Source organism: Vicia villosa, unplaced genomic scaffold (genome assembly GCF_029867415.1).
Source record: "Vicia villosa cultivar HV-30 ecotype Madison, WI unplaced genomic scaffold, Vvil1.0 ctg.001702F_1_1, whole genome shotgun sequence".
Classification (NCBI taxonomy): Eukaryota; Viridiplantae; Streptophyta; class Magnoliopsida; order Fabales; family Fabaceae; genus Vicia; species Vicia villosa.
Genome location: NW_026705703.1, coordinates 304,502 through 448,680, shown reverse-complemented (window position 1 = coordinate 448,680; position 144,179 = coordinate 304,502). Strand labels below are relative to the sequence as shown.

The following is a 144,179-nucleotide window of genomic DNA, read 5'->3' as shown; positions in this document are numbered from 1 at the left end:
GCGCATAGGATTATAGAGTGCATAGCATGCACCCACAAGCTAGCCACACTGAATCAAAATCTCTTACTTTCTTATTTTATTTTAATTATTTAGATATAATTACATAATTAATTTCCTTATTTTAATTTTATTTATAATCTGATTTTTTAAATTAAATTAAAATATGATAAACATTAAAATTTAATTTATTATTCGTTTCGATTAAATTTATTGATCGCGATGGGTAATAATCGATTATCTAATTATTTAATTAATTAAATTCAAATAGGGATTATTTTGCTAAAAGGTTTTAACCATTCTATTGGTTACGATGATTAGCATTTCTTTTCTATCAATTCGTTACTATTTTTAATCAAATCTATTGATTTTGAGGAGTAACCATAAATTAATAATTTAATTTTAAAATACATTCAATTTGTTAATAGTGATAATCGAATCTATCGATTAAAATAATTAGCAATTCTTATTAATCTGTTAATTATGGTGATTAAATCTATTAATCATCGCGATTAATGGGACAAATTAAAATCAGGGTTGTATGCCATTTTAAACCACTCTTTCATCTTCAAACTACGGATCTTCAAAACTTCGATAAGGAAATTCAAAGTGCCTTCATACATTCATATTAATTCTAAGGCATACAACCCTCCCCCGAACTACGTAGACTCTGATTCTCCTTAAGGAGGTACGTAGGCACTTGGATAACCAAGGCGAGTCCCCTTCCCCAAAATCTCACTTTTCACCCTATTCATTTCCTTAGCTATAAACCCTAAACCTTAACATCTTTGGCCACAAATCTTTGCCTTAAACTTAAAACCTTAGGAAAGGGTTAAGGGTGCCTAACACCTTCCCTTGACCCGAATATAATAACTTACCCGGAATTCTCTAAAACTGCGTAGGGTTTCCTATTCACCCTGGTAGAATCGGTGGCGACTCTAAAATCTAAATTTTTAGGGTAGGTTGCTACAACTGGCGACTCTGCTGGGGACAACTTATATTGGTAATTATTATGCTCCTAGGTTTTGGCAGGGTTTAGGTTTTGGTTGACTATTTCGGTTTGTGGTTAACTATTAGGTTTGGCTAATTTGCCAGGATTAGGGTTTATGGTTTTTTTTCAATAAATATTTAATTTATTATTTAATTTATTCATATATTTTATTTAATCATTTGCTTAAATGTTTATTTTTTTATTGATAATTCCACTAAGAGTGGGTTGAATATTCGGAAATGTCCAAAACGAGGCTTGACTTTGTTGAAGGCACGACTGGGTATTTGGGTGATCTCTCTGAGAACCTACCCCTAAAACTCGAACCTCATGGGAAAATGAGTTGTTCTAAAATCCAAAGAGACAAAAAGTCTCAGAGGCTACGAACGGCCCCATAAGACCCTTTTTAGAACATACCTATGGGAAGGGTAGACTCCCTAAGTCGTTACGTCGAACTTATGAACTTAGAGCTTATGTGCTTATATGTTTAATTGTATGTTTTTATTATTTTTTTATATCATATAATTGTTGTATTCATCATGCATCATGTGCATTCTTGCATCATGTCTTATCCACAAAAAATAAGAAAAATAATATAAAAAAGGGAGGATTTATTATGTTCAATCAATAAATGTGGATAAGACATAAACATGAATAAAGCACATCATTCATGGCATGCATACCATTTTCATTGTATTGAAAGAAGATTTCTCTTTTACCTCCAGATCAAGAAACCATTGGGAAGGATAACCTAACATCCCGACCGACTTATCAAACCAGATTTCAACAAAAGAAATCGATGGAACAGCTAGAACAGAATCAAGCCGTCCTTCGTGAGGAGGTGAATCAACTAAAGTGTAGTGTGGAGGAGGTTAAAGGAAGTATGGCTCAGATGCTAGGATTCATGAAGGACCTCCTGAATAAGCAAGAAAAAGAAAAAGAGGTTCAGTCTAGGGAGACCCTTGTTCAGGATGAAATTCCCAACAACGAAAACCCGCTGCTAGGATTTATGCCAGGCTTCGGCCCTGCTAAGGACAGACTTCAGGTTCGATCTGTTAGGAGATCTATCCAATTCCGAGAGGAAGGAGAGACCACTTAAGAAGGATTCACCCCCCTCCACAGACGGAAGGGACATCCCGCACAGTTCGCATTCCTGCTAACAATATCTCTGAGCATGACGATTACCTGGATCTACAATACGAAGTACAAGAGGTGGACAATACAGACCAAGTACCTCAAACGAAGCAGTCTCTTCCCAACTCTAGGGAAGATTCCTAGGACAATGAACAGATCAAGGCGCTAGAGGAGAGACTAAAGGTGGTAGAAGGATACGATGTTTTCGATATGGATGCCTTCGAAATGAGCTTAGTCTCAGACTTGACTATCCCGCACAAATTCAAGGTTCCCAACTTTGAGAAATACAAAGGACTCACATATCCAAGGAACCACTTGCGCATGTATGTGCGAAAAATGGCTGCCTATGCCCATGATCAAAAGCTGATGATACACTTCTTCCAAGATAGCTTAAGCGGAGTGTCTGTTGATTGGTACATGCAGTTGGAGAAATCCTATATCCGAAGTTGGAATGACCTTGCTAACACGTTCTTAAAGTAATATAAGTACAACTTGGATAGGGCTCTCAACCGGCTGCAACTGCAAAATCTATCAGAAATGAAGGACGAAGCATTCAAGGAATATGCACAAAGATGGCGAGAAATGGCTTCTCGAGTCCAACCTCCCTTGCTGGAAGAAGAACTGGTAGACATGTTTATGGGCACTTTGCAAGGACCATACTACGATAATATGGTCGGAAGCGTATCTTCAGGATTCTCGGATTTGGTGGTCATTGGTGAAAGGATTGAAAATGGGATTAAAAACGGGAAGATACATGGGGCACCCTCAGGTTCCTATCACACAAAGAAGTCGTACGATGGAAAAAAGGAACCCAACACTGTTGGGGAAATCCTGGTTAATCAAGCCCCGACACTACAACAGAAGGATCAACGTACTTGGAAGTCCAAGCCTAAACTGTCATTTACCCCATTGCACATGTCATTGTCTAAAGCTTTGCAACATCTTCTTAGTCAGAGCTTGATAACTCTGCTTCCTCCATACTCAGCTCCAGCTAATCCCGCTCCCGGGTACAAGCATCATGCTAGGTGCGCTTATCATTCTGATATTCTTGGTCACGATACAGAGGATTGTGTGCCGTTGAGGCATAAGATCTAAGATTTAATTGAAGAAGGGATCATTGAGTTCGTCCATCCTGAAGAGCCTCACAATTCTAATGTTATAGATGGCTAGAAGGAGGATTTCTTAGTTCATTAGTTTCGTTTTCATTCGCAATTTCTTTTCTGTTTACTTAAACATTGGTCTTACGACATACACTCTATACTTTACAATAGAAGCCGAAATGGAAGAAAATATGGCTATTGAAGCCATGATTGTAAAAAGTGAAAACAATCCAGAAGTCGATCACCAAATCGAAAGACTTAATGGGATATACGATGACGAACCCTTGGGTTTCGAGATGGATCCTTTGGGATCAGTAAAAAGAATGCAAGCTCAAGATCCTCTTGAAGAGATTGACTTGGGTGACGGAATTACTAAAAGACCTACGTATGTTAGTACGAAACTTACAAGTGATTTAAAAATCAAGTTAATTCGACTTTTGAAAGAATATAAAGATTGTTTTGCTTGGGATTACAATGAAATGCCTGGTTTAAGTCGAAGTGTGGTAGAACATTGACTACCTTTGAACCCAGGAAAGAAACCTATCAAGCAGCTTCCTAGAAGATTTGCACCAGAGGTGATGGAAAAAATCAAGGTGGAAATTGAAAGGTTGCTGAAAAGCAAGTTTATTCGAACTGCGAGGTACGTCGAATGGTTAGCTAATATAGTGCCAGTAATAAAGAAAAATGGTAGCCTTCGTATATGCATATGTCATACCCCAAAATTTGCCCTCCTGATTTTACTTCTACTGACTGAAACTTTGCATTCATGCGCATCTTTCCATTAAGATATTAACATATCTTTGCATTCATTCAAAAAGTATATGTGTTCATCATGCGCATTTTTATTCAGTTAATAATAACTTATACGTATTTTACTAATCTTTTTAAAATTTAAAATTTTATTCAATTTGAATTGAATTTTAAAAAGATAGTATTACTAATTCATATTATCTAGTTTTGTTATATTTGTTTTTTTAGGTGAGGTGCAAATGCCAAAAGAATTCTCAAGGTCCATTATCCATTTTTATAAAGCCCAAATAGGACATCAGAAAAACCTAGAGTTTTTGTTATAAATAGGCTAACAATAAACCCTTAGAGGAGAGAATTTTTGGAATCCCTGATCCGAACCCTTATTTATTTTTCCTCTAACCTTTGAACCCATCCTCTGTTTCACGTGTACAATAGGAGTCCGTTTTCTTCAAGACGTTTACAGCAGCTTCACATGGACTTGCTGCCATGACGATGTTTATTCATGCATTATTTGTATTCAATGACTTTACTTATTTTGCAGGAAAATAATAACTGGAAGCATGACAACAAAATCGCAGAACCATCCGTTCATCACCAATATCCTCAAATCAATTACCTGCAAAACACTAACTCCTTCACAAATTCATTGAACCAACATTCATCTTCTTTGAGTAAACACCATTAGTATTCAAAGCAACCTTACTTGTTTTTTTGTTGTTGTTTTTGTCTTGCAGCACTATATCATAAAGAACAAGAACAAGTGCAAAAAAAATGGAAATCGCACAAGATCACAACCAACACTCAGCTTCAACAAAACAACTCAGAGGCGTACACCGACCACTTCCGATTTGAATCCAACGCCTCATGGATCTCCGACGTTACAACATCATCATCATCACCGTCTCCTATCTTCCGCTGCCGGCATAGAGCACTTAAACAACAACTCGGAGCCGCCTATAAGTCTGACGGCGCATTCACCCCTCCGATCGTAGCCCCACCGTGAGTCCGCCGCTTCGCTGCGCGCAACCACCGTGTCGAACGTCAAAAACATCAACGACGGCATCACGGCACCATATCGCCCCAGATCTACATCAACCTCACGCACGTAACTCGGTTAGTTCCCGTTCGTTGTTCCCGATCTTGCTTAGTTTCGTTGCTGTTTGATGAATATTCCTTGCATATTGGTTTGTGAATTTCTTTGGAAGTATTACTGTAGGTATAGGGAAGAAGAAAGAAGAGGAAATTACCTCTTCCTCTCATTACGTGTGTGTAGTGTTATTTAGTTTTTTTTTTAATTTATTTTAAACATGCCACATGTCATGCTGTGATTGGGTGATCTATATTGTTTTGAAAAGTCAAAATAATTGATGGCAGGAAGACATCGTCCATGTGCTATGTTCTTTTAATTGTATTTTTCTTTAATGTTATTTTGTTTTATTAGTTAAATTTTTAATTAAGTTAGTTTATTAGACTTAAATAAGTTAGATCTTTTAACAAATAAAATACATGTTAGTAATTAGATTTTTTTATATCAATATACTAAAAACATTTTAATTGATTATTTTCTTTGAAAGTTAGTATGTTTATTTTTATATTTTTTCTTTGTTAATTGTAACTAATAAGTGTTAGTATTTTGTGTTATTGTATATATTTGTACTTCCCATTTTCGTGTTTTTGCGAGGTAATACCATCGTGAGCATTGTATTCGACCATACATGATTCTAGCATTCAGGTCACAACAAGTTTTCTTAATAAATAAACCTTAGGGGTTTATTGTTAGGGTCTGCATTTCCAGTTCTCTCCTTTGTGTCAAATTTTCAGAGTTGCTTCAAATACACTCCGACTGCACGCCACGTCAAATTAAAAGCTAAGTCCTATTTCATATTTATTTTAAATATTCATTCTATTTTATTTTTGTTTCTTCCCTCCAAATTAGAGTTAGTCTTAATTGTCGTTGAATTAGCCATACACTCACCGTATTTTATTCTTCTGTCAATTCTCAGATGGTCAGAGTCAATGCTTCAGGCTACCTCCGACTATCAACCTTCGTCAATCAAAGCTAAGTTTCTTTTACCCTTTTTCTTTTATTGTTATTTTATTGATTAGAGTTAACTATGATTGTTTCTGAACTAATAATGCACTCACTGTACTTTGCCTTCTTGTTCTTCCTCCTTTTCAGGTTTATCAATTGCCAAAGCTACGTCATTGGTAACCCTAAACCTCATTTTATTTTATGCCTTTTATTATTATTACTTGTGTCAAACCCGGATCCGCTGGTTTCATTGTCCCCTTCCCCTTTATTGCTTTATTATATACTGCGTGGTTAGTAATGTTAGGGAGTGCAAGCCTTAAACTAAATTAGAATAACTAATTAAAAGATAAATATCTGAATATAATCACGTGATTGTTGCACACACGCACCCTTTGGGTAACCTCTCTGTTGCCTTGTTGCCTTGTTGCCTGTTGCCTTTGTGTTTTTGCAGAATAAGCCACGTCCCTCGAATTCGAAGATACCTCGGCCATGCTGCCTCGAATACTAAAGGTCATACGACCCTAAATGATGCTGCCTTCGATACGTAACATGACCTCGACCCTCGGAAGTTGCCTACGAAAAAGGCTGAGGTATCTTCTGGCTGCCTACGAGAAAGGCTATTCTGATCCTTGCCTTAGACTACCTGCCCTTCTATGGCATGGGACAGTCTTATGGCAAAGGATGCTTCGACGACCCTTCAACCTCCAAACGAAAGGCTTCCCGCCCTCTTATGGCAAGGGTAGACCCTTTCATTCTGAAAGGCTAAAAAGAGACCTACCATCTAAGTTTAAGGTAATTGCCCCTAATTGCCTTGCAATGCTCATATTTAATATTCTTTCTCACAATTCTTCGAAAATTGGCTACGCTCATTTACGAGCTAAAGTCCACTTTTTCTTTCATCTACCTTTTTCTAAAAACAAACGAGCAAGCAAAGCAATTAAGAGCCCATGGAAAACCATGGATGCAAAGGGTGCCTTACACCTTCCCTTTGCATAAATTACCCCCCGAACTTAGATTTCTTAAAAAGGTTTTTTTCTGTTTCTTTTTGCCTTTCCGAATTTGTTTGGATAAAATAAAAGTCGGTGGCGACTCTAGCTTTACCGCACATTTCGATTATAAAAAGTCAGTTCACCGTATTACAGCATAGATTTCAGAGATTTAAATAGTGAAACTCCTAAGGATGAATATCCTATGCCTGTGGCTGAGATGTTGGTCGATTCTGCAGCAGGTTTTGAATACCTTAGCTTATTAGATGGATATTCAGGCTATAACCAAATTTTTATAGCTGATGAAGATGTGCCTAAGACGGCATTTCGATGCCCAGGTGCTCTAGGTACTTATGAATGGGTAGTGATGCCTTTTGGTTTAATAAATGCTGGAGCTACGTACCAACGAGCTATGAATTCCATGTTTCATGATTTTATTGACAAATTTATGCAGGTTTATATCGATGATATTGTAATAAAATCTAATTCTGAGAATGGTCATTTAGACCATCTTCGACAGTCCTTTGAAAGGATGAGGAAATATGGATTAAAAATGAATCCTTTAAAATGTGCTTTTGGTGTACATGCAGGGGATTTCCTGGGTTTCGTAGTTCACAAGAAAGGTATTGAAATAAACCAGAACAAGACGAAAGCAATCTTGGAGCTGAAGGCGCCAGAAACAAAGAAACAACTCTAGTCATTGTTGGGGAAGATTAATTTCTTGAGATGATTTATCTCAAATCTAAGTGGTAAAACGAAGATATTTTCACCACTTGTCAAGCTCAAGAATCAAGATCAGTTCAGATTGGAGCAAGAACATCAACAGGCGTTCGACCAAATAAAAGCATATTTAACTAAGCCTCCTATTTTGTTACCCCCCAATAGGACAAAGAGTATGAAGTTGTATATAGCTGCATCTGGTTCGACAATTGGGAGTATGTTAGCCCAAGAGGATGATAATGGCGTCGAAAGAGCTATATATTATCTAAGTCGAACCTTAGTAGATGTTGAAACTAGGTACAATGATATTGAAAAATTATGTTTATGTTTGTACTTCTCATGTAATAAACTTAAGCATTATATAAAGCCTGTTGATGTGTATGTGTCATCTCATTATGATGTTATTAAACATATGTTATCTAAACCAATTTTGCATAGTCGAATTGGTAAATGGGCCTTAGCGCTAACTGAATTTTCCTTAACATATGTTCCTTTAAAAGCTATTAAAGGACAAATCGTGGCCGATTTTATAGTCGAACAAGGACTAGTTGAATTATCAGAAAATCTGGTCGATCAACTTAATTGGAAATTGTTTTTTGATGGTTCCAGCCATAAAAATGGATCAGGAATTGGAGTCTTGATTATTTCTCCTCAAGGACTTCCAACTAAGTTCCACTATAGAATGAATGGTGTATGTTCCAATAACCAAGTCGAATACGAAGCTTTGATAACTAGTTTAAAAGCTCTAATAGACTTGGGGGCAACGCGAGTTGAAATCCGAGGTGATTCTGAGCTTGTGATTCGACAAATTAAGAAAGAATATAAATGCATCAAAGAAAATTTGATAGTTTATTATGCAATAGTGGTACGCTTGTTGGAGAAATTTGACTATGTTGAGATCTTGCATGTACCAAGATCTGATAACTATGTTGTCAATGAATTGGCACAAATTGCTTCAGGATATAGAGTTTCCAAACGGAAGTTAGAAGACATGGTCGAAGTCAAAGAGAAGGAAACTAATGAAGTGTTGGATAAGATAGGACAATTGTCGACACCAAAACTTGGGGGGGTAGAAGACAAAATTAAAAGTGAAAGTGAAAGTGAAAATTTTGCTGCCTTGGAAATTTTTGCTATCGATAATATGGCAGTTTCTGATTGGAGAAACCTATTAGTCCAGTACTTAAATAATCCAGTTGGAGGAACTGATTGAAAGATTAAATACAGAGCTTTAAACTATGTGATATTGGGAAATGAATTGTACAAGAAAACGACTGAAGGTGTATTGTTGAAATGCTTAAGTGAAGCCGAAGCATATTTGGCTGTATCAGAGGTCCATAGTGGTGCCTATGGGGCTCATCAGTCAGGCTATAAAATGAAGTGGTTATTGTTTAGACAGGGTTTATATTGGCCGACAATGTTAAAAGATTGTATTGAATACGCAAGAGGGTGCCACGAATGCCAGAAGTTTTCAGGTATTCAACATGTTCCAGCTAGTGAGTTGCATGCTATTGTCAAACCCTGGCCTTTTAGAGGATGGGCTCTAGATTTAATAGGAGAAATTAAACCTGCATCTTCTAAACAACAGAAATTCATTTTAGTAAGAATAGATTATTTTACTAAATGGATAGAAGCAATTCCACTGATTAATGCTGGCCAAGAAGCAGTGATTAGTTTCGTACAAAAACATATTATTTACAGATATGGGATTCCAGAAACTATTACCACTGATCAGGGATCAGTGTTTATTGGTCAAAAGATGCAAGCTTTTGCAGCAGAGACAGGATTTAAGCTGTTAACATCAACTCCTTATTATGCTCAAGCTAATGGTCAAGTCGAAACAGCTAATAAAGTTATTATAAACTTGATAAAAAAGCATGTAGGAAAAAAGCCAAGAAACTGGCATCAAACGCTCGACCAAATCCTTTGGGCCTGTCGAACATCACCAAAGGAAGCAATAACTACTACCCCATTTCGTTTGACTTTTGGGCATGATGCTGTGTTGCCTGCAGAAATTCATCTACAGTCGGCTAGAATTCAACGACAAAGCGATCTTTCGACAGATGAATACTGGAGTATGATGTTAGATGAATTAGTAGAGTTAGACGAAGAACGATTAGTCGCGTTAGATAGATTGATTAGACAGAAGCAAAAGGTGGCGAAAGCTTATAACAAAAAAGTAAAAGAGAAAACATTCATGGTGAATGATTACGTGTGGAAGGTTATTTTACCCATGGATCAAAGGAATAAATTATTAGGTAAATGGTCCCCAAGTTGGGAAGGACCGTTTAAAATTTTGCAAGTGTTTTCAAACAACGCATATGAAATTGAAGAATTGAATTCAGATGGTCGAATCTTGAGGATAAATGGTAAATATTTGAAAAAATATAAACCTATACTTCAAGAAATTCGTATAACAAAATAAAACCAAAATATTGTATTAAAATGGCTAAAAATTTGGCCAGTCATTACAAAATGTTCATTACAAAGTACATGGACAGTCAGACGGAAACAAAATTACAGAGAGGGAAAGTTATTTCTAAAGTAGGCTAACTTGGCCGACTCAAAGTCATTCTTAGAGTCAAGTCGAGACAAGCCTTGTCTAAGCCGTCGAATGCTATCTTCCAATTTAAGAGCGTTTTCACCATGACCAAGACCCTTCAAAATCTCTTGATTGACAGTTTCAGGCGAAGGAATCTTCTCAGTTTGAGCCAAAGTGATTTTCTCTTGTTCAAGATTTTAAATTTTCTTGTTGAGAGCATCAATCTGGGCCTTATAATCAGCAATTTTATTGTTGATTTGCCCTTCCTTGTCAGAAAATTTTAAAGCTTTTTCCTGAAACTCTTCAACCTTTTTAGTCGAGGCTGCACTGAAATCCCACTCCCTTTCCATCTTGAGCTCTTTGTTCTTTGCTTGACGATCAATGTTTTTCTTGGTGATGAGGTCCCTCCAGAGTTGGTCGAAATATGCTTCAAAATCAAAAAATAATTGAGCAACAACTGCTGGGAGAGGAGCTTTAATGAGTAAATCCAGTAACTTGCGAATCTCTCCACCAAGATGTTCAGAGCTCTCAAGAACAGTAAGAAATTCAGGTTCATTCAGGTGAGCTCGAAGTTGGCAAATAGCATCGACAAGGGAGGCGTCGATCTCATCATCAGGATTAGTTGACTGAACAGGAATATTAAGAGAACTTTGCCTCAGTTTTTGAAGTCGAAGGAGAGCCTCTAGAGGATTTGTTTTCTTCAAGTTCAGAATTTCCTCCTGACTAAGAGAACTATTGGAGTTAGTGTCATTAGCAGTAAAATGTTGTTTGGACTGAGAAATGGCATTGTACTCTGGATGAGAAGCGTGGTTAGCAGTTTCGACATTGCCAATTGCAGGTTGAGCTTGGTCGACGATAGGTTTGTCTTGTGGGTCAGTTCGGCTTCAACCTGGAGTATTAGCTGAATCAGTGGTGCTTCCAAAAGCGTCAGTCCTTTGAGGGCTAAAAAGGTTGGAGTCAGGAGCAGCTTCAGTAATCTTTTCAGCAACCTCGACGATCTTCTCTTGAGTATGGTCGACAGTTGATGCATTCTGTTCAGAAGAAAAGTGTTAGAAAATAATCTGTTAAGAGAAATACACTAGAAGATTATGCTAAGTTATACCTCAAGAGGAGTTCGAGACGAAGAAGGGATTGTGGTTGGAATTGTTTGTGGTTGGACATCAACTTTAGGAATGTTTTTAACACCCTTTCGTTTCTTTGCTGGAGTTGGAAGAGAGGTCGTGAGAAAACTTCACTTTCCTGATTTGGTGGAGATGTGATTTCGTCTGAATCCTCAGGAACTACCAACTAAAGAGAGAGTAAAAAATTAATGATTGAGTATTGATAAGAGATGAAGGTTAAAAGTAGTACCTTTCTTACAGCTTTGTTTCTCCTAGTTGTAGTAGTGTTCGACGTACTGGGACGTTTTCGACTTGGTTTAGGAGCAGGGACTTCGACTTGGTTGGTAGGATCAGGCCCTGAAAGGTCTAAAATTGAAATTAGAACACTACAGATTGTAATAAGTAAATAAAGTTGGATATGAAAATGCTTACTTATAGTGATTTGATCCTCCAGCACGTCGAATGCAGTGTTCAATTTTTTGACAAAAGAATCTCCATCATACAGTTGGTAATACTCAGACCACCACTCATTGAATTCTTTAGTGGTGAAGTAGGAGTTCTGGAAAGTAAAGGTGGGATGTTCCAAAGATTGTTTATTGTGGAATTTTAAACAGTCGAGATGATTGCGAGCTGTGAACGGTCGACCAGAGTAGCAGATGTCAGCATCGTGGGTGTACAAGCTTTTGGGTTGATAACCCACAAACCCATAACACTTACCAGTCGACTCAATGCGATGAGAAAGGAGTGTTGGAGTCAGAAAAGCAGCCCAAATGGCATTCAATTGAGCTCGAAGGGTTGGAGTGTTTCTAGGGAAAATGGCTTTAAACCAAATTGGCCCAAAACACCGATTTGAGAAAGGAGCCATGGAAGCTATGAATGTTTTACATTCAGAAAACACTTTCACATATTTGAGGAGGTTGGGCCTGTTTGACTCGTCTTGAGGAGTTTGAAAGGCAAGTTTGATGCCTTCGACCCTCCGGTCATACATGACCTCTATAATGGACCTAGAGACAGTATAACCAATATGTGACTCGAAAGTGGCATTCAACCAATGTTGTAAGAGCCAGTAAGGTCTTGACAGAGAAAGCTGCTTTGGGGTTTCATGAAGGCGTTTGATTCTTAGAGACGCTATACCCAAACTATGGTAAAGATAAGCAAGTAAAAGTTTACCTAAAGAAACCTTTCGACCTTCATGGATCTGGATAGCCAGGGGTATATAAGCTTTAGCTATCTGATCCGACCCTGGACAAAATAAGTAATACGAAAGCCAGTAAGTGAGGAAAGCAACATGTTCTTCGTCAGAAACTTCGCCCATGGACTTGTCATAGTGATCCTGCATATATTTGGTGATAGTAGCATTGGTGAAGTTGAAGTTCATCTCCGTTGGGAGAGTTGGGTCAAAGATTTCACCCAAGGGCGAAAGCCCTGTGATGGCAGCCACGTCGAAAAGAGTGGGCGTCATCATTCCACAAGGGAGATGAAAGGTGTTAGTAGAACCTTCCCAGAAGAACAACGAAGCAAGCAGCATAGGGGGACAAACCCTATGACCGTTTCTGGACAATTGGATAGCGTCGAAGATGCCCAATTCCTCCCATCTTTGTTGTTTTTCGCCTGAACTTTGTTAGGCCAAGCTAGATACTCTTTGTTGCCAGGAGCTGGAGTCGAACGAAACACTCTCACTAAAGGATCCATGAACTTCAGGTCGAGAGGGCGTTGCTTATCAAATGTTACAGGCATTGTGGTTTGAAATGAGGGGAAGAAACCCGTAATTTGTTCTGGGTGAGAACGATGATCTGGAAGAGGCCCTGAGAAGGCCATTAACTTATCAGTGACCTGGAAAGGAATCAACATCTAATTCTGCCAGATAATGGCTTTAGCTTCTGTAAGTTTTAGTTGAGGAACGAAATCCAACCCTTTTTCTTCTTCTTCACGAGAGATAATGGCTCCTAAAGGGTTAGAGCCTGTAGCATAAACAATAGCATTCATGTTGGTTGTGGTGTTTGCAGCCATTGTTGAGGTATTGAAGAAACGAAGAAAGCAAATGTTTAAGGGTTTAAAGAAGAAGAAGTTCTGAAAATGTTTGTGAAGAACAGAAAATGAAGAAAGGAAAAAGGAAGAGAAGCTCATATATATATATATAGGGGTTGTAATGACGTCAGTAAAATCGTGAGGAAAAGGAAGTTGTTGAATAAAAAGTCACGTCAAAACGCTTTGGAAACTGGCACAAGAAAGTGGGGAGCAGTTATAGCCCACTACCTATGACTTAGGTAATAATTAGTGTTTGGGGATGCGTAAATTAATCATGGCGTTAAAGAGATAACAAAAGTCGAAACCTAAGAAGAAAACGAAACGCCATCTTTCTCTTTTTGTAAAATCAGTCGAAAGAAGTCGCTTGGGGGGTAATTTGTTACCCTAGGATTTCGACTTGCTAATAATGGTAAGTAGTCTAAGATACATGAGATTATTAAATATTCTAAGTCAAAGCAGTTTGACTAAAGAGGCTTTTTTAGTCAAGACTACTGTTCGACTAAAAAAAGGCCATCATTGCCATGGATAGTTCGACTAAAATTGGCAAATTGCCATGTATGGTCGACTAAAGTATGCAGGAAAACTTAGGCGTTTGTCAAGCATAGTTTTGAAGTCGGAAGATATCAGAGGTTAAAGGCAACAGTTTCAGACGGTTTTCAGCAGTTTCTAAAAGACGCGTGGAAGTCTCACAGACGGAGATGCTGCATGTCGAAGACACGTGTTGGCTAGTAATTAGTCGACCGTTAGTAGTAGTTATTTTATATTTACTATTTAAGCAAGTTTCAGATGAATAGTTTAAGGTCCGCATTTTCTACAAAACACAAGTAAAACTCAAATCTCTGTGCAAAATGAGTAATGAGTGCTGCTTTGAAATGTACGTATGCGCACCAATTTAATCTACGCAATCATTTACGTTACATTTTACTTTCAGTGCACATTTACTGCATTTTTATCGTTTTCAATTTACTTTAAAGCCTTTAATTTCAGTGCTCTTTACTGTAAAATTATTGCTACATTTAAATACGAATTAGATACACGTAACACAACAAAGAAAGCAATTAGTCCTGGAATATTCTAGTTGATTCCGCAAAAGTAACCTTTAAAAAGGAAACTAGCGTTTGTTTACCATATTTCTGGGTAAACACCTATAGACCAAAGATGAATGGCGTTGTGGAGGCCGCCAATAAGAATATAAAGAAGATCATACACAACTCTTTGATTGATGTTTAAAGGTGATTTTTTGTTTGAGGTGTTTTGGAGGGTGGTGGAAGTGATGAGCAGCTCACAAATGATGTGTGGAAGCAATTGGAATGCTTAGTTTGCACTCAGAACTTCCACAACTCAAAATGATTAGTGAAATGCAAATGACACAAATTTGGAATTTCAAGTGAGAGGGTGAGATTGAGGATTGTTGTGTGTTTGATTTCTGAAGCAAGACCCTCTATTTATAGGCAAAATAGGGTTTGTGGGTGAAGGAATCAGATCCTTTGGAGATCACATGTGATATTTGTACTACTTTGCTTGTTTGTGAAGGAATGGGAAATCCATGGTTCCAAGGAAAGGTACAAGCATGCTTGGAGTGGTTAGACACTTTAAACATGTTGTGACTGAGCTTTTAGGGTTGCTTGTGTTCAGATGGAAACAAGTTGGGAGCTCAATGCATTGACAAAGCAAAAAGCAATGCTTTTCCAAAATGGAAGTATGAACCACCAATATTGATTCCTCCGGTTGAAGGAAGACCATTAATCATGTACCTTACCGTGTTGGAAGAATCCATGGGTTGTATGCTTGGACAACAAGATGAAACCGGTAAGAAGGAGCATGCCATCTATTACCTGAGTAAGAAATTCACAGATTCTGAGTCTCGTTACTCCATGCTCGAAAAAACATGTTGTGCTTTGGCTTGGGCTTCAAAACGTCTCCGCCAATACATGATCAACAATACTACTTGGTTAATCTCCAAAATGGATCCGATCAAGTATGTCTTTGAAAAGCCTGCATTAACAGGAAGGATTGCCCGATGGCAAATGCTGTTATCTGAGTATGACATTGAGTACCATGCTCAAAAAAGCAGTCAAAGGAAGCATTCTCGCCGATCATTTGGCGCATCAGCCAATTGATGAATATCAATCTCTCAAGTTTGACTTTCCTGACGAAGATGTCATGTACTTGAAGATGAAAGATTGTGACGAACCATTACCTGAAGAAGGTCCTGATCCTGGATCAAGATGGGGCCTAATTTTTGATGGAGCAGTAAACGCTTCTGGCAATGGAATTGGGGCAATCATCATCACTCCCAAGGGTACTCATATCCCATTCTCCGCCAGACTGCTATTTGATTGCACCAACAACGTCGCAGAATATGAAGCTTGTATCATGGGTCTCGAAGAAGCCATTGACTTAAGGATCAAGATCCTAGACATATATGGAGATTCAGCCCTTGTGATCAACCAAATCAAAGACAAGTGGGAAACTTACCACCCTGGCTTGATTCCTTACAGAGATTATGCAAGACGTCTGTTGACTTTCTTCAACAAGGTTGAATTGCATCATATACCTCGAGATCAGAATAACAATGTTAATAATCAATCATAATAACATATTCAAAATCACAACTAAGTAATCCACAACTACAACATTTCCTTCAAAATTACAACGAGGATCAACGTAACTATCATCAATAAAACATAGCAATGAATTCACAACCACGTATCCAACTTAAACAACAACATAATCAACTTAATCCAACTTAAACAACAACATAATCAACTTAATCCAACTTAGACATCAACATAATCAACTTAACATAACAATCATTCATCAACACAACAAGTCGATATGCGACTCATTATGCAACTCAAACTATGCAAATGCATGTGGTACCATTCGAAGTAAACTCTCAACTTAAAAATGGAGCAGAACTCCCAAGTTAGATCATTGCCAGTAATTCTGAGGCATAAGGCAAAGCCTTCAACTTAGAACATGCCAATCCATGCCAAATTTAATGAGCATTAGCTCCAACTTAGAACATTGGAAATCCAGGCAAACTTTAATGTTATGCTATGCTATGCGACAACATACAACGACCACAACTCGACAACGAAATAACAACATAACAATAACACAACAACAGTCACATATCAACAATCACACCGTTCAACTTTAGCCAAAGGCTCACAACACAAATTAACAACAAGATTATCAACTTCAACAACAAATTCACAATAGCGCAACGACAACAACAACACACAACAAACAACAACTTATAATGTGCATCAATGGCATCAACTTAAATCAACACTGGTCATTCGACCTACAACTCAAACATGTCCATATATTGGGACGATTCAACTTATTAACATTGGCCTAGGCCTACAACTTCATCAACGCATCAACAACAGGTTATAATAACAACAGCTCAACATTAACAACATATTCTACTTCACAATACATCATCATCATATAAGTATCATCATATAATCATCATCGTCATAACAACAACTATTCGTCATAAAGAGCATACATCATGTTATTTCAAACATAATCATTTCCAAATATACAACCATATTCACTTCATGCTTATCCACACAATATAACCTATCAACTTTGACGATAGGGTCTACAGCAACAACACAAAATTCAACATACTAACAACAAATATAATTACATGTTATCGACATTTCATTCAAAACATGATTAGAGTCAATTTCATGAGAATACAACATAAACCCTAACATTTTCAATTCCATAACTAAACCCATTATTTAACTCTAAATGGTTTACCCACAACAAGCACAAGAATCTAATGCACATAGATTATCAATTGCACACAACTTATCACATTTATATAATCACATTCCAAACAAACCATCAAATACCCAAAATTGCTCATAGAAGAACATGGATAGCAAGTTTAAAATCTACCCACCATAACATACTATCATACAACCCTTTGTCATGAAAGAACCCCACCCTTACCTTGGTAAATTTGGACTCTTTCACCATAGCTCTAAGATTTTCTCCTAAAGAAATCTTTCCTAACATCACTTAGAGACATACCTAAAAACCATTTCAGAAATTGGCTTATGAGACGAACTTAAACTCTTAAAATGAAAATCTCTCCGGTCAGAACTTACCTTTACGAGTCAGGAACTCCGTGTCCAAGTACTGGAACGATCAACCGGTTGGATTGAGAGATACGTCCGATTTTCCAAGGTGGTTTTCTGTTGAAACTTGCTGCGAAAATTGAGGCTTCCTCTATAATTTTTCTTCTTCCCTCAAGTTCTATTCCCTTTGAGTTTTTCTCTCTTCTATTTCTTCTTTCTCTCCCAAAATGAGTTATGATTCTCCGACCCTAATCTCTACTCTTACTATCTCTTATCTTAATGGACTTAACCCATAATCCATCTATTATGTTATATTCTACCACTTAGGCCCAAATCATTTAAACCACTCTAATTACTTAATTAAGCCAAATAACACAAACACACACATAATTAAATACTTATATAATTATTATATCACATAATAACTAAATAAATAAATAATTATTAACAACGAAAAATAATATAATTACTAAAACAATAGCAAATAAAAAAGAGTTGTTACAACTCTCCCCCACTTAGAATATTTTCATCCTCGAAAATACAATCGACACAACCATCTCAACGCCAAAACCACACTACTCTCTCTAGATTCGTATCCACACAAAGGCGTCCCACACCTTCGGCCATACAAAGCTTCCAAAGGAGAAATACAAATACGAGAATGAAAACTATTATTATATGCGAACTCAATCAATGGTAAATAACTGTCCCAAGCACCTCCTTGCTTCAAAATACAAGCTCTCAAAAGATCCTCAAGTGACTGAATCCTCCTCTCCGTTTGACCATCAATTTGCATATGATAAGCAGAACTCAAACACAACTTGATAATCAAATAACTTTGTAAACCTTTCCAAAATCTCGACATAAACCTCATATCTCTATCAGAAACAATACTCGACAGAATACCATGCAAACAAACAATCTTCTCAATATACAACTTTGCAAGTCTCTCCATCGGGTAATCCATTGTTATCGAAATAAAGTGAGTAGATTTTGTCAATATATCCACAATGACCCAAATTGCCTCACAATTACTCGATGTCCTCGGAAAACCCGAAACAAAATCCATAGAAATGCTATTCCACTTCCACTCAGGAATGGATAACGGTTGCATCAAACCAGAAGGCTTCTGATGTTCGATATTTGACTTCTGACAAGTCAAACACGAATAAACAATTCCTCCATATATATCCTTTTTCATACCTTGCCACCAAAATAACCTTCTCAAATCTTGATACATCTTAGTAGCACCAGGATGAATACTCAAACCACTACGATGCCCTTCATCCAAAATCCTCTTTTCAAATCCGAACCTTAGGAATACAAACTTGATCACGACATCTCATGACACCGTTCTCATTAATCCGAAAATCAATATCTTTTTCTTTGATTAATCAATGTCATCTTTTCAACCAATTTCAAATCCGATTTCTGACCTTCTCTAATCTCATCAAGAATACCAAAAGTAAACTTCCACATACCAAGCTTAACACATGAAAAAGTTGCTTTACAAACCAAACTCAAATCTCGAAATTGTTCCAACGATTCCAATTCTCGAATCATCAACATAGACATATGCAATAATTTCCTACTCAATGCATCGGCTACGATATTTGCTTTTCCCGGATGGTAATTCCAACTAAAATCATAATCTTTCAAGAATTCCAACTATCTTCTTTGCCTCATATTCAACTCTTTATGATCAAACGAATAGTTCAAACTCTTGTAGTCATTATACACATCCAATCTCCATCCAAACAAGTAGTGCCTTCAAAGTTTCAAAACAAAAACAACAGCGGCCAACTCTAAATCTTGCATCAAATAATTCCTCCCATGAATCTTAAGTTGCCTTGAAGCATAAGCTACCACTTGCCCTTTTTTGCATCAACACAAAGGCCTCACAGAACCTTCCTTTTTCTTTAACCAATAGAACAGGTGCACCCCACGGCGACACACTCGGACGAATGAACCTCTTCTCAAGCAAATCCTCAAGTTGACTCTTCAACTCTTTCAACTCTAAAGCTGACATCCGATATGGAGCCATCGACATAGGACTAGTTCCAGGAACTAAATCAATCAAAAAATGAACTTCTCTTTCCGGCGGTAAATCACTTACATCTTCGGGAAACACTTATGCAAATGCGCAAACTATCGGTAATTCCTCAATCTTTCTTTTCTCATGAACATCCAAAGTTCCCCACAGCATAAACAACATCACACCATCTTCCACAGACTCATTCACTTCCAATATTGTCAAGTTGGCAAGATAAGTCTATCATATCCAATACGATACCGTCTACTATCAACAAGAGATTAAGGGTGATCAGTTCCTCAATTTGTCATTAGATAGCCAACAATCATAATGGAGTATACACCATCATTACCAAAACATAATAGCGTTCCTTTATGTTACCAAAAGTACCATACTTCAATAGCTCCCAAAATCATCCGAACGTGCTGACACACACCTTGTGATAACATTGTAACAGAATCCTTTACACTATTATCAACGCTTTTTATTCTTGGAATCATACTCGTCTCTTCACATTTCTAACTCCGACTTGAACGTTCCAACAACTTCCACAACTTTTCCAATCTCTTGCCAAGGATCCCTTGACAAGGTCTACCGCAATTCGTCGCTTAATCGTTGTTCTTACGTCAACATCCTACACAACGGTTACTCAAACTAATAACTTCACATTCCACCAATAACGCTGAACGTAGTAACTTTCTAAATTCCATCTTATAACAATTATCCTTTTTCCAAGACGCTCCGACTTGTTAAACAACCAAAACCTCAAATCCATGATACCTTCGGGTTCGGGAACCAACAACCTTCTACATTACTTGCAATGTCTCCTTAAGCAGTATGTTGCACCAACAACTTGCAACTGAAACATATCCGAGAAACACAACTTCTCCCCCACTTCGCTCAAACTAAACCCTACAACAAAACAAACAAGTACCGACAGTGTTCACACATATGTCGCGTACTAAGGAATAAAATACTGACAGCAATCAACTGTCGTAAAAACTCAACAGACGTAACAACTTGGTTGGACGGACCGACCTGCTCTGATACCACTAATGTAACACCCCAAATTCTACCCGAAATTATAATGCAGAAATCAGAGTATTTTAAAAACTATCAACAAGTATTTGGGATATCACATTTACTTCATATAAACAACACATAATCAGATACGCAGTACTTCAATCTCAAAGGATCACGAACGACTTATATCAGCTCTAAGAACAAACCAACTTTTATTTAATATGCGGCAGAATCATAACATTCAGCTTTATAAACAAATCACCTTTACTCAATCAGAAACAACTTTAAAACATCATAGTACTTCTCATTATTCAACTTAGAACTCAACAACTTATATATTAACTACATGAAACAATAAAATAAACATCCCCCGAGTGCTACGTATCAGAGCGACACAACAACTGGTATACTTGGGTACCAGCCATTTCCCATGGTAGGGGAAACATCAGCAGAAGGGGTGATATATCAAACAGTATAAAAGAATGTATGATAACACTTATAGCAAAGATAAGATCATACACTATTCACCACTTCTCATCTCAAAGCAACTTGCATCACAACAACAATGTTAATAATCAATCATAATAACGTATTCAAATTCACAACTAAGTCGTCCACAACTACAACATTTCCTTTATAATCACTGAAGGATAGAAAAACACTTAGAAAGGGGGGGGGGGGGGGTTGAATAAGTGTAGTCTTAAAAACTTGAACGATAAAAACAAATTGCACAGTTATTTTTATCCTGGTTCGTTGTTAACTAAACTACTCCGGTCCACCCCCACGGAGTGATTTACCTCACCTGAGGATTTAATCCACTAATCGCAACAGATTACAATGGTTTTCCACTTAGTCCGCGACTAAGTCTTCTAGAGTATCCTTATCACAACCTGATCACTCCAGGAACAAATGCTTAGACACAAGTTAAGACTTTCTTAGAGTATCCTGACCACCACGTGATTACTCTAATTACAACTGCTTAGACACAAGCTAAGACTTCCTAGAGTATCCTGATCAACACTTGATCACTCTAGTTACTTACAAATTAATGTAATCAAGTAAGAGTTTTACAATGCTTCTGAAAAGCTATAATCACAACAGTGATATTTCTCTTAAAGTTTAAGCTTAATCTCACTAATATATTACAACAGCAATGTAGTGAGCTTTGATGAAGATGAAGTTTCTGAGCTTTGAATTTGAACAGCGTTTCAGCAAGTTTATTGTTAGCAAATCGTCAACCTTGCTTCTCATCAGAACTTCATATTTATAGGCGTTTGAGAAGATGACCGTTGGGCGCATTTAATGCTTTGCGTATTCCGTACAGCATTGCATTTAATGTTTCACGCTTTTGTCAACTACCTCGAGCCTTGTTCACGCTGTGTCTAATGACGTTGCCTTTAATAGCTTTCAACGTTCCTTTTGTCAGTCAGTGTAGCCTGCCACCTGTACTTTCTTCTGATCTGATGTTTGTGAATAAAATATTTGAATATCATCAGAGTCAAACAGCTTGGTGCATAGCATCTTCTTGTCTTCTGACCTTGAAGTGCTTCTGAGCGTGATACCATGTGAACTTCAGTGCTTCTGCTTCTGGTCTCAAGTTCTTCTGATGCTTCCATAGACCCATGTTCTGATTCTGCCTTGACCATCTTCTGATGTCTTGCCAGACCATGTTCTAATGTTGCATGCTGAACCTTCTGAGACAAAGCTTCTGAGCACTGATTTGTGCATACTCTTTATATATTTCCTGAAAGGGAAATTGCAATGTATTAGAGTACCACATTATCTCACACAAAATTCATATCCTTGTTATCATCAAAACTAAGAATATTGATCAGAACAAATCTTGTTCTAACAATCTCCCCCTTTTTGATGATGACAAAAACATATATAAATGATATGAATTTGCGATCAGAAAGAGCAGACGGCTAAAGACAAATTACACAGCTATAGCATAAGCATGTGAATATGTCTCCCCCTGAGATTAACAATCTCCCCCTGAGATGAATAATCTCCCCCTGAAATTAATACTAGAAGAATTTTAATAATAAAAGACTTCCCTGATTATTTCGGTAGAGACGTTCACAGTGCTTGATCTTCAGAACATTCATTACTTCTGATTTCTGCTTCCATAGGACAACTTCAGAACATTGAATTTCTTTAGATCCTCAGAACATTCACAGCTTCTGACTTTTGCTTCCATCGGACAGCTTCAGAACTTGAATTTCTTTGATCTTCAGAACATTCACAGCTTCTGACTTTTGCTTCCATCGGATAGCTTCAGAACTTGAATTTCTTTGATCTTCAGAACATTCACAGCTTCTGATTCTTGCTTCCATCGGACAGCTTCAGAACTTGAATTTCTTTGATCTTCCGAACATTCACAGCTTCTGATTCTTGCTTCCATCGGGACAGCTTCAGAGCTTGAATTTCTTCTTACATCACTTCATGCTAGATTGTATCAGAACATTGTTGAATGTACCAGAGCTTCATTAGAGCATCTCTACATCCTGAAATGTTACAGAACAAAACTAAACGACAAAAGTCAGCATGAATGAATCAGAACATAAAATATGCTTCAGAACATATAATATGTATCAGAGCCATATAAGCCATATAGACTGTATCAGATCCATATGAAATGTATCAGAACAAATAAACATAATGTTTCAGATCATATTCTATCATCAGAATATCTGAACATTCTTCCTTCTTGCTTCTGATTCTGAAGCTTCATAGCACTCAGCTTGCTTCAAGAATCCAAGAACTTGATTCATCTTGTTGCTTCTAATGTTGATCTTGAATCTTCAATTCCTGCAACAACACAACTTAAAAACATAGAACTTTGCAAGTTCAGTTAGTAAAGCAACTGATTAAATCAAATCATTTATCACATATTTTCTCCCCCTTTTTGTCATAACATCAAAAAGAATATAAAAGATTCAAATGTAGAAAACGACAAAGGAAAGAAACAGAATAAAATTTTTCATTGATTTAAACAAGCAGGATTACAAAAGATGTATGCAGAAAACAGATGCAACAAGGAAAGAAAACTACAAAGACCACACGACTAAGACCCTAGCCTAGACAAAATTTGCGCCAGAATGTCATGAACCCCGTCAGTGCTTGCAGTTTGCCTTGCCATGAAGGAGCGAAACTCAGCATTGGCTGCTTCTTGCGCGTCCAAACGAGAAGCCAGCAAAGCTTGATTCTGATGCAGAGCTTCCAAGGTCTCCATCAGAGCTTAGGGTACACCAGAAGAAGAAGCACCATAGTTTCTGCCAACAGCAATCTCATCAGGACGATCTTCTGGGAGGTCTTCAGCTTCTGTACCTTCCATCTCAACATCTGAGTCTGACTCAAGACCAGCCTCAGCATATTCTGGTTCAGGCAACTCAGAAGCTCCAACTTCCATTACTGATGGAGGACTGAAGCAAGTTTTCAGTGGAGAAACCACTTGAGAGAAACTTGAAGACGGATTCATGGTGAATGCTAGGTTGAAGATGAATAAACTAAGGTATATGCAAAAAAATATTCAGAGAAAAGTGAGAGAAAGAAAGAGAGGGAGCGCAAAGATTGCTTGAAGAATGCAAAGAAATGGAGAAATAAATAGAGGGAATGTGGGGAAGGAAAACGTTTTAGGGAAGGAAAACGTTTAACGGATATAAAAACGTAAAGGACAATAAAAGAAATGATGAATGGCATTTAATGTTACATGACGTGAGGAGAGATAATAATGACAAAAGAAGTGATTTGCACAGTTACCTAAGTAGGCATCCCCTCAACTGCACGCACGTTTGTCCAGAGATAGTGAACACGTGTTTACCATCTGGATAGCCAGTTACAGCTGTTTTACTTTTAAAGAGATTCTGAATCAACTTAGACAATGAAACGTTAGTAATAACTGAATCACTACTTCTAATTGATCTCAATCAGAACTTCTTATAAAAGACTAATCCAATCTCATTTCAGAAGATACTCATACATAAGATCTTCTCATCTTCTCATTCTGGGCATAAATCCATACTGATATTCTTCAGAAAGAACTTAAACCTATCTTCAGCAAGGGGTTTTGTAAAGATATCAGCCCATTGATGGTCTGTATCCACAAAGTTTAAAGATATAACACCCTTCTGAACATAGTCCCTTATGAAATGATGTTTAATCTCAATATGTTTAGCTTTTGAATGTAAGATAGGATTCTTAGATAAACATATAGCAGAAGTATTATCACAGAAGATAGGAATGTTACTCTCATATATCTGATAATCTTCTAGCTGACTTCTCATCCAGAGCATTTGTGTGCTACAACCAGCAGCAGCAACATATTCTGCTTCTGGTGTTGAGAGGGCAATAGTAGCTTGCTTCTTGCTGTACCATGAGATCAGGTGACTTCCAAGAAATTGACAACTTCCAGAAGTACTCTTCCTTTCTATTCTATCTCCAGCATAGTCAGCATCACAGAATCCTACTAAGTTGTAATCTTTGGATCTTCTGTAAACTAAACCAACATTAGTAGTACCTTTCAGATACCTCAGAATTCTCTTAACCGCAGTTAAATGAGATTCTCTCGGATCTGATTGGAATCTAGCACACAAGCAAACACTAAGGAGAATGTCAGGTCTAGAAGCAGTTAGGTATAGAAGAGATCCAATTATACCTCTGTACAACTTCTGATCTACCTTCTTACTTACCTCATCCTTACCTAGAACACATGTTGGATGCATAGGAGTTTTGGCTTCTTTGCTTTCAGAAAGATTAAACTTCTTCAGAAGTTCTTTCACATACTTCGTTTGATGAACATAAGTTCCATCAGAAGTTTGGTTGATTTGAATCCCAAGGAAATACTTGAGTTCTCCCATCATGCTCGTTTCAAATTCAGCCTGCATAGACTCAGCAAACTCCTTTCCAAGTGTAGCATTAGATGTTCCAAAGATAATATCATCAACATATATTTGACAAATTAAAAGATCCTTTTTAAATGTTTTACAAAAGAGAGTAGTTTCCACTTTTCCTCTAGTGAAACCATTTTCCAGAAGGAAAGAACTCAAACGTTCATACCAAGCTCTAGGAGCTTGTTTCAATCCGTATAATGATTTCTTTAATTTAAAAACATGATTTGGAGACATGGAGTCTTCAAAACCAGGAGGTTGATGGACATAAACTTTTTCATCTATGTAACCATTTAAGAAGGCACTCTTAACATCCATCTGATAAAGAGTGATGTTGTGTTGAGTGGCAAAAGAAATTAATAGACGAATAGATTCTAACCTGGCCACTGGTGCAAAGGTTTCTGTATAATCAATCCCTTCTTGCTGACTATAACCCTGAGCCACCAGTCTGGCTTTGTTTCTTACCACTTCACCTTTCACACTCAGCTTGTTTCTGAATACCCACTTAGTGCCAATGATGTTAAATCCTTCTGGTCTAGGAACCAAGTCCCATACATCATTCCTTGTAAACTGATTTAGTTCTTCTTGCATGGCAATTATCCAGTCTGGATCTTCTAGAGCTTGATCAACAGAAGTTGGCTCGATCAAAGAAACAAGACCTAATTGACATTCTGCATTGTTCTTAAGGAATGCCCTTGTTCTGATGGGATCATCTTTCTTCCCTAGGATCACATCTTCTGAGTGAGCTGATGCAAGTCTAGGTGATCTTCTGACTGTTGGTTCTTCAGAAATCCTAAGATTCTCTAAAGATGCAGCAACTTGATCTTCTGATTCATTGCTTCTGAGACTGCCAACTTCTGCAGCTTTGCTTCTTGGTTCTACTGCTTCTGATATATCAATATCAAAATCTGCAAAATTCTCAAACTGCTTTGGTTTTTCAAGACCAAGCTTATCATCAAACCTGATATTGATTGATTCTTCTACAATCAATGTTTCAGTATTGTATACTCTGTAGCCTTTAGAGCGTTCAGAATATCCAAGAAGGAAACACTTTTGTGCTTTAGAATCAAACTTACCAAGATAATCTTTAGTATTCAGAATAAAACATACACATCCAAAAGGATGGAAATATGAAATGTTGGGCTTTCTGTTTTTCCACAATTCATAAGGAGTCTTATTTAGAATAGGTCTTATAGAGATTCTATTCTGAATATAACATGCAGTGTTTATTGCTTCTGCCCAGAAATGCTTAGCCATATTGGTTTCATTGATCATGGTTCTGGCCATTTCTTGTAGAGTCCTATTCTTTCGCTCTACAACTCCATTTTGTTGTGGAGTTCTAGGACAAGAGAAATCATGGGCAATACCATTTTCTTTGAAGAACTCCTCAAAGAATTTGTTCTCAAATTCACCACCATGATCACTTCTGACCTTTATGATCTTGCACTCCTTCTCAGATTGGATCTGAGTGCAGAATTCAAAGAACACTGAATGAGACTCATCCTTGTGCTTCAAGAACTTTACCCATGTCCAGCGGCTATAATCATCAACGATGACTAATCCATATTTATTCCCTCTGACAGATGCTGTTTTGACTGGGCCAAACAGATCAATGTGCAAGAGTTCTAACGGCCTTGAGGTAGAAACAACATTCTTAGACTTGAATGCAGGTCTGGAGAACTTGCCCTTCTGACATGCTTCACAAAGAGCATCTGATTTGTATTTCAGATTTGGGAGTCCTCTGACCAGATTTAGTTTGTTAATCTGAGAAATCTTTCTCAAACTAGCATGTCCTAATCTTCTGTGCCAGACTCATTGCTCTTCAGAAACAGACATAAGGCAGGTCACCTTCTGCTTCTCAAGATCTGAAAGATCAATCTTATAAATGTTGTTCTTTCTCTTTCCTGTAAATAGGATTGAGCCATCCTTCTGACTTACAGCCTTGCAAGACTTTTGATTGAAGATTATATCATAACCATTGTCACTTAATTGACTTATGGACAATAAGTTATGCGTCAATCCTTCTACAAGAAGTACATTAGTTATGGAAGGAGAGTTACCAAGACTTAGGTACCCACAATTTCTTGGGTCCTTTCTTGTTAGTTCTCCTCAAGTTCTGATTGAACTTGGGTTTAGCAAAATATTTAACAGGAGGAATAGCATGATATTCTTTAGGTTTGTCAGCATGATATTTCTTAGGATGTGTCACAAGCTTCTTGGTGTGAACAGTGTTAAACTTCTGTGCATGTGAATTGAGCCTAATATCATGTGCGTGGCCATATTTGAACTGATCATACAATGGCTTGTATGTGATCTTCAGATCATCAATAGGTTCAAATTTATGTGAGGTATCACCCTCACAGCCAATACTTCTAGATAAGAACTTTCTGAAGCTCGAGTCATATTCTTTCAGAATATGATTTATGCTAGGAATGGATTTTTCTGTTTCAGAAGGAGATCCACTATCTTTGGATAGATTTAAAACTTTTTCCTTCAGTTCAGAATTTTCCAATTCCAGCTTCTTAGTTTCAAATTCAAACTGCTTTTTCAGCTTTTTGTATTTGATACTAAGATGAGCCTTGAGTTCCAGAAGTTCTGTTAAACTGGAAACTAACTCTTCTCTAGATAGTTCAGAAAATACCTCTTCAGAATCTGATTCTGATGTAGATTCTGATCCATCATCTTCTGTAGCCATCAGCGCGAAGTTGGCTTGCTCTCCTTCAGAGTCTGATTCTGATTCTGATTCAGAATCATCCCATGTTGCCATAAGACCTTTCTTCTTATGAAACTTCTTCTTGGGATTCTCCTTCTGAAGTTTTGGACACTCATTCTTGTAATGTCCAGGCTCATTGCACTCATAGCAGACAGCCTTCTTCTTGTCAGATCTTCTGTCACCAGAAGATTCTCCTCGTTCAAATCTCTTTGAACTTCTGAAGCCTCTGAACTTCCTTTGCTTGCTCTTCCAGAGTTGATTCACCCTTCTAGAGATCATGGACAGTTCATCTTCTTCTTCAGATTCTGATTCTTCAGGATCTTCTTCTCTAGCCTGAAAAGCGTTAGTGCATTTTTTAACATTAGATTTTAATGCAATAGACTTGCCTTTCTTCTGAGGCTCGTTTGCGTCCAGCTCTATTTCATGGCTTCTCAAGGCACTGATAAGCTCTTCCAAAGAAACTTCATTCAGATTCTTGGCAATCTTGAATGCAGTCACCATTGGACCCCATCTTCTGGGTAAGCTTCTGATAATCTTCTTTACATGATCAGCCTTGGTGTAGCCTTTATCCAGAACTCTCAATCCAGCAGTTAGAGTTTGAAATCTTGAGAACATCTTCTCAATATCTTCATCATCCTCCATCTTGAAGGCTTCATATTTCTGGATTAGAGCAAGAGATTTAGTCTCCTTGACTTGAGCATTTCCCTCATGGGTCATTTTCAATGACTCATATATATCATGGGCAGTTTCCCTGTTAGATATCTTCTCATACTCAGCATGAGAGATACCATTCAGCAAAACAGTCCTGCATTTGTGATGATTTTTGAATTCTTTCTTTTGATCATCAGTCATTTCACTTCTTGTGAGCCTTACACCAGTAGCTTTAACAGGATGTTTGTAACCATCCAACAGAAGATCCCATAGATCAGCATCCAGACCAAGAAAGTAACTTTCCAGTTTATCTTTCCAGTATTCAAAGTTTTCACCATCAAATACTGGTGGTCTAGTATAACCATTATTACCGTTGTATTGCTCAGCAGAGCCAGATGAGGATGCAGTTGGATTTGTATGAACTTCACCAGCCATCTTTTACTGAAGCGTTTTTCTCTTCCTGAATCTTTTCTAAACACGGTTAAGTGCTTGCACCTTAGAACTGGCGCTCTGATGCCAATTGAAGGATAGAAAAACACTTAGAAAGGGGGGGGGGGGGGGGGTTTGAATAAGTGTAGTCTTAAAAACATGAACGATAAAAACAAATTGCACAGTTATTTTTATCCTGGTTCGTTGTTAACTAAACTACTCCAGTCCACCCTGTCGCGGGCGAAAAATCGTTTTGTTCCTCTTTTTTTCAGGATGAGACACCTGATGCCTTCTTTGGGCTCGAGTGCTCATAAAAATGATTTTTCTTTTGTTTCGACCAAACTTTTTATTATTTCCAAAGGAGGAAAAGGAAAAAAGCTGCAATAACCTAAAAGTGGGGGAGAGATCTTGGGTAAGAGGGTTGGTTATACGAAGGGAAGGTATTAGCACCCAACGTATCTATAGTACTCTATAGGTTTCTTTGTTTTGTTTATTCCATTCTTGTTGTGGTGGAGGTTCTTGTGAGAAAGAGGTGGGACCTAAGGTGTTTGTTTGATTATGCTCGCAAAGATCATCGCGATCCTCTGCATACATATCCCTTAGAGGGAATCAGAGCATCTGTAGCTCGGGGTCTACGGGTGCTAAGGTTTGAATGGTTTTTTTTTGTTTTGTTTTGCTCGCCAAGGATCGACCTTGTGCCTACGTATTCTCAAAGGGATGTTGAGAAAGTCAGAGCAATCGTAGTTCCCACTTATGCTAGTGGAAGCAAAGGAAAATAGACAAATGTCGTCTAAATGCTAGATGTATCTAATCTATATCATCACATACATCTGTTTGATTTGTTTGAAAATCTTTTCATTATAAGCCCGGGGCCATGCCACTTAGGGTGCTTAGAATGATAAAGATGTTTTTGTTTAACCAGCCTTGTGGCAAAAGTTTCAATGAAGTCAGCCTTGTGACAAAAACTTTGATTAATCAGCCAGCCTTGTGGCAAAAGTTTCAATGAAGTCAGCCTTGTGACAAAAACTTTGATTAATCAGCCAGCCTTGTGGCAAAAGTTTCAATGAAGTCAGCCTTGTGACAAAAACTTTGATTAATCATCCAGTACGGTGGTAAAACAGTTTGATTGATTAGCCAGCCTTGTGGCAAAAAAGTTTGATTTTGATTGATTGATTGTTTGTGATGATATAGAAGAGATACTCCTAGCATAGAGATGAAAAATGTCTAATCTCCTAGGGTATTTGTTTTGGATATTGGGGATGCTTATAAGAAGCCCGTGGGTCCTTGTACGAAGCCCAAGAGGAGGCTATCCGAGGGTCCTTGCATTGTAAGCCCAAGAGGAGGCTATGGGAGGGACAATCCAGGGTCCTTGCATTGTAAGCCCAAGAGGAGGCTATGGGAGGGTCACTCGTTTGTACAAAGCCCAAGGGGAGGCATGGTATAGTTGGTTTGAGCTCTTAGAGCGATTTCACCGGGAAACCATACTCTATGTCCTAACCTAAACTAGGGAGATTCTTTGCACGAAGCCCAATAGGAGGCTATGGGGAACCTAGTGTTGTACTAAGTTGAACAAACACACATATCACACATATGAACAAACATGAACAAGTATGAACAAACATGAACAGGTATGAACAATTATATATATGACAAAGTGTGTGTATATAATGGAGTTTATGAAGGAAATATACCTGTAAGCATGATCCATTTGTATACACAGGGCTCGGGACTCATACTCGGGGAGAGGTCCACTTGAGTTTATTCAAAGCTATGTAAACAGGTATTTACAAAAAGGCTCGGGACTTATACCTACATGGAGGCCCATGGTATATTTTTGGGAAGATTTAAAGAAACCTTCATTTTTTGATTAGTTATTCAAGGTTAAAAACAAATTGATTGAGATATGTACAAAAGGCGTATAATGAAATACCTAATTTCATGTACTGGAATGGGTATGTACAAAAGGGGCTTGGGACTTATACCTACGTGGAGGCCCGTGGAGTTATTTACAAAACATGGTTGATCGTTTTATTTACAGTCGCGTCGTTTGAAAAACGGTTTGAAAGTTTGTTTTGAAAGAAAGTTTATTTATTTTGAATAAAAAGACTGTGTAAAAAGAAAAAGGAGTGGGTCTTATACTCTCTAATATTCGAGAGGCCCCTGTTTTATTTTTATAAAACAGGGTGGATGGTTTGAAAAAGATGTGTGATTTGTTGTTAAAAAACTGTTTTGAAGTTTTGGAAAAAGTTTTCTGTACAAAGAAAGACGAAAGGGACTTATACTCTCTAATATTCGAGAGGCCCCACTTCGTTTTGAAAATCAATTGATCAATTAAAAGATTTAATCAAAAGTTTCAAAGAGAAATGGTTCATTGTTTTTGAAAGAACCGCGATCGCTCGTTTTAAAACGATTTGAATTTTGAAAGAAGTCAATTTAATCAAAAGATCATCCTCAATTAACACTTAGATGATTAGGATTTGCTTCAAAAAATATTTACAAGTTACTAAGTTTGAAAATCAAATGAAAAATAGTATTTAAAAGTATTAAAATTACTTAAAAACAAGTCATTTTAAAACTATTTAAAATGTATCAAATAAAATATTTTTTGATGATTTTTTTTTGATATTCTTAAAATATATATATTAAATGAGAGGTGTGTAAAAAATGAATGAAAAATGAATTGATTTGGTTAGTTAAATAATTAATTGAAGTTTGTTAAAAAATGAAAGAAAAATAGTTGTAAAAAAATGGTTTTGGTCCCTAGAGGTGTTGAACCCACGCCCTTGTGTTTACCAGCCAAAACACTTGCCAACCCAGCTGCGCGCGCAGCTTGTTATTATAACAACTTCGTTTAATTATATTTGAAAACTGATATTTGAAAATTATAAACAGAAAATGGCGCCAAGAACACCATCCCCATTTGATTTTGAAAATTCTTGAAACTGAACCAAATTGATCAAGTGAAGGGTCTATCTTGCTCGGTTTTGGACGAGGAACATGATGATAGCATTTAATTTCATTTATTTTCATTCTAAGACTATCAATTTTCTGATGAACACGAAGAACCCTAGAACTGAAATTCAATGTGAAATCGTGTATGATCATGTTATGATGCAATTGATTGAGGGTTAATGATCCTCATAGGTGCAGAAACAAGATGGTATGCTCATATTTCATTTATGATGCGTGCAAGTATGAGTTTGAAGTTCAAGTGCACTTACCTCAAAAACGGCCAAACTGAGAATTGGATTTTGATCTGGAGATGTTACAGATGCTTTGTATCAATCTGAATAGCTTCAATGATGATTATGGAAGGTGTCTGGATGCTTGGAACCATATGAATTCATCTGTGCTAAGCTGTGGTACCCGAACTGCATAACCTTGGAGTGTGAATCGAATCTGAAGATTATGAGGTTACAGATCATATGTGAGTGTTTGGATAGTTCATATGTGATATATGTGAGGTGTTAGAAGTGTTATTTTGGACAGAAATGATCTTGAATGGATTTTGGCATGATAAGGCTTAGATTATGCATATTTGAGAAGTGAGGTAGTGATTTTGAGTTTGAGATGTTTTTAGAGTGTGTGAGTGGATCAAACACATCCCATATGATGTTTGTGGTTTGTGGGAAGCATCACTTTGGTCAGAAATTCAAAGGTTTAGAGGTTGAGCATTTTACCTCTTTGAAACTTAAGAAACTTGCATTCTAAGAAAGAAAGAGAAAGCCTATAATTTGTGTGACTTTGGTGTGATTTTGAATGGAGTTTGGACCTCTATTTATAGGCCAAAGAGTCTGCACTCAGAGCTTTGCAACTTGCTTCAAAGTTTGATGATTTGGCTTAAGGGATAGAAAGGAATCTTTCACATTTAATGCAATGGTTAAAAGTAACTAAACCATGGTTATTTTGGCCAAGCTTCTTATCTCTTTCCTATCTGATCTTAAACCAGAAAATATCATTCAATCATTGCTTTGGTGTGTCATTACTTGCATTATTTGGCAAATTGGTTCATAACTTTGCAAAAATGGCTTGAAATTTCAAGTGAAAATGGTCACTAATGTCAAAATTCAAAACCATAGCTACACTCCATATTTTTTCATGCTCTTGGACATTTTGGAAAGCTCATATTACATACTTCAAAATCCTAGTTGAAAGTTTCTTCAAGATCTTTAAGGAAGTGAGTGAAAAAGATCCATGAACTTTGAGAAAAATGAGGTTTTAAGTGAAATTTTCATAAGATGCCAACTTTGAAGCTCCATATCTCTTAAATGGTTGATCTTATGGAAAAAAATTATATGTGACAAAGTTGTTCATTGGATCAAAATCTACAACTTTCATGTTGGAAGTTTTTTTCAGTTTGTAGGTGAAATTTTGAGAAATTCCCTCCCAAAGTTTGGAAAAAACCATGAAAAACACTTAGAAAAATTTTCTAAGTATGAAAGTCAAACTTTTGACTTTTTGATTCTTGATTGATTTTCTTGATTTTTCTTGACCAAATGACTTCTCATATCATATATTGATGATTTAAAACTTCAAAAGTCATGGTTGACCAAAATTCCCCAAAAGTCAATGGTGATCTTGTTGAGTTGACTTTTTCAGACGAATCGCGTTTCTGGAGATTTCAAATGAAACAGGCTATCCTCACCATATGAGTGGTATGAATGGATCAGATTGAAGCATTAGAGGATATTGAGCCATGGTTTGAGTTGTGACACCATGTCCTGATTAAAAAGTCAGTGGTTCAGTGAATTAGGTCAAAAACCCTAATTGTCGACCTGATGAAATTGATGACTGTGGATCTTGAATTGAGATGTAATTTCCATTGGATGTTGTCATAGGGATTATTTGAAGATGATTGAAACCTTTGATTGACTTCCTGGGGATTTTTAGGGTTTCCCAAATGTGATCCCTGATTTCAGTCCCTGATAGTTCAAAACCCTGATCTGAGGATTTGTCTGATCAATCTTTGTGTAGGAGATGTTATGAGCCAATGGATTAGGTCAAAATGATGCACTTGAGGTCTTGATATCATGTCCCAAGCCATTAGGTCAAATTCTGAGCAAAAGTCAGGAGTGTGCTATCTTTAGTGAAAACCCTAATTCAGTCGACTCAAAGCTGTTGAGCTTGTTGAAATGAATCTCTGAGGACCAAATGTTGATTATTGATGAAGATGATTCATTTGAGATGAAGGGAGAACAAAACCCTAATTGAGTGTTATTTGCACTGATGAGTGATTTCCTGATTAAATCCTGCTGAGCACAAGTAGCAAACACAAACTATGCAATTTGTTAGAGATGCAAATGATGCATATGCAAATGATATGAGGTGGTATCTTAGGTCAAAAATTGGGGTATGACAGATGCCCCTATTTAAGTTTCTTCAACCTGAGACATGAAGATTGAAAATCTTCGTTTTGATAGGGTGGAAGAGACTTAAATATCAGAAGACGCAAATTTTGGACCTAAGATACCAAAATTGCGAATGATGCAAGGATATCTTTACCGAGGGGATATCAAGAACTGACTCCGCTGGGGAAAAGAGGTTGGAAAGGATACCTCAATCCGTTTTAGGAAGAGAATCCGTTTTCTTTCTTTTTGGGAAAGCAAGTGTATGCTTCACCGGGGAATGATAGCTTTGTAAGAAAAGCTTACCTATCGACATTATCGACTATCTGCATGGGGATAGACTTGTTTAATAATGCGAAGGTGAAGGTATGAAACAGCATTACCGACTATCAGCATGGTGACAGACTTGACAAGGTAAAAAGAGTTTCAAAGGTTCGGTTAATATTACCGACTATCAGCCTTGTGATAGACATGTTAAATAATATAACCAAAACAAAAGGTTACCGACTACCAGCCTCGTGATAGTGGTTTTGAAGACATGATCAATTATCAGCCAAGTGATAAAATGATTCTGGAGACTTTGCTAGGGAAATTACTGGTTATTCAGCCTTGTGAACAGTAATAAGGCCCTGATTTGTCAAATGGTCTTCATGATTGATTTCCTTGAGAGGAAAAGTCTTTTGGAAGAGACATAAGCTGCTCGGATGATGAGGCTATTGCTTATTGTCTGTTTTTTCTTGACTCTATTTGGAGAATCGGAATTTGAATTTTTGGTAAAGACAAGGTTCTAACCAAGAATGAATTGGAAAGAGACAGTCAAACAAGACTTTGTACCCAATGAGGAATGAACTCAAATGGGATTTTCTCCTTCGTTTTGAGAGGAGAAACTAAAGCAACCTTCTTCCACGAGGAATGATCTCAGTGGGGAACTGGAGAAAGAAGATGTTCTTTCTGCTTATGGGTGACAACCTACTTGGAGAGATGACACACCCATACCTTTTTTTTTCCTTTTTTCGCTTTTTCTTTTTTTCTTTTTTCTTTCTTTTTTCTTTTTTTTTTTCTTCTTTTTGAGGATAAATATATCCTAAACAAGTGATTATTGAAAAAAATGCAAGAATGCATAAATGATGCAAATATGTATGAATGATGAATGTCATGAATGTAGCATGCATACTGACAATACTGACAGACAGAGGAGTATATACTGGAGATGGACCAACGTCGCAATACAACCAGATACTTGGTAAATGTTTTTCAACACTGTGTAGATAACACAGGTGATGAATGGTGTTGCATGCTTTCAACTTCTCTGGGGAAGATGAGCATCTTTTCTTATTGAGATGGAAGAACTTCTTCACTGGAGATGGAAAATCTTCGTCACTGAGGATAGGAGAGCTCCTTCACTGGGGATACAAGAGCTTCTTCACTGGGGATAGAAGAGCTTCTTTACCTCGAGGGACAATTGCTTCAAGAATTCTTTTCTGGAACAAGAATACCGTTGTCTCAACAATTTTTCCGGGAGAATCCTTTTGTTCATCCTATGGAGACGACTGCTGATGTTCCTTCCGTTGTTCACAACTCAAAGGAAAATTTCGCTTTTATTTTGAAAAAGAAAAGTGAAGTAAATTCATTTAAAACTTATTTTTTTCTTTTTTTTTCTCAAAAGTGAATAACACAATTAAAGCGTCATTTCGTAAGCTGAAAGAAATTAAAGATTGCAAACAAATGGGCACAAGGCTCAAATTTATTTAATAGGATGGAAATCAGCTAAAGGCGTGATTCCATGGAGTATTTACAAAAGTTGGAAATGGTAATTATGCGGAAAAGGCTACATTGAAAGCAATAACCACTATTCCCCCCAACAACTTTGAGTTCCAACTGTGCTTGTTGCTTCAGATTGGCAATGATTTGTTTGAAGATCCTTTGATGAAGTACAGACTCCTCAGGTGACGAAGTGCAGACTGATGCAGTTACTTTGTCATAAATCCCTAATTTTTGCCTAGATTGCCCTTTCAGGTTTTCAATCTACCAGGATGATTTTTTTCTGTTTTTTTGTCTCTAATTTTTGCCTGGACCGCCCTTTCGGGTTTTCAGTCCACCGAGACGCTCATTTTTGCCTAAGTCGCCCTTTGCGGGTTTTCGACTTACCGAGCTGTTCTTTTGTATTTTTTAGACAAAGTATTTCTTGACTGCATCAGCATTCACAGGATGTGGGAGTTCATCACCATCCATGGTTACAAGAGTCATGGCGCCGCCAGAAAATGTTCTTTTGACAACATACGGGCCTTCATAATTAGGAGACCATTTGCCCCTAGAATCTGGTTGAAAAGACAAGATCTTTTTAAGCACGAGGTCGCCTTCTTGAAATTCACGAGGTCGAACCTTTTTGTTGAAGGCGTGTTTCATCCTTGCTTGGTACAACTGTCCATGGCATAGAGCAGTCATACGTTTTTCTTCGATTAAGTTCAACTGATCGTATCTGTTTTGACACCATTCAGCCTCTGATAACTTAGTTTCCATGAGGACTCTCATTGATGGTATTTCAACTTCTACGGGGAGCACAGCTTCCATGCCGTATACTAGATAAAAGGGAGTTGCCCCTGTTGAAGTACGCACTGAAGTACGGTACCCATGTAAAGCAAATGGCAGCATTTCATGCCAGTCTTTGTAAGTGACGACCATTTTCTGGACGATCTTCTTAATGTTCTTGTTGGCAGCTTCGACGGCGCCGTTCATTTTTGGTCTATAAGGAGAAGAGTTATGATGCTCAATCTTGAATTCCTCACACAATTCTTTCATCATTTTGTTATTTAAGTTTGAACCATTGTCAGTAATGATCTTGCTGGGAACACCATATCGGCAAATGATGTTATTCTTGATAAACCTCGCAACCACTTGTCTTGTAACATTGGCGTAAGATGCTGCTTCGACCCATTTGGTGAAGTAATCAATTGCTACCAAGATGAAACAATGACCGTTTGAAGCTTTCGGCTCGATCATTCCAATCATGTCAATACCCCACATGGAGAAAGGCCATGGAGATGAGAGAACGTTGAGTAGAGTCGGTGGCACATGGATCTTATCTGCATAGATCTGGCACTTGTGACATCTCTTCACGTGTTTGTAACAGTCTGATTCCATTGTCAACCAATAGTATCCTGCTCTTAAGATCTTTTTGGACATTGCATGCCCATTTGAATGAGTTCCAAAGGACCCTTCATGCACTTCATGCATTAACATGTCTGCTTCGTGTCTATCCACGCATCTGAGCAAAACCATGTCGAGGTTTCTTTTGTATAGCACATCTTCATTCAGGAAGAAACTGCCAGAAAGTCTCCTTAGAGTTTTCTTATCTTTGTTTGATGCCCCAAGCGGGTACTCTTGAGTTTGAAGGAAGCGTTTGATGTCGTGGAACCACGGTTTATCATCGATGACTGCTTCAGTTGCAAACACATAGGCAGGCCTTTCAAGGCGCGTAATTCTGACTTTAGGCACATCATTCCAGTGACTGACTTTGAACATGGAAGATAGAGTAGCCAAGGCGTCTGCCATTCGATTCTGATCTCGAGGTATATGATGCAATTCAACCTTGTTGAAGAAAGTCAAAAGACGTCTTGCATAATCTCTGTAAGGAATCAAACCAGGGTGATAAGTTTCCCATTTGTCTTTGATCTGGTTGATCACGAGGGCTGAATCTCCATATATGTCTAGGATCTTGATCCTTAAGTCAATGGCTTCTTCGAGACCCATGATACAAGCTTCATATTCTGCGATGTTGTTGGTGCAATCAAATAGCAATCTGGCGGAGAACGGGATATGAGTACCCTTGGGAGTGATGATGATTGCCCCAATTCTATTGCCAAAAGCGTTAACTGCTCCATCAAAAATTAGGCCCCATCTTGATCCAGGCTCAGGACCTTCTTCAGGTAATGGTTCGTCACAATCTTTCATCTTCAAGTACAAGACATCTTCATCAGGAAAGTCAAACTTGAGAGATTGATATTCATTAATTGGTTGATGTGCCAGGTGATCGGCGAGAATGCTTCCTTTGACCGCTTTTTGAGCACGGTATTCAATGTCATATTCGGATAACAGCATTTTCCATCGGGCAATCCTTCCTGTTAAGGCAGGCTTTTCAAAGACATACTTGATCGGATCCATTTTGGAGATTAACCAAGTAGTATTGTTGATCATGTATTGGCGGAGACGTTTTGAAGCCCAAGCCAAAGCACAACATGTTTTTTCGAGCATGGAGTAACGAGACTCACAGTCTGTGAATTTCTTACTTAAGTAATAGATGGCATGCTCCTTCTTACCGGTTTCATCTTGCTGTCCAAGCATACAACCCATGGATTCTTCTAACACGGTAAGATACATGATTAATGGTCTTCCTTCAACTTGAGGAATCAATATTGGTGGTTCTAACAGGTATTCTTTGATACTGTCAAACGCTTTCTGGCAATCTTCAGTCCATACAACCCCTTGATCTTTGCGGAGAAGCTTGAAAATTGGCCCACAAGTAGCAGTCATTTGAGAGATGAATCTGGAGATATAGTTCAATCGTCCGAGAAATCCTCTTACTTGCTTTTCAGTCTTTGGTGCAGGCATCTCTTGAATAGCTCTGACTTTGTCGGGATCTACTTCAATACCTCTTTGGCTGACAATGAAACCCAAGAGTTTTCCAGATCTAACCCCAAAAGTACATTTGTTAGGATTCAAGCGAAGCTGATATTTCCTTAGTCGTTGAAACAACTTCAAAAGGTATTCAATATGTTCTTCTTCTGTGCTGGACTTGGCTATCATGTCGTCCACATAAACTTCAATTTCTGTATGCATCATGTCATGAAAGAGAGTAGTCATTGCCCTTTGGTAAGTTGCGCCTGCATTCTTCAATCCAAACGGCATTACTTTGTAGCAAAAGGTACCCCATGGGGTGATGAAAGATGTCTTCTCCATATCTTCAGGAGCCATCTTGATCTGATTATAACCGGAGAACCCGTCCATGAAGGAAAAGACGTTGAACTTAGCGGTGTTATCAACCAGCATGTCAATATGTGGTAATGGAAAGTCATCTTTTGGACTGGCTTTGTTCAAGTCACGGTAGTCAACACACATTCTGACTTTACCATCTTTCTTCGGAACTGGCACTATGTTGGCCAACCATTGAGGATACTCGGAGGTGACAAGAAAACCTGCGTCGAGCTGCTTTTGAACTTCTGTTTTGATCTTGTTAGCCATATCAGGGTGAGTCCTTCGCAATTTCTGCTTAACTGGCGGACATTCTGGCTTCAATGGCAAGTAATGCTGAACAATATTGGTATCCAACCCAGGCATGTCTTGGTAGGACCAAGCAAACACGTCAACATATTCTTTGAGAAGGTCTGTCAACTTACTCTTGATATCAGCATCAAGCAGCGATCCAATGGTCACTTCTTTTTTGTCTTCTTCAGAACCCAAGTTGATCTTTTCTAAAGGCTCTTTGTGAGGCAGAATGGCTCTTTCCTCGTGCTTAAGTAATCGAGAGATCTCGTCTGGGATCTCCTCTTCTTCCTCTTCTTCGGCTTCGAACACAGGAAACTCAAAGTTGGGAGAGGGCATAGGGTTATTGCATTCAATGGGTTTATCAATAGTAAATCTGCACATATGATTTATATTTATTTCAGAAAATTTATGAATGCAGGAGTGTATGCAGATTTTTTTTTGAAAAAGTTTTTTTTTATTTTGGTTTTTTAGGATTACCATTTCCAGAAAAAGCAAAAATAAAACATATAATGTAGGGAATACAAAATGACACTTTATTTATGATTCATTTTTGAAACAAAGCCCTAAACACAAACTCATTTGTCTTGGGCAGGACAAAGAGGGAAACTTTTAAAACAAAGCCCTATACACAAAGTTATTTGGGCGGAACATTTAAAAGCAAAGCCCTATAAAACATCTCTCTGCTTTGGGCAGGGCAGGAGGTCAAAATAACAGCGAGGTGATTACTTTGAGCGGCGAACAACATTCGGAACGTCAACAGCCTTCCAGTAGCAACGAACTCCTCTGTGTATTATGTATTCAGGAAAATTCTCCCCAGAATTATCTTCAGCAATGACATTGACCGCTGGTCGAGCAGGATTTGAAGGTCCTGGTTTGTCACTCTTGTTCTTTGTAGAGTTGAAACGGTCTTCTTCTACTTCTTGAAGAGCATAAGACGAGTCACAATCTTCGGAATTTTCAGGATGTATTTCCCAGTCTTCAGGATGAAGAGACTCATTGTCAGCGACACTTTCTGAGTCAGTTGCGGGACCATCTTCCCCTTCATCTTCAAAAATGGCATTTATGTGATAGTAACCATCTTCAGGATTATGAACCTTGGCAGATGCATTGAAGCTGAAATCTTCAGTAATTTCAGGCTGCTGAGAAAATTGACAGGGCTGATAAGCCTCTTCTGGTTGACTGTTATATTCAAAGGAATCTCCCCATCCAGTTGGTTGGATATCCTCAATCGCAATCTTGTAACTTTCAGGTGCAGTGTATTTCACCATGTAATCAAATTTTCCACTTGGTTGTCCCAAAGTGTCCCATATTTCTGCAGGAGCAGGCTCAGTTTCATTGCCTTTGGATTTCTCTGACGGAGGATATGGTTCTTCCTGAGATATGTATCCCGAGTCATTGAGATAACATTTCCATTCTTCTTCAGGATCGGAGAGACCTTCTTCGATGCATTCTTCGATAAGGACATTAACCTCTTGAGGAATTGGGTTAAGGAACCCTCCACTATGGAACGTTTCTTTGATCGGACGAAGGGTTTCATCCTTCTTGGTGCAGTTTGAGAATGTTGGTGAACATCCGAGTCCTGCTCTAGTTTCATTCTTGGTCGGGATCACAACTTGCCCCCAGCCAGTGGTAGTTCCATCTTTCACTACTTTTACCGCCTCTTTGTAAGAAGAGATTGATGCTTTCTTTTTGGAAGATTCGTCTTCTAAAGAGAGACCTTGGAACGGAGTTCCTTCCACATCATCAGCACTGATGAAAGAGAAATTGGATAAATGGCTCACCATCAAGGCTTGTTCTCCACTTATTATTACCAATTTTCCATTTGTTACAAATTTTAACTTTTGATGGAGCGTAGAAGTTACTGCCCCTGCTTCATGGATCCATGGTCGTCCTAACAGACAGCTATAAGCAGCTTGAATGTCCATGACCTGGAAGGTGATTTGAAATGTATGTGGACCAATTGTCATGGGAAGATTGACTTCGCTGATAACAGATTTTCGCGATCCATCAAATGCTTTGACAACTACACCACTGAACTTCATAGGCATTCCTTGGTAAGACAAGCGAGCAAGAGTCGTCTTTGGCATCACATTCAAGGAAGATCCGGTGTCTACCAACACATTGGACAAAGAGTCTGACTGACAGTTCATAGAAATGTGCAAAGCAAGATTGTGATTTTTACCCTCCTCGGGGAGTTCTTCATCACAGAAGCTTAAATTGTTGCAAGCTGTTATGTTGGCTATTATCCCATCAAAGTGATCAACAGTCACATCATGATCTACAAAAGCTTGATCTAAGACTCTCATCAGGGCTTCCCTGTGGGCTTCTGAGTTTAAAAGCAATGAAAGTATCGAGATCTTTGAAGGAGTCTGCATAAGCTGATCCACAATTTTATATTCACTTCTTTTGATAAGCTTCAAAATTTCATCAAAATCAGGATTGACATTGGTTCCACTGGATTGACCAACATCAGTGTTTGTATTACTGACAGGAGTTTCCACAGGATTCCCCACTGGAACATTGATATGATTTTGTCCGGCTGCCGGAGCAACAGGCTGCTTTGGAGGTAGTGGAGTATACACACGTCCACTTCTTGTTACTCGACTCACATCAGCGATGTTCACGACAGATGAAAGAGTAGGTAAAGGAACTTCTCGCCCATCCTTTATCATTGTTGCATTGTAGTTGTATGGAACTGCCTTGTCAGAGTCATAAGGAACAGGTCCAGGTAGACAAATGATCAAAGGAGCAATAGGAACCTTTGGCTTGTTGTAAGTAACTTCTATGCGCTCAGGCATGTTGAAATGAGGAACGATGACGTTAACTTTAGGCATTTCCGAGTTGATATCTGAGACTAAAAGCTCATGCGGATAACATCCTATCATGTTAACTTCATTTTCATCCCTATTTCTGTAGATCTCAATAGTACCATTATCTAGCAGAACTTGGAGATCTCTTCTCACAATTGAACATCCGTGAGGATCTACACAACATATTCTGCAGGAACCGTATTGATGCTGGCGAAAATTCGGCCCCCGACAAAGAGTAGCGTGCATTTGTACCAAATCTGCTCTTGAGAAGTTGATATTATAGACTCGGTATTGGCCAGGACATCCGTACACCATGTTTACAACATGCCCTCCATGATTGGGCAGCGGATTTGCTTGCACATTTGGATTCAAATTTCTGAAAGAGAGAAGATTAGATCTAACCAACCTCTGAACTTCATATTTCAAAGCTATGCAATGCTCAAGATCATGGCCAGGGGCTCCTTGATGATAAGGGCATGAGACCTCAGCTTTGTACCACCATGGGAGTCTCTCAGGTACTGGTGGTGGTGCTTTAGTTTGAATAAGGCCTCTTTCAATCAAGGCAGGGTACAATTCTGTGTAAGTCATTGGAATCGGATCAAACTGTGGAGCTCTTTGTACACGATTCTGATTGTTGTTAAGTTGTTGAGCCTGTTGTCGAGGCTGTTGTTGCTGAAACTGAGGAGTAAACCCCGGATTCGGCGCTGTATTAACGACTGGCGCAATAGCAGCAATCTGTCGTTGACGATTGACGTTTCCTCTTGGCTTCCCTTGGGACACCATGTCAACACTTTGTTCTTTCTTCTTTGGGAAACCACTTCCGAACTTTTTGGTTCCACTTGAAGATCCACCTTCTTTAGTCAAACGTCCTGTTCGGACTCCTTCTTCTAAACGCATACCCATGTTTACCATTTCGGTGAAATCACTTGGAGCACTAGCAATCATGCGTTCATAATAAAACGGACTGAGAGTATTCAAGAAGATCTTTGTCATCTCTTTCTCTTTTAACGGTGGATTAATCTGAGCAGCAGTTTCTCTCCATCGTTGGGCATACTCTTTGAAAGCTTCATGGTCTTTCTGAGCCATGGACCGGAGCTGATCTCTGTCCGGAGCCATATCCGAGTTATACTTGTATTGTCGGACAAAGGCCTCACCTAGGTCATTGAAAGTCCGAATATTAGTGATATCCAAGCCTGTGTACCACTTCAGTGCGGCACCAGTCAAACTGTCTTGAAAGTAATGGATAAGCAACTGATGATTATCTGCATAAGTAGACATCTTTCTGGCATACATCACAAGATGGCTTTGCGGACAAGAACTACCTTTATACTTCTCAAAGTCTGGGACCTTGAATTTAGCTGGTATTTTTACACTGGGAACCAAACATAGCTCCTGGGCATTTTTGCCAAACAAATCTTTCCCACGGATAGCCTTAACTTCCAGTTGCATCTTGTTAAACTGCTCTTGGAGATCTCCCACAAGGTTACGCTGATTTGTGCTATCACCTTGATCATGATAAATCTCATTGTCTCCGTAAGGAACAGTGTGAACCATAGGAGTCGGAACCGTCATAGTGGGTTGAGAAAGTGCCATAGTGACTTGAGAAAAAGTTACCCCCTGATTTGGAGTAAACGCCGAACCTTGTGCAGCAGGCGCTTCAGTTGTAGCTGTTTGAACCCCAGAGAAATTATGGCGGAAACCTGTACCAAAACTGAAAGGCGGGCCCCAACCTTCTGGCATGGAGAAAGATGGAATGTTGAATGCAACTGTAGAAACTGGAGTAGTGACTTCAGATGTTACCGTTGTTTGGATGTTAGGTGGCGGCGGCTGATTCTGTGCGGCGATTAAAGAGTCAACCAGAGTAGTGAGACTTTCCAACTTTTCCTGAAGGGTGGTCACTGTACCACGAAGCTCGATATTCTCTTGTTCAGAGTGTTCCATTACTCTTCTTCTACTTGAACGAGTATTGTATCTGTGATCTGATTGCGAGCGCGGTCGAGAAACTTTGAGACGCGACAGCTTGACGATCTAATGGAGAAAGATCCAAAAGATGAGACTCTATACAACAGACTCGATATGCAGAATGATGTATGCAAAAAAGCCATTTATGATTTTTCCAATTATTTTAAAGATTATTTCCTTGCAAACATTTGAACACAAACAAATCTTTTATTCATTCATTTTTTTATTGCAATAATGGGAAATGTTACAACATTAGAGCGTAGCTCCTTACAAAAGCAAATGATAAATAAAAAAGCTAAACAAATCCTAAACATCTTCATCAGACGAAGAACCAAATGCGTTGTGCAGCTTGAGCTTCATGATTTCTTTCCCATAGTAAGCTTTCAATTTGGCCTTTTCAGCCCTCAGTTTGTCGACAACATTCTTCCAATCATCAGGAGTCGGAGCGTTGCTTGTCGAGGCTTCAAGATTCTTCTTGCTTTCTTTGATGTATCTTCTGATTGCGGCATCTTTCTGACGGATCTTCTCATCTTTGCTCATGAGCCATCCATCTTGATAATAGAGAGTTTCTTCGTGATCTTTCACTCTTTTCTTCAACTTTCTATTTTCCTCATCAGTTTTACGAAACTTTTCTTCCCAAGCGTCTTTTTCTAACCTCATCTTGGCTAAAATCTCTTGGTATTCTTCCACATTGTTAATGGGAACATTGGGTAGTTGAGACACCAAAGGGAACATGGGTTTTTCATAATCATAAGGCATTTGAAACTCCTTTGCTCTTTTCTTTACCCAGCAGGTATAGGCGTTTGTAGCAATGCAGTTTCTTTCCCCACCTTTTTCTTTTCTTCGGACGTCGTACCAAGCTCTTACCATTCTTGTCTTCAACCTTTGAGGATCTTCCCCTTCTCGGTAAAAGTAGCATTCCACTGCGAGACCAATTGGTTTAACTGAATTTGCATACCCGAGTTGTCGTCGGGCTAGGACCGGATTATAGTTAATTCCTCCTTGTGTGCCAATGAGAGGTACGTTGGCGAACTCTCCACAACTATCAATGGTTTCTGTACCACAGCGAGCCAAGGTATACCAATGAATATCATTATTAGTAAGAGACATGAGTCTTCGAGGCCAACGCAAGCCTTCTCGGTTTTCCGTGAAAATAGGAGACTTAGGTAAGTGTGAAACAATCCATTTGTACAAAAGAGGTGCACAACATACAATGATTCCACCACCTTGGCGATTCCTATGATGGATAGAGAAATACGTGTCACCAAGCAAAGTCGGAACGGGATTTCCAATCAGAAAGATCTTTATGGCGTTGATATCAACAAAGTCGTTGACGTTGGGAAACAGAACCAACCCATAGATGAGCAAGGCTAGTACAGCTTCAAAAGCTATCATGCTACCAGTGTCAATGAAATCAAAGGCTTTCTTTATTAGAAACTGCGAAGTTAAACCCGGAAAGTTTCCTTTAGTAGTCCAATTACTTTCTATTTCAGATTTCTTCAAGTGGATACTTGCTGCAATAACTGGTGACTTAGGAATGGCTTCCAAACCATTGAAAGGTATTTTGTCAGATACAGGAATACCCAAAAGATCGGCATATTCTTCCAAGGTTGGTACCAACTGATAGTCTGGAAAGGTAAAACACCGGTAGACGGGATCATAAAACTGAACCAGAGTTTTGAGAAGTCCTTCATCAACATGAGTGTTCAAGATAGGCAAAAGCTTTCCATGGTTTTTCCTAAAATCAGAAGGATTTTGTACAGAAGATGCTAACTCTTTCAGCCTTTCCACATTAGGCATTTTGAAATCATACTTTTTGGTATGCCTTTTTACCCACTCCATAACTTAATCCTATAATGTTTGCAAAGAAAATTCTCTAAATTTTTTTGGAAAAATCATGTTTTTATGGGAAAAGATGGGTTTTTAATGAATGTATGAATGCATGGATGCGTGGATGCCACATATTCAAACATGGTAAAGCAAACATGGTAGTTCAAACATGGTAACGCAAACATGGTACTACAAACATGGTAATTCAAACATAGTACACACAGGTTCAAAGGTCCAGCGTCACAAGCATGAGGTCAGAGAACCAAACATGGGATAGTACTAGGGTTTATCACCTGCAAAACATGTTCTACTGATACGTCAGAGTCCACATTTTTCTTTCGGATATTACCGGCTTGCACAACTGAACTTGTGAGCTAGAAATATTCTCAAGAAAAACTCGTCTGAGTGTGGTTCTCCGCATGACAACTATCCAAGTCTTCACCTGGATCGTTTCTGCACCACGTCCTAATAAGGCCAGGATGGGTTGGGGTTCTACAGCCAACTCAGCTTCTACAGTTCAATGAAAGCAATAATGTCTTCGCAACTGAACTTGCTAAACATATACTACAAACAAGGAACCTCCACTGAGCGGAAGGATTCTCATGCTGACTTTTTAAGGACTGAACTCCTTGTATGCCATACATGACTATACCCTCCACCTAATTCTTATGTGTACTTAATCCGGGTTAGGATTTGTCCATAATGTATCACTTGTAACAGAATCACACCAGTAACAGAACCAAGGAACCACACATGTAACAAGAATAAAATAAAAACAAAACAAATAGAAATAACCCTTTCTTTGGAAATAATAAAAAGATGGTCCCCAGTGAAGTCGCCATTTTTCTGTCGCGGGCGAAAAATCGTTTTGTTCCTCTTTTTTTCGGGATGAGACACCTGATGCCTTCTTTGGGCTCGAGTGCTCATAAAAATGATTTTTCTTTTGTTTCGACCAAACTTTTTATTATTTCCAAAGGAGGAAAAGGAAAAAAGCTGCAATAACCTAAAAGTGGGGGAGAGATCTTGGGTAAGAGGGTTGGTTATACGAAGGGAAGGTATTAGCACCCAACGTATTTATAGTACTCTATAGGTTTCTTTGTTTTGTTTATTCCATTCTTGTTGTGGTGGAGGTTCTTGTGAGAAAGAGGTGGGACCTAAGGTGTTTGTTTGATTATGCTCGCAAAGATCATCGCGATCCTCTGCATACATATCCCTTAGAGGGAATCAGAGCATCTGTAGCTCGGGGTCTACGGGTGCTAAGGTTTGAATGGTTTTTTTTTGTTTTGTTTTGCTCGCCAAGGATCGACCTTGTGCCTACGTATTCTCAAAGGGATGTTGAGAAAGTCAGAGCAATCGTAGTTCCCACTTATGCTAGTGGAAGCAAAGGAAAATAGACAAATGTCGTCTAAATGCTAGATGTATCTAATCTATATCATCACATACATCTGTTTGATTTGTTTGAAAATCTTTTCATTATAAGCCCGGGGCCATGCCACTTAGGGTGCTTAGAATGATAAAGATGTTTTTGTTTAACCAGCCTTGTGGCAAAAGTTTCAATGAAGTCAGCCTTGTGACAAAAACTTTGATTAATCAGCCAGCCTTGTGGCAAAAGTTTCAATGAAGTCAGCCTTGTGACAAAAACTTTGATTAATCAGCCAGCCTTGTGGCAAAAGTTTCAATGAAGTCAGCCTTGTGACAAAAACTTTGATTAATCATCCAGTACGGTGGTAAAACAGTTTGATTGATTAGCCAGCCTTGTGGCAAAAAAGTTTGATTTTGATTGATTGATTGTTTGTGATGATATAGAAGAGATACTCCTAGCATAGAGATGAAAAATGTCTAATCTCCTAGGGTATTTGTTTTGGATATTGGGGATGCTTATAAGAAGCCCGTGGGTCCTTGTACGAAGCCCAAGAGGAGGCTATCTGAGGGTCCTTGCATTGTAAGCCCAAGAGGAGGCTATGGGAGGGACAATCCAGGGTCCTTGCATTGTAAGCCCAAGAGGAGGCTATGGGAGGGTCACTCGTTTGTACAAAGCCCAAGGGGAGGCATCGTATAGTTGGTTTGAGCTCTTAGAGCGATTTCACCGGGAAACCATACTCTATGTCCTAACCTAAACTAGGGAGATTCTTTGCACGAAGCCCAATAGGAGGCTATGGGGAACCTAGTGTTGTACTAAGTTGAACAAACACACATATCACACATATGAACAAACATGAACAAGTATGAACAAACATGAACAGGTATGAACAATTATATATATGACAAAGTGTGTGTATATAATGGAGTTTATGAAGGAAATATACCTGTAAGCATGATCCATTTGTATACACAGGGCTCGGGACTCATACTCGGGGAGAGGTCCACTTGAGTTTATTCAAAGCTATGTAAACAGGTATTTACAAAAAGGCTCGGGACTTATACCTACATGGAGGCCCATGGTATATTTTTGGGAAGATTTAAAGAAACCTTCATTTTTTGATTAGTTATTCAAGGTTAAAAACAAATTGATTGAGATATGTACAAAAGGCGTATAATGAAATACCTAATTTCATGTACTGGAATGGGTATGTACAAAAGGGGCTTGGGACTTATACCTACGTGGAGGCCCGTGGAGTTATTTACAAAACATGGTTGATCGTTTTATTTACAGTCGCGTCGTTTGAAAAACGGTTTGAAAGTTTGTTTTGAAAGAAAGTTTATTTATTTTGAATAAAAAGACTGTGTAAAAAGAAAAAGGAGTGGGTCTTATACTCTCTAATATTCGAGAGGCCCCTGTTTTATTTTTATAAAACAGGGTGGATGGTTTGAAAAAGATGTGTGATTTGTTGTTAAAAAACTGTTTTGAAGTTTTGGAAAAAGTTTTCTGTACAAAGAAAGACGAAAGGGACTTATACTCTCTAATATTCGAGAGGCCCCACTTCGTTTTGAAAATCAATTGATCAATTAAAAGATTTAATCAAAAGTTTCAAAGAGAAATGGTTCATTGTTTTTGAAAGAACCGCGATCGCTCGTTTTAAAACGATTTGAATTTTGAAAGAAGTCAATTTAATCAAAAGATCATCCTCAATTAACACTTAGATGATTAGGATTTGCTTCAAAAAATATTTACAAGTTACTAAGTTTGAAAATCAAATGAAAAATAGTATTTAAAAGTATTAAAATTACTTAAAAACAAGTCATTTTAAAACTATTTAAAATGTATCAAATAAAATATTTTTTGATGATTTTTTTTTGATATTCTTAAAATATATATATTAAATGAGAGGTGTGTAAAAAATGAATGAAAAATGAATTGATTTGGTTAGTTAAATAATTAATTGAAGTTTGTTAAAAAATGAAAGAAAAATAGTTGTAAAAAAATGGTTTTGGTCCCTAGAGGTGTTGAACCCACGCCCTTGTGTTTACCAGCCAAAACACTTGCCAACCCAGCTGCGCGCGCAGCTTGTTATTATAACAACTTCGTTTAATTATATTTGAAAACTGATATTTGAAAATTATAAACAGAAAATGGCGCCAAGAACACCATCCCCATTTGATTTTGAAAATTCTTGAAACTGAACCAAATTGATCAAGTGAAGGGTCTATCTTGCTCGGTTTTGGACGAGGAACATGATGATAGCATTTAATTTCATTTATTTTCATTCTAAGACTATCAATTTTCTGATGAACACGAAGAACCCTAGAACTGAAATTCAATGTGAAATCGTGTATGATCATGTTATGATGCAATTGATTGAGGGTTAATGATCCTCATAGGTGCAGAAACAAGATGGTATGCTCATATTTCATTTATGATGCGTGCAAGTATGAGTTTGAAGTTCAAGTGCACTTACCTCAAAAACGGCCAAACTGAGAATTGGATTTTGATCTGGAGATGTTACAGATGCTTTGTATCAATCTGAATAGCTTCAATGATGATTATGGAAGGTGTCTGGATGCTTGGAACCATATGAATTCATCTGTGCTAAGCTGTGGTACCCGAACTGCATAACCTTGGAGTGTGAATCGAATCTGAAGATTATGAGGTTACAGATCATATGTGAGTGTTTGGATAGTTCATATGTGATATATGTGAGGTGTTAGAAGTGTTATTTTGGACAGAAATGATCTTGAATGGATTTTGGCATGATAAGGCTTAGATTATGCATATTTGAGAAGTGAGGTAGTGATTTTGAGTTTGAGATGTTTTTAGAGTGTGTGAGTGGATCAAACACATCCCATATGATGTTTGTGGTTTGTGGGAAGCATCACTTTGGTCAGAAATTCAAAGGTTTAGAGGTTGAGCATTTTACCTCTTTGAAACTTAAGAAACTTGCATTCTAAGAAAGAAAGAGAAAGCCTATAATTTGTGTGACTTTGGTGTGATTTTGAATGGAGTTTGGACCTATATTTATAGGCCAAAGAGTCTGCACTCAGAGCTTTGCAACTTGCTTCAAAGTTTGATGATTTGGCTTAAGGGATAGAAAGGAATCTTTCACATTTAATGCAATGGTTAAAAGTAACTAAACCATGGTTATTTTGGCCAAGCTTCTTATCTCTTTCCTATCTGATCTTAAACCAGAAAATATCATTCAATCATTGCTTTGGTGTGTCATTACTTGCATTATTTGGCAAATTGGTTCATAACTTTGCAAAAATGGCTTGAAATTTCAAGTGAAAATGGTCACTAATGTCAAAATTCAAAACCATAGCTACACTCCATATTTTTTCATGCTCTTGGACATTTTGGAAAGCTCATATTACATACTTCAAAATCCTAGTTGAAAGTTTCTTCAAGATCTTTAAGGAAGTGAGTGAAAAAGATCCATGAACTTTGAGAAAAATGAGGTTTTAAGTGAAATTTTCATAAGATGCCAACTTTGAAGCTCCATATCTCTTAAATGGTTGATCTTATGGAAAAAAATTATATGTGACAAAGTTGTTCATTGGATCAAAATCTACAACTTTCATGTTGGAAGTTTTTTTCAGTTTGTAGGTGAAATTTTGAGAAATTCCCTCCCAAAGTTTGGAAAAAACCATGAAAAACACTTAGAAAAATTTTCTAAGTATGAAAGTCAAACTTTTGACTTTTTGATTCTTGATTGATTTTCTTGATTTTTCTTGACCAAATGACTTCTCATATCATATATTGATGATTTAAAACTTCAAAAGTCATGGTTGACCAAAATTCCCCAAAAGTCAATGGTGATCTTGTTGAGTTGACTTTTTCAGACGAATCGCGTTTCTGGAGATTTCAAATGAAACAGGCTATCCTCACCATATGAGTGGTATGAATGGATCAGATTGAAGCATTAGAGGATATTGAGCCATGGTTTGAGTTGTGACACCATGTCCTGATTAAAAAGTCAGTGGTTCAGTGAATTAGGTCAAAAACCCTAATTGTCGACCTGATGAAATTGATGACTGTGGATCTTGAATTGAGATGTAATTTCCATTGGATGTTGTCATAGGGATTATTTGAAGATGATTGAAACCTTTGATTGACTTCCTGGGGATTTTTAGGGTTTCCCAAATGTGATCCCTGATTTCAGTCCCTGATAGTTCAAAACCCTGATCTGAGGATTTGTCTGATCAATCTTTGTGTAGGAGATGTTATGAGCCAATGGATTAGGTCAAAATGATGCACTTGAGGTCTTGATATCATGTCCCAAGCCATTAGGTCAAATTCTGAGCAAAAGTCAGGAGTGTGCTATCTTTAGTGAAAACCCTAATTCAGTCGACTCAAAGCTGTTGAGCTTGTTGAAATGAATCTCTGAGGACCAAATGTTGATTATTGATGAAGATGATTCATTTGAGATGAAGGGAGAACAAAACCCTAATTGAGTGTTATTTGCACTGATGAGTGATTTCCTGATTAAATCCTGCTGAGCACAAGTAGCAAACACAAACTATGCAATTTGTTAGAGATGCAAATGATGCATATGCAAATGATATGAGGTGGTATCTTAGGTCAAAAATTGGGGTATGACACACCCCCACGGAGTGATTTACCTCACCTGAGGATTTAATCCACTAATCGCAACAGATTACAATGGTTTTCCACTTAGTCCGCGACTAAGTCTTCTAGAGTATCCTGATGACAACCTGATCACTCCAGGAACAAATGCTTAGACACAAGCTAAGACTTTCTTTGAGTATCCTGACCACCACGTGATCACACTAATTATAACTGCTTAGACACAAGCTAAGACTTCCTAGAGTATCCTGATCAACACTTGATCACTCTAGTTACTTACAAATTAATGTAATCAAGTAAGAGTTTTACAATGCTTCTGAAAAGCTATAATCACAACAGTGATATTTTTCTTAAAGTTTAAGCTTAATCTCACTAATATATTACAACAACAATGTAGTGAGCTTTGATGAAGATGAAGTTTCTGAGCTTTGAATTTGAACAGCGTCTCAGCAAGTTTATTGTTAGCAAATCGTCAACCTTGCTTCTCATCAGAACTTCATATTTATAGGCGTTTGAGAAGATGACCGTTGGGCGCATTTAATGCTTTGCGTATTCCGTACAGCATTGCATTTAATGTTTCACGCTTTTGTCAACTACCTCGAGCTTTGTTCACGCTGTGTCTACTGACGTTGCCTTTAATATCTTTCAACGTTCCTTTTGTCAGTCAGCGTAGCCTGCCACCTGTACTTTCTTCTGATCTGATGTTTGTGAATAAAATATTTGAACATCATCAGAGTCAAACAGCTTGGTGCATAGCATCTTCTTGTTTTCTGACCTTGAAGTGCTTCTGAGCGTGATACCATGTGAACTTCAGTGCTTCTGCTTCTGATCTCAAGTTCTTCTGATGCTTCCATAGACCCATGTTCTGATTCTGCCTTGACCATCTTCTGATGTCTTGCCAGACCATGTTCTGATGTTGCATGCTGAACCTTTCTGAGCGCTGATTTGTGCATACTCTTTATATATTTCCTGAAAGGGAAATTGCAATGTATTAGAGTACCACATTATCTCACACAAAATTCATATCCTTGTTATCATCAAAACTAAGAATATTGATCAGAACAAATCTTGTTCTAACAATCACAACGAGAATCAACGTAACTATCATCACGGCAAACATCAACAAAACATAGCAATGAATTCACAACCACGAATCCAACTTAAACAACAACATAATCAACTTAATCCAACTTAAACAACAACATAATCAACTTAATCCAACTTAGACAACAACATAATCAACTTAACATAAATAATCATTCATCAACACAGCAAGTCGATAAGCAACTCACTATGCAACTCACACTATGCCAATGCATGTGGTACCATTCGGAGTAAACTGCCAACTTAAAAATATAGCAGAACTCCCAACTTAGAACATTGCCAGTAATTCTTAGGCATAAGGCAAAGCCTTCAACTTAGAACGGGCCAATTCAGGCCAACTTTAATGAGCATTAGCTCCAACTTAGAACATTGCCAATCTAGGCCAACTTTAATGTTATGCTATGGTATGCGACAACATACAACGACCACAACTCGACAACGAAACAACGACATAACAACAACACAACAATGGTCACATATAAAAAATCAGACCGTTCAACTTTAGCCAAAGGCTCACAACATAAATTAACAACGAGATTATCAACCTCAACAACAAAGTCACAACAGCGCAATGACAACAACAACACACAACAATCAACAACTTATAATGTGCATGAATGGCATCAACTTAAATCAACACTGGTCATTCGACCTAGAACTCAAACATGTCCATATATTGGGATGATTCAACGTATTCAACATTGGCCATAGGCCTACAACTTCATCAACGCATCATCAACAAGTAATAATAACAACAACTAAAAAATAACAACATATTCTTCTTCATAATACATCATCATCATATAAGTATCATCATATAATCATCCTCGTCATAACAACAACTATTCGTCATAAAGAGATACATCATGTTATTTCAAACATAATCATTTCCAACTATACAACCATATTCACTTCGTGCTTATCCACACAATACATCCTATCAACTTTGACCATAGGGTCTACAACAACAACAACAACAAATTTAACATACTAACAACAAATATAATTACATGTTATCGACAATCCATTCAAAACATGATTAGAGTCAATTTCATGAGAATCTAACATAAACCCTAACATTTTCAATTCTACAACTAAACCCATTATTTCACTATCAATGGTTTACCCACAACAACAGAAGAATATAATGCACATAGATTATCAATTGCACACAACGTATCACATTTATATCATCACATTCCAACAAACCATCAAATACCCAAAATTGCACATAGAAAAACATGGATACAATCTACCCACCATAACATACTATCATACAACCCTTTATCATGAACGAACCCCACCCTTACCTTGGTAAATTTGGACTCTTTCACCATAGATATAAGATTTTCTCCAAAAGAAATCCTTCCTAACATCATTTGGAGACACAGCTTAAAAATATTTCTGAAATTGGCTTATCAGACGAACTTAAACTCTCAAAATGAAAACCGCTCCGGTTAGAAATTACCTTTACGAGTCAGGAACTCCGTGTCCAAGTATTGAAACGATCCGACGGATGAATAGAGAGATACGCCCGATTCGCCAAGGTGGTTTTCTGCTGAAACTTGCTGCAAAAATAGAGGCTTCCTCTATAAGTTTTCTTCTTCCCTCAAGTGCTCTTCCCTTTGAGTTTTTCTCTCTTCTATTTCTTCTTTCTCCCCCAAAATGAGTTATGATTCTCCAACCCTAATATCTACTCTTACTATATCTTATTTTAATGGCCTTAACCCAGAATACATCTATTATGTTATATTCTACCTCTTAGGCTCAAATCATTAAAACCTCTCTAATTAATTAATTAAGCCAAATAACACAAACACAGACATAATTAAATACTTAAATAATTATTATATCACATAATAACTAAATAAATAAATAATTATTAACAACATCAAATAATATAATTACTAAAATAATGGCGAATAAAATCGGACTGTTACAAAAATAGCTTAAATTCAAGTGCTATGGTGCCCTCTTGGAAAAATCATATCTCATAGCTCAAGTGATGAAATTACATGATAATGGTCTCTTTGGAAATCCCTTGTTACATACTTCAATATACTTGTTAAAAGTTTCCTCAAACTTATTTTGGATCTGTTTACGGTGATTTCCGGTAAACAACCGCTAGTCTTCCAAACTATAAAATATACTTTGGTTACTCTCAGGATCGACTAGATTGATCCTAGCACATAGTCAAAAAGTTGTCTTTTATGATAATTTGGTTCATATTTGTTGGTTTATTCGGCTTCGGGAAATGTTTAAGAAATAAACAAATGAAATGTAAAAACTAGTAATCACCTTATTATACACGTAAATATAACTTTGGCGAAAAGGCAAAGTAAATATAAATTGCAAGAAACTTAAAGTACAGGAATGTAAATCGCAGAATGTAAAGTGCTTCGAAGTAAACTTAAACGAAAGATAAAAATGCAAGAATGTAAATGGATGAAAATATAACGAAAGATAAAAAATACTGGAAAGATATTTGCATAAAGATGAATACAAATGTATTTAAATTGGCGGTGGTGTCATACGTACATTTCTCAGCGAACTCGTTCTCTTAACACTTGATACTTGAGTGATTTGTATAAAATGAACACACTGGATCCTGATATTAAGACCCTTATTTATACTAATTTTGACCCTAACGGTCCTACACTAACGAAATGCCACGTTGCTCACATGCATCCGTTTCGAATCCCTGGGGCGCCATCTGTCCTTGATCGGTTACACAGAATGTTTCGAAATTCAAATCCTCCCGCCTGAATTCTCTTTCGATACGTGGCAACGTGATCTAAAATGAGAATGCCACGAATTACGCCAAGCTTCAGTACCCTTTGTATTTCGCGAAAAACGCTTAAGTCCCAAAGACGATTTGTTTCGAATCAGCTCCGATTTTCATCATCTTTACTTCCACTTAAACAACATCCTCGAACATGGCCATCAGGAGCCATTTTATTCTCGGAAATGGTCATCAGAAACCATTTTCTTCGAACTCTAATTCTTCAAAGCATATTTTCTTCAATCGAAATCTCCAGCTAACAAATTGCCCCCAATAAATGCCTGTTTCGAAAAACAAGAGAAATATGTGTTTCTTGTCATGATGAGATTTCGTTTTACTCATTTTTTTAGAGTTCCAAGACACCTGACTAACGTTTTACCATTACTTGTGATCATTGCTCCTATATACTAGGAGTAAGGCTAACAACTGTTCGACCGCCGTTGGATTAAATCACCTCTTGCCGCGTGTCTTTTGACCTTTACTCAAAAGATTTGAAAAGGTTCTTACTAAACCATTAAATACTTAAACCTTTATCCTTCACAAAACTTCATCTTTCCCTCTTCTGCAACTAAACGCATAAAAAACCCTCTTTGGTTTTTTAACCTAATTTCTTGAAACAAACACATCCATGGCGTCTTCCACCATTCAAACTTCCACATCGGGAACCTCAACGGCTCTTCAACCCGTTCAACAACTTCAACATCCCACACAAATAGGTAACCAACAATACATTCCAGACCCCAACGTAGCAGAAACTCGCGCTATCTACGCTTCTCAGGTAATCATTCCTTTTGGTCTTTCTGGAAAACTCATGCTTTTATGGGTCCTTTACCTGGAATCGGTAGTTCTTCAAGTAGTTCTTATCTGGGTATATTCTTTCCTGCTTATTATAAGACTAGGCCTTTAGTTAGCAAGAACCAAATAGACGAAGACGATAACTTAATCTTAGTTGAAACTGCTAATGTCGATGGCGCTTCGACTAAAAACACTGTAGCCTTAGAGAAGATTAGGTTGAATTATGTAACCAATTTCCTAAAAGTCTTTAGATCAATCCCTCTGGCAAAAGATCCTGACCTGTATTACGCTTGGCTAACTAAGGTAGAAAACCAAAAGGCTTTGTTTTGGAAAGAACTAGGGATTTATGATCTAATCCAATTATCCAAAACAGGTTTAGAATATAACCAAACCATGTTAGTAGCATCAGTACATTTTTGGGATGCTTCTCACAACACCTTCCACCTTCCTTGCGGAATGATTACCCCTACTCTCTTCGACATAGCCGCTATCACAGGGCTTCGACCAACTGGGGAGGTCTTCGATCCCAACTTTATGGATATTGATGCCATTCAGTTTAACGAAGTTAAAGCCACCTACACTGTTTTCATCCAGAGATACCATGTTCAAACAACCACTGAAGTCACAGATGAAGAGCATATCGCGTTTCTGGCACTCTGGCTTTTGAGATGCGTTTTTTGCCCTAGGTCCCTCCAAGTAGCAAAGACATATCTTTTCATGGCTAACCAGATAAATGCTGGAAAAAAGGTTAAGCTTAAGCCAATTAATCTTAGGGTTCCTTTACGAGAATCTTGGCGAAGCAACGAATCTCGTCAAAGATTACAAAATAGGCTCTCTCTCCTCTTCGCTAGCCATTTCTGGTTGTTGCAGCTATGGCTCAATGCAACTTTCGAAGCTTATCTCCCACGTAGAGGTATCTTGGATGAAGAAGATCTGGTAATCAAAAATCAAACAGTAGAAGGAACTAGATTGGCTCACCTAACTCCCAAAGAAGAAACGGGAAAGCTTCGCGAAACTTTTCTAGCGTACATGATGATGTTCGCTGAACGTTATCAGTTTAGTCCTTCTATGGCTCCATTTGTAAAAATAAAAGTAGGTCCTGAGTGGTTTACTCGAGAATTTCCAGCAACTTCTCCAGATCAGCAAGCTGAATCCATGGTTATTTGGGAGGCTTTTCTAACTCCTAAACTGTTATATCATCGATTACGATCTCCCAAGAGTCATTGCTGTCTCCTTTGCTACCAACCAAATCTTGTATCGATGCAATTTGGATTGGTTCAGCTTAAACCAAAATGCATGTATGACAAGAGGAATCACATGTGTCTGCACACTCTGCATTTATCTGAAGATGAGTACGAATCCAAAATCTCCAAATATGTTGGGATCACGACTCTCTCTCCCATCTCCTTTGAACCTGCCTTCTATTCTACCATAGATTTCCATCAATGGTGGACAGAGTATTATACTATGCAAATCTTTGATGCTGAAAGCCTTACTCAAGAACTAACTTAAGCTTTCGCTGATGTGCAGGCAAAATTCAAAAAAGGTACTTCGACTCACATTAAAGAAATCCAAGCCTTTCAAAAATTCTTTGAAATTATCTACAGGCCTGATGATCTTAATCGGATCGTTCGTGAAGCTGCGGTCACTTTGCGTGAAAATTTTTCTACTAAACTGGATAAGCTGAAATTGCCCACGTATGTTCGTCCTGAACTACGTTAAGAAGTGGCTTTCAAACTTAATCCTCCAAAATTCCCTCCACTACCTAGCGCTGACTTTGGTGTGGCTCTAAGTCCTCCTTTTCCAGACTGGTTTGTGTGTGGGAAATGTTCCCAAAATCCTTTGCGAACAATCTAAAAAACGCGCTGAACGAGTGGTTCCGACTAAGCACACCTTGGATAATTTCAAGGGACATCTGCATATAAGTCTTGAGCATGTTCATGTTTTGACTCCTATACCTTGTATATGTAGGATGATGTAGGCACAGCTACTTCTGATCTCAAAACTTCAGATCTCAACATTTATCTTGACAATCTTCATGGTATACATTTGCCCTAAAATTGACAAACAAGCTTTTCGCAACTTCCCGTCTTAACAAATTTTGATTTATGTCACAGGTATTCCTTAACGCGAATCTCCTGCCCTTTCTCTAGTTCTCGAAGACGTTCAACCTATCGCGACTATCGATTCACCTGTACATGCTGAGGAAAGTCATTCAAATGACGTTTCTCCACCTACCCATCAAGACGAAGACCTGAATGTGAGAATGTGGATGAAGCTTCTAGCTTGCCTCCACCAGGCAATAATGAAACTTCGACTTTTGGGACTATAGTTACCCCTGCGACTACCTCGAAACAGACCCCTGCAGCGCTCACTTCTACTGAACTGGAGCGACTTAAGAATACTGACCCTGTAAGCTTCCTCAAGGCTATGATGAATGTCGAAAATGTTTCGCCTATCAGGGTTGAGCCTTCTTTGAATATCTTGGCGGAAAGTGGTAAGGGGGATGATATTCGAAACCTCCTTCGTCAGATAAAGACAAAGTTCTTTGAAACCAACCTTATCGAAGTTCTGAGCAAAGATTCCACCAGCTGCTTTGGCTTGAACAATCTTTTAAAGAAGGTGGATTTACTCTTGGTCTCAGAGGAAGTCTCACAAGTGATTGTCTCGCTAAGTTCTCTGGTTGATCAGCTTCAAGCTGATACTCTTCGAAAGCGAGATGTTGACGAACAGCTCAACGCAAAAGTAACTTCTCATAGTCTTTCGTGGAAAGCTGCTGGTGACGCAACTATAAAAGTTGGTGCCCTTGAGCTTGAGCTTGCAGAACGCCAAAAAGAATATGAAACTTGTGGAGCGGACATCAAATCTTGGGAACAAGAAATTAAACGCCTCGAAGATAAGATAAAAACTGCCAAGTCTCGCCAAGAGGAAATCAAACAATCCCAGCAGAACGAGTTGAATGAAGTGGCACAGTCAGGGATTCGACACCTCGAAATGGCACAGAAATTAGTGCCAGAAATCGAAGAGCTGAAAAAACAGCAAGCACTAATCGAACAACGTCTGTCACTATGGGCATCCCAATATTCCAAGATAAAGGATAATCTTCCTAAAGACTTTAATTAATTGTCATAACCCTTATAATATCTTTGCATTTCGCATTTTGTCTAACTTTTGTAATCAGACTAGCTAAGAAATATATGCACAATTTCCCTTTCAATTATCCATATATTATATTCTGCAAATGTCACAAATAACATTTTAACAATTCTTAAATTGTCAAAAATTTATCTTCCAACTATCATAATGACCTCGATAGCGTATCCACGTGACATGATTACTCTTCGCAGCCTCTCAAGCTTTGATTTTACGTTTCTACTCCACTAGCCGTAACCATCATTAAATGATGACATCACTTTTCAAAACGTCTAATTAAGACGTGCGTGTATCAGTTTCTAAAATGATTACGCTCCAACTTCCAAGGCTAAACACGGCGGACTCCATACCTTCCCTCGGGGAAACCACACGCGGTCCAATCAGGAATTAGAGAGTAATCACTCTTTAAGACCAACGTTCTCTATATAAACCTTGGTAGTCTGATCATTTATTCATCCTCTTTCCATATTTTATCAAAGTTTTCTCTTTTCTTCCTGCACTCCCTTGCAAAAATGACACCTTTAACCTATAACACCATTAGATCTTCTATCATGAAGGAGTTTAAACCTTCTGTGGAAGAGTTCGATGAGAAAAACATCAATGTTGATGCACTGTTTTCCAACCAACACCTACAGGTTTACCAGGGAATCCTGGAAGGGCCTGTTTATCCAAACATGCTGGCGGATTTCTGGATGTTTGCACCCTCCAGATGGATTCAGAAGGAAGAACCACCATTTTTTCTCACGTTCGAAGATCCCCTATTACCATTTCTCCCTCATCCATCTCTGAAGTGCTGAGATGTGAGAACTCCGGAGAAGTCTTTGCTGACAACTCCTTCACCATGAGCACCTCTTCCGTTTTGTGGGCCCTCATGGCTAATGATCCTTTCAGCGCCAAAATTATCAGGATTTGGCACCAACTTTTAGTGGGCAACTTTCGCCCACGAAATGAGGATCAATAAAGCATCATGGTGGAGGATCTGGAGTTCCTACTATGTGCTCTCCGGGGAAGGAAAAACAACTTTCCATTGATGATTTTCAAACACCTTGCCGAAGCTGTTGCTATTGCTGCTTCTCGTCAAGGCATAGCAACATGTCTTCCCTATGGAAGGTTGTTATCCCACATGTTTGTTAAACAGGGAATAGTGAGGAAGATGCGCATGGAAGGATCTCTAGATCTTTTTGAAGCAAAAAGTTTGCCCCTGTTGCACCTGGAAGGTTTGGAACAAAGGATCAACTGAAGGGTGCATTATTCGAGGCATTGTTTGAGGCGTTGTTGGAGGCATTGTTGGACGCATTGTTGGAGGCGTTGTAGGCCTTGGTTTTATTGTCTATAAATTTGAACGCTCGTTTTGATAGTATCTAGCGCTCTCCATTTTTGTAATTTTGGTTTGCATGCAAATGCAATCTTCTTGACTGAATGTACCCTTAATCGTTAATCGTAATGAAGTATATTTTGACATTGTTTTGTCTTCTTGGTTTATATATTACATATCTTATTTAGGTATAAAGCCATTTCGGTAATTGTTTCACCATTTTGGCCACCGACGTACACTTTTAATGCCTACGTTTTTGCAATTTTTACTTCATGCATGACTGGCTTGTATCTTTTCGAATACTTCCCATTCACTCTTAAAATCCTGCGATCTTCTGCCAATTCTTCTATCTCATAAGCATTATTTGAAAATACTTTTAAGATTTGAAAAGGTCCTTCCCAGTGTGGAGACCATTTGCCTAAAGCCTGATTCTTTCGATCTATAGGAAAAATAACTTTCCAAACTAAGTCATTGTTGATAAATGTTTTACCTTTCACCTTTTTGTTGTATGCTCTCGACACCCTTTCTTTTTGCCTTTTTATCATTTCCAACGCTCGAAGTCTGTCTTCGTCCAGATCAACTAACTCATTCATCATCATTTCCCAATATACATTTGGGGGAATTTCTTCTTGTCTCTGAATCCTGACTGATTGTAAGTATATTTCGACTTGGAGTACTGCATCGTGTCCGAACGTCAACTGGAAAAGTGTAGTATTAGTTGCTTCCTTTGGTGATGTTCAACAAGCCCAAAGTGCCTGGTCCAAGGTTTTATGCTAATTCTTAGGTTTCTTCCCTACGTGTTTCTTTATCAGACCGATTATCACTTTATTGGCTGCTTTGACTTGTCTGTTTGCTTGAGCATAATAAGGTGTGGAAGTGAACAATTTGAATCACATCTCTTTCACGAACTCTTGCATCTTTCGACCAGTAAATACTGATCCCTGATCTGTGGTTATACTTTCTGGTATTCCAAATCTATACAAAATGTGTTTTTGAATAAACTCGATCACAGCTTCCTGATCCACATTGGCTAGTGGTATCGCTTCGACCCATTTTGTGAAGTAGTCTATTCCTACTAAAATATATCTTTGACTTTTAGAAGATGTAGGACGGATCTCTCCAATTAGGTCTAATGCCCAACCTCTAAAAGGCCATGGTTTTATTATTGAACTTAATTCATTTGCAGGCGCATGTTGAATACTTGCTTGTTCTTGGCATTCCGGACAACCTTTGGCGAACTCTATGCAATCTTTTAACATAGTGGGCCAATACATTCCATAACGGAACAAAAACCATTTCATTTTGTGCCCCGCTTGGTGAGCAACACATGCCCTACTGTGCACATTCGAGAGTGCCAAGTACGCTTCAGCTTCGCCCAGACATTTTAGTAAAACTCCCTCAGGGGTTTTCTTATACAATTCATTTCCCATCAAGAAGTATGATAAGGCTCTATACTTCACCTTTTCATCTGTATCTGTCGAAGGATCTCTCAAGTAGTTTACAATTGGACTCCTCCAATCTGTATCTGCTAAAGAGTGTATATTTAAGACTTCGAATTCTTCTTCGTTGGCGAAGCCTAACTGTGAGTTCTCTAAATCACTTGGGGATAATTTTGTGGCCATTGCCTTGCCCCTTACCTCGATCAATTCTTCCAATTTTTCTTTTGATACTTTGTATCTTGAGGCTAATTGTGCCAAATCATTTGCTTCTTGATTGTTCACCCTTGAGACGTGCTTTAACTCTATATATTCGAATTTTTTAAGCAACCTATTTGTTATGACAAAATACATGATTAAGTTCTCTTTAATACATTTGTATTCTTTCGTCAGTTGCTTTATCACTAATTCTGAGTCTCCTTTAATTTCGACTCTGGTTGCCCCTAATTCCAACAAGGCTTCAAGTCCAGCTGTAATACGGTGAACTGACTTTTTATCGATCGGAATGTCGCGGTTAAGCATGAGTTGCCACCGACTTTTATTTTATCCAAACAAATTCGGAAAGGCTAAAAGAAACAGAAAAAACCTTTTTAAAGAAATCTAAGTTCGGGGGGTAATTTATGCAAAGGGAAGGTGTAAGGCACCCTTTGCATCCATGGTTTTCCATGGGCTCTTAATTGCTTTGCTTGCTCGTTTGTTTTTTAGAAAAAAAAGTAGATGAAAGAGATAGGGACTTTAGCTTATGAATAAGCGTTGCCCTTTTGAAAAATTATGAGAAAGAATATAATAAAAAGGTTTGAGCATTGCAAGGCAATTAGGGGCAATTACCTTAAACTCAAATAATAGGTCTCTTTTTGCCTTTCAGAATGAAAGAGTCTATCCTTGCCATAAGAGGGCAGGAAGCCTTTCGTTTGGAGGTTGAAGGGTCATCGAAGCATCCTTTGCCATAAGACTGTCCCATGACATAGAAGGGCAGGTAGTCTGAGGCAAGGATCAGAATAAGCCATTTTTTCGTTAGGCAACCAGAAGATACCTCAGCCTTTTCCGTAGGCAACTTCCGAGGGTCGAGGTCATTTGTGTATCGAAGGCAGCATCATTTAGGGTCGTATGACCTTTTAATTATCGAGGCAACATGGCTGAGGTATCCTCATATTCGAGGGACTGGCTATTCTGCAAAAAACACAACGAGGCAACAGGCAACAAGGCAACAGAGAGGGTTACCCAAAAGCGTGCGTGTGTGCACCAATCACGTGATTCGATTCAGTTATTTATCTTGTAATTAATCATTCTAGGTTCAATTCGAGGTTATCACTCCCTAGGATTACTAACCATGCAAATATAACAAATATGGGGGAGGGAAATTGTAACCAGCGGATCCCCAAAAGGGTTTGGCATAAGTAATAATAAAAGACAGAAAGGATTTAGGGTTACCAACGACGTAGCTTTGGCATCCGACCAACCCTGAAAAAGTGGGAAAAATGGCAAACAAAAATAGGGTGAGTGCATTATCAGTTCGGAGGCAAACTAAACTAACTCTAAAATAAGAAAATAACAGAAATTAAAACAACCAAATAATAGGTACTTAGCTTTGATTGATGAAGGTTGATGGGCGGAGGTTGCCTGAAGCATTGACTCTGACCATCTGCGAATTGACAGAAAGATAACAGACAGTGAGTGTATGAAAGTTCTTTCATTAACAAGGCAGAATAAATATTTAAACAATAAAATAAGACTTAGCTTTTTATTTGATCTGACATGGTTAGCAGTCGGAGGCAAAATGAATTAACGAGATCCAGTGGAGGAGACTGATGATGAATTTGCAAATATCCAGAATAGATGAACAGCTCGAATGTACCTCGCAATAAACAGAAAAATGGGAGTACGGATATAGAAAAAATGGTGTATGAAAATGATAAAGTAATAATACCAATTATTAATAAAAAATTAAAATGAGATGACAAACATATTAATTTCTAAACAAATGCTAAATAATGTTTTTGGTATTTTTTATATAAGAAATGAAATATAATTAATTTAACCAAACAAAGTATTTTTGTATTTTTTATAATTTTCATTGTGAAACAAAAAAGAAAAAGACGTAACATATTTTTTGTATTTTCATAAACTAAATTCTAACCAAAAAAAAAATTAATTAAACTATAATATTTCATTAAAAATACTTTAATTAGAAACGTGGGATAGCCCCCCTTTTAGTTTACTAACAAAAATAGTGTAATACAGCATATAAGAACTAAACATGCTTTGAATCATTCCATTTTCCCCTAATTTTAAAGTAGCCAATCATGCGTTGACATGTAGCAATGTTAAATAAAACAAACCATTGGATAACAAGACAACATAACAGGAAAGAAATCTATTCTATCTCTTCACGTTTTGTAATCCCTCTCCCTCACGGTTTACACACTTTGTTCCTCAATTTTCAACACAAAGAGCTCATCATCAAATCATGCAAACAAGGATAATCAACAGCAAACTCTTAACAAAATACATCTAAGATCTCAACAATTTCATCATAATCAGCAAGTATCATCCCTCAATCTCTCTCACAATCAAAACACAGAAGCAACAATCAAATTTGAAAGTAGAACAAGAATCACCTCGATCGAATTCTTTGCTCCGAGTCTCTCCCTCTTCCGCACGCGTTCTGAGCCTGTGGTTTCTGGCTTTTTCATTTGTGCTTGTTGATCCCAATCTGAGTCGTTGCGCTGAATCGCCGTGCCTGATGTGATGTCCAGGGTGGTGGTGTTGCTGGTCGGGAATGGTGCGGTTCTTCTCCTTCCTGCATAACAAACAGAGGCAATAGCATATAATAAAACAAGGATCAAATATGGTTGATGTTATTCTGATCGGTTTCGTCGGTGTGCGGTGGCTTGCGGCGCGCGAGAGCTGAAGGTGAACATCTCCGATCACCGCTTCCAGCAGTGAAGACCGTATTGGATCTGAGCACATCGGAATATGAGGTTTCAGAGCCATTCTTTCTCCTTCTCTCTTTTCCTGAAAGAGTAATTGGGGGAGAGTTTCTTAGGTTGAAAATAAGGGTTAGTAAAAAATAAGGGTTTATTTGAGAAAAGTTCCCCCCTCTACGTGAAGGGTTAGGTACTATTTATATAGGAAAAATAGGTTAAACTAAATACAAAATTAATCAAAACAAAATCACAATTAAATGACCAAATTAACAATTTAAATATTTGTTTTGATTTTTCTAATGATAGAGAAAATCAAATCAAAAACTTTAATATTAATTGCCTTGGACCTAAAACTAAGGAAAAATTACTATTTTAATTTTTTTTGAATTTTTGTGACTATAAAAAACATAAAAATGAAAAAAAGTGAAAATAAATATATTTTTTTTTTTTTAAAATGCTTAATTAATAAATACAAAAATTAAAATTAAATTATTAAAAAACTTTTTTTTTTTTGAATATAAATGAAAATAAAATTAATACTAAAGTTAGAAATAAAATAAAATGAAAAAAATGTTAGTAAGTGGGCTTCGAACTCGGGACCTCGCACTCGCAAACCTTACACTCTCACCAAACGCACCATCACTTTTATTCGTAATAAAGTGGCATTCATAAATATATGAGGGCAAATTTTGGGGTATGACAGCTGCCCCTGTTCAATTGTCTTAAACCTGAAGATGTAGAGTGGTTTGTACGCCAATCGGTATCTGAAGGTGGAAGATGATTGAACACTAGAATACCAAGAAATTTGCCCTAGTTAAAGTAGGGACTTTTATCGGAGATGAGCTTGAAGGTGTCATCCAGGTGTTTAGAGAAGATGTGTGATTGAAATGGGCTTGAAGATGCCATCCGGTAGTTGAAGTTTGAGAAATGTCGTTTGCGCGTTGATCGTGTCATTACCGTTCGTAGTAAATGAATTAGATCCTTGGGAATTGATCGTGTCTACATCGTTCGTGATGATAGAATTAGACTCTCTTGTCGTGTCAGCACCGTTCGTAGTAACTGAATTAGACCGTGGACGTCAGTGATCGTGTCTACACCGTTCGTGATGATAGAATTAGACCTCTGAAATTTGATCGTGTCAGTACCGTTCGTAGTATCTGAATTAGATCTTCTGTCGTGTCAGTACCGTTCGTAGTAACTGAATTAGACCGTGGACGTCAGTGATCGTGTCTACACCGTTCGTGATGATAGAATTAGACCTCTGAAATTTGATCGTGTCAGTACCATTCGTAGTAGCTGAATTAGATCTTGGAAAGTTGGAGATTTCGTTCATTTGTCGGTACTTGTATTCTGAAAAAGGTAAGGTTAATCTTTATGCAATGTCATGATGCATGGGTTATGTAATGAATCCCTCAAAATAAATGAGAGCTTTTGCATGTTATGTATGAGTTCATTATGAGGTAATGTATGCAATGTATGAATATGTTTATGACATATGATATGTGAATATGATTTATGTTGTCTTTGATTAAGAAAGTAGATCTTTATGTCCTTGTAATTGTACTGTCTGATCTTGTCTTGAAGATGCTCAGCTGGGAATTTATGATTTCTGCTTGGAGATGATCAGTGACTTGATGTTCCCTGATTGGTGATAAAGATATTGATAAATCGTGTTGGAGGAGAGCGACAGTGTTGAAGATGTAAACTCTGTTGGGCCGTCATGTCTTTATCGGGAGTGTTTGAAGATATCTTCTTAATGATTACTCTGTGGGGATATGATCTTGTGAACCCGGCTTTGTGGGGAGACATGGGTGAAAGTTGCCCCCAGTATTATAGTAACTACTACTTGATTTAGGACACGTCACTTAAAATGTCAAACTGGACTTGTATAGATTTGCCCCAGTTAACAGGAACTTTGGAAAGATTCGCCTTGCGAGGACTTTATAAGAAGTGCACTTCAGGAGACATGCCCCTAGTAATCATATGCCCAATATGATGTCCTATGTTGGTTGAGAAGTAGCTTCAGATCTTCTTGGATGCGTGCCCCTGATTATTTTGGCATCTTTGAGAGATTCTCGGAATCTTGACTTGATTGCCCCAGATTGTTTGGACAAATAGTTTGAAACCCACTTGAGGTGTATGCCTTTGATTGTTTGGCTTTTGAGAGATTCTTATAATCTTGACTGGATTGCCCCAGATTGATTGGGCAAAGCATGCCATGCCCCTTGTATACGTACGAGACATTGCTTCTCGGAGTAATCTTGTCTGTTGGGATAACTTTTAGTCATTAGTTGTACCATGTGCAAGTTCTTTCTGATGCTAGCATTTGAAATTATGTAGCAGAATATGTTTAATAATGAATTCATGAGATGCAATGCATACATTTGTCTTGAGTTTTGAAAAAACATTAAAACTAGAGATGTAAAAGCGTGATATTCGTAAAAACATGCTATTTGTAATAATGTGATGTTTGTGAAAAACAGGATATCAACTTAACATTTGCAGTAAACTTTAAGGAGTCGGGATACCCTTTTGGTGACAGTATGCTTTTGAACTAACCATGCTTCAGTTAGGACTTTCAAGGGTTGTAACGTGGCTTGGTTCACGGTTTTAAGAAACAAAGGATAATGGCTCAAAGTTTATTGTACCCACCCCTCTTCGTGATGATCTTCAGTCCTAAGCTCAGCTAAATTAAACTTATGCATTCAGGTTCCAAGAGACTTTTGGATTTACATGATGAAGGTTCACAAACAAAGATAACTTTTGAGATGGCAGTCACTTCTTCCTTTTGGTAGTTACAACATTGTGTTGTTCAGGAACTTATTGACTTCTCTGTTTTCATCCTTTTGATATCCCTAACTTTTGCCTGAACTGTTTTTTTTCTTTTTAGATTACAGTCAGCAGGATGCCTTGATTTTGCCTAAGTCGTTTTTTTGATTTTATTTTTGACTTAGCAGGCTTTTCTTTGTATATATGTTTTTTCATTCTTTCATTCATTTTTTTTCTTTTTGAAAGATGTTGACTGCCTTGCTTAATGATTGATGAACCATCATTGGCTTTTGATTGACATCTCCAACACTTCTTTGATGTGTGCGGATGAACGCTTGTGATTGAAACCTTTGTTGAAAGGTGTACTGAATGATTCTCTTAAAATAGAATGCACACTCAAATTAACTGAGAACTAATCTGCCCCAGGTTATGATCGAGGGTTTTAATTAGTACAAGAAAGAAACTCCTACTTCTTAGGCTCAATGGGGTTGGCGAGGGATTAACATCCTTATATCTCCACTGTTTAGGAATTGAAACAATGCCTGTACATCATCAGCATAGTCCGCTCAAAAGCATACTGTATGAGGTTGCGGTATCATTTTCGTCATCCTCCCTCAAAAGGCATACAGCTTTAGCAGGAGTTGAATATCATAAAACATATGCAAAATAAAAACGTAATTTAAAATGAGTGATAGCGAAATGATTTATTCAAGACAAGCATATGCAATGCACTGATGATGATTATTAGAGTAGATAATGTCTAATCATAATTCAAATGTTTAAACAAACAGAAAAAAGAAACTTGCAAATGAAAGTAGATCTAATGATCCAAAAGTTCGTCCGTCTAGACGTCAATCAGTCTTGTCATGACTAGGCATGGGAGCGGCGATCACCACAGGAGTTTCAGGAGAGTTGAACTCAACTTCACCAGCATTGATCATGTCTTGGATCTTATTCTTCAGTGTCCAACAATTGTTTGTGTAATGTCCAAGACTGTTGGAATGGTACGCGTACCTCGCATTGGGTTTATAGTAAGTGTTAGAATTCGTTGGCTCGATTGCCCTGAGCGTCTGGATCATATGAGTGAATTGATTGTTGTGATTCAGTTGTCGTGATTCCATTATCGTGACTCAGTTGTCGTGACTTTGTTGTCTTGATTCCATTATCGTGACTCAGTTGTCATGATTCCATTATCGTGACTCAGTTGTCATGATTCCATTATCGTGACTCAGTTGTCGTGATTCCATTATCGTGACTCAGTTGTCGTGACTTTGTTGTCTTGATTCCATTATCGTGACTTAGTTGTCATGATTCCATTATCGTGACTCAGTTGTCATGATTCCATTATCGTGACTCAGTTGTCGTGATTCCATTATCGTGACTCAGTTGTCGTGACTTTGTTGTCTTGATTCCATTATCGTGACTTAGTTGTCATGATTCCATTATCGTGACTCAGTTGTCATGATTCCATTATCGTGACTCAGTTGTCGTGATTCCATTATCGTGACTCAGTTGTCGTGACTTTGTTGTCTTGATTCCATTATCGTGACTCAGTTGTCATGATTCCATTATCGTGACTCAGTTGTCATGATTCCATTATCGTGACTCAGTTGTCATGATTCCATTATCGTGACTCAGTTGTCGTGATTCCATTATCGTGACTTTGTTGTCGTGACTCAGTTGTCGTGACTTCATTGTCGTGGTCTTTTCTGATTTTAGTGTCATGATTAAATCTTTAATGGCACGCTTCAACGGTCTACCATCCTTTACACCATAACCAGGATTGTTCGAATAATAAGCGCATCTCGCATTGTAATTGTACTCCAAGAATAGGAGGGCTTTTAATTCTTCTTGCCCCTAGATAGGAATTCAGTCCTTGATAAGAGCACCTGAAATTGCGCGCCCTAAATCCCTAAGATCCTTGAAAGGGTTAGTTAAATCATGTTATGCTTATGATGTCATGATGTCATGAATGTTATGCGAATGCAATTCATTAGACTTGGTGCGAGATGGTAAGGACAAACAAAACCTGCGAGGAAATGAAGGTTAGTAGTAAACACAAACAAGTCACACAAGTCACACAATTTTTGGCTTAAGGCTTGCATGGAGTCTGATCAGGTGTCCTTCCCAAGGGTATTTCTATGGATAAGGAGATTTCAGCAACAGGTTCTACAAGTTATCCAGAATTGTAAGCCCTTCTAAAGCACCCTCGGACATGATGCATTTGCACCATGCAATGATACTTTGAGAAAGAACCTATCTGAATTGTAGCATCGGGTAGCGACTAGTCCTTAACATTTGTCAAGGGTAGTCCCCCCACTACGTTCCTAAAGGCCAGGATGGGTTAAGGGTAACTAAAGGTCCTTGAGCTCCGGCGCACCCATAGACACATACATAGACCTCCCTCATTTGAGAAAGGTGTGCATATGCTATGGAGTCCTAACTCAAGCGTGAACTTCATACTGACTCATCTCCCACATATGTGAAAGAGGTCCTTATGACTATGCCACTCCTAATCTTAAGGGTTCTTGAATCCGGGAATAGGATTCGTCCTTCAGTTAATTCCCCAAAACGCCCCTGAAAAATAAAACAAACAAAGCAAACAATAGAAAACATTTAAGTGAATCCTAAACTTTTAAGGTAACCCCTCTTTTATAAGAAAATTCTCCCCAGCAGAGTCGCCAGTTCTGTAATACGGTGAACTGACTTTTTATCGATCGGAATGTCGCGGTTAAGCATGAGTCGCCACCGACTTTTATTTTATCCAAACAAATTCGGAAAGGCTAAAAGAAACAGAAAAAACCTTTTTAAAGAAATCTAAGTTCGGGGGGTAATTTATGCAAAGGGAAGGTGTAAGGCACCCTTTGCATCCATGGTTTTCCATGGGCTCTTAATTGCTTTGCTTGCTCGTTTGTTTTTTAGAAAAAAAAGTAGATGAAAGAGATAGGGACTTTAGCTTATGAATAAGCGTTGCCCTTTTGAAAAATTATGAGAAAGAATATAATAAAAAGGTTTGAGCATTGCAAGGCAATTAGGGGCAATTACCTTAAACTCAGATAATAGGTCTCTTTTTGCCTTTCAGAATGAAAGAGTCTATCCTTGCCATAAGAGGGCAGGAAGCCTTTCGTTTGGAGGTTGAAGGGTCATCGAAGCATCCTTTGCCATAAGACTGTCCCATGACATAGAAGGGCAGGTAGTCTGAGGCAAGGATCAGAATAAGCCATTTTTTCGTTAGGCAACCAGAAGATACCTCAGCCTTTTCCGTAGGCAACTTCCGAGGGTCGAGGTCATTTGTGTATCGAAGGCAGCATCATTTAGGGTCGTATGACCTTTTAATTATCGAGGCAACATGGCTGAGGTATCCTCATATTCGAGGGACTGGCTATTCTGCAAAAAACACAACGAGGCAACAGGCAACAAGGCAACAGAGAGGGTTACCCAAAAGCGTGCGTGTGTGCACCAATCACGTGATTCGATTCAGTTATTTATCTTGTAATTAATCATTCTAGGTTCAATTCGAGGTTATCACTCCCTAGGATTACTAACCATGCAAATATAACAAATATGGGGGAGGGAAATTGTAACCAGCGGATCCCCAAAAGGGTTTGGCATAAGTAATAATAAAAGACAGAAAGGATTTAGGGTTACCAACGACGTAGCTTTGGCATCCGACCAACCCTGAAAAAGTGGGAAAAATGGCAAACAAAAATAGGGTGAGTGCATTATCAGTTCGGAGGCAAACTAAACTAACTCTAAAATAAGAAAATAACAGAAATTAAAACAACCAAATAATAGGTACTTAGCTTTGATTGATGAAGGTTGATGGGCGGAGGTTGCCTGAAGCATTGACTCTGACCATCTGCGAATTGACAGAAAGATAACAGACAGTGAGTGTATGAAAGTTCTTTCATTAACAAGGCAGAATAAATATTTAAACAATAAAATAAGACTTAGCTTTTTATTTGATCTGACATGGTTAGCAGTCGGAGGCAAAATGAATTAACGAGATCCAGTGGAGGAGACTGATGATGAATTTGCAAATATCCAGAATAGATGAACAGCTCGAATGTACCTCGCAATAAACAGAAAAATGGGAGTACGGATATAGAAAAAATGGTGTATGAAAATGATAAAGTAATAATACCAATTATTAATAAAAAATTAAAATGAGATGACAAACATATTAATTTCTAAACAAATGCTAAATAATGTTTTTGGTATTTTTTATATAAGAAATGAAATATAATTAATTTAACCAAACAAAGTATTTTTGTATTTTTTATAATTTTCATTGTGAAACAAAAAAGAAAAAGACGTAACATATTTTTTGTATTTTCATAAACTAAATTCTAAACAAAAAAAAAAAATTAATTAAACTATAATATTTCATTAAAAATACTTTAATTAGAAACGTGGGATAGCCCCCCTTTTAGTTTACTAACAAAAATAGTGTAATACAGCATATAAGAACTAAACATGCTTTGAATCATTCCATTTTCCCCTAATTTTAAAGTAGCCAATCATGCGTTGACATGTAGCAATGTTAAATAAAACAAACCATTGGATAACAAGACAACATAACAGTAAAGAAATCTATTCTATCTCTTCACGTTTTGTAATCCCTCTCCCTCACGGTTTACACACTTTGTTCCTCAATTTTCAACACAAAGAGCTCATCATCAAATCATGCAAACAAGGATAATCAACAGCAAACTCTTAACAAAATACATCTAAGATCTCAACAATTTCATCATAATCAGCAAGTATCATCCCTCAATCTCTCTCACAATCAAAACACAGAAGCAACAATCAAATTTGAAAGTAGAACAAGAATCACCTCGATCGAATTCTTTGCTCCGAGTCTCTCCCTCTTCCGCACGCGTTCTGAGCCTGTGGTTTCTGGCTTTTTCATTTGTGCTTGTTGATCCCAATCTGAGTCGTTGCGCTGAATCGCCGTGCCTGATGTGATGTCCAGGGTGGTGGTGTTGCTGGTCGGGAATGGTGCGGTTCTTCTCCTTCCTGCATAACAAACAGAGGCAATAGCATATAATAAAACAAGGATCAAATATGGTTGATGTTATTCTGATCGGTTTCGTCGGTGTGCGGTGGCTTGCGGCGCGCGAGAGCTGAAGGTGAACATCTCCGATCACCGCTTCCAGCAGTGAAGACCGTATTGGATCTGAGCACATCGGAATATGAGGTTTCAGAGCCATTCTTTCTCCTTCTCTCTTTTCCTGAAAGAGTAATTGGGGGAGAGTTTCTTAGGTTGAAAATAAGGGTTAGTAAAAAATAAGGGTTTATTTGAGAAAAGTTCCCCCCTCTACGTGAAGGGTTAGGTACTATTTATATAGGAAAAATAGGTTAAACTAAATACAAAATTAATCAAAACAAAATCACAATTAAATGACCAAATTAACAATTTAAATATTTGTTTTGATTTTTCTAATGATAGAGAAAATCAAATCAAAAACTTTAATATTAATTGCCTTGGACCTAAAACTAAGGAAAAATTACTATTTTAATTTTTTTTGAATTTTTGTGACTATAAAAAACATAAAAATGAAAAAAAGTGAAAATAAATATATTTTTTTTTTTAAAAAATGCTTAATTAATAAATACAAAAATTAAAATTAAATTATTAAAAAACTTTTTTTTTTTTGAATATAAATGAAAATAAAATTAATACTAAAGTTAGAAATAAAATAAAATGAAAAAAATGTTAGTAAGTGGGCTTCGAACTCGGGACCTCGCACTCGCAAACCTTACACTCTCACCAAACGCACCATCACTTTTATTCGTAATAAAGTGGCATTCATAAATATATGAGGGCAAATTTTGGGGTATGACACCAGCAATCAGTGCATCGTACTCAGCTTCGTTGTTGGAGCATAAAGGGCCTTCAATTTTGTACTTGAGCTTTGTTGGAATTCCATCAGGAGAAATTATGAGAATACCAACGGCACTCCCCTCTTTATGTGTTGAACCATCGAAGTACAACTTCCAAGGCTTCAAGTCTACATATTACTGAGGTTTTTCAACCACTGCATGGTCAACAATGAAATCTGACACGATTTGTCCTTTCATTGCCTTAAGGGGTTGAAAGATTAGAGAGTACTCCGTAAGGGCCAAATCCCATTTGCCAATTCGACTTTGCAATATTGGTTTAGATAGCATGTGTTTAATGACATCAAAATGAGATGAAACGTAAACATCAACTGGCTTTATATAATACTTGAGTTTAATACAAGAGAAATATAAACAAAGGCAAAGTTATAAATGGCTCTTTCGATGCCATTGTCATCTTCTTGTCCTAACATGCTACCTATTGAGTACTCTGCATCATTGAGTACTCTACTTAAGTAATAAATGGCTCTTTCGATGCCATTGTCATCTTCTTATGCTAACATGCTACCTATTGTATTATCTAAAGCTGAGATATACAGGCGCATGTGCTTCTTCCCATTCGGGGGGGGCCAATATTGGTGGGTGCATCAAATATTGCTTGATTTTCTCAAAAGCTTCTTGATGTTCAGCATGCCATTCGAACCTTCCTTGCTTCAGTCAAAGTAATGGGGAAAAAGCTTGCGTGCGTCCACTCAAATTAGAGATAAACCTTCTTAAGAAGTTTATCTTTCCCAATAAAGATTGTAATTCTTTCTTCGTAGATGGAGGCTTTATTTCCATAGTAGCCTTCATTTTATTCTGATTAATTTCTATTCCCTTTTTGTGGACTACGAAGCCCAAGAAATCTCCAGCCTGCACAAAGAAAGCACATTTAAGGGGATTCATCTTCAAGCCATGTTTTCTCATTCTTTCAAACGATTGGCTCAGATGGTCAAGATGACTGAAATCTGAAACAGCTTTTTATAAAAATGTCATCTATGTACACTTGCATGAATGTTTCTATAAAGTCATGGAATATGGAATTCATTGCTCTTTGATAAGTTGCCCCAGCGTTTTTTAGACTAAAGGGCATTACAACCCATTCGTAGGTGCCTATTGCCCCTGGACAACGAAAGGCTGTATTGGACACATCTTCTTCTGCAATGAAGATTTGATTGTACCCAGAATATCCATCCAACATACTTAGGTACTCGAAGCCTGCGACTGAATCTACTAGCATTTCTTCCACAGGCATGGGATATTCATCATTAGGGGTTGCTGCATTTAGATCACGAAAATCTATACATACCCTTAATGAGCCATTCTTTTTAATAACAGGTACAATGTTAGCAATCCATTCGACATACCTCGTAGTTCTGACGAACTTGCAAGGGAGAAGTCTTTCGACCTCTGTTTTGATCTTTAAGTGAACTTCTGGTGCGAACCTTCTAGGAGTTTGCTTGATGGGCTTCTTCCCTTCTTTTATAGGCAGCTTCAGTTCGACCAAATCTCTCCCCAAACAAGGCATCTCATCATAGTCCCAGGCAAAACAATCTTTATTTTCTTTCAGTAACGCAATGACTTTTGACTTCAAAGTTGGCTCTAGCTTTGCACTGATGTATGTCACCCTCTTTTGATTTTCGTCTCCAAGATTTACTTCTTCGAGTGGGTCTTGAGCCAACATCTTTATGTTTGACGCCATTGGATCTTTCTCGAATCCCAGGGGCTCTTCATCATATATTGCGTCCAACCTTTGATTTATTTCTTCGCCTGAAACCCTCTCGTCTTGAACTGTGTCGTCAGGAGGTTGAGGGATAAAATGTATCCCAGGACCTGGTGCTTCTACCTCTTTCTGAATTGCTTCAACAGTCATACTTGATAATTTGGCTTCGAGAGTCGCTTTTCTTTTGTTCTCGGCTATGTAAGCCGAAATCTTTTCGAAGAAGGATGACTCAGGCATAATTACCCTCTTCATCCCAGCCAGTTGGCCGTATTGCTGGTAGTCCTTCGACAGGTTCTGTGTCATCTGGACCGTCCAATATTTCCCTGTTCCACTAAAATCCATTTGGGTGTAAGGACAAATAGTATAAAGCGTTCTTATTTGGGGAGTATATTTCTTCTGCTGCATGGCATGGCCCTATGTTGGCCAAATTTCTATCGAAACTGGTTTTGTTGACTTGGTTGACTTCAGCCATGTAGTAACTTTGATCTCCTTCAATGTTTTCTACTATACCATCTTCTCTCCAGATGGTTAACCTCTGATGCATTGTCGAAGGCACTGCAGCAACTCCATGGATCCATTCTCTTCCTAGCAAAAGGGTATAATTCGCCTTTACTAGTATCACCATGAACATCGTTGGCCTTGTGACCGAACCCACAGTTAAATTCACTTGGATAACTCCCAAAGTCTGCCCTATTTTGCCTTCGTAGTTGGACAAGGCCATGTTATGTGGCCTTATATTAGTGTCGAACATACCAATCCTTTTTAGCATGTATTGGGGCATTAGATTCACTGCTGCCCCTCCATCTACTAGGACTTTGTTAATGCCAACATTTTCAATCCTGGCCCTTATGTAAAGTGGTTTCAGATGGTTTCTCATGCCTTGGTCAGGCCTCTCGAAGAAAGCATTTTGTTCTTCGACAGCCCCGTTATTTAGCACATAATAACACACAGGTCTGTGTCTCGCCATCTCTTCTACATCAGCTTCCTCGCAATCTTCAGCTTCTGTTTCTTGGTTAAACTCGTGAGGGAGCACTGACACAACATTGCAATTGAAATTTATAGATGACACTTCGTCTGAGTCGAAGTCATTTGTCATTCTATCGTCCTCCTTCCAAGGACTGGAGTGCATCTTTTCCTCTTCTTTCTCATTCTCGGAACTGAATAGCTTGCGTTCTAATGGAGGTTTGCTTGATCGTGCCCCCTTCATTGGGATTTTGGTACTGCTAGACTCTCCAACCTCCTTTGCCTTGTATTCTTTCTGGGTTTTCTTCATCCTCTGGTGTCTTCTCCATTGGGATCTGGACATAGGATTTTTACCCTTGTAGTTCTCCAACCAGTACATCTCTCGATTTGAGGTCTGGAATTGCTTTCTATAAGCCATTGCAGTTCTTCCCCCTTGGTCCCAACTTTGCCACTTGTTGTTTCTTGCACCAGCTTGTGTCCATCTATCCATGGGTATGTCTGCCGGAAGCTTGAATGTCACCCTTCGAGCTTTAGGATGAGGACTATCAAACCTTTTAGATGATGTTCGATTGTCGAACACATACATGTTGGGACGGAGTCCCTAAGACTCCCTACCAGTGGTGAATAGCGTTCTTTCGAATGATTGTGCCATAAGGTTATCATAGACTGCCCCACATCTGGGACACATAACAATCTCTGTCTTCTCCTTATGACACCTAACTAGGAAACCTACCAAGATTTCTTTTGGCCTTGGATAAACCTTTAGCAATAGGTTTCCTCCTCTCCAAGGTTGTTCCATCCTTTCTCGTTGGTCCCTTTCATAGTTATCTTGGACCCTTCGATTCAGCATGATCGAACATCTTGGACACATTAGCATCCGTCCAGCATTTTTCTCGTGACATTTCCAAAGATAATCTTTCAAACTTTCACCTTTCTGAGGATTTCTATAGTCTCCTCTTTCCCTCGGCAAACATTTATCTAGTTCTTCTACTTTAGATAAAGGCTGTCTAACATTCACCATGTTGACACCTGCTGGGGAAGCTTCAGAGATCTTTATCCGTTGGAGTTTCACCCTGAGGTCTTCAGTGGCCTCGCTGGTTTTCTCCTTCAAATTTTTAGTGATTTTGGTCTCGACAGATTCTTCAACATCAGTATTGAAGGCTGCATTGTCATTTAGGCTCTCAGTAGCCTGCTTTCCAGATGAAATTACCTCCCATTTAGCAATATCAGTTCCAGACACATCTACCATGTTGACATCAACTGGTTCAACATAGTTAGTGTCAGCAACATTCAGGGGGTTTGCGTCAACCTTCATGTGATTCTTTGTCTTATCAGCAAATTTCAAACGTCCATCCTTGATAGCATTCTGAATTAGATCCCTGAAAAGAAAGCATTGTGAGGTTTTATGGCCTAAAAAACCATGATATTTACAAAAGCCTCGTTTTTTCCGTTGTTCTAATGGAGGAACTTTGGAATTAGGAGGAACTATCATCTGGCCATCTTTTACTAGTAAATCAAATATTTTGTCACATTTAGTGACGTCAAAAGTGTAGGTTTTCTTTAGAAATCTATCGCTTTTATCATTCTCGACTGGATTTTTTTCATTTGAAGGAGTGAGCAATTTGCAAGAGTAGGGTGGTGCTTCTTTTAATTCGGCTAGGTCTATTTCGACCTCTTCGATGCTGTATGAATATTCGAAGGCTTCGCCTTCAGCGTCCTCAGCCTCAATATATGCTACCCTTTCTCGCTTTTAGTCGTTCGACTTGTCGAACTCTGTCTGCCAATTGAGCCATATCCCTTAAGTATTGGGTATCCAGTTTCTTTCTAATTGAGTAGTCTAGACCTCCTGCGACCATTTCGACTAATTCATGTTATGGGACAACTGTGAAGCATCTTGATTTTAACAAACGGAACCTATTTAAATAATCGTCTATGGGTTCCGTGAACTTCCTCTTGATGCTGGCTAACTTTTTCAGACTTATCTTTGTTTGGCCCATATAAAATTGTTCATGAAATAATCTCTCCAAGTGTGCCCATGCATCTATGGAATTTGGGGGTAAGGTAGTAAACCAAGTAAAAGCATTTTTTGTTAGTGAACTAGGGAAATATTTAATTCTCAAATCCTCGTTGCCTGCTAAATCACCGGCTTCTGTCAAATATCTGGCTATGTGTTCTACAGTCGATTCACTAGTGTCCCCTGAAAACTTTGTGAACTTAGGTACCTTGGTACCTCTTGGTAATTCCGTTTGCATAATATATTCTGCTATGGGGGATGTGTAGTTTGGACGTCGAAGTCCAGTATTAAGGCCATTATTGGCCATAATTCTCTCTATCATGGAATTTAGGTTATTTTCGGTTGCCATATTTTCTCTCTTAACCCTATGGACTACTTCGTCTGGATGTTCGTTCCTACCAACTACCCTTAATCTGGGTCTTTCTTCGATAGTCTCTTGTTGGCCAAAGTCGGTCCTTCAATTCGAATTTTCTAGGTATATCACTTGGTTTCTTTCAACAGGTGGTGGCCTAGGCGGAGGAACTACATCAACGGGTGTTGGCCTAGGCGGAGGAACCACATCTTGAATACGTTCCAAGACCGGGTCACCTTCTCGATAAGGGGGTTGTTCATTTCTTCGCCTAGTTTGTGGGACTCCCATAAAATCTGCCATTCAACTTATTTGTGATGATATTTTTTGGAAGGTTTCTACATTGTCCCGGTTAGTCCTGGTCATGTTTGCTACTAATGGGGTAAAGAGTGACCCTATTTCTTTAGCAAGAACACCTAGCATATCATGGTTACTTGCGTCCATTTCCTGCCTAAATGCTGCTTGACTACTGGTAGTTAAGAGAGGCATCTGGCTTGATGTGCCTGTATTTTGTGCGCTTCAGCCTATCGAACCCATATTAGGCGAAAATGTCGTGGCATTAGGCGCAGTATACGTAGGTCCTGCCCCTTGTAATCCTGACATATATGAATGTGGCATTCCTTAAGGATTTCCAGGCATCCAACCATCGAATGCAGATGAGAATGGCCTTGGGGAATGTCACATGAGGCATGGTGGTCAACTAGAAATTGGGATCGTTCCTGTTGGCCCCGATGTGTTTTCGGGCATAGCTTGGGAACTAACTACAGCCGCAAATCCTCCCGAAACGGGTATTTCCTGTTCTTGTGATGTAAAAGTCGAAACATTTGTAGTATTTGCTGCTACTTTTCCTGACCCTTGTGGGGGATCTTGATCTCCCCTTCCACTAGTCGAATTGACCATTTTCTTGTTGTACCTTCGTTTAGGAATCTGTGGCGCACTGTTGGTTAATTTACCGTTCCTAAGGTTCATACAAGGTCTTGATATATTCTAGACAAAATAAAACAACAAATTAATGACAATCTGTTTGACACAGTCCCATTGGGAGTGCCAATTTGTTTACGGTGATTTCCGGTAAACAACCGCTAGTCTTCCAAACTATAAAATAAACTTTGGTTACTCGCAGGATCGACTAGATTGATCTTAGGACATAGTCAAAAAGTTGTCTTTTATAATAATTTGGTTCATATTTGTTGGTTTATTTGGCTTCGAGAAATGTTTAAGAAATAAACAAATGAAATTTAAAAACTAATAATCACCTTGTTATACACGTAAATATAACTTTGGCGAAAAGGCAAAGTAAATATAAATTGCAAGAAACTTAAAGTACAGGAATGTAAATCGTAAAATGTAAAGTGCTTCGAAGTAAACTTAAACGAAAGATAAAAATGCAAGAATGTAAATGGCTGAAAATATAACGAAAGATAGAAAATACTGGAAAGATACTTGCATAAAGATGAATACAAATGTATTTAAATTGGTGGTGGTGTCATACGTACATTTCTCAGCGAACTCGTTCTCTTAACACTTGATACTTGAGTGATTTGTGAGTGATTTGTACAAAATGAACACACTGGATCCTGATATTAAGACCCTTATTTATACTAATTTTGACCCTAACGGTCCTACACTAACGAAATGCCACGTTGCTCACATGCATCCGTTTCGAATCCCTGGGGCGCCATCTGTCCTTGATCGGTTACACAGAATGTTTCGAAATTCAAATCCTCCCGCCTGAATTCTCTTTCGATACGTGGCAACGTGATCTAAAACGAGAATGCCACGAATTACGCCAAGCTTCAGTACCTTTTGTATTTCACGAAAAACGCTTAAGTCCCAAAGACGATTTGTTTCGAATCAGCTCCGATTTTCATCATCTTTACTTCCACTTAAACAACATCCTCGAACATGGCCATCAGGAGCCATTTTATTCTTGGAAATGGTCATCAGAAACCATTCTTCTTCGAACTCTAATTCTTCAAAGAATATTTTCTTCAATCGAAATCTCCAGCTAACAGGATCATATTGAAAAATGGCCATAAAGTTGGAAGAAATCCATGTTAAAACACTTAGAATTTCTAAATTTTTTGAACATAAACTTCTTGATCCAATATCTCTCAAATAAATCATTTTTTGAAGAAATGTTATAAGTGACGAAGTTGTTTGTTTGAGTAAAATCTACAACTTTCATGTTGAGAGATTTTTGAGTTTGTAGGTGAAATTTGAAGTTCCCAAAATGAGGTCAAAATCATTAAAAACCCTAATTTTGACTTTTGTTGACTTTTTTCTTCTTGATTGATTTTTTTGATTTTTCTTGATCAAATGACTTTAATAATCATATGTTGATGATTTTGATCCTCAAAAGTCCATAGTTGACCAATTTCCTCTAAAGTCAAAGGTTGACCTGCATAGTTGACTTTTTCCAAATGAATTACAATCTTGTAGATTCTAATTGAATCAAGCTCTCCTCTTCAAATAGATGATATGAATGGATTATAATGTTGATTTGGATACCCTTGAATCATAGTTTGAGTCATGAAGCTATGTCTTGATTAAAAGTCAACTTCTCAGATGAATTAGGTCAAAACCCTAATTTGGGCACTAGATGAATTTGAAAGTTGTTGACTTTGAATTGAGCCATTCTTGGGCTTTGATTTTGATGGGGTAATCACTTTAGCATATGAGAATGTTTGGACACCTTTGTGGGCCTCAAAGCCCTAATTTTACTTGGTCTCCTTTTGATTAGTCTCCGGTTTTGGAACACAAGCAACAAACAACAATATTTTTTTGATATTTTAGGTTAGCAAATGATATATGCATGATGATGATCATGATGATCCTACTATTTGAAATGAGGTAGGATCTCAGTGGTAAAAAATTGGATACAACAATGGCCTCAATCCCAGAGTGTGGATTGAGTTCAATATAGTGAAGTGCTCTAGTTTCAAGCGAGAATTGCTTCTATTGGTGGGGATCTTTGGAGAATGATGATTGAGTCATCAGTGAAGTTTTGTTACCACATGCATGAGTCAATAATGATGCATTTAATTTTTTGTGACATTGCATAATGGTTGATTAAGTGATGATTTGATGATGCGTGAATAAATGATATTTTGATAATGATTATGAATTGATTACATGATTATGTTGTGAATGGTGTAGTGACATGAAAGTGTGTAGTATGATGATTTATATGTATGATATCCTTGATGTCTGTTGTATATCTACTATATTTATTCCTTATGTCATTTATAATGATTATGAATTACTCACCCTTTCTGCTTGAAAATATTGCCTTGATACGTGGGTAACTTGCAGGTGATTAAGAATAGTTTGTTGAAGCTTAGAGGCTTGCTTCGGAGCGTGTTATTTACTTTCTATCAAATAAAGTGGATCTTGCTCTGATACGTAACATTGGGGTTGGGATCAATTGTTTTATAGATATAGCTAAAATTAATAGTGAGATCCCTAATAATTGAGGGTTTGGTATGATGATAAGAATGGAAAAACTCTTCAATTTGTTGAACAACCCTAGTAGCATCAAGCACTGGCCCTAGAAGATCATGATAAGTGTTACTAGCAACAAAAGGGAGAAATACCTGGAAACGGAAGATCCAGAGTTTTTCCTTCACCAAGGGAGGTTCCAAGAAAAAGGAGCATTGGTTGTGGCCATAGGGTTTATCCAACCTAGCAACCAGAGGAACAAAGTCTGGCTATTGGGTTTGATCAGAAGGACGAGATATGAAGAAGCAGCCATTTTTGGAAGGTAAAAATTCTGAGAAAGCAACAAGTGGAAGAAGAACAATTAAGTTTAAAGTTGACAGTTGTTAATTCATGAGAGAGCGTAAAAGGAAAATGAAAACCATGTTGGAGGTATTTATAATCCTAGGATTTAAAATGTTTGCTGAAAGGATAAGTGGGAACGATCGTGGACATGCGAAGAGCAGGTGGCAGACTGTTGTTGGCTAAGTGAGGAAGTTGTTAAGTGTGGGCCACGCTTGATCCTAGGAAGTTGGAGCTAGATAATAGGCAAGTGGGTGCACGCCTGCAGACATGACCTTTGGGGAGAAGTCATGATGAGGTTGACGTCAGAGCGTAATGATGAGAAAGGGGGAAGTAAAAAATGCCCTCTTCTCATAGACAAATCGAAAAGGAAATTTTGGGGGGCAATTTGTTGGCAGGGATTTTGATAGAAGGCAAAATCCAACCAAGCGAGTTTGAAAGCGGAGTCGAGTCGACCATAAACAAGATATGGAGAAGTCGACTTGACCAGAATATAGAGGTAGGTGAGTGGGTCTGGAGAGTCTGGAAGTCCATTACAAGAGGAAGACCCAATTGAAGTCAGTTTGTATGAAGTAAAATTAGACGTTGGTCCAATAGAGGAAGAATTGGGAAACTCTGATGATACATGTGGCGTGCAAAGAGACGAAGGCCGCAAAAAAGCAGTTACATTTTTGTATTATAAATAAGACTTTTTAAATAGTTGTAGGGGTGTTCAAACTTACATAAACTTGTACGCTATCACTCAATGTAACCAAGCTACGAGCAAATGAGTCAAGAAAGGATGTTTGAATCACCAACTTTCTTTCAATTTTGAATGTTATGTCATTTACCTTTTCTTTCTTTCCAAGTTTTAATACTCTTTACATGTCTTATCTTTCCCTTTATAAAGTTCTTTGAACGTTCTTTCATTGCAAACAAACAGCTTCGACGCCGTGTCGAACGCTTTTATAGCATAATCCACTTGTAGCTTTAGTTAGAACATTTTGAAAATAGAAGCGTTGTCCTAAGATTCCCTAGTCGATTTTGCAAATCAACCTTTAAGAAGAGATTAGAGTTGTTTACCAATTTTCAAGATAAATAGTAGGTTAAGCCAATATTTATAACAATTTTCTATGATAGCAGGATTTTATACACATTGTCTTAAATTCTATTTTTCACGAAGGAACGAAATAGATTAAGATGAACTGTCACCTAGTAGACAAATTACAAACCAATATTATTCACTTAATGTCAATCAACTCGAAGAACTGGCATCTTCACCAAAGTTCTACATCTTGATTCCTTTACCTCTTTAGTTTACAAAGTAGGAATGCTTGACCTACATTTGAAAGAGAGACTGGGAGTTATTACAACATAAATTATTTTTTGTATTACTTCCTAATTGGTTATAACAAATTTATGAAAGAGTTAGTTTAGGACTGATCGGTCACGATTCTCACTATGTCTTTGTCACTTTCCTGATGATAATCCAGGTATTATGCACTGTTTAATGTCATAGTATAGTTTTTTTAATTGGTTTAAGCAAGTTTGTTTGTTTTTGCAAGTTTTATCCTTTTGTTAGTTTTCGAGTTTATTTTCCCATTTTATGCGTTGGTTTGGTTGTTCAATGGTGCTTCAGATCTAGGAAATTCTTTACGCGAACCTGTGCAAGAAATGTCGGACGTAAAGAGCAAAAGAAAGAAGAAAAGAGAAGATCAGCAGTGCAACACGGGCGCCCGTGTTAAGGAACACGACCCGTGTTGCTGAGCAGGCAAAGAAAGAAGAAGTGGAGAAAGCAGTGGTGCAACACGGGCACCCGTGTTGCCTAACACGACCCGTGTTGCTGTTACTGAGTGCAAAGTGTTTCTTTGATGGATCCAGAGGACCAACACGGGCACCCGTGTTGCCCAACACGACCCGTGTTGGCTGGTTACGCAGATTTTCATGTTTTTATGATTTTCACTCAAAAAGTGATCCAGAAGGGCGTTTTGGACTTTACGACTTAAAAAGAAGGGTTTGCAATATATAGTGAGGAATTGAGAAGAGAAGGGGTATCTTGACACAACCAAAGGAATTGAATCTGAAGCAGAGCAACGTATGAGATTATTGGAGAAGAGAGATCATTCATGAGCAAGAGCAATTGAAGATCACAAATTCCCCGATTATCTGTAATGTTTAACTTTGATATTTTTGAATTTCTTTTGAACAATATGAGTAGCTAAACCCCCCAATGCTAGGGGGGTGTCCCTGATTTGGTTTGTAATGACTTTTGATATTCTGATTTGATCAACTTCATGTTTATGTTATTCAATTCAATTTTATACTGTTCTTAATGCCTTCTTTATCGGACCAATAAAGATTGTTCTGTGATTAACAAATTGCTGGCTCGCGATTGTTAAGGTTTGTATTAAATTGAACCATAGTAGATATCACCTAGGACTAGGGATACCCTATGGTCACTACGAATTCTTGATAGAAAACAAGCTTGGTTTTATCTGTTCTCTCTAAGGACTTAGGTTTGTAGATGAAAAACCAAAGGTTTGCCCAATAAGGATTTAGGGGCAAACACTCTAAAGATGTAGTAATTGAATACCATGAACTTGTTGAAAAGATCTCAAATAAGGATTCAGAGTTATTACAGAGCAAATTACACACCTTGCCTTGGCATTTACTCATATTAGTGAAAAAGCTTAAATTTACTTTCCGTTATTTTTATTTTAAAATTAGAACTTATAAATCAATCAAAAACACCAGTTGCCTTTTTGTTTAATTGAATAATTATAAAACTTATATTCCAACGCAGTCCTCGTGATCGATACTTGGTTTTCAACCTTTTATTACTACTTCGTAAAAATAGTACACTTGCTATTTTTCCGATCAAGTTTTTGGCGCCGTTGCCGGGGACTGCCAAATATAAGTTAAATAATAATTTAATTGAATTTTTGTTGCTCTGCAACCAAAATTTTATTTTCTGTAATTTTCATTGCTCATACTAATATTCATCTAATCTTTGTATGCGAGGTAAGGCCTCAGCTGAACTTCTTTTTGACGCAGAACCAGAAAGATTATTTCGAGTAAGACGCCGAGAAGCTAAACAAAGAGAACTGGAAGCAAAAGAAGAACCGCTGATAGTTTCAGACCCAGAAACAGAGAAGACTCATTCAATACATTCTGAGCATTCAGATTCTGAACCTGAAACTATGGCCGAAGACCCACCTCCTGTGGAAAGGCTTTTGGGTGATTATGGAGGGGCAAATGCACCTCTTGGCCGGATGACAATTGTTAACCAACCGGTCAACGTTGCCCATTTTCAGCTACATCCGGCAACAATAAGACAACTTGAAAAGAAACCATTCTCTGGAAGGATCAATGAAGATGCAAATAAGCACTTACAAAGGTTTCTTACTATGACAACATCATTGAAGATAGAGGGGCATTCTGAAGAAGCCGAGAAATTGGTGATGTTTCCATTTACATTATCAGACGATGCTGAAGAGTGGTTTTACTCTTTACCTGCTGGAAGTATCACAACTTGGCAACAAATGGAGACAACATTTCTGAATGAATATTTTCCAGCTTCTGTGTATATCCGCAAGAGATATGATATAGTTAATTTTAAACAGAAGGAAGGAGAATCACTTGGAGATGCTTACAAAAGATTCAAGCGGTTATTGGTTGCATGTCCTACTCATAACATGGATGCAACCGAGCAAATGCAGAATTTTGTGAATGGTCTTAAGCTTAAGACTAAACAACTCATTGACACAGCTGCTGGTGGTTCAACAAATTTTAAAACAGCCACTGAAATAAAGAAGATCATTGATGCTATTGCAGCAAATGAACACTTAGAGCTGTATGACCGCAGTGTAAATCAACCAGAAGGGTTAGTTGATTTGAAGTTGACAAATCAAGTTGTTAAGATGGAAGAGCAAATCGCAGCTGAAGTTGAGCGTAGAATGAAACAAATGGCTCTTGAAAAACAAACGGTGGCTCAAGTTCAGCCGGTTCAACCGAGTCAAGTAGTGAATTGTGAAATATGTGGAGGACCTCACTTTGCCGTGCATTGTGTGGCAACAGCCCAGCAGGTGGAAGAAATTAACTTTTTGAAACAGAACAACCCTTACTCAAATACTTACAATCCAGGATGGAAGAATCATCCGAATTTCTCCTGGAAAGATCAACAAGGGAACGTTCCAAAACAAGGGGCTGCTCCTTATCAAGGTATTCCACAACAACAGCAACAATATAGGCCACCACAACAACAACCTTATCAACAGCCGTATCAGCAACCTCAACAACAATTCCAGCAACAAGGGCAAAGAAAAGCAGATTGGGAGATCGCCATTGAAAAGATGGCTGCTCAAAGCTCCCAATTTCAAGAAGAAACAAGAAGTAATTTTCGGAATACAGGAGCATCAATTAAAAATCTTGAAATTCAAATGAGTCAAATAGCACAACAATTGGCAAGCCCTCAGCAACCTGGTGCTCTGCCTAGTGCCACAGTTACAAACCCCAAAGACCACAATAATGTGAGCGCTATAGTAACTAGAAGTGGTAAAGCGAAAGAGGTTGTTGAGGAGATTGCTAAAGAAGGAGAGCCATTTCTTGAAGTAGATGTAGAAATAAAAGAGAATGAAGCACAAGTTGAAGACTTAGGTGTGTTGGAACCAACAACTAAAGGGAAGACTAGTGAACAAAAACCGGAAATCAAATTACCCTTTCCAACAAGAAATAAGAAGAAAGGACAGCACGAGAAAAACTTTCAAAAATTCTTGGAAATGTTTAAGAAACTTGAGTTGAACATTCCATTCCTGGAGGCGTTAGAACAAATGCCTACCTATGCCAAGTTCATGAAAGATATCATCTCCAAGAAAAGGACAACCGATTGTGATCCGATTATTCTAACTGAAACTTGTAGTGCTATTTTGCAGGGTATGAAGATTCCGGTGAAGAAGAAAGACCGAGGCTCTGTAACTATTCCTTGTACTATTGGGGATAGATCATTTAAAAAGGCTCTTATTGACTTAGGAGCAAGTGTTAGCCTTATGCCGCTGTCCATCTACAAGAGATTGGGAATTGGTAAAGTTCAAGATACAAGAATGACACTCCAATTTGCCGATCATTCCGTAAAAAGACCGTACGGGATAGTAGAAGATGTGCTTGTAAAAATAGACAAGTTTGTGTTTCCAGTAGATTTTGTAATTCTAGAGATGCCAGAAGATGAAGAAATCCCGATCATTCTGGGAAGACCATTCTTAGAGACCGGGAGATGTTTGATAGACATAGAAGAGGGCACGATGACCTTGAAGGTGTATGATGAAGAGTTAAAAATTGATGTGCGAAACACCATGAAATACAGGGATGATGTGGCTACTAGTCAACATATTGAGGTGATTGATCAAATTGTTCACAATGAGAATGCTTTGAAGTCACAACAATTACCTTTAGAAAGAGTGTTGAGTTTATCAATTTTCAACGAAACTGAAGAGGTTGACGAAGAAGAGATAGAAGTGTTGAATATGATGGAGGCAAAACCTTTCTTTAAAAGTTCTCGACAAAATCGGTGGGAGGATTTAAGGCAACCATTAGTAGAGGAAAAGAAAGAAGAACCAAAGAAGGGGGCTGAATTGAAACAATTACCGGAGAACCTAAAATATGTCTTCCTAGACACAGAAAGCAAATGTCCGGCTATCATAAGTTCACACCTTGAAGTTATCCAAGAGAACAAACTTGTTGAAGTTCTGAAAAAGTACAAAGGGGCCATGGGATGGTCTATTGACGATTTGAAAGGTATTAGTCCTACGGTTTGCATGCATAAAATTCTCATGGAGGACGATCACAAACCGGTAGTCCAACCTCAACGAAGGTTGAATCCAGCAATGAAGGAAGTAGTCAGAAAAGAAGTGGTGAAACTATTAGATGCGGGGATGATATACCCGATATCTGATAGTGCTTGGGTGAGTCCTGTACATGTAGTGCCGAAGAAGGGAGGAACCACGGTAATAAAAAATGAGAAAAATGAGTTAATCCCTACAAGGACAGTAACAGGATGGAGAGTTTGCATCGATTACAGAAGGCTGAATCTGGCGACAAGAAAAGACCACTTCCCGTTACCTTTCATAGACCAAATGCTAGAAAGGTTAGCGGGTCATGATTACTACTGTTTCCTCGATGGTTATTCGGGGTATAATCAAATAGCGGTCGCACCAGAAGATCAAGAAAAGACAGCTTTCACTTGCCCGTTTGGTATTTTTGCATATAGAAGGATGCCATTCGGGTTATGTAATGCTCCAGCTACTTTTCAAAGATGCATGCAAGCCATCTTTGATGATATGCTTGAAAAGCATATGGAAGTATTCATGGACGACTTCTCAGTTTTTGGTAAGTCTTTTGATAATTGTTTAACTAATCTTGCTCTTGTGTTAGAAAGATGTCAACAGACCAACTTGATCCTCAACTGGGAGAAGTGTCACTTTATGGTGCGTGAAGGTATAGTGTTGGGTCACAAAATTTCCCACAAAGGAATAGAAGTTGACCAAGCAAAAATAGAAGTCATATCAAAGCTACCGCCACCAATGAATGAGAAAGGTATTCGAAGTTTCTTAGGGCATGCGGGTTTCTACCGCAGGTTCATAAGAGATTTTTCTAAAATAGCTAAACCCTTAACTACTTTGTTGGTTAAGGACAGGGTCTTTAATTTTGATACAGAGTGTGCCGCAGCATTTGAAACAATTAAGAAAAAACTAGTTTCGGCACCAATTGTTGTGGCCCCAGATTGGTCTCTACCTTTCGAGATCATGTGTGATGCAAGTGACATTGCAGTAGGGGCGGTTCTAGGACAGCGTAGGGACAAATTGTTACATGTTATTTACTACGCTAGTCATGTTTTAAACCCTGCACAGATAAATTACGCAACAACTGAAAAAGAGTTGCTAGCTGTTGTTTATGCCTTTGATAAATTCAGGCAATATCTGTTGGGTACCAAAGTTATTGTTTACACTGATCATGCTGCTTTGAAGTATCTTTTTGCCAAACAGGATTCTAAGCCAAGGCTTCTGAGATGGATCTTACTCCTTCAGGAATTCGATGTGGAGATTCGTGATAAAAAGGGGTGTGAAAACACAGTCGCAGACCATCTTTCTCGAATGTCACCTATCGAGGAGACAGAGGAAAAACGCCCAATAAAGGATGAATTCGCAGATGAACATATCCTTGCTGTTGTTGGTGCACCTTGGTTTGCCGATTATGCAAATTATCTGGTAGGTGGGGTAATTCCAGAAGATTTTGATTCTAACCGCAAGAAAAAGTTTCTTCATGATTGCAGGTTCTACTTATGGGATGACCCCTTCCTATACAAGAAAGGGATAGATGGGTTGGTCAGACGGTGCGTACCAGAGGAGGAACAAAGGGATGTCCTAAAAGCATGCCATGACTCAGACTATGGGGGACACTTTAGTGGAGATAGAACTGCTGTGAAAGTCTTACAATCTGGGTTATACTGGCCGACCTTATTTAAGGATGCTCACCATGTTGTTCGAGAATGTGACAAATGTCAAAGAACAGGTAACATCTCAAAGCGAAATCAGATGCCTCAGAATGCTATGTTGGAAGTGGAACTGTTCGACTTATGGGGGATTGATTTTATGGGACCGTTCCCCCCATCCTTCGGGAAGAATTACATCTTGGTAGCAGTTGACTATGTATCAAAGTGGGTGGAAGCTGTAGCTTTACCCACCAATGATGCGAAAGTGGTGGTGACTTTTCTCAAGCACAACATCTTCTCTAGGTTTGGAGTACCCAGGGCACTAATTAGTGATGAAGGTACTCACTTCTTAAATAAACTAATGGAGAATTTGTTAAAAAAAATACAATGTGAAACACAAGATCGCCACCCCGTATCATCCCCAAACAAGTGGGCAAGTCGAGGTTTCTAACAGGCAAATCAAACAAATTCTGGAAAAAACTGTTAGTGCCTCTCGCAAAGACTGGTCGACCAAGTTAGATGACGCTCTCTGGGCATACAGAACAGCGTACAAGACCCCGATAGGTATGTCTCCGTATCAATTGGTGTATGGAAAGGCATGCCACCTACCGCTTGAACTCGAACACAAAGCGTTTTGGGCCACTAAATTCCTAAACTGTGATTTTCTGAAAGCCGGTGAAGCTCGAACAACTCAACTTCACGAACTGGAAGAATTCCGCAATCAAGCATACGAGAATGCCAAAATCTACAAGGAACAAACAAAAAGATGGCATGATCAGCGGATTCAGAAAAAGGAACTGCGGGAGGGTCAATTGGTATTGCTGTTTAATTCCAGGTTGAAACTTTTCCCTGGAAAGTTAAAGTCACGATGGTCAGGACCATTCCTAATTCACAAAGTATTCCCTCATGGAGCAATAGAATTAAAAAATCAAACCAACGGGGATACATTTAAAGTGAATGGACAGCGTGTGAAGCCGTATTATCAAGGACAAGAAAGTGGTCTGATTCACAGTGTTCGTCTTACAGGATAAGATGAACGATCGTCGAGCCAAGCGACGTTAAACGAAGCGCTTCGTGGGAGGCAACCCACGGATATTTCTAACGTATTCTCTTTGTGTTATTTTATGTGTGTTTTGTTTCTTTTTAATGTTTCAGGAAAAGCTGATCCTAGTGGTGGTCACAAGGGGAGGAAAAACAAAAAAAACTGAAGAAGAAATTTGTTGGAAAAGTGGAACCAGGGGTGCAACACGGGTGGCCGTGTTGTGGAACACGGGCCGTGTTGCCCCAGGCGAAAAATGGAAAAAAAAAGAAGAGAGAAAGGGTGAAAACAGTGGAGCAACACGGGTGGCCGTGTTGCACAACACGGGCCGTGTTGCGTCCACTGGGAGCAAGCTGTTTTCAGAAAAAAAAATCATCAAAATCAGTGAGGCAACACGGGTGGCCGTGTTGCGCAACACGGGCCGTGTTGCCTGTGCGTGAAAAATTTTTCAAAAATTTTTATATGGGCCCATGGACCCCACCCATCCCACCTCTTTTCCATCCAATCAGCAACGAATTTCCCTCATTTACCCCTATTTTCAATTTATTTTCTTTCTCTTTCTCTCATAAACCTCCTTCTTCAACCTCTCTCTTCCACCAAAAAACCTAAACCTCCATTACAACCCTTCCATAAAGCTCCCACCTTCTTCCTCTACACCACTCTAAACCCCTATCAACCTTCACAAAAATTGTTCCACTCCTCATCCTCTCCGACCCTACGGTAGCTTTTTATCCTAATTCTTAAATTTTTCGTTTTGCAAATTTTTGTTTTTGTAGGTACACATAATGCCACCAAAGAAAAGAACCAACACAGGTAAGCAAGTCGCCGAAGTTGCAGGCACTCGCAAAAGGCCGGTCCGCCAATCTAACCCGCATGACATTCTCTTTGAAGACCCTAAGCATCACCAAAGGTATTTGAACCATGTCAAACGGAAACTCATTCCCACCAGGTATATCTGTGAAAACACTATGAATACTCTTGGCATTAAAACCGATATTGATAGGCTATTTCATTCTGTGGGCATGCTGGAATTTATGTATTTGGAGGCGCCGTCCTATGAACGCCTCACTCTTGAGTTTCTTAGCACTATAGAGTTTCATCTAGAAAGAAAGTGGAACGGGGCTGTTAAGTACTTCTTTGGTACTCTTACGTTCCGCATGTTTAACCAAACCCATGAGTTAACAGTAGAGGAATTAGGGGGTATCCTCAAATTGCCCATCTATGGACCAGGGGCTGTTCCGGATGAATTTCCCGGACAACAATTTTGGGGCGATATCACAGGATTGGAGGCGTATGTCGCCGCACGTGCTAAGTCCTCATGGATTCAGAATCCATGTATTCGCTATGCCCAGAAAGGCCTTGCATACACTGTATTTGGCCGGGGTGATAGTCATGGCGTTGCGACCATGAGGGAACTCTTTTTCCTCTATGCAATGCTTCATCAGGATGTGCTTAATGCCGCCGCGTTCGTGGCTGATTTTCTAGGCAAGGTAGGTCGGGCCTCGTCGGGTGGAATTTCTGTGGGTGGTCTTATCACCCAAATTGCGGTTCATTTTGGGTACAAAGAATTATTGGACACTGACACTCCTATTGCAGGTAAAACTAAGATTGATATGGAGTCTCTTATTCATCAATCCATGATTACTATTTCCAATGGTGGCTATTGGTTGACAAGCAGAAATGGATTCCTGTTTGAATTACCTGACCCGGCAAAAGCCAGCCCGTTTAATCGTACTAACTGGCTTTACTCTGATGTCGCTCAGGAAGGAGACGACCAAGATGTTGATTTTGATGCAGGTAATCAAGGAGACGGCAACGACCCGACTCACCATCAGTTTCCACAGGAGCCCTCTCATTTTGATACTGATGGTTCAGGACCCTCTTCTATGGCTCCGAATCAATGGGAATGGGTCCAATCTGAAATTGGGCATCTGCGAACTGAGCAAACCCGGCAGGGAGAAGAGCAGACTCGTCATGGAATAATGATCACTGATATGCACGAGATGATGCAACGCCTGATGTTGCAATTTCCACCCCCTCCCCAGTAGGTCCGGTATGTACCTCTCATGCTTGTGCAAAAACATTGCGGACAATGTTTCGTTCAGGTGTGGGGGGAGTCTTTTATTGTTTTTCAGTATTTTCTTTTCAGTTTAATTATTATTTCGTATATTTTTTATTTTTACTGTTTTTAGTACTTTATGTTAGTTTGTGTGTTAGCTATGACATGTCAATGCAGGATGTTGATATTGTTAGCAGGACAAGTGATGAGAATCTGAGATAGTGAACTGAATTGCACCTCACAGTGATGAAAGGAACCCCAAAGAGTTGGTACTGTTGAGCTTAATGATCGGACGCACTTTTAAGCTTTGGACCGGACGATAGACCTGTAGAACTGATGAGGCGATAAGGTTGTACCACACAAGAAGTGTCCCTGGATCCTGTAAGCATGACCAAACATGGTGAGGATTATAAAAGGCCAAATACAAAAATCATCATGAGAGTTGTCAGGTATGTCATCGTCACTTTTGGTTTGTGTAAGTATTTGTTGGAACTTCCTATGCACATGTCTACACACTGAGGCGCTTGTTTGTTTTACACTTGAGCCTTTCAAGCTAACCTTTTCACGTTATCCTTTGTTCACCCCGTTTGAGCCATACAGCCTTTTGTTTGTTTGATTACATGCATTAAGTAACCAATAACCCAAACACTCCCTCACCCTGCTTAGATAAGAGTTGTTATGGTTGCAAGCTGTGAAATAATTTAAGTTTGGGGTCGGTACACCGAAAGCAGAAAAGTAGGTAAGTGCAAAAGAACCAAAAAAGAAAAAAAAAAAAAAAAGAGAAAAAGAAATGATAAATACAAAAAGGGGCACTTACCTAGAGGAGAATTTGAACTGATAATAAAATGCGAAAGAAAAGAGATGCTCAAAGAAATACATGAGTAATCAGTGAAGGATCTTAAGAAACGGTGCCCGACATTGGTAATTGTGAACTCCATACTAACACAGTGAGCGAAATAATAACTCTGATTCTAAGCCAAAAGCCACTAGTTCTCCCATTTGTTTGTTGATCCCACCTTGTCCCTTAGCCCCGTTACAACCATAAAAGACCTCAAAAAGTGTGTTTCTTGTGTGTAGGAGATGAAGATAAATGTTATACAAACCTATGAGCTGACTTTGCATACTTTGATATTTGAGTGAAAACACTTTAACCCGAGAGTTTTGGTGAGAGTGTGAATAAGCTTACAGGTAAAGAGACATCTCATTGTGGAAGTACGGCTGAATCGCTAAATTCAGGGAAGAAGGAATCAATTGAAAGGCCAACGAAAAGAAAGTTGCGAAAGATCTCAGCAGTACTGTGGTACGATATCTGCGGATAAATTGGGGGATCCTTGCTAGTTTCTCGAGCATCACTTGAGGACAAGTAATGAAGTAAGTTTGGGGTTGTGATCGGTCACGATTCTCACTATGTCTTTGTCACTTTCCTGATGATAATCCAGGTATTCTGCACTGTTTAATGTCATAGTATAGTTTTTTTAATTGGTTTAAGCAAGTTTGTTTGTTTTTGCAAGTTTTATCCTTTTGTTAGTTTTCGAGTTTATTTTCCCATTTTATGCGTTGGTTTGGTTGTTCAATGGTGCTTCAGATCTAGGAAATTCTTTACGCGAACCTGTGCAAGAAATGTCGGACGTAAAGAGCAAAAGAAAGAAGAAAAGAGAAGATCAGCAGTGCAACACGGGCGCCCGTGTTAAGGAACACGACCCGTGTTGCTGAGCAGGCAAAGAAAGAAGAAGTGGAGAAAGCAGTGGTGCAACACGGGCACCCGTGTTGCCTAACACGACCCGTGTTGCTGTTACTGAGTGCAAAGTGTTTCTTTGATGGATCCAGAGGACCAACACGGGCACCCGTGTTGCCCAACACGACCCGTGTTGGCTGGTTACGCAGATTTTCATGTTTTTATGATTTTCACTCAAAAAGTGATCCAGAAGGGCGTTTTGGACTTTACGACTTAAAAAGAAGGGTTTGCAATATATAGTGAGGAATTGAGAAGAGAAGGGGTATCTTGACACAACCAAAGGAATTGAATCTGAAGCAGAGCAACGTATGAGATTATTGGAGAAGAGAGATCATTCATGAGCAAGAGCAATTGAAGATCACAAATTCCCCGATTATCTGTAATGTTTAACTTTGATATTTTTGAATTTCTTTTGAACAATATGAGTAGCTAAACCCCCCAATGCTAGGGGGGTGTCCCTGATTTGGTTTGTAATGACTTTTGATATTCTGATTTGATCAACTTCATGTTTATGTTATTCAATTCAATTTTATACTGTTCTTAATGCCTTCTTTATCGGACCAATAAAGATTGTTCTGTGATTAACAAATTGCTGGCTCGCGATTGTTAAGGTTTGTATTAAATTGAACCATAGTAGATATCACCTAGGACTAGGGATACCCTATGGTCACTACGAATTCTTGATAGAAAACAAGCTTGGTTTTATCTGTTCTCTCTAAGGACTTAGGTTTGTAGATGAAAAACCAAAGGTTTGCCCAATAAGGATTTAGGGGCAAACACTCTAAAGATGTAGTAATTGAATACCATGAACTTGTTGAAAAGATCTCAAATAAGGATTCAGAGTTATTACAGAGCAAATTACACACCTTGCCTTGGCATTTACTCATATTAGTGAAAAAGCTTAAATTTACTTTCCGTTATTTTTATTTTAAAATTAGAACTTATAAATCAATCAAAAACACCAGTTGCCTTTTTGTTTAATTGAATAATTATAAAACTTATATTCCAACGCAGTCCTCGTGATCGATACTTGGTTTTCAACCTTTTATTACTACTTCGTAAAAATAGTACACTTGCTATTTTTCCGATCAAGGACCTATTTAGTTAGAGATGTTTTCTCTAACAAGTAACTTTGATTAAAGATATAGTCCATCTTGTATTTTCAAGTTTTCTCTAACATGTAACTTTGATTAAAGACATAGTCCATTTTGTATTTTCAAGTGATTAATAGAATTTGTTTTTTTTGTTTTTTTTTTTCTCTTTTTCGTTTTTCTATTATGACATTTACCAATCCCATTTGTCAATAATAATAATAATAATAATAATAATAATAATAATAATAATAATAATAATAATAATAATAATGATAATAATAATAATAATAATAATAATAATAATAATAATAATAATAATAATAATAATAATAATGTAGGGTATGCGTACTAAGTAATAGAGCCGTGGTCCTTTTTCCCATTTGCTACAAAAATAAGATAAAATAATTCCAAATAAATAGATTTCTATTTCCATTAGTTTAGAAGTTACTTGAAAGTCAAATAGGTAAATGTCAGCGACCATTAAAAAAGGATATACATGTGTGAAAACGAGGATGAGGATATTTTTTTGGTACAATGTGAAAACGAGGATTATTACTCGTATAAAGGAAAACGAAGAGTTTATTCCAAAGAAACAAGTGAAAATGAAATAAATTATCAATTTGGATCAATCAATGCCATCTTGACTTCCAAAGAAGACCGTCACTAGAATAGACAATTCTATATAGAGATTATTTGGGAGAAATTATAGAAGTTCCTTATGACTCATTCTATATTATAGATGAATAAAAAGGACAAAAATCACATGTAAATTGTGTATTGGCAATATATGAATATGCTTATGCTGTTTGACAAAATTGTTTTCATATAATTGGTTAGGCTAATTATGTTTCACGTCAATAGGTGACAAGTTGTTCCACTACTTCATAGTTTAATAATAGCAGAGCAATTCAGTGTCAATATTTTTGTGTTATGTCAATGCTTTTCACACCAAATAGCAATAAATATCAGTTTGATACTTGTTGACTTCGTTATTAAGAAAAACAAATTTACTTAGAAAAATAAATTACTACGTTCTTTCAAAATAATTTTTAATATGCTTGTCATATATACTAATGTTTGATCACCTAGCTTAGCTAGAGACATCTTACAATTTGCTTTAATTAAGGTAAGTCAAGTCTTCCAACAACTTGGAGGATCTTTATCTTTTAAAAGACGAATAATCAACTTAATAGATAATAGCCTTAGATAGTATGATCGTCCTTTTAAGTTATGTTTTTCTTTTTGTCTCTAATTTAGATTTTTTTTTAAATAGTCCCTCACGTTAAAAAATGTTCTGGTTTTAGTCCTTCAAGTTATAATTCGTTGGATATTAACAGATTTTAAATCTACAGGAAACGTGTAGATTTTTCTGCGAATTTTGAATTTAAGGACTAAAACCATAAAAATTTAACATTTAAGGACTATTTAAAAAAAATCAGATTAAAAAATAAAAACAAAAACACGCTAACTTATAGGAAACAAACTATAAAAAAAAATACATATCAATAACTAGCAATCATGTGGTTGTGAAGTTAACCTGATGTAACTAGTTTTTGAAAGTGGTGTTGTCTATAGCTCTTCACCTTAGAAAGAAGATGATATCTATAAATACTTTAGTGTATCTGAGAGATATTTAGGTCATAAAAATGTACATTTGATTGGACGTTGGTCGTCCCAAGAGTTAAGGAATACTAATAAATGATACTTTTGGTTCGAGATGAAGTTTTTATAGGTGACGAAAACTTATCTGGGGTTAGTTTGAATAGATACCCAATTAAAATTTTGATTTAAATCTGGTTTCAAAACACTTTTAAAAACAATGGTTAGCATAAGTCATGTCATAGATCGAAGTCGTCTAAAACGAATCGATTATTGGAGCTCAGATATGCTTTCAATCAATTCAAATTAAGTAATGATGATAAGTGAGTAACAACATAAATTTCTCAATCAATGGTTTAATTACGACAATCAAGTAACCTATTTCCAATGAAATTAATAGTAAAACTTATTAAGCCAATTTATCATACACTTAGTGGGCACTTTGATTTTCCAGAATTTCCTTTGAACTTTGTTGATGTTAAAACCTCTCTTACAATCAAAGGGATTGTAAGATTAACAACAAAGTGATTTAAACCATCAAAGGATCTTTCCAATCTAATCATTTTGCATAATCACTTTGTTTACAGCCAACCTTAGGTTACAGCCAACCTAAGTTGAACGTTATCAACCAGTTCTACATGGCACCCAAACAATGAGTGATTATGTATATTTTATTTGTGTGTATGCATAGAGGTTGAAGATGATGAGCAATCTTATTATGTGTTTATATATATATATATGTGTGTGTGTGTGTGTGTGTGTGTGTGTGTGTGTGTGTGTGTGTGTGTGACTTGGAAGCAAAAGAAAGACCTAGAATTCAACAAAAAGTTGACTTTTGGAATTGGCTTCAGTATGTGTCGACACATGCAAGTTGTGTGTCGACACATGATGGTAGACATTGATGCATGTGTTGACCTGTACCATGTCATGATTCAACTCATGCAATTGTACATGTCGACTTATATAAAGTTTTTGAGGCGACACAAAGAAACAAAGAGTTTTTGCTTTAAAAAGATAGCACATGAGCTGACAAGAAACACGTATGTGTCAATACATAGAGTGATTTATGCAGCATGTGTCGACAGATAATAAGAGGGATGAGCTGACACATACAAACAGAGGCTACATGTTTTAAAATAGTAGTACATGTGTCGACACGAAACACGTATGTGTCAAAACATGTAAGTCATTTTTGTGCAAAATGTGATTTTTTCATGCATTGTACCAAATGATAACCATTCCAAACTTGTTCTAGATGATTTCTAAGATTCCTAATAACTTCTAATGCAAGGTTGCACACATATTCTTAGAGATATCATTCAATGTTCAGAAAAGCTAAATCAATTATAGGTTTGACATCATGCAAAACATCTAAAAGGCAAATGCATTCACATAGTCCCCTTTTTTTATGATGGAAAAACTCAAATATTTAGATGATGCTTTTCATATCTTCACGAAAGCTCCCCCTGAATATGTGTATCCATAGATCTTCCCTTACACTTATCCCCTTTGACAACATCAAAAAGAGACAAAACACACAATGAGAAGAATCAAAATTCACACAAATACGAATATACCACACAAAGGCGTTTTGCAAAAGCAAGAGTGAAAACACACATGTCCCTATACACATGGCATTACGCAAAGCTAATAAACAAATACGACCCAACAAAAACAAATAATATGGTAACAAAACGCGTATTGATCTTAATTATCATAATAGGCCAAATAAGCATAACCACAACATAAGTAGTTCAAAGAAGTGTCATTGTTTTTAATACATAAACATAATGGAAACATAACAAAATATGATATGTAAGATGTAAGGAAAGATATTAAAGATGAATGAACTCCAAACACAAAAAACTCCCAATCAAAAAAGACACCAAGCTCTAAAGACCCATATAGTTTACTCGAAATGGTCTTCCACCACGGCCCAATGAATCACGCATGTCCGGGTAGAGCTGCAAGCTTTCTTCATGATTCTGAACACCCATAGTCATCATGCTAGTGATCATGGTCTGTAGAGCAGCATTTTTGTCATGTATGTCATTCTGGATAGCCAAAAGTTATCTAGTAGCATTGGATCCAAAGATCTCAAATTTGGCATCTTAAGAAGCCAAGTGTTACTACACGTTTATATATCGTTCATATTGAATTTCCTAAAAAAAATTGCGCCAAACCATTTGCTCCTCATACCGCTCATCATGTTTCATCTACATGCTCTGAAGCATAGCCAACACAGCAGAATCATTATCTTTTGAGCCTGATCCATAGTCTTGATAATTGCTCTCATACTCCCGGTGTTCATAACTTCATTATGGCCATGGTCTCCATCCATGATTTACATCAGCTTGCATCCAAGCAGTATCTTCTTCTTGCTTAACGTCATCCATATTCACATCCTCCCGATTATTTTACTCACCTTGATGCTCAACAATATTTCCATTAAAAGCACCCGGATCATTAAAGTTATAAATTGGATCACAATTTTTTCCAAGACAAAAGTAATATTGCTCCCTTTGTTATCCCAAATGTACCCCATCATTATTAAGGTACGCTGAGTGAATTATTGTGCAACAGTAGGGAACTTATATTATAGATTCCGTATCCCAATGTTAAAGTGATTGAGGATTATGGAAATCATGGAAGGATAACAAAAGGAATTCCCTTTGGCAGCTTCTTTTATAATGAACATATGAGAGATAAAATAGTATGACCAACATATTTTAATTTTATTTTGGAGAAGGTATACCTGATGGATTCCAGGTTGATTGACTCTTGAGTATCCGCCATTTTTAAGACGCAACACATGAGACACATCCAATTTAGAATGCAAGGAAGTGCTTTAAGTGATTGGTTGTCACACCTTTGTAGTCATTTTTCAGGTCGAGGAGCTCTTAGTAATCGATTTCTATTAGGAAGCCATAGAAAATCACAATGAGCTCCCGTGTCTGAATCCCAAGACTCATCATCAGCCACATTGATGCCAAACAAGGAATGGCATAATGTTGTTGTGAAATGGTAATCCTTGCCTCCCATTTGAAATTTGAACTCCGTATCTCGGTGATGGTGTAAGCCAGCATAACACACAGTATCAACTAACAATTCCATAAGTATGCAGAATTTCGTGATTCAATGATGTGAGTTTGATTAAGAAAGTGAGATGCACAAGAAATGTATAGTTAAATGATTTGAGAGGAAATTTAATGAGATGTTGGTCAAGGAATTGGTTTAAACTCAATGAAGTGGAGATTTAAGGTAGTTTAGTGGAGATATAAATGAGTTGGGTGAGTTGAATCAAAAGAGAATCTGAGTTAATGAGGAGTTGGAACGTTCATGAAGAAAGAGAAAAAGGAAGATAAAGAGATAGACCAATGTAACACCCAGAAATTTATTTAATTATTTAAATAAATTATTCGAGGATTTAATATGGAAATTCAATCGAAGTTGGATTTATTAGTGATATTATAAGACGGGGATTAGATTATTTAGTCGGTAATCGGAGAATTAATAAAGTTGGTTTTTGTTGAAGAAATAATATTAGTAATAATATTATTATTTAATTTGGTTCAGTTGTGGTGTGGCATATATAGCAATATAGTGGTGTACGATTAGTAGGCCCATTAAGAAATAACAGTAACTATATTATAATTATTTGATTTATTGGATTAAAAGAAAAATATATGGAATTAGGTTTCTGTGGAAAAAAGGTTTTGGATCTTGGTAGAATAGATCGTGAAACGAAGTTGCCGACGAAGAGGAACAAGGCTTTGGCAGCGGAGGAATTGATCGTGGATTTCGGGGAAAAGGCAGAGGCTTGCACTCAATCGGATTTTAGAGGCGATCTCCAATCCAAGGTAAGGGTGGGTTCGAATTATATAATCGGGAATATGATAGTTAGTGTGTGGGATTGGGGTTGTATGATTATGTGCCATGGATTTGTTATTATTTTCGAGTGATCCGGTTCTTTGTTAAATATTTGATCTCATGAATTATAGTTGTCTGCTAAATTGTTATTCTCCATTGAGAATTGTTGTTGCTGTGATGGGTTAGAAATAGATTGGTATTGTTGATCGATTGATCGTATGGTTATAGATGTATATTAAATTTTTATGGTGAGGGAATTTAATCGTATACTGGATGAAGTTGTTGGTTGATTAGAGGAATGGGTACAGTGCAGTTGAATATGAAAAAGAGATTACGAGGAGACGGACGTCCTAGGTTCAAGAGGAAAGGGGTGGACCCCACAAGGGAGAGGGAGACGACCGCTCCCATGGTCTAAGGAGGGGAGACGGGCGCCTCTAGGTAGAAGGAGGGGAGACGAGCGCCTTTGGGTTCAAGGGGGGAGTTTTGGAGACGTTGATCTCTGTTTTTGGTGGGCCCTGCATGTGTGTGATTTGCTGCCATAATTTAATTAATATGTTTGGAATTTATTTTAGTAACTTGGTGAATTGGAAGCATAATACATATATAATATTACTTTTATAATACGAGTCACTAGATTAGTACAATCAGAACATAGTGTATTTTAGTAGGACACGGTAAATCAGCTTAACTAGTATTTTAATAACAGGTAGTAGATAGGAATAGCAGAGTGGCAGTTTAGTAAATAATTAACAGATTAATCAGTGTAGCAGAAATATGAATTGAGCAAGGCAGTGATGTAGTTGAATCACTAGGAATCAAATAACAGGAAGTCTTGATTAATTAGCAGGATTATGTTGAAAACAGTACCGAGTAGCCGAATTAGTAGATTTAAGCGGTATAACTAATTAACTGGAATTAGTTGGAAATTGACGGGGTAGTTCGTATAGATTAGTAGGTACCTTTGGTTGATTTTGTTTTGTTATAATTACGTCGAATAGGTTGAATTGCAGGTACATCTGGGTAAGTTGATCCGTCCGGTCTATGAACATTGTTGATTATAGGTCCTATGACAAATGTTGTGTTGTTTGTATTGTTGTTGATTAAACAAAAACTAAATAAAATCACCATAGGTCAGAAATAACCTTAGGATCATGTATGAATTTTTTATGATTTTTTAATGCATGAAAAACAATTTTAAATCAATTAAAATGCATTAAAAAAATACAAAATTAATGAAAAATACAAAAAATAAAATAAAATTTTGAAAAATATAAACTGTAAAATGATTAGAAATATTTTTATGAATTTTTTCATAATTTTTGGATGCAAAATGAATTTAATATGAATTTTTAAAGATGAAATGAAAAAAATGAAAAAGAAAAAGAAAATCAGAAATTACAAAAAAGCACCAGAGGCATTGGATCATATTCATTAATTGACGTGGGACGGTCAAATGGTCCAGAGGTGAATACGCGTGGTGGAAATTAGTTGATTAAATTACATCTGATCATTTTTAAATCAACCAATGAAATTAAAATGAGTGTCAACATGTGATTGGTTGGAATGTCAAAAAAAAACTTAGGTGACCTTCTATAGCTCCGGTCATCTTCTCTGGTGAGCTCTCATTGGAGATTGGTTGTTTTATAACCTTAGGTCACAAAACTTCCATTATTTAAACCGTCTCATTGCTATGAAATCAACCATATGATTCGTTACAATTTATTCAAACTGTGTAGTAAGAATTTTGAAGAAACACGTGATATTTTCAAAAACTAAAATCAAAATTAAATGATGAAAACGAAAGATAAATGAAATCCAAGGATACAGTGAGCATTAGAGAGCCAAAATCTACATTGTGGTATTAAGTTTGAAGTGAATGGAGTCCTCTAACTACCTGAACGAAGTATGATCAAAAGCTTCTGAAACTTGACTTGGTGTGGATGATTCAGAGGCTCTCAAAGCTTGGGAATTTTTGTGTTAGCTTCATGCAGAATCAAGGAAGCTAAGGGAATCAAGAGTTTGCTCTGAAATGGTGTGAAACGAAAAACACGATCTCACACTTTTTGAGATAAATTTGGAGTTTATGCAGGGCGTTTTTGGCTATCCAAAGCTTGATGATGAAGCTGAGATTATCCTTTATTTATAGGGAGTGTGATGCAATGCTTAAGCGTGTGAAATAATGCACAAACTTGCCAATTCGTGTGAAAATTCCAAGTGAGAAAAGTGTGACTTGAGAGTGATCAAAACATTACCAATTCCAAGGGACAACAGGTCATTTTGCTAGAGTGAACTTCACTAATCATGTTAAAGTGGAAAATGCGTGCTAATTTGGCTTGATAAGAGAGTTTTATTGATGCAAAATTCTGATCAAAATGAGAAAATTCAATTTCATGTAACCAATTTCTAGCTTGTAGGGAAACTTGTACATGAGGCTTTATGATTTCATTCTTTTTGCAGTGTACTCTCCTCATGGAAAAGAGTACAATTTGTCAAGAAATTTTCCATTAGGATACCTGAGAAAAATTTATGGCATGTTGAAGTTGGTACAATGTCATCTGGTTGCAAGTCAGAAAAATTCTAAGTAGAAATGCCTCTAAATAACCTATAATGTTCTCAAATCTTTCATGGCCTTCCAAGCACTTTTAGCCATTCATCCTTGGATAAAACTTGTAGAGGACATCAAGAATGACATTGTGCAAAAATAAGCACTAAAAATGTTGAATATTGAAGGAGTTATGATCTTGAAAAGTTAGGAAAATTTACTTGAATCTACAAAATGCCCTATAATGTTTATCCATTTTTGATGATTTTCCAAATAAAATTAGCTCTTGACTTAAGAGAAGTTATATAGGATTTCAAGGAGTGACATTTGCAAAAATAAGGACTAAAAAGTATTGAACCATGAGTAAGTTGTGATATTTTGAACTTAGGCTTGAAGATGTGTTATTTTTGGTTAAACTTCCTAGATCAAACTTAAATCTTTTGAACATTTCTTGTAATTTAAGGAATTATGATGAGCATATGAACTCTTCATGATGGAGTCTTGATCGTACTTTGATTAAATGTGGTCAAAGCTTGAGGTTGCTTGATGACGAAGGCATGGAAATAAACACATGAACCTTGACTTTCTTGAGGAACAAGCAATCAAATCTTTAAGCAATCTTGATCAATTTGAAGTTGAATAAATCTTGAAGAGATCATGCCTAAGATTATAGGTCAAGTCTTGATGAGTGAGCCCTTGAAGACCAATGTTCCAATAATCTTTAAGCTTGAGCAACCAAAACCATAGTTGATGAAACTATGTGTGATGTTCTTGATTCAATCCCCTATCTATCAAGCAAAAATGAGGGATACAAAGCATATTTTGATATTTTGGTTAAGGTTAGTGATGAATAAAGGTATACAAATGCAAATCAAAATATACACAAGATGTTGCTTGGTGGTCCCCATAAGTTAAAGCTCAAGTAGATAGGAGAGAGGTCACTAAGTTTGTGATCTTGATACAAATGAATATGATGCAAATGAGGTGATATTTTAGGGGTACAAATTAGGGTATAACAGATGCTCCTATTTAAATTTTTTCAATCGGAAGATATGAAGATTGAAATCTTAATCCCGAAGTGATTGAAGAGACTTAAATATAGAATACATAATTTTTGGCCCTAAGATACCGCAAAAATGTGTATGATATGATATGAATGCAAGTTTTAGGACTCTGTGGGGAATGACGCCATAGAAGTCAAACTAGTGCTGGAGAAACTTAGAAACAAAAACTCTGTAGGGGAAAACAAAAAGAAATGCAGCTGGGGAATAAAATTACCCCAAAAGGTTGCTAGAGACCAAGTAGATTCACTAGGAAAATAAATCACTAGGAAGTGACTCGACTCAGGAAAAAGCAGAAAAAGGATTTACCAACTTCAACAGGAAATAAATCTAGAGAGGTGAAGGATCTCTAATTCTTTTGGGGATAACAACACCAAAGATGGTGAGAAAAGAAAACATGGACTCCAAAAGGGAATCACAAAGGGAACATCACTAGCTTATTGGGGACAAACCACATGAGTAAGGAGTGAGGAAATGTGACTATTAGCAATTAATGGTAAACAAGATCCCATTATGAAAATAAACACAACTTCTTCTTTAATCAAGTCTTACATTTGAAAAGAGTAACAGACAAACTGTCTCTGCTGAGGTCCAAAACCTGAGAGACTGCCATTTATTGGCGATAATTAATAACTCTGCTGGAGACACTCAAAGAGATTTGATTAGTTTAGATGCACAACAGACTTCCCAAATAAAGAGATTCCATCTGTTGGGGATAAGGACTTCACAACAAACTTATATGATGGGAATATACTAAAGATATGCCATTTGGAGGAAAAGGCTGACAAGGTTATAACAGAATTCCCAAATAAAGAGATCTCATATGTTCAAATAACAAACTGTGCCGAAAAGATAATAAGCTTCCGCTATGAAATTAGTGCCCAACTTCTCCTTTAATCAAGTCTTATACATGAAAAAGGACCAAATACAAATTTTCTCTACTGAGGACAAAAATTTGAGAGACTTCCATTTGCTAGAAATTGCATAAACTTCCCAAATCTATTGTCATCACCTAAGAATGGGTATCAGTTTCTTCTTTTATCCAAATATTCTACCTGGAAAATGATCAATCACAAACTGTCTCTACTGACGACAAAAACCTGAGAGACTTCCATTTGCTAGAAATTAATAATCCATAACTCCATCGAGGATCTTCAAAAGAGATGCAGGCAGATTAGATTGATAACATGCTTCTCAAATAAAGAGATGCCATCCATTGAAGATAACAAAGATTTCACAACAAACTTCTCTAGTGGGAACATACCGAAGAGATGCCATTTGAAGGAAAAGTCCAGTGCTTCATCTGACTGGATGTAAATCAGGAAGTTCATAAAAGCTGCTTTGCTAAGGACAAAGACCCTCCTTCGGGACCAATTTAAGCTTGATGAGGTTAATAAAAATATGATGAAGTGTGATGAGGAGTTTTGCCGCTCTTGTAAAGGTTTGAAAAAGGTTGTTAAGAATCATTGGTCGATTGAGAAGTATTTTCGAGATCAAATCTAATTCTTGGATGTAGAAAGACATGAATTTGAGGCTCTGGTGCCTGTCAATATTGAAGAGAAGAAAATTTTAAATGCTCAATTCTTAGCTTTCAAAGGTAGGGCTTTCTCCCTTAAAAGCAAAATAAACTTTTAAAAAGGCATTTTGATCATTTCAGGTTTTAAAAAGGCATTTAAATGCTCAATTCACTAACTTTAGATAATATAGAAATAAGAAAAACTCAAAGAGAGACTTGTCTTTAGAATGACATAAGAATCTTTGACCTAAATTCTGAAGTCCACCGACTTGGTCCAATATATTACGAATTTGATGTAGTGTCTGCTAGTGATGGCAGACAAGGTTTTAATAATTCCATAGCTCACAAAATTCAAAATAAATTGGTTTGAAGAGTTTCCCTTTACAAGTTCCAAATTGCAAATTTAAAATTCTAGCATTTGGATTATTCATGGAGTTGTTGGAACGAGCTCAAAGCCTGTAGGTGAATAAATGGAGAAAGTGGAAGATTGGAGAAGATGAAGTTAATTGAGATATTGAGTGAGAGAGAGTAATTGAGGAAAAAGTAACAAATGTCATTAAATTCAAATCATGTTACATGAGGGATATTTATAGGATAAAAAATACAAGCTGAAACCAAACAGGCCCAAAAAGCAACTAAAAATCACAAAAATCGCGATGGAAATCAATTTCTCAAACAGGGTTAATCTATTTCCCTAGCTGAAAAAACAAATAGAAAACTGCAAAATTCTCAGGAAATCTATTTCCCCAATTTGGATAATCAATTTCCTCTTCGAAACTTTGTTTTTTCAGATTTTCAGAAATGCTTTTCACATAAATTGCTTTCAAAGAAACGGTCCCAAAAGCTTCCAAAATACGTTTGAATTATCAAGGACTTCCTATAGGAGTAACAACTTGCACTTTAAGTTTTTATCTTTATTTTTTATTTTTACATTACAATGGGTTTTATCTTTGACAAGTCACTTTTTCATGTGAGGGATTTTGCCTTTTTTCTTTTCTTGCAGTGCAACTATAACTGCTCCAAAGATATAAGACAAGAAAACATCTATAAATATCTATTTTATTATATATTTTAAATTATTTGTATGTTATCTATTTTGTTTCATAAGAAGACCATACTTTGTTTTCTCCAAGGTTTAACAATACAGTAAAAAGTACTCATTTTTTTATGATTTTAATTCTAGACTTATAATTGTGATATTTTTTACTTGTTTACTTTTATAAAATTATTAACTACTATTCACCAATAAAATTTTGGTGAATTCTTATCTACCCAACTCAAAAAGTTGGGTAATGTTACCTCCCGTGTAAAATGTCTTAAAAACAACAATCAATTGTAATATTTAATAAATAATTAATTGTGTTAAAATTAGATGGCATCATATGATTGGATGAATATACACTACCCATCTTTTTGTGATGGGTAGAGAAATTGTTTTAGGTTTCTTTTTCCTCGGTATGGGGTCGAACTTGACAATTTGTCGATAAATAGCAAGCGGGCTGGCCCGATCTAATTATAACTCTATAGAAAAACTGGCTCCATGAATATTTACACATTGAACAAATTCATTGTAAGTTTTTTTTCTCAACTATTCACTTTATTTATTTATTTCAAAGCAGCCTAAGTACCACTTGCTGCCTCTCAACTATATTAGTTAATGAAATTGATCCAAGCCCTCAAGATATAGACATGATATGTTTTAGTCTAAAACATCCCTTCAAATTCATTTCGGTATTCAGTGTACAATATATGCTGATATATGTTAATTTAAAAGGCTTTTTAAACAAACCATATTATAGTGTTGAAATTATATTCCTATAACACTTTTTAATTTTTGTTGTTGTTGTGAAAATAACACTTTTCAATTTTAAAACAACAGAGTATTCCAACATTTGATCTAAGGAAATAAAATATTCCAACTTGGTACGATTGGATATGGATGCTCACAATCAAGGAAAATTATAAACTGGAATAGATAGCTTACCATTAACTAGAGCTTTTAATATGGGTTACTCAGCCCTAAACAGGCCGGCTCTGGCGGATCCTGGGCTTTTTAGGGCTGAGTCAAAAAAGCCCTAAGTAATATGGGCTCGAGATTTACTATCCGAGCCTGGCCGTAGAGGGATTTCGGGTTACCCGGCTCTAAATGGGCTTTTTTATTTAAAAAAATTAAAAACAAATTCCATAATATTTATTATAAATAAAATAAAAAATTATGTTATTTTAAACCTAATACATTTTTAAGTATTATATTATCTCTTATAAATACTATAATGTGTTTCTAAATACAATATATGTCTAAATTTTATAAAATAATACTTGAATATTTATTATAAGAGAAAAACTAATATAATACGATGAAAAATGTTAATTATATTAATGTGTAAGATTTAAAAGAGAAAGATTGAATAAAATAGAAATAAAATTTAGTGAAGTGAGAAAAATCAATATGCTATTTTGGAGTAAGATAATATAAATTTTAATATATTTTTCTAAAGTTTATGATTATGCGGCCTAATGGGCTACCCGCGGCCCATATGGCCTAGCCCTAATATGTAGCGGGCTTTTCAGGGCTGGGTTAAAAAGGTCCTGAAAAATATAGGCTCTAATTTTGAGGCCCAAGACCTATGATTTATCGGGCTTGCTTGGTGGGCCGGCCCATGTGAGCTAGCCCATTTTGACAGCTCTACCATAAATATATGCATTAATTATAAGAAAACTGTTCAATAAAAGTTCCAGCATACTTTTTAAATCTCAAACAGGTAGAGTATAAAATAAATATATTCTATTCTCTGTCTTGAACCACTAATATATGACTTGGAGAAATAATACATGCATTTGGACCAGAAATATCATTATACTTGCACGAAAAGCAATATATATATATATATATATATATATATATATATATATATATATATATATATATATATATATATATATATATATATATATATATATATATGAGTAAGTTATTATAACTTGCTCCACATCTTAACTTTTTATTCTTTTCAATCTAATAGTTAAAAATAATTAGGAAAATTTTCTCTCTCCATATTTAATTACTTATTATTTTTAACCATTAGATTGAAAAGAATAAATGGTCAAGATGTGGAGTAAGTTATAATAATTTACTCTTGGAGTAAATATATCCCTCCTCAACAAAAAGACAAAGGTCTCAAAAAGAAAAATTACAAGAATTTACCAGAGAAAATACAAGTTGGGCCACACTTCCAATCATCCCAACAATGAGAGTTATTATTACTAAAGAAGGAATTATACCAATCCCAGGAAAGAATTTTGATCGTGTCAACAAATTTCAAATTAGTTAAAACTTCATCTTTGAAAATAATCGCATTTCAATTCAACCAAAGAGTCTAAATTGTTGTTGTCCATAACAAACCAAGAAGATTGTCATGAAATTTCCTTTTCATCTTCGAACAAAACAGAACCAAAAAATCAACCACGGAGCAATCACCAACCTCCAACTCTAAACCCAACCAAGATAAAACATCACATCAACGGCTTTTGAGATAACACGGTTCTTAAAAAGATGCAAATCATCTTCAACTCCATTGTGACAAAAAACGCAAGCTCTATAATCAATTTCCGAAAAGATATTTCGCTTGATGAGTTAAGCTTTGGTAGGGAGGCCTTCCATCAACATTCTCCAACTAAAAACCTGGATTTTGCTTGGAATTTTCAACTTCCAAATTAGATCCAAACCAACACATTTCGTGGAGTCCATAACAAAATCCGCATCCAACTGCCTATGAATTTTTGCATAACTGCTGCTAATTGAGAACCCAACAGAATCCCGCCACCAAATGAACGAATATGCAAAGTCAGAAAAAGAGAAAGGAAAATCCAAGATAAGAGTTAAAACCTCTAGCTGATTGCGAGCTACTTTTGTTCAGTCATCATCCCTAAAGAGTAAAGACTGAGCACAAAGTCCATCTGGCTGGACCATTACCTCAGCAACTTTAACATCCTTTTTTGCTACCTTTTCGAATAACACAGGAATAGTTAAGCACAACAAATAAGAGGTGCACCACAGATTTTTCCCGAAGCTAACAAAGTTACCATTTTCAATGTTGCAGCAAACGGAATCTGGGAACCAATTAAAATGATCCCCTGTAAGGAAATAAACACCTAGTGTTACACCCTAAATCTAGCCCGCAAATATACAGGAAAATCAGAGAGTAAAAGTCTCAAAACGTACATCACATTTGAGGCGTCACAATTACATCGTAAAACAAATCCTACACATGCTCACACACACACACACACACACACACACACACACACACACACATATATATATATATATATATATATATATATATATATAGCAAGTAATACGGAGGAAACTCACATCCATTAATCATTAATACTCAAATAGTCATAATATCGCAGCGGAACAACATCAGCAACAATATTCAAGTCATACATGCCAAACATGGGAAACTAAAAATCCACCATATCTCTATAGGACATAACAACATAATCCAATGAGAGATAACAATATCCAAATATAATAACAAAAATGACAAGACAACATGACATAGGCAAAAGAAGCTAGACGTCCCCTGAGTGCTACATATCAGAGCATAGATACACCGACACGATCTAAAAGATAAACGCCTACTCCACGTTGTTACCTGCACGTTACCAACAGAGGGTAACATTCAAACAGAAGGGGGGAGATATCATTCATTATTAAGAAACGTATGATAATATTCAAAGCATAATAAAGATCATACATATATCACCACTTCTCATCATATAACATGTTACCAGCAATTGACATCATTCAAACATCTTACAAAACGGTAACCATGTCAATAAACAAGTATGACAACATGTTCCATTCACAATTATGAGTTCAATACATCACAATAACATAACATCATCACGTCACAACAAACACACATTCAAAGAAATATCAAATGCAATTCAAATGTGACTCGACTTATGCAAATGCATGTGGTACCATTCAGAGTAAAACTCCCGTCTCAGTCATTGCCATTGGGCCATAGTCGTTACCATTTTCAGGCTAATAGCCGTTGTCATCTTTCAGGCTAATAGTCATTGCCATTCTCAAGCTAAAGGACACTTATGCAATGGATGCGACACGATGACACACATCCACAAAACACGTATTCACAATGTATGACAACATCGTCCAAACATTGACTGAACATCATTACTTTTGTAGTAATTCATCACTTCACAACCACGTCGTTATGTTGTATCGTCATACAACAATGTTTCACTTCACAACAACAAATACAACACCAAACGGTTCATTTCAAGAAAAACATCAAAAGATTTTCCAAAAAGGTTTTCAATCATATCCATTAAAATGACATCAATTAGAGCATCATAGAAGTTCAAACGGCATTTAAAACGGAGTCACAGGTTAAAAGATACATCAATTCAAGGTTTGAACAAGTTTTGCACATCAAGGTCCGCTTAGCGGCCTTCAAGCGCGCTTATGGAAATACAATTTCAATAACCTCGCTTTAAGCGGGTAAAAACAGTAGCGAACCCAAACTGAGCTCTGCTTAGCGATATCTCTTTAATTTTCAAAAACAAACAGCATCCGCTTAGTGAGCCTGAGCCCGCTTAGCGGACGCGCGATTATGCAGAAAATCACCTTCATGACAGAACTACGAAACCTCACATCAACCACTCAAAACCCATTCTAAACATCAATTAAACACATAAAAAGGCATCAACAACCATTATTCATCATCAATCATCCATAAAAACATACTTTCAATCATAATTTTCATGAAAACTCATCACCAACCTAGGGTTTCTATAACACACAATCCATGGTTCAACATATCATCTAAACCCACCCTAAACATCATCATACATTCCTTTAGCATGAAATAATCTCACTCTTACTCCAGGTTTTGGATTGAAGCCAACTCTATCTTCAACCTTGAGATTCTCCTCTTCTCTTCTCTCTTTTCTTCTCTCTTCTCTTCTTTCACAACTTTGCCAAATGAGTTCTAATTCTCAATTCCCCTCAATTCTCTTGTTTTGGTTAAACCCTAAACCTCAATTACTAATGGGCTCTAATTAACACTCCCCACTTACTAATGCCAACATTGACCCAATAACTAATAACACTTACTAACTTATGCTATTTACTATTAATACTCAATAAATAACACAAATATCACATAAGCACTTATCCACATAATTCACAAATAATAAAATAAAACACGAAATTATAAATACGGACGTTACAACTCTTCCCCACTTAGAATATTTTCGTCCTCGAAAATTACCTCAAGCAAACATTTCAGGATACGACTCGCGGATCTTACTCTCCAACTCCCACGTCAAACTCTCACCGGTATCTCCCGACCAAACCACCTTCACCAAAGCAATCTCTTTGCCTCTAAGCTTCTTCGTCTCGCGACCCTCAATCCTTATCGGCATAGTCTCCACCGCGAGATTATCCCGCACTTGCACATCATCCATATGAATCACATGCGAAGAATCCGAAATACACTTCCGAAATTGCGACACATGAAACACATCGTGCAAATTCGAAAGATTAGGCGGTAACGCCACCCTATACGCCACATTCCCAACCTTCTCCGAAATCGGATACGGTCCAATAAAACAAGGAGTGAGCTTCTTTGACTTCAAGGCTCTCCCCACACCGGTCACCGGCATAACTCTCAAAAATACATTATCACCAACTTGAAATTCCAAGTCTTTCCTTCTCTTGTCAGGATAACTCTTATGCCAACTCTGAGAAGTCTTCATTTTCTCACGAATCAGTTTAACTTTCTCGGTAGTCTCTCGAACAATCTCAAGTCCAAGTACCACACTCTTACTAGATTCATGCCAACACAGTGGAGTCTTGCATCTTCGACCATACAACGCTTCAAAAGGTGCCATTCCAATACTCGAATGGTAACTATTGTTATACGTGAACTTAATCAATGGAAGATAGTTATCCCACGTACCTCCCTGCTCAAGAACACAAGCTCTCAACAAATCCTCTAACGACTGAATTGTCCTCTTCGTCTGACCATCTGTTTGAGGATGATACACCGAACTCAACCTCAACTTAGAATCCAACGCTCCTTGCAAACTCTTCCATAAATCTAAAGTGAACCTCAGATCACTATCGGAAACAATGCACAAAGGAACACCATGCAACTTCACAATCACACTGACATAAATTTCCGCCAACCTCGAAATTGGATAAGTGATGTTAATAGGTATGAAATGGGCCGACTTCGTAAGCCTGTCAACAATCATCCAAATCAAATCATGACCTCTTACTTGATTCGGAAAACCCGTTACAAAATCCATGGAAATGCTATCCCATTTCCATTCCGGAACATCCAACGGTTGCATTAATCTAGCAAAATTATGATGTTGAACTTTCTATTTTTGACAAGTCAAACATGGATACACAAACTGAGCTATGCCGCGCTTCATTCCAGGCCACCAAAACAAATTCTTCAAATCTTGATACATCTTTGTAGCTCCTGGATGAATACTCCAATTGCTCCTATGACCTTCCTCAAGAATAGCTCTCTACAAATCCACATCATCAGGAATGCAAATTCGATTACGAAATCTTAACACACCATACGCATCCAACTTGAAATCACTACTCTCAACTTGATCGATTCCCACAATCGAATCTACCAATTTGACATCCAACTTATGAGCTTCTCTGATACTATCCAGGAAATCATTGTTATTCTTCAACATACCCAATCGAACACTCTTAGGCGTCACTTCGCATACCAAACTCATATCTCTGAATCGCTCAATCAATTCTAATTCCTTAACCATCATTGTCGACATATGCAAGGTCTTGCGACTCAAAGCATCGGCAACAACATTAACTTTTCTTGGATGATAATTCAATCCAAAGTCATAGTCCTTCAATAACTCTAACCACCTTCGTTGCCTCATATTCAATTCCATCTCATTAAATAAATTATTCAAACTCTTATGGTCACTAAATACTTCAAATCTAGAACCATAAGGATAATGCCTCCAAATCTTAAATACAAACACAACAGCAGCAAGTTTCAAATCATGCGTAGGATAGTTCTTATCATGAACTCTCAATTGCCTCGACACATAAGCAACAACCTTATCATTTTGCATGAGCACACCTCCTAAACCCATCTTAGAAGCCTCACAGTACACCGCCAATGATTCTTCCGGGTTAGGCAATATCAAAATCGGTGCCGACGTCAACCTCTTCTTCAACTCGGTAAAACTCTCTTCACAAGAAACGTCCCACACAAAAGTTTTACCCTTACAAGTCAACTTAGTCGACGAAAGTGCCAACTTAGAAAATCCTTCGGTAAACCTTCTATAATAACCAACTAATCCCAAAAAGCTTGTAATCTCGGTAGCCAACTTAGGAGTTTCCAATCTCAACATGGCATCTAGTTTAGACATATCCACAATAATACCATCACCAGAAATAACATGACCAAGAAAGCTAACTTCTTTCAACCAGAACTCACACTTGGACAACTTCGCATACAACTTCTTCTGTTTCAAGACTTGCAATACCAACTTCAAATGTTCAGCATGATCCGACTCTGATTTAGAGTAAATCAAAATATCATCAATGAACACCACCACAAAACGATCCAGGTACTCATGAAAAATATGGTTCATGTATTCCATAAATACTCTTGGTGCATTAGTAACACCGAAGGGCATCACGGAATACTCATAATGTCCATAACGTGTTTTGAAAGCCGTCTTCTGCATATCCTCATCTTTCACTTTAATCTGATGGTAACCCGACCTCAAATCAATCTTGCTAAACACACGAGCACCAACCAATTGATCCATCAAGTCATCGATTCTTGGAAGTGGATACTTGTTCTTGATTGTCACCTTATTCAACTGACGATAATCAATACAAAGTCTCATACTTCCATCTTTCTTTTTGACCAACAACACTGGAGCTCCCCACGGCGACACACTAGGTCTCACAAACTTCTTCTCAAGCAACTCTTCCAATTGCTTCTTCAATTCAGATAACTCAGATGCAGACATCCTGTACGGTGCCATAGATACAGGTCTAGTACCAGGTACAAGATCAATAGAGAACTCAACTTCTCTCTCAGGCGGCACATCAGGAATTTCATCAGGGAAAACTTCAGGAAATCCACACACCACCTTCAACTCTTCAATGATCGCTTGGTTCTCAACAGACATTGAGGCAACCAAAGCAAACACTTCAACATCTTCTTCCTTCATCAACATACGCATCTATCCAGCTGAAAACAACTCAACACCTTCTTCTTCAGGAGAAGAAAACCTCACCGACTTATCATAGCAATTGATGTGAACATGGTTATGCTCTAACCAGTTCATACCCAAGATCACATCCAATCCTCTCAACGACAAGCGAACAAAATCAACAAGAAAGTCTCTATCGAAAATCGACACGGGACACTTTAAACACACAAGAAAAGTAGTCACCGATCCCTTAGCCGGAGCATTGACAACCATACCTCCCTTCATAGCAGACAACACAAGACCCAATCTTTCAACACAATCAGCAGAGATAAAGACATGAGTAGCACCGGTATCAATAATAGTAATTAAAGGAATGCTATTAATGAAACAAGTACTTCTGATGAGTGCATCCTCACTAGTGGTCTGAGTTCCCAACAAGGCGAACACATTCCCACTAGATTTCTCCTTCTTGGGTTTCTGACACTTTCTTCTAATATGTCCTTCTTCACCACAGTTGAAACAAACCATCTCCTTATGCTTGCATCCAGGCGCTTCGTGTCCAATTTTACCACTATGGAAACATCTCTTGGTACCAGCACTACACATAGTGCTCTTGTGACCAACCTTGCCACACTTGAAGCACAAAATACTAGCAGGAGCATCTCCCCCACTAGTTCTCTTGTCCTCAGCCGTTTTCTGCTTACCCTTACCAACTGGAGCATCATTAGGCTTACCACGGCCTTGTTGACTCTTGCCCCGCTTCTCATTAATAACACGATAATGAGCATTGTTGTCCTCCTCATAAATCCGACAACTATCAACCAAATCCGCAAAGACACAAATCTTCTGATAACTAACCGCCTTCTTGATTTTTGGATGCAACCCATTCTCAGACTTAATGCACTTAGCACCATATCCACAACAGACTTATTCCCTTGCCTTAGCTCAAGGAATTCAATCTCCTTCTTGCCACAGACATCCTCAGTAAAGTACTTCCTTAAGAACTCCATGTGGAACACAACCCAAGTAATCTCCTCACCACTAGCTTCCAACCTCCTACGAGTCTCAGGCCACCAGTCATCCGCCTCGACTGCTAGAATATGAGTCCCATACCGAACCTTCTGATCAGGAGTTCAATCCATCACACGGAAGATTCTCTCAATCTCCTTTAGCCATGCCAATGCGCCATCAGGATCATGAGTTCCCTTAAAGACTGGAAGGTTCTCTCTTTGGAAAGTAGCCAAATTGCGAGAAGCAACATTCTTACCAACATTCGGCTGATGTTTTAAAGCTTGGGCCATCGCCTTCAAAGCAGCAGCAATTGCAGCATCATTTCTTCCAGCCATCTCAACTCTTCATTAATATACAAAAGCAAACAGCACAACACAACAATACAAGTATTGTTAGACCACACTACGACACGACACTTGGCCGAACACACCGACCTACTCTAATACCACTATTCTAACACTCTAAATCTACCCCATAAATATATAGGTAAATCAGAGTGTAAAAGTCTCAAAACGTACATCACATTTGAGGCGTCACAATTATATCGTAAAACAAATCCTACACATGCTCACACACATATATATATATATATATATATATATATATATATAGATATAGATACATAGCAAGTAATACGGAGGAAACTCACATCCATTAATCATCAATACTCAAATGGTCATAATATAGCAGCGGAACAACATCAACAACAATATTCAAGTCATACATGCCAAACATGGGCAACTAAAAATCCAGCATATCTCTATAAGACATAATAACATAATCCAATGAGAGATAACAATATCCAAATATAATAACAAAAATGACAAGTCAACATGACATAGGCAAAATAAGCTAGACGTCCCCCGAGTGCTACGTATCAGAGCATAGACACACCGACACGAGCTAAAAAGTAAACAGCTACTCCACGTCGTTACCTGCACTATTCTAACACTCTAAATCTAACCCATAAATTTATAGGTAAATCAGAGTGTAAAAGTCTCAAAACGTACATCATATTTGAGGCGTCACAATTACATCGTAAAACAAATCCTACATATGCTCACATATATATATATATATATATATATATATATATATATATATATATATATATATATATATAGATACATAGCAAGTAATACGGAGGAAACTCACATCCATTAATCATCAATACTCAAATGGTCATAATATCGCAGCGGAACAACATCAACAACAATATTCAAGTCATACATGCCAAACATGGGCAACTAAAAAGCCAGTATATCTCTATAAGACATAATAACATAATCCAACGAGAGATAACAATATCTAAATATAATAACAAAAATGACAAGTCAACATGACATAGGCAAAACAAGCTAGACGTCCCCCGAGTTCTACGTATCAGAGCATAGACAAACCGACAAGAGTTAAAAGGTAAACGGCTACTCCACGTTGTTAACTGCACGTTACCAACAGAGGGTAACATTCAAACAAAAGGGTGAGATATCATTCATTATAAAGAAACGTATGATAATATTAAAAGCATAGTAAATATCATACATATATCACCACTTCTCATCATATAACATGTTACCAGTAATTCACATCATTCAAACATCTTACAAAACGGTAACCATGTCAATAAACAAGTATGACAACATGTTCCATTCACAATTATAAGTTCAATACATCATAATAACATCTCATCATCATGTCACAACAAACACACAGTCAAAGCAACATCAAATGCAATTCAAATGTGACTCGACTTATGCAAATGCATGTGGCACCATTCGGAGTAAAACTCCCATCTCAATCATTGCCATTGGGCCATAGTCGTTGCCATTTTCAGGCTAATAGTTGTGGCCATCTTTCAGGCTAATAGTCGTTGCCATTCTCAAGCTAAAGGACACTTATGCAATGGATGCGACACAATGACACACATCCACAAAACACGTATTCATAATGAACATACACATCATCCAAACATTGACTGAACATCATTACTTTTGTAGTAATTCATCACTTCACAACCACGTCGCTATGCTGTATCGTCATACAATAATGTTTAACTTCACAACAACAAATACAACACCAAATGGTTCATTTCAAGAAAAACATCAAAAGGTTTTTCAAAAAGGTTTTCAATCATATTCATTAAAAAGACATCAATTAGAGCATCATGGAAGTCAGATGGAATTTAAAACGGAGTCACAGATCAAAAGAAACATCAATTCAAAGTTTGAACAAGTTTTGCACAACAAGGTCCGCTTAGCGGCCTTCAAGCGCGCTTATGGAAACACAATTTCAATAACCTCGCTTCAAACGGCTAAAAACAGTAGCGGACCAAAACTGAGCTCCCCTTAGCGAGATCTCTTTAATTTTCAAAACCAAACAGCATCCGCTTAGCGAGCCTGAGCCCGCTTAGCGGACGCGTGATTATGCAGAAAAATCACCTTCGTGACAGAACTGCGAAACCTCATATCCTCCACTCAAGACCCATTCTAAAAATCAATTAAACATATACAAAGGCATCAACAACCATTATTCATCATCAATCATCCATAAAAACATGCTTTCAATCATAAATTTCATGCAAACTCATCACAAACCTAGGGTTTCTATAACACACAATCCATGGTTCAACATATCATCTAAACCCATCCTAAACATCATCATACATCCCTTTAGAATGAAATAATCTCACCTTTACATTAGGTTTTGGATTGAAGCCAACTCTCTCTTCAACCTTGAGATTCTCATATTCTCTTCTCTCCTCTTCTTTCACAACTTTGCCAAATGAGTTCTAATTCTCAATTCCCCTAAATTCTCTTGTTTTGGTTAAACCCTTACTAAACCTCAATTACTAATGGGCTCTAATTAACACTCCTCAATTACTAATGCCAACATAGGCCCAATAAGTAATAACACAGACTAACTTATGTTACTCCCTCTGTCCCAAAATAAGTGTCTTTTTAGCCATAAAAAGTTGTCTAAAAATAATAGTCTCTTTACTTTTCCAATGCAACATTAACTAATTTGTACCAACTTTACCCCTTATCTACACTCTTTTCAAGTCATATCAATATATAACAACCAATAATAATTAAGGGTAATTTTGTAAAAAAGTTATCTTTATTGACTCAATCATTACTTTTCTTAATCTGTGTGTAACAACCTTAAACGACATTTATTTTGAGACAGAGGTAGTATTTACTATTAATACTCAATAAATAACACAATTATCACATAAGCACTTATAAACGCACTTAATCCACATAATTCACAAATAATAAAATAAAACACGAAATAATAAATACGGGCGTTACACCTAGAACATCCCTCCACCATATCGAATCCTTATTACAACAACGCTCTTTTAAGGGATTAAGTATTTTGCCGATAACATTACCATATATAAATGTCACATTGAAAGCAAAGCCATTTAGGAAGAAAAGCCACATTGAATCCCCCACCTGCTTGACACCTAAACCTCTATCCTCCTTGCTACGACAAGTTTTCTTCTAACTAATCCAACTAATCTTGGAATGGAGCAGACGACCCCCAAAGAAAAGAACGTTGGATATTAACAATATCCTTTTCCACAATCTCTGGGATCCTGTAAAACGAAAATTGATAAATCAAAATGCTAGACAAGATAGAATTAAGCATAACTAACCTCCCTCCCATGGACATATGAATAACGTTCCACGATGCCAAACGAGATTTTAATTAGTTGGGAAGAGGGGTCCAAGTCTCTTTGTGTCTAGGATTTATACCAATAGGAACTCCTAAAAGGTTGAAAGGCAGAATTCTGATAGGACAGTCCAAGAAAATGGAAGCGGATTCAATAATGTCGTCCTCCAGATTTAATCTGAAGAGTTTTCTCTTAGATAAATTTATCCTCCACCTGGATTCTACTTCGAAATCTCTAAGAATGGCTTTCACTCTAAGAAGATTTTTTCTAAAACCATCACAAAGCATAATGATATCGTCAGCAAATTGAAGCAACTCAAAATGGATTAAGTCGTTGAAGTGAAATCCTTGAAATTCCTTCAACCTAACAACATTTTGCACCATTCCAGCTAAGCCTTCAATTTCCATAAGAAACAAAAAGGGGATAAGGGGTCCCCCTGACGTAATTCTCGACTAGACTGGAACTCCTCGGAAGGGATACCATTTATTAGAACAGACATGAAGCTATTGAAACCCAAAGCTTTCATCCATAGAGGCCATCTAGAACCAAAGCCCATTTTATTCAAATTAAATCTCAAAAACTCCCAACTAACACAATCAAGAGCCTTCCAAAAATTGACTTTAAGAAGCAAGCAATCTCGTTTGTGCCTTAAAGAAAAATCCACCACCTCATTTAAGATTAGGATGCCATCTTGAATGTTCCTTTGTGATATAAAAGCTGACCAAGAATTGGAAATCAACTTGTGAATGTGGGACTTAAGTCTAGAAGTAAGAAGTTTGGACAAAATTTTATACAAACTTGAAATCAAGCAATTAGGTCAAAAGTCTTCGGGAACTTGAGGATTTTCTCCCTTAGAAATCAAAGCCAAGAAGGAAGATGTGACTGATCTTGGAAGTTTTGCCTTAGTGAATTTTTTTTTTTGCAAAGTTGAATAAATCATCCTTGATGAACTCCTAACACTTTATATAAAAGCATGTTAAAATTGTCTGGGCCCGGACTCTTATCACCTGAGCTACTCCAAGTAACTTCTCTAATTTCTTCCAAACTAAAAGGTTTTTCAAGCAGAAGACTATCCTCAATAGATAGATGTTTGAAAGAAACCTCTTCAAGGGTCGGTCTATTGTGAACAAGTTCTTAGAAAACTGATTCAAAGTAGGATTTGGAAAGTATCTTCACTTCCTCCACTTTCTCGATCCAACCTGAAGAGGAATCAAAGCCAACAATACGACTAACTTTGAACCTAAAATTCATAGATTTATGAAAGAAAGTTGAATTAGAATCGCCTTCCTTAATCCATCTGTGCCTAGATTTTTGCCAAAGAAAACTTTCTTTGAAATTTAAGTGTTACCATAGTAAGGAAAAATCAAGATTCAAATTCTCCCCTAAAAGATCAGGCACATCAACAACTGCATCCTCCGCCTCCGTGTTCAAAACATGAAGATTAGATACTGGGTCTTTAACATTCAAATCGATGAAGCCAAAGGCTTCAATGTCCCACTGCTTTAGGAGAATCTTCAAGTTCTTCAACTTTTCTTTAAATATGAAAGTAGGATTGCCTTTAATATTCATAGAACACCAAGCCTTAGAGACAAAAGGAAGGAATTCCTTATGATTCACTCACACATTGAATAATTTGAAGGGCTTAGGACCCAAATTCCCCGAACTCCCTTTTAACCAAATAGGGCTATGATCAGAGGTATCCCTACAAAAAACATACTGATAATCCAAATTCCATATTTTCAACAAATTTTCTGATATGAGAAATCTATCAAGACTATTCATCCCCGAACCACCCACCTTGTACCAAGTGAATTTACCCCCACATAAAGGAAAATCAACCAGCTCCATATTAGAAATAAAGTCTACAAAGTCTCTCATTTCAGCACTATTAACTTTCAAGTTATTGCCTTTCCTCTCCCTTGTATTTTTAATCGCGTTAAAATTACCCTGTTGCAACCACTCACCCCCCGCAACTTTGATTTCAACTCCTTCAAATGATTCTAAAGAAAATGCTTTTTCTCAATGGTACAACCAAGTTAGATATTTTCCAAATTGATAGACATACCTTTCCAAAAGAAATAAACACCAATAAAACCTTCCCCTCTAAAATGGAAGTTGGGGAGCATAAAACAAGTTTTCCACATAATCGAGAGCCCACCAGAACAACCTAAAGAGTATTTAGAGGCCCACTCAACATCTCTTCTACCCCACAAAGACTGAACTATATCATCATTCATCGATTGAGTCTTAGTTTCCCGAATTAAATTGATGCCAAAGTCCTGTTTGATGAGAGAAGTCCTCAAGCATCTTTTCTTCACAAAACTATTGCATCCTCGAATATTCAGGGATAACATATTCATTGATTAGATTTCTTGAGAATCTCCTTCAGACATTGCTTTGGGCGATTCTTCTTTTCTAAAGTTCTGATAGCATTGATGTGAACTTCCTCACCTTCCACATCCTTGACACTGAACAAATTTTCCTTCTCCCAGATTTTTTTTGCTGAACCCATCTCACTCTCCTCCCAAAATCTTCGATTACCTCTGTGCACATCAGAATCCGACAACGATGGACAACAACGAACCATACAAGCAGAAAAAGAAGATGAATGAGAAGCTTCATGGGATGATGATGGATTTGGCTCATAAAATTGGGAATTATGGAAACCTCGACATACATCATCAATTTTAGTGGGAATAATTCTTGGCAATTTCTTTTTACACCCATGTACCTTTTTACAAACCCGTCGTGAAAAACCCAAAATACCCCTATATTTTGGATATGCATATTCGAAGACACCTAAAAGGGTGATTTCGGATATGTATCTCCGAAGACACCTTTTTATAAAAAAAATGTTTTTGGAGATGCATATTCGAAATCATATTTTTTTTTTAAAAAAAAAAAATGTGTCTTCGGAGATGCATATCCGAAAATTGTTGCGGTTTTTCACAAAACCAAAACAACCACCCCTTCTGTTCATTCTCTTAAAAAAAAATCATTTCAAATCCATTTCTTCCAATTTGTATTCAAAGCATTGTTACTCTAAAACTCCTTCCAAGCATTGATAAAGGGTTCAAAGCTCCATTCAACATCTACTCAAAGGTTCAAGAAATTGTAAGTTTCCACAACTTTACACTCTGGCTTGGAAATGTTATTAGGGCTATTATATATTAGAATAATATTGTAGGTTGAAGTTATTGTAGGTCAATGATAGTGTTTAGATGGTAAAAATTATATTTTGAATGAGTTAGGGCAAGAAATGGTAGTCTGCAAAAATGGTTGTTCGCAAGTATTTTCGGAAGTGCATTTCCGAAATCACCTCTAACCAGTTTCGAATATGCACTTCCGAAATTTGGTCTGAGTTGTTTTTTTTTTAAGTTTCAATTTTCTTTTCTTCATACTCCTACCAATGACATTTTTTCTATGTTGTAATATTTTGACATTATGCACTCATACGAACAAGTATTTCCATATTATGATATCGGTATTTTATTCTAGTTTACATATTTTGTATTTTCCGTTATATTTTGTCGAATAATAGGAGGTTTTAAAAGAATGATATAAATGTTTTGAAAAAATGAATCACTCAGAGCATATTTCGGATATGCATATCCAAAACTGGTTTATGGTGTTTTCGGATATGCATATCTGAAATCAGTAAAAATGTGATAAGGGTGCATGCGGATATGCATATCCGAAGGGTATTTTGGGAATATTAGGGGTGTTTTCCACCCTATATGGGTGCATAAAGAAATTGCCATAATTCTTCGCTTCTGAGTATGTGGAATAATGGACTTGGACAAAGGCCTAGGGTTACCAATGGTGAATTGGGTCACGATCTCAGGAGAAATAAAATTATCCTGACCCAATGACTCAATGGGCTTAAAGGAAGGAAGATATATCAAAAGAATTAGAGACAGGATCAAACAAAGCATTCGAACTAGACGTTCTCAACCTTTTTTTATTTCTTAGGGATTGGCTTCTTTACAATGGGTTAACTATACACAAATATTCATTATTATAAATAATATATTTTATTAAAAAAAATTTACCTTAACCAATAAACAACTGAGATGTAAATTCTAGACGCACTACATTTTAATTTTTTTAAAAAATATTATCTTTTTTATTTGTTGAGGTGGTAAGTGAGAGGGAAAATATTCAGAGGACACGTCTTCGAATCTCATCCACTGCATTTTAGCAACTTTTATTTATTTTAATATATTTTTATTCATGATTTATTACCTCGGTTGAGTTAGAAATCAGGGATGAAAGTATTCGGGAGATAAGCCTTCAAATCCTAGCAACAGCATTTTAGCAGCTTTTATTTTATTTTTATTTTCGTTTATGACTTATTATCCCGGTTAAGCTGACAACCGAGAGGAAAAGTATTTAGGGGACAAGCGTTTGAACCTCAAAAACTGTATTTTAGCACCATTTAATTTTTTATTTAAGACCTATTAACTCGGTTGAGCTTGCAACTAAGAGGAAATTTTTTGTCCAATTTGATGAAAAAAATTAAGTAATTAACGTTTCTCGTCCACTTATAAAATAACAAAAGCCAAGACATTGTCAACTCAAGGATCCACATGAAACATCAGTGATTTTCGTGAAATTCTCACCAGCCAATCAGAATGTGAATGTCACAACGATCCTTCTTAAATGTAAAGTGTTGAAATGCAAACTTGACATAATGAAAACAATAATAATAAGTAGTTGCATGAAGTACAACATCATTATCTTGGATGAATTGCAAGAGTATAAAAATGTTTCAAGGTTGATTCCTTAATGTAATCTCTTATGTTGCAATTTTTGTTAAAAATATTTAATAATAGTTAGGAAACTTTAGATGTAACTTAAAAATGTTAGTTGTTGTTGTGTCAATTAAAATGTTTAATGTTGTTGTTGTTGTTGTTGTAATTTAATGTTAGTATTATATTAATTTTCTTTATTTTTTTTTTGTGTTAATGTTGTTGTTTAGATTTATTGTTTCACGATTATATTGATTTTGTTGTTGTTGTTGTTGTTGATATTTAATGTTTAACGAATCTATTGATTTTGTTTTTGTTGTTGTTGTTGATATTTAATGTTTAACGAATCTATTGATTCTGTTTTTGTTGTTGTTGTTAATGTTGTTACTGTTGTTGATGATAATCATGATGATGATGAGAAAGAAGATTAAGAATTTTTCAAAAAAATTTGATGCTTTGTAGATTGTAGGCAAAATACCCTTTTTGGTCCCGTATGTTAACCTCGGGGTTCATTTTGGTCCCTTAACTTCAAAAAGTATCAAATTGGTCCCTTAACTCCTCAAAAGGTGTCATTTTAGTCCTTTTGGGCATATTAGCGACGGATTTAGCGACCAATTTTTGAGTTTTTCCGTCGCTAATATGACAAAAAGGACTAAAATGACACCTTTTGAAGAGTTAAGGGACCAATTTGAAACTTTTTTAAGTTAAGGGACCAAAATGAACCCCGAGGTTAACTTACGGGACTAAAAAGAGTATTTTGCCTAGATTGTAACGAAAAAATAGGTTAATACAAAAAATTATGTAACAAAAGTATTTCACCTTGGGTATTAATTCCAAGCAAAGGGAAAAATGGTGCGCTTTTCAATTTTGAAAATCTAAAACTTGTTGTTGCTAGGGATCAAACTCATGACCAGTTCAACTTTTCCAATTGACAGGCAAGTAAGCTGTGGGGATAAATGATGCACTTTCCATTAAACACTTTTATACCTCACCCTCAAAATCGAGATTAAATTCCTTTTACAACTGAGATAAAATCACTTATTCTTAGTGATGATTCAATCACTCAAGACAAAATCTAAATCTTAAGCACGCCGGATATAAAAAAAATCAGGTGGATAATTAACCAAGAAGACCCGTTTCCCATCTTCCATCGCTTGGTTAAGACGAACTTTCTCTCTAGATATGAGTCTAGTGGAATAAAAAATATTCCACTTGTTGCAAAGCATTTTTAAAAAAGTCATGTGCGATATAATAACTCTCTTCCAAAGACTTTGCGTACTCCTTGGACGAGGAAAGGTTTTGAAGACACATCTCATAAAGGTTATTTTTAGCCTTCTTTCGATCTTTTTTAGATCCTTTCAAAGATGCGTCAAGCTCATCTATCCTTTTTTGAGAAGGATCCAATGATTAACTTGCCTCATTAAGGGAGGTCTTTGTCCTCGATAGCGATGCCTGAGCAGAAGCTAACACTTCATTCTTCTTTGTCACTTCCTATACAAGCAGTTTCACCTTGTCAACTAGCATGTCGGGGTACATGAAAGATTCCAGAGCAGACCATATACCCAAAAGTGAGGTATATGTTCCTTGGAGTTCTTCTAGATATCATCCTTGCTCGATACTAAGGGAATTAACATGCTCTTTGAGCACTTACTTCTTAGGAAGATGTCTTGTTGGGTCAAATCGTCCAACTTGTAAATATAAGATTCTAATTCTGCCAAGAAGTGGATTTGGCGCCAAAACTTGGAGAATATATTTGCAAAAATTGGAGAATATATTTGAGAATTGGTAAGGTGGCCTAAAGTTTATTTAACATATTGCGGCATGATCCTTGAAATTTTTCACTGAATAAACATCAAACATCTTGGAACACTACGTCTGGGTGGAAGAAGAGAGTTTGGGTTGGCATATTTCCCTCATATTCACACTAATATTGGAAGAATTTAACATAAGCCGAACTCACTAGGTGGAATTGCAATGGGACAATTTATTGATGATTAAGAATGACAATCTTGAAATCGTTGAAAGGAAGACAAAAACATATTAAGGAGAAAAGGAATTCATGAAGAGGGATGACGCACCTGTTATACTTGCTAGACACCCTCTTTTCTTCCTCAGGAATAAGTATTCCCAAGTTGGACAAAGGCCCTACCTCCATAAATGCTCGACCTAAGCCGCCTTCAAAGGGGAATGAAGAAGTAGTGTCCAAAGTTTCCTGTTCTACCCACATTTACAAATTGTCCCTTTTTCCTTATGAAGCATAGTAGATGAAATGTCCATTATGAAGAGTAGTGTCAACACATAAAAGAGAAATATGAAGAAACAACACTCTGATCGAACACACCAAAAAGCTCACTCCCAGAAACCCTAATTGATAAAGAAGTGATAGCTAGAAAAGATATTGAATTTACCTTAAAAGAAATGGTTTGGTGACCTATGAATGTAGATTGCCACCGAATGAAGATCCTAGATGAGCTTAACCAAGAAATTGATGTTGAAGAGCTCGCGAGAAAGAGCAAAGTTGGCAAGACGAAGAAGAAGATCTTTTGCAGGTCACAAATGGAATAAAAAGAGAAAAAATGACCCTTCGCAAACCTTTTATATGTGCCTCAACCATAGAGTATCGGGCGATCCACTCGCATCAACAATAGTTTGGATTTCGTCGAAGATTGTTTAATGCACTCAAGTATCCTATTGAAGAGAAAACATCATTACCAACTAGCATAGGGACACACGTCAGTTGTTTCGTGTGAAACATTACCTTTTATGAAAAAGACATTTAATGTGAATGTTCCCAAGGATAGTAACGTTCCATCAAGGATTTTCACCTCCTCAGGCCAAGTAGATGGGCTAAGGTGTATACAACAAACCTCATCCTACAAAACAAGGACATAAGCTTAAGGGGTTGCTCACGAGGCCCAAGATGAAAAGCTTAGAGGCGAAGAAAGGGAAGCGAACACGAAGAGCAAATGTTCCTCTATCCTTGCCTAAAATAGACAACTATGTCCATTGAAGCATTGCCAACCGTCCAAATCAATTAGACGCTTGTTTGTACAACACGCCACACTCATCACTGACGGTTTTAACTGCTCCTACTATATAAGAGATAAAGCACGATATTTTCAAGTAGTCATATTCATTCTCACTCTTACATCACTTTCATTCTCTTTCTAACTTAGGCGTTATAGTGTTAACCTTGCAGGTCAATCCTCTCTCTATCATACCAAAATCTTACTCCACCGTATCAAAATTTTATTTTACCGTTCATCGAATAGCTCTGATTCCAAAACAGAAAGTAAATATATAGATAAAGGCAATAGGATAAAGAAAAATATCAAGCTAGAATTTGTAAGATAACCCTCTCATTAATTCATTAGTGAATGTACACAATCATAATATGAAGTATAAATTTCTAGCTGATTCTCTCTTTCTCTTCTATGTATGTATAGTTCTAACAAGTTGGCTAAACAAAATCAAAGCAACAAAGAATCATATCATCGAACAACAGACTTCCATATAAAGCACAAATATTAACAAACAAACAACTTCTGTAAAAAAAAAAAACAAACAAAAAAAAAACTTGCTCAAACTAGTCAAACGCCACCTTCCATAAGTCACCATGTTAAACAAAATTATATATAATGAAACAATGAGACTAATATGATATACGTTTATAACTAACTAAGAATTATCATAACTAATTTATAGCCAACTTTATATTCTTAATAGGAACTTTAATTATTAGTATTTTTAATCTAAAAATAGAATCAAAATGTGTCCTATCAACCTAGTGTGGTGAGGCTTTACGACAAATTTTTTCAAGTGGTGAATAGGAGTTGGATCTAAAAAACAAACTCTTAATACATAATTTGCTCTCTCCACATAGAAATGAAAACACACTACAACAAATCTTGGATTAGACAAAATTTCTTTATAATATGATCATCATCTCTTGAATGAACCATTCTATATATATCACAAGAAGAAACCCAAAATATTTCACAATCAAACATAAATAAGCTACAAGTGAAGAAAATATAAATAGATCTGTATATATCTAGCTAGAAGGCATAACATTTGTATCTATAGATTTATATATATCCTATAGATGTTGATGTTGATGGTATTGTTCAAACCCTTGCATATTGTGACTAGCATCCAAAGGAAACAAAGGAAATCCACCATTAATCTCTGAAATAAACCCTTCCAAATCAGAAAACCCACCTAAATACCCACCACAGCTCTCGTCTCTTACTTCTTCTTTGATCACTCTATCCATTGTCACATCCAACCCCCAAAATCCACCATTGCTCAACAACTCCTTTCTTGGACAATCCTCTGATGATAAACCACTTCCACTACTAGTGCTCCTTGAAGATTCTTCAATTACCCTTGTCTTCTTCTTGAAATTCTTTTTGTCTTCACTTGGTTTCCCGGTTAACTTCTGCACAAGCTCCCTAAAATTCTCAGCATCGGTTTTGATTATCTCAGGTGCAAATATGTGAATTATTCTTATCTTTGGTTTGATCTTTGATATTGTGTGAGAGTCCCTATGCAAAGCAAGGGTTTTAGGTTTGTTTGAATTGACTATGCTTGTATAGCTAGGGTTTCTAAGCTTGTTATCCATGGAGAAAATTCAAAATAACTCTCAAAAGAAAAAAAGAATGAGAGAAGGAGTTATAAAAGTTGATGTATGTAAAGTATAGTTAGAACTTAGAAAGAAAGAAAAAAGTGAATCATATTTATAGAAGAATAAGGGACATACCATTTTGAGGGATAATTTAAAAGGAAAAAGAGGAGAAAGAAAAAGGGGAGAAAATATGAAGGTGTCTGTTGGGACAAGTTGGGAGGAAAGGATTAGATGAATCTTGCTCTGACAAATGGAAAGAGAAAGTCAATAAAGTAATATTCAGACCTTCATCAATGGTCCCCTCTAATATATTTTGATTATTATTAATATTAATATTATAGAAGAAGAAAAATGCTAATTGCTATATTTGTAAATTTTATATAGATATTTGAATATCTTGGGGAGATGGAGAATGGACTTGGACACATTTTTTCCCGTTTACCTTCCATGAAATGATTATACCATTCCACATAGTGGCAAATATTTAATAAATAAAATTTTCAATTTCAATTTTAAATATAATTTTTTAGTAAATTAATTAATTAGTACATGTATCGACATTAGAAACTCCAATTTGGCTATGTTTATCCACATTGACTTTTATATGTTCCTAAAACTTTCTCATGTTTTAAAGTATATATGTCTTATTTTTGCTTAATTAAGAAAATGATTTCAATGTTCTATGTGAAAGTTCATAACTCTAGAAAATAATTGGAAAGAGTTGTGTTTTGGAAAAGGGATTGTCCTTCAGCAAATAGTAGGAGAAAATTGATTTGTTGGCTTTTTTAAGAGTCTTTTCACAGGAATTTGTAAGATAGATCACTTCAACATGTGATGTCATTTTCAAATAAATTGTTGTGATGTGTTGCAGTCAGAATTACCAAAGAATAGGAAGCGATAAATTTAGAATGAAAATACATTGCAAGCACAAAATCTTTAAGATAAGTTCTGGATTCTATCAAATAAAGAAAATATTGAATTTTATTATGATCAAAGATAATCTTGATGACTCCAAAGGTGTTTGTTTAAATACAAAAAATAAACACTAATAGGTTTTTAATCCAAAACAAAAATAAAATAGAAAAAAGAAACCCTAATGAACTTTTAAAAAAAATTGCGAAAAATATTAAAATGTTGTTTTTGGATATGAAACAAATTCAGATGGCTTAAAAATCCTTCTTACATCAGTCTCCTTCACCTCTGAAGAACTCGACCCCGAGTTTTCTTCTTGATAAAGAACATCATCTATTTGATATTCATGAATGTCAGCAACATTGAAAGTATTGGATATATTCATGAAATCCAGGAGAGCTACCACATAAGCAGTCAGTACCAACTTGCATGACTGCCACTTGCTATAAGTACCAACTAGAAACCTCTCCTAACGCAGAAACATTATCGTATCCCATTTTGAAAGCTTTAACTTTTTGCCATTTATCTTGCATAGGTAGCAAATTGTTTGGTAGCTCATATGCTGGCAATTCCTTAAAATCCTCTAGGATCCCTAGCACTTCATATGAAATTGGTATTTCCTCCTTTACAACACTCATCAGCCCTTTGCTCACCGCTTGATAGAAAATTCAGTTTCTTTAACATCCTTATCAAGCTCCTTTTCACTATGTGTCGTCACCAAGAAATTAGACTTATTTTCTCTTGGATTCTTATCAAAGTGCAAAACAAGAGCCATAACAACTTTATGTGTGTCCCATGTAAACATCACCACGTTATCCCGTCCTCGATAAGTGGTATCATTATCAAATTGCAAATGCCTACCAAGTAAAGTATAACAAACATCCATATCAAGAACATCACAAAGTACCTCTTCTTTTTAATGTTTTTCAATGGAGAGGTAAAAACTCTACAGGCTAGTGTTACTTGAACTTAGGAACCCTTGCTTATCCAACCGAGGGTGTAAGGGTTCTCACAAGGTTCTGTGGACAACTTCAAATGATCTACCAATTTCTATGACACCGAATTCTCCATGGTGCCACTATCGACAATCAGATTCCACACATTCTTCTTGATAGAATAATGTATTTTAAACAAATTATTGCCCTGCCATTCATCTTTGGATGCTAGTAAACAAATTTGCAACACAAAATTTACCCTCTCATCATATTTTTCCTCTATAAACTCAACCCCGGCATATTCATCGTTCACAACTGCATACTCTACTTTTTCCTCTTCCTCTTCCCCTTCTTCCGCAACAATAGTGAATCTCCTTGTTGGACAAACATCTAATTTGTGACCTATTCCATTACAATGATATCATGTGTCTTAAGTGGGTTTAAAATATGGATTATTCAGCCTCTAGAGTGATGATATACCCAGGTAGACACTACTAAGGCTGCTTGTAACACCCTTCTAAATCCTGCGGCAATTTTTAATAATTAATCAGAGTAAAAACATATGCACAAGGGTGCCACAATTATTCAAAATAATTAAATCAACTAAGGTCAAAGTCATGCTTCATTAGGAAACGGTTCACCAAAACATAATCATGTTTATCACAGCGAAATACTAAAACATCATCAAATACAACCAAATGGGATCGTAATTCAACACCAAAAAAATGGATAATTTCATAAAAACTCTATAACTATCGTTCCCCAGTGTTACAGATCAGAGCATGACCGAAACGACCCAACATAAACGGATAAACTCTACGAGTCATCCTCACCAAGCACTAATGCCGCTACTCCTCAATCTGAAAATGACAACATGTAAGGGTGAGTCTCATTCTCAATTAGTAAATATTATGCAATTCATAAGCAACAAGCATCATAATATACCGTTCACCCAATTATACATATTCAGATTCACATCCATTATTAATTCACACAATAATAGATTACAACACACACTACAGAAATCCATACAATCATATTATGACAGAATGCATATGACACAACTGACACTATGCATGTGGTACCAATAAACCGTGGAATCAATCCACCTAACCGATCTACGCCTCATCGAGATACGGCCCACCGACACAATTTCCACACAATGGGAAATATGTCCACCAACGATCCAAACATCACCGGGATCCAACATCAATGCATATGAATGAATGAAACACATATAACATACTTAAAACACACCGAATCACGATGAACAACTCATATCATCACCACATCACTGAATAAGTATGTACATGTTTTCAACATCATTCAAATAGTCATGCATTCATCACAATCATAATAATAATCACAACCGATTCATCATCACATCAATTACATTGTTACACCAATCTCATATGCACACAATGTCAATTTTCATCAAGTAATTAAATCAAGCTTTATAGAAATAAAGTCGGCCACTGCCTACATTCATCATTCATCATATAAAACATTTAATTACTTGCACAACGCCCAAAATGGCACTAAAAACGGACCTACAGTTTGAAAGTTACGCATTTTTAAATAAATGTTCTGTCACTAACAGCATGCGGCGCCAACCAAGTTCGCGGCGCGGAACGAGAAAAAGTTACGCCTTCGCGACGCCAACACATGGACGCGGCGCGACCTGAGCGTATCACAACTTCTTGGAATTCTGCCCAACGGTTCGCGGCGCAAACAGAGGTTCGCGGCGCAAACAGAGGTTCGCGGCGCGACCTGGCGATTTTGCAGAATTACGGGTCTGCGATTTCACATCCTTTTCACCCAAAAATGATTCCAGACATCACATACAGGCATATAAGCATCACACAGTCAATTATACACCATAAAACATCATTATTAGCCAAATAGTTCACACCATCATCATCAATTCAATCCAAATGAGAGTACTCTAACCTAACAATCCCAGTATAGAATTGAACCAAACCATACATCAATCTACCTATTACCTAACATCACATAATAGATACTAAAAGGAAGAGTCCCCCCTTACCTCGATGAATTTCTTGAATGCTCTCCTTCCGGTTTCACGTTCTTGCCTCTTTCTCTTCTCTTGCTCTTTTCACGTGTTCTTCCTTTCTCCCCAAATAGTTCTTTTTTCTTATTTTATGAAAAATAAAATAAAATGAAATATCACAACTTAGTAAAAGGCCTAACTAATTAGCACCCCTCTTTTACTATCACCACACCATAAGCCCAATAGCTCTTACTCTCTCATTTTCCAATTAAATCCAATTTAAATTCTCAAATTCCAATTATCTAATTTAAATCCAAATTAAATTAATAAACTGAAATTATGGGTGTTACAACTCTCCCCCACTAAAAGAGTTTTCGTCCTCGAAAACATACCTTAGAAGAAAAGTTCCGGGTAAGAGTCCTTCATCTGGCTCTCTAACTCCCATGTGACATTTCCACCGGCTGGTCCTCCCCAAACCACTTTCACCGTTGCTATATCTTTACCTCGCAACTGCTTCACTTTACGATCTTCAATCCTCATAGGTAACGTCTCTACAGTCAGATTATCTCGCACCTGTATATCATCTACCTGAATGTCATGAGACGGGTCTGCAATGTATTTCCTCAACTGGGATACATGGAACACATCATGCAAATTAGCGAGTGCAGGCGGTAAAGCAACCTGATAAGCAACCTTTCCAATCTTCTTAGTAATCTGAAATGGACCAATGAAACGCGGAGTTAACTTCTTCGACTTCAAGGCTCTCCCAATACCAGTCATCGGAGTAACTCGCATGAATACATGATCTCCTTCCTTAAATTCAATATCCTTCCTTCTTTTGTCGTGGTAACTCTTCTGACGACTCTGAGAAGCTCTCATCTTTTCCTGAATCATCTTGATCTTTTCTGTAGTTTGTTGCACAATCTCCGGTCCAACCACCGTATTTTCTCCAGATTCGTACCAACACAAAGGTGTTCTACATCTCCTACCATACAATGCTTCAAACGGAGCCATACCAATACTCGAGCGATAACTATTGTTGTAGGTAAACTCAACCAAAGGTAAATAACTATCCCAAGCACCACCTTTTTCTAATACACAAGCTCGTAGAAAATCCTCTAACGATTGAATCGTTCTCTCCGTCTGTCCATCTGTCTGCGGATGATAAGCAGAACTCAACCTCAACTTAGTACCTAAGGCTTCCTGCAATCCTGCCCAAAACTTAGAAGTAAATCTCGGATCTCTATCCGATACAATACTAGCTGGAACACCATGCAAACTCACTATCTTCTCAACATACAACTTAGCCAACTTCTCCATCGGATAATCCATTCTTATTGGAATAAAGTGAGCAGATTTCGTCAACCGGTCTACAATAACCCAGATAGAATCACAATTCCTACTCGTTCTAGGTAACCCAGACACAAAGTCCATAGAAATTCCATCCCACTTCCAATCCGGAACAAACAACGGTTCCATCAATCCAGACGGTTTCTGATGCTCAATTTTTGACTTCTGACAAATTAGGCAAGCATAAACAAACTCAGCAATTTCCTTCTTCATTCCAGGCCACCAAAATAACTTCTTCAAATCATGATACATCTTGGTAGCACCAGGATGAATACTCAATCCACTTCGGTGTCCTTCTTCCAGAATACTCTTTCTGATCTCAGCAACATCGGGTACACACACTCGGTCTCCAAACCTTATGACACCATTCTCGTCAATTCGGAATTCACCTCCTCGACCTTGGTTAATCAATGTCAACTTATCTACCAATCCAACGTCAAATTTCTGTCCGTTTCTAATTTCTTCAAGGATACTATTAGTTAACTTTAACATCCCCAACTTAATGCTATTAGAAGTACTTTCGCATACTAAACTCAAATCTCGGAATTGTTCAATTAAATCCAATTCTCGCACCATTAGCATAGACATATGCAATGACTTCCTGCTCAATGCATCAGCAACAACATTTGCTTTACCAGGATGGTAATTCAAACCGAAATCATAGTCCTTCAAAAATTCTAACCATCTTCTCTGTCTCATATTGATCTCTTTCTGATCGAAGAGATACTTCAGACTCTTGTGATCGCTGAATACCTCAAATCGAGAACCGTAGAGATAATGTCTCCACAACTTCAACACAAACACCACAGCCGCCAATTCCAAATCATGAGTCGGATAATTCTTCTCATGAATTTTCAACTGTCTTGAAGCATAGGCCACTACCTGCTTATCTTGCATCAAAACACCACCTAAACCCATCAGTGAAGCATCACAGTACACATTGAAAGACTTCGCTGGATTAGGCAAAATTAAGATCGGAGCACTCGTCAACCTCTTCTTCAACTCTTGAAAACCTTTTTCACATTCTGAATCCCATACAAATACTTGCCCCTTTCTTGTTAACTTAGTCATTGGTAATGCCAACTTCGAAAATCCCTCAATGAACTTTCTATAGTAACCTGCCAGACCAAGAAAACTACGAATCTCTGAAGCATTCTTCGGCGTCTCCCACTGAGATACTTCTTCTACCTTCATAGGATCCACTGCGATACCGTCCTTCGTAATTACATGGCCAAGAAAACTTACTTCCTCCAACCAGAATTCACATTTAGACAATTTCGCATACAATTTCTTCTCCTTCAATAATTCCAACACCACTCTTAAATGATCTGCATGTTCTTCATCACTCTTCGAGTAAATCAGAATGTCGTCAATGAACACTACCACGAACTTGTCAAGATACGGGTGAAATATCCTGTTCATATACTCCATGAAAACACCAGGTGCATTAGTAACACCAAATGGCATAACAGAATATTCATAGTGTCCATACCTCGTTCGGAATGTTGTCTTCTGAATATCTTCTGCCTTCACACGAAATTGTTGATATCCAGACCTCAGATCAATCTTTCTAAACACACAAGCTCCAACCAACTGGTCCATCAAGTCGTCAATCCTCGGCAAAGGGTATCGATTCTTGATTGTCACTTTGTTCAGTTGTCTATAATCAACACATAGCCTCATTGAACCTTCTTTCTTCTTAACCAACAGTACCGGCGCACCCCACGGTGACACGCTAGGACGAATAAACTTCTTCTCCAACAATTCTTCTAACTGTTTCTTTAGTTCAACCAATTCTGATGCCGACATGCGATACGGTGCCATCGACACAGGACTAGTTCCAGGAATCAATTCTATAGAGAACTCCACTTCTCTTTCAGGTGGCAACTCACTAACATCTTCTGGAAACACTTCCGGATACTCATTCACTACCCGTAGCTCACCAGTGCTATCGCCCCCTTTCACTTCCATCGAAGAACACAACATAAATACCACTGCTCCATCATTGACAACTAAATTCATGTGTTTGACTGACATAGTCAAATCCTCAACACTAACCTCTTCAGGGGATATAACCGTCTTCGTAAAACAATTGATATGAACTCGATTAAATTGCAACCAGTTCATCCCCAAAATGACGTCAAGTCCTTCAAGAGGAAGGCACACAAAATCCATTCCAAACTTTCTACCAAAGATGTCAACAGGACAGTTCAAACAAGCAGAAGAAGTAGTTACTGAACCCGACGCCGGAGTGTCAATAACCATACTTCCATGAATAACAGATATTTCTAATCCCAATCGTTTAGCACAATCTAATGAAATGAACGAATGAGTCGCTCCAGTATCTATAATAGTAACTAAAGGTGTGTCATGGATAAAACACGTACCTTTAATTAGGCAGTTTTCTGGAGTAGTCTCTGACCCGGACAAGGCAAAGACTTTTCCACCAACCTGATCCTTCTTTGGTTTAGTGCAGTGCGGACTGATGTGACCCTCTTCGCCGCAATTGTAGCAAGTCACAATCTTCATCCTACAATATGAAGAAATATGACCTGCCTTACCACACTTGAAGCATTTCTTCTCTCCACTCTTGCACTCATTCCTTCTATTCCCAGTCTCACCACAGTTGTAGCACCTAACGGGAGCACCAGAATCTCCCCCACTAGGCCTCTTCCAATCCCCAGCTCTAGGATTTCCTCTACCATATGGTTTACCTCTATCCATAGGCTTCTTACCTTTCTTGTCAACCAACTCGCGAGAGTGAGATGACTTCAGCTTAAGGTTATCGTCTTCAAAAATCCTACTACAGTCCACCAAATCGACAAATCGCCGAATTCTCTGGTACCTGATCCCCTGCTTGATCTCATCACGAAGACCATTCTCAAACTTGATGCACTTTGAGAATTCACTAGCCTCGTCATTGTTGTAGTGAACGTAGTACTTCGCCAACTCGACAAATTTCGAAGCATACTCTGGTACCGTCATATTACCCTGAGTCAGCTCCAAAAATTCAATCTCTTTCCTACCTCAAACGTCTTCAGGAAAATACCTCCTCAGAAACTCTCTCTTGAATGCAGCCCAGGAAACAGCTAAACCATCAGCATCCAATTCAGCCCTGGTAGCCATCCACCAGTCATCAGCTTCTTCGGACAACATGTGAGTACCATACCTCACTTTCAGGTTCTCAGCACAATCGATGACTCTGAAAATCCTCTCGATCTCCTTAAGCCATTTCTGAGCACCTTCAGGATCATGTGTGCCCTTGAACAACGGAGGATTGTTCCGCTGGAAACTGTTCAGCTGCCTGTCAGCACCAATACCAGCCCCATTGGCATTCCCTCCCAGTACACCAGCAATCATGCCCAGAGCCTCAGCAATTACATCGTCGTTTCTTCCTCCTCTTCCAGCCATTGTTCTGCTAAATATAAAACAATATTCATTAGAACAAGATGTATCGATAGTGTCAACCTTACACTATTCGCATACGAGGGATTAACTGACACTAAGACTCTGACTCAAACGACCGACTATGCTCTGATACCACAATTGTAACACCCTTCTAAACCCCGCGGCAATTTTTAATAATTAATCAGAGTAAAAACATATGCACAAGGGTGCCATAATTATTCAAAATAATTAAATCAACTAAGGTCAAAGTCATGCTTCATTAGGAAACGGTTCACCAAAACATAATCATGTTTATCACAGCGGAATACTAAAACATCATCAAATACAACCAAATGGGATCGTAATTCAACACCAAAAAAATGGATAATTTCATAAAAACTCTATAACTATCGTTCCCCAGTGTTACAGATCAGAGCATGACCGACACGACCCAACATAAACGGATAAACTCTATGAGTCATCCTCACCAAGCACTAATGCCGCTACTCCTCAATCTGAAAATGACAACATGTAAGGGTGAGTCTCATTCTCAATTAGTAAATATTATGCAATTCATAAGCAACAAGCATCATAATATACCGTTCACCCAATTATACATATTCAGATTCACATCCATTATTAATTCACACAATAATAGATTACAACACACACTACAGAAATCCATACAATCATATTATGACATAATGCATATGACACAACTGACACTATGCATGTGGTACCAATAAACCATGGAATCAATCCACCTAACCGATCTACGCCTCATCGAGATACGGCCCACTGACACAATTTCCACACAATGGGAAATATGTCCACCAACGATCCAAACATCACCGGGATCCAACATCAATGCATATGAATGAATGAAACACATATAACATACTTAAAACACACCGAATCACGATGAACAACTCATATCATCACCACATCACCGAATAAGTATGTACATGTTTTCAACATCATTCAAATAGTCATGCATTCATCACAATCATAATAATAATCACAACCAATTCATCATCACATCAATTACATTGTTACACCTATCTCATATGCACACAATGTCAATTTTCATCAAGTAATTAAATCAAGCTTTATAGAAATAAAGTCGGCCGCTGCCTACATTCATCATTCATCATATAAAACATCTAATTACTTGCACAACGCCCAAAACGGCACTAAAAACGGACCTACAGTTTGAAAGTTACGCATCTTCAAAGAAATGTTCCGTCACTAACAGCACGCGGCGCCAACCAGGTTCGCGGCGCAGAACGAGAAAAAGTTACGCCTTCGCGGCGCCAACACATGGACGCGGCGCGACCTGAGCGTCTCACAACTTCTTGGAATTCTGCCCAACGGTTCGCGGCGCAAATGGAGGTTCGCGGCGCGACCTGGCGATTTTGCAGAATTACGGGTCTGCGAATTCACATCCTTTTCACCCAAAAACGATTCCAGACATCACATATACAGGCATATAATCATCACACAGTCAATTATACACCATAAAACATCATTATTAGCCAAATAGTTCACACAGTCAATTATACACCATAAAACATCATTATTAGCCAAATAGTTCACACCATCATCATCAATTCAATCCAAATGAGAGTACTCTAACCTAACAATCCCAATATAGAATTGAACCAAACCATACATCAATCTACCTATTACCTAAGATCACATAATAGATACTAAAAGGAAGAGTCCCCCCTTACCTCGATGAATTTCTTGAATGCTCTCCTTCCGGTTTCACGTTCTTGCCTCTTTCTCTTCTCTTGCTCTTTTCACGTGTTCTTCCTTTCTCCCCAAATAGTTCTTTTTTCTTATTTTATGAAAAATAAAATAAAATGAAATATCACAACTTAGTAAAAGGCCTAACTAATTAGCACCCCTCTTTTACTATCACCACACCATAAGCCCAATAGCTCTTACTCTCTCATTTTCCAATTAATTCCAATTTAAATTCTCAAATTCCAATTATCTAATTTAAATCCAAATTAAATTAATAAACTGAAATTATGGGTGTTACACTGCTAGTTCCCTTATTCTCAAGGTTGAAATCCTTAGTTGCTGTACTTTTTTCCTTGTTGCTTACTAGTTCAAACTTATTTTGGGGAGAATACCTAATAGGTGAGAAATTTCAAGGGAATTTCTTCATCAATTATGCCTTCAAAGCTAGATTGGATTCCTCAGCCACGATCCATACAATCTGTAAATCCATCTTCTCTTGCAAGGATCCCTTTAAGCCACTGATGTATCGAGCCACTTTCTGCCTCTCTATTTCTCCCAATTCATTATGCTCTGAAAAACACAGGAACTCAAATGTGTATTCTGTTACAGTTATCTTTTCTTGAATACACTCAATATACATCTTATAAAGAATCTGCTCATAATCCTCTAATAAAAACTGCTCTAACATTAATTGTTTCATTCATCGCCAAGATCTGACCGACCATTTTCTTTGCCTCTGTCTCTGATAAGTTCCAAAATATAGTTATTTTGTGTATGTAAATAGTGGCACTTATCGATACTTTTTGTTAATACCATTTGAATAATTCCCCGTTTTTGTCTAAATTCGTATACTTTGAGTTTTATTATGTTTTCGTGTAAATATGTACCGTTTGATAGTTTTGTTGTATTTTTGTAGGTTTTTCTGTATTGTCGGAGCCTCGAGGAATAAAGTGTCGAAGACACGGCTGCGGACGCGTTTTGAAGAAATAAAATCTGCTGTTCTGATGTAGCTCGCATCGCACGCTTTAGGGCGCGTCGCGCGCTAAAAGAGAAAAAGAAATAATTCACGCAGAAGCTTGGGTGCGTCGCGTGCTATGAGGGCGCGTCGCGCGCTAGGGCGGTTTAATTCATAAGTAAGAGGGCGCGTCGCGCACTCTACGATTTCAATTTTTGTATAAATAGAAAACTCAGTTATTTTAGGGTTTTTTATTTTATCACCTCTTCTTGGACAAAGTTGAGCTCTGATCCATTCTTTGTAGTTTAGAGGTTCAAGCAACACTATTGGGTGTCTCATCATGTCAATTTAGCTCGGGTGGTCTCCGATTGTGTCGACAAACACGAGAAGTTTCTGCTTGTTCTTCTTCTTCCCTGTGACCCATTCCAATGGTGGGGTTTGTATGTATATTTTTCCTCTCTTGTATGTATATTTGTTGATCTTGGGATCGTTTATATATTCGCTTTACAAATCATCATTGTTGTTGTTCTTGATCTTTTTGCTTAAATGCTCTGGATTTGTATTGTTGCAGAAATGGACACCGTAGATCTTGATTAGGAATGATAACTGTTAGTTTCTAGATTTCAGAAATGGATTTAGGGCTAATAATCGTAATGGATATCTAATTTCATGCCTCTATGTTGTTTGTGTCGGTTGAGACATCGCTGATGTGAAGGGTACGGTTGAGCTTTCGTCGGTGTTGCAGAAATGGACACTGATGTGGCGTCTCGATTGATGCCTGGTGATTTTGATGTGCATTGTGAGTGTGTTGCGATAAGATCTTCTGATTTAAGTATTCAACGGGTAAAACGAAATGCAATTCCATAACTATTTCTCTTAGACTATTGAGATTGTTTATTCGCTTTTATTTACTTTTCCCGCATTTACTTTTCCGCACCCAATCATGAAACTTAAGGGTGCATCGCGCGCCTTGTGACTTTTGGCCAGTGAACTCTTTTTAATGGTTCACTCGGCTTTCCTTTTTCCCACTTTCACCAAGGCGTTATAGTATTGTATTTAATAGTTATAATTTTAATTCTTTTGTTGTTGTTTAGACTCAAATTTTGGCCCTATTACTTGAAGTCGCATTTGGTAATTCTCCCATTTTGATTGATTAAACATGTCGGTTGTGCGGTAAGGATTGTTCGAATTTGTACATAGCAAGGTACTTGTTTATCGCTTTCTATAGCATTGCATGTTTAGGAGACTTTTCATTTTTACAGTTTTCATATTATTCATTCTTTTTGCATAACTTGCTCATGACTTGAATCACATTAGTTTTCCCTTTTTACCATAAATGTGAGGTGGCTTTCCATTGTATATATATGCGAGAGACCGACAATTCTTGTTTTAACTGGATATTATTATGTTTAATCTTTCGTTTGTATTGATTTTGTGAATGAACGAAAGTGATCAAGGAACTTGTTTGATTTTGAACACAATTACCATAGCCAAATATCAATTCACCTTGTGAAAGTGTGACCATTAGTAACCCCTTTTGAGCCTTTTTGTCAATATCCATATTGTTTTTGCTTAATGCTTGTCTATGAGCGTTTGGTTTTCATTTGTGTATGGATGTTTGATTCTTTGTTTTCTTGACCTTCACCTATGATGTTTGGTTGGATTTTTACCTTGCCTTAGAAAGTAGGGAGTATTCACTTGATATTGTGGTTGGATTCCAGTTGGGGAGAGGATGTTTGCCTCTTTATGATGTGATTGGTATGAGGTTGTGGAAAGAAAAGAAAAAGAAAAAAAAAGAATGTGAGAAAGAAAGAATAGAAAAAGAAAGAAAAAAAAGAGAAAAAGTTTAAAAAAGAAAATAACAAAAAGAGTTGAATAAGATTTGTCTAATAAGTATTGTGTTTGGTTTGAAACATGTGATGAAGAGAAAAGTTGGATTGAAATTCCTTTGTTTGAAACTTTGTGGAAGTAATTACTCCCTTAGGTTTAGGCAACTTTTTGTTTCGATTAGCTTTAGGACTTATCACTTGTTTGTTAACCGAGCCACATTAAAACCTTTAAAGCCTTTGTGATTCGTGTCGTTTCATTTTTGATACTGTTTGTGGATGAATGCATAATTTTGTCTTTTGTTCGCAAGTTTGTCGGGTGAGTGTCAAAGTCCTCACCTTTCGGTGTTTTTCATCTACCGGTGAATTTTTG

The 144,179-nt window shown here is 37.3% G+C and overlaps 1 protein-coding gene across 1 annotated transcript; it reads right to left on the bottom strand.

The window, feature by feature from the left end:
* Positions 1 to 129,293: 129,293 nt before the first annotated feature.
* On the bottom strand, positions 129,294 to 130,906 carry LOC131636359 (VQ motif-containing protein 25-like). Its single transcript, XM_058906975.1, has one exon. The coding sequence runs from the start codon at positions 130,676 to 130,678 to the stop codon at positions 130,154 to 130,156; it is 525 nt and encodes a 174-aa protein (XP_058762958.1). The 5' UTR covers positions 130,679 to 130,906; the 3' UTR covers positions 129,294 to 130,153.
* Positions 130,907 to 144,179: the final 13,273 nt, after the last annotated feature.

Excerpts from the sequence above, each read along its gene's own strand:
- LOC131636359 (XM_058906975.1), bottom strand. The coding sequence starts at position 130,678 with ATGGATAACAAGCTTAGAAACCCTAGCTATACAAGCATAGTCAATTCA.